Below are 144,179 nucleotides of genomic sequence, written 5' to 3'. Positions count from 1 at the left end.
TTCTGATATCCCCCTTATAGATGGCCCCTCTTATATCCCTCTTATAGGTGCCCCCCGATATCCCTCTTATAGATGGCCCCCCTGATATCCCCCTTATAGATGGCCCCCATTAGCCCCCTTATAGATGCCCACCCTGATATGCCCCTTAAAGATGGCCCCCTGATAGCCTCTTATAGATGGCCGGCCCCCGTTAGCCCCCTTATAGATGGCCCCCAGTGCAGATAAAAAGAAAAAAAAAACTCACCTAATCACTCGTTCCCATGCCGGCAGTCTTCTTCTCTTCATCCCCGGCTAACACTTCCTGTGCTGCACCAGCCCGGCGCACGCATCAGGAAGCTCTGTGCGCGCTGGGGACAGTACTTCCGGTATCTCTAATACGCGCTCACTTGTACCGGAAGTTCCGTCGTTAGGTGTACACAGAGCTTGCAGATGCGTGCGCCGGGCGGGTGCGGGACACCCTCCCAGGGAGCGCAGCATCAGCTGGGGGCTGGAATGCCTGCTTGTGGTCACAAGAGGGCGGCAAGGGGGGCCTGCAGCAGCACTGTATGACTGTCGGGGGCGCTGCCGTGCGCCGTATCAGCGTGGGGACTGGGGCCTACCGGAGGATCCTCCGGTCCTCCGGTGGCCCAGTCCGATGCAGTATGGGAAATATAGCACTTAGGGATATAGCTTTAGGAATATAGATGTTGTATGTCTTTGTATTAATGCTTGTATTTTTCCAGTATAGGACATTGGAGGAAGGTTTTACTATTGGCTATTCACAGTTTGTTATCTTGTACCTTACCTTTATTCTATTAAACCATTATTCCTTTTAAAGCTGTGACGCTTTATTGTCAAGAGATTGTAGGGTAGAAGAGGTAGCAGAAACAAGATTTTACATTCATATTTTCTGAAAAAAAGACAAGACAGCAAAAATTCTGCCAGGGTACTTAAACTTTTGAGCGCAACTGTTTATGGCTCTTTAGGGGGCATCTAATTGGGCAAAGGGAGTAAGAAAACCCTCTGTGATAGGGTAGTGACCTCTGAGGTAGTTAACTCGGGGATTGATTAGACATAAATCATCTGACAGTGGTATATGATTATATGACAGTCATATAATCAATACAAAAATTAGTTAACCCTTAAGACAGTTTCACTTTTTGCTGTGCCATTTGAGGTGCAAGCCACAGTGACACCTGGTGGTTGGAGTAGAACAGTCTGAGAGCACATACACAAACAGTACCGACCTGTTCACCAGGAAGAAAAGGGGCCTTCCCTTTGAAGATCAGGGCTGCCGTTACACCAGGACAAGTAAGGAGACCTCTTAAAAGCATTTTTTTTAATCACCACTGATGGAAAATGAACGGTGAGTGGCGGTTAAAATTGCTTTTTGGTGACTTTTATATACTTTTACATGCAATTGGTGTTATTCATTGAATAATGGCGATCACATTATCAGGGGGCGCTCATTGTGGCCCCTGATGTCTTCTCCCAGATCTCAGTTACTTCTATCTCAACCCTTCAGTGATGGCGTATGCAGGGCAGTTTCTAGGTCATTTTGGTAACAGGGCGAATCTTGATAAAAGCGCCCCCCCCCCCCCTCTTCACTCAGTTCAGCCCTAGGGAAAGAAGGGGGGCTTTTATCAAGATTCGGGTTACTAGGAAGAAGCTGTGTATTGCAGCATAGAACGGTGCAGAACCCCTAACAGATAATGTTCTGCTCAATACAAAATCATTATACAGGGACTCACAGGTGGCGTCTTCTTTGATCTGAGGGGTCACTTTCCCTTTTCCTCTTCATCCGGCCCAGTCCTCCATGATGATTTCTTGCAGCTACGTTTTATCTCTTTAGAACCTGTGAGACAAACATCTCAGGCTCCGCACTTGCAGAAACTTCCTACCCCTTTTCCCACCTATAAGGTCCCAAACTGTATGCTGGGAAAGCTGGTGACCTCCATTATACATTGACATACAGGATGCTGGGAAAGCTGGATGACCTCCATTACATTGACATACAGGATGCTGGGAAAGCTGGATGACCTCCATTACATTGACATACAGGGTGCTGAGAAAGCTGAATGACCTCCATTACACTGACATATAGGGTGCTGGGAAAGCTGGGTGACCTCCATTACACTGACATACAGGATGCTGGGAAAGCTGGGTGACCTCCATTACACTGACATACAGGATACTGGGAGAGCTGGGTGACCTCCATTACACTGACATACAGGATTCTGGGAAAGCTGGGTTACCTCCATTACACTGACATACAGGATACTGGGAGAGCTGGGTGACCTCCATTACACTGACATACAGGATGCTGGGAAAGCTGGGTGACCTCCATTACATTGACATACAGGATGCTGGGAAAGCTGGATGACCTCTATTACACTGACATACAGGATGCTGGGAAAGCTGGATGACCTCTATTACACTGACATACAAGATGCTGGGAGAGCTGGGTGACCTCCATTACACTGACATACAGGATGCTGGGAAAGCTGGATGGCCACTATTACACTGACATACAGGATGCTGGGAAAGCTGGATTACCTCCATTACACTGACATACAGGATTAGGGGAGAGCTTAGTAACCTCCATTACACTGACATACAGGATGCTGGGAAAGCTGGATGACCTCTATTACACTGACATACAGGATTAGGGGAGAGCTGGGTGACCCCCATTACACTGACATACAGGATGCTGGGAAAGCTGTATGACCTCCATTACACTGACATATAGGATGCTGGGAGAGCTGGATGGCCACCATTACACTGACATACAGGATGCTGGGAGAGCTGGGTAAACTGTAAACATTGGCGCCGGGGGCGGGGCTTATCGCGGGATGGGGCTTATCACGGGGGCGGGCTTATCGGGACATATCTGGGGCTCCCTCTGTGCAGGATTCCCCCCACCCCCTTTCTCATAGCTCCCACCAGATACTCACCTGTCAACCTGCAGCCTCCAGCTCCTCTTCTTGGTGAGTCCGTCCTCTTCTGGCTTCCGGTGCAGGCAGCCATCCTGTCATACAGAGGCCGCCTGCACAGGAAGCCTCTGTGTCTCTGCCCCGGCTGCTGTTACCTTTAGCTGTGCCTGCGTACGCACAGCTAAAGGTCTCTCTGGCCAGGGGATCTGGAACTTAGATTCTAGATCCCCGGGCCAGTCCTGAGGATGCAGGGGCTGCGGGCCGGGTACTGTCAGATGCCGCAGGGCGCCCCCTAGCTGTGGGCGCCCCGTGCGGTGGCCCGGCTCGCCCGCCCCTAGAAACGGCCCTGGGCAGGGGCGTAGCTAATGTCTCTTGGGCCCTGGTGCAAGAGGTCAACTTGGGCCCCCCCCCCCCTTTCTCGATGCTATTGGTAGATATATATCTCAAGACTGATATTACCAATAATACCAGTATACAGGAAATATTATCACCGTACATATTACCGCCATACTGTTACTAAACAAATCCTGTTTACTGAGACCCATATTACCAGTACACAAGGGGAAATATTACTGCCACACCACAACCCTCACCACCATATTGTTACTGACCAAATCCAGTATACTAAATCCAATAAAACACAGTACCAGATAACAACAAATAATACCACCACATACTGACTAACACCACTGCTGCTACTGACTAATACCACCACATACTGACTAACACCACCACTGCTACTGAATATAATCCTCTGTACATAGACCAATATCACCTCATCCAGTCATATAGAGGTGGATGCAGCTCCACACAGGCTCTATACACCATATAAATTACAGTGCAGTTATATCAAGTGACTCACAGGGGACGTCTTCTCTGATCGGAGTTCTTCCCTTTTCATCTTCTTCTCCATCTGCCCTGGGCCATTATGAGAACGTCTGAGCCACGAATCCACAGAATCTGCCAGACAGACATATTAGTCTCCTCACACTGACACCATCCTCATCTCTATACACACTGCACATCTGTATTGGCCCCTTTACACCCACATTTAGTAGCTAGCCCTGACACTATGTGATCCCCTTATAGTACATATCCCCCTCTGTGCATGCCCTATTGTATACACCCCCCATGTAGTCCACCTTATAGATGGCCCCCCAATGTTTCCCCCTTATAGATGCCCCCCCATGTTATCCCCCATATAGATGCCCCCCATGTTATCCCCCATATAGATGGCCCCCGATTTTATCCCCCTTACAGATGCCCCCCATGTTGTCCCCTCCTCCTGCCCCTTCATCACCATACTACTACCCCTTTCATCCTCCTGCCCTCCATCATCATACCACTACACTCTTCATCATCCTCTTGTTCCTTCATCATCATACCACTACACCCCCATCATCTTTTGTTTCATCATCATACCACTACACCCCCATCATCCTCTTGTTCCATCATCATCATACCACTACACCCCCCATCATCCTCTTGTTCCATCATCATCATACCACTACACCCCCATCATCCTCTTGTTCCATCATCATCATACCACTACACCCCCCATCATCCTCTTGTTCCATCATCATCATACCACTACACCCCCATCATCCTCTTGTTTCATCATCATACCACTACACCCCCCATCATCCTCTTGTTTCATCATCATACCACTACACCCCTCATCATCCTCTTGTTCCAGCATCATACCACTACACCCCCCATCATCCTCTTGTTTCATCATCATACCACTACACCCCCATCATCCTCTTGTTTCATCATACCACTACACCCCTCATCATCCTCTTGTTCCATGATCATACCACTACACCCCCATCATCCTCTTGTTCCTTCATCATACCACTACACCCCCCATCATCCTCTTGTTCCTTCATCATACCACTACACCCCCCATCATCCTCTTGTTTCATCATCATACCACTACACCCCCCATCATCCTCTTGTTTCATCATACCACTACACCCCTCATCATCCTCTTGTTCCATGATCATACCACTACACCCCCATCATCCTCTTGTTCCTTCATCATACCACTACACCCCCCATCATCCTCTTGTTCCTTCATCATACCACTACACCCCCCATCATCCTCTTGTTCCTTCATCATACCACTACACCCCCCATCATCCTCTTGTTTCATCATCATACCACTACACCCCCCATCATCCTCTTGTTTCATCATCATCATCATACCACTACACCCCTCATCATCCTCTTGTTCCATGATCATACAACTACACCCCCATCATCATACCACTACACCCCCATCATCCTCCTGCCCTCCATCATCATACCACTACATCCTCATCATCCTCTTGTTTCATCATCATCATACCACTACACCCCCCATCATCCTCTTGTTCCTTCATCATCATACCACTACACCCCCATCATCCTCTTGTTCCATCATCATACCACTACACCCCCATCATCCTCTTGTTCCATCACCATACCACTACACCCCCATCATCCTCTTGTTCCATCATCATACCACTACACCCCCATCATCCTCTTGTTCCATCATCATACCACTACACCACCATCATCCTCTTGTTCCACCACCATACCACTACACCCCCATCATCCTCTTGTTCCACCACCATACCACTACACCCCCATCATCCTCTTGTTCCACCACCATACCACTACACCCCCCATCATCCTCTTGTTCCATCCTCATACCACTACACCCCCATCATCCTCTTGTTCCACCACCATACCACTACACCCCCATCATCCTCTTGTTCCATCATCATACCACTACACCCCCATCATCCTCTTGTTCCATCACCATACCACTACACCCCCATCATCCTCTTGTTCCATCATCATACCACTACACCCCCATCATCCTCTTGTTCCATCATCATACCACTACACCACCATCATCCTCTTGTTCCACCACCATACCACTACACCCCCATCATCCTCTTGTTCCACCACCATACCACTACACCCCCCATCATCCTCTTGTTCCACCACCATACCACTACACCCCCCATCATCCTCTTGTTCCATCCTCATACCACTACACCCCCATCATCCTCTTGTTCCACCACCATACCACTACACCCCCATCATGTCCTTTAAAACAAAAAAATCTTTACTCACCTGAATGGTTCCTCTAGTCTTCTAGTCACGCGCGCTGGCGGGCTTCTCGCGGCGGGGGCGGGGCTTCCCGCGGAGGGGGCGGAGCTTCGCGGGACCTGTCTTTTCGCCTACCTGATGCTCCCAGCCCCGCACGTCAGCCGGCCCCGTCCCAGCCTCCTCTTGTGATCGCAGGCCAAACATTGCTTGCGGTCACAAGAGGGAGTGGGAGGGGAGCAGTGCAGTGACAAGGGGGGGCCTCGCGGGCCCCCCCTTGGTAGCGGCCCGGTCGCGGCGGCGACCGCCGCGACCGTGGTAGCTACGCTACTGCAAGCAGCTTCGGGGACACAGCAAGGTGGCATGGGGGGCCCAGCCGGGCCCCCCTGGCTGGCGGGCCGGGTCGCAACTGCGACCGTTGCGACCCCTGTAGCTACGCCACTGGCCCTGGGCGTATGCATCGGAATAAAGCCTATTAGTGCCTATAAAGCCCCTTTGCATAGGCCTCTGGGGAGTCTGTAACACCAGAATGCTAGATGAGAGAAAGTAAGGATTATAGGTTTTTGCTATTTGCAAAATTAAGAATAATGAGAACAATAAAAAGGAATATTTAGTTACAGACACACATTAGATTTACATTGTGATATCACACCTAAATAATAACAAAAACAAGTAGTTATAAAAACACTGCCCAATAAATAGTGAAGTATAGTATACAGTAGTATAGGATTCCAGTAATAACGCTATAATACATGTTCCCACAAGATGTCAGCATTTATAACATTTCTATTAGTATATTCTGCTGCTTGAATCAAGATTACGGAAGTACATTTTGCCACTTTTTCAAAGCCATGTAGTAGATATTAATAGTAAGGGGTTTTAAACATAGGATATTGGCTTATTTTCTGTGTCTTTTTTGCAATTTTTTCTTCCAAAACATTGCAGCCAGATGTTACTTTAAAGTCCATAGTAAAATATTGTCTGTACACTCTTGTAAAAATGCAACAACTGTATAATAATTTTTATTTGTAACTTAGGGGTGCTAGTTATTACTTGCAAGGGCTCGTTGGGGAAGAGGACATGGGGAGGCAGGGAAAGTGACAGTTCTGGGTGACCTTTACAGGAATTAGATAGCAAACCAACTCTCAGCTGGTGTCAAATAGGAGAGACATGTGCCTAGGCATGTACGCCATTAACCGTTTACACATGTTCATTGAGCTGTGCACAGAGAATAAGAAACACAAGGAGACGTCTAGTGGCCAAAATGCAGTACTACTTTACCATTCAAACAGTACAATTGGATCAGCGCTGACGGAAGTGAGTAGTTACAGAGGTCCCAGTTCTTGCCTACAACTATTTCTCTTATGCCAATGTATACTACCTGCAAACTGTGTGAGTTTCAATGGGGGCTAAATACTCCCACTCCATTGCCAATTTGGTGATGTCATATTTGGAGAGCAAATACATTTATACCCATGACAATCCATTTTGGGGACACGTGCAGTGGTACGGCAGGTACATGGATGACATCCTCCTTATTTGGAGGAGGAGTCCTGTATCTGCCGTACCACTGTTTGTGGACTATGTAAACTCAAATTCTTGGGGGTTAAAATTTACCCATTATTTCAATTCAGCAAAGGTAACTTTCCCAGACCTGGAGCTGGAGTAAATTCCAGGTTCTGTAATTGTGTCAAAAACCCATCGCAATCCCATTTCAGTCAACACAACGTTGCATGCGAGCAGTTGTCACTCCCCCCACAATATCTGTGCTATGCCTGTGGGTGAGTTAACCCGCATGAAGCGAATTGCAGCACTAGCGAACTATATCTCAGTGAGAGTGAGATTAGTAGTACTAGGCTGAGGCAAAGGGGTAACCCACAATGGATGATAGAGAGGATGCGGATTCCGCAGCTCGCCTCCACTCGTGGGCGTGCGCATCTCCGCTGGTCCCATACGATTGATTCTGTGGTTTGGCAGATTTTGTCATCCGCCTGAAGAATGAGCGGGGTCATTCTTTGGGCGGATGGCGGAATCTGCCAAACCATAGAATGAGGCCTATGGGACCAGCGGAAATGCGAGTGGGGACAAACTGCGTAATACGCGGCGGGTGATCTGCCAGGATTCCGTAGTGGGCACATACCCTTACACATACATACAGCCGTGGCACATGGGCTTTAGGACACTGCATTTTTTTCCTTAAAGCGAATGTACTACTAGGTACATCGCTTAATGTTTTTTACATGAACAGACCAGTGCTGGCATAGGAATGCTGGTGTCACGGTCCTTTTTTAAAAAAAAATTTCCACCCGGTTCCCGTGCTAGGCTCCAAGCACCAGCCAGGCATTAATGAAGCACTGAGGACGAGCCTGCTGGCCCCCAATGTGACAATCTTCCCTCCCCTCTGTGACGCTGCTCCATTGATTGTAGACGCTAGCCCTGGTCTGTTTATGTAAAAAACACCAAGCGATGTACCTAGTGGTACATTCGCTTTAAAGCTAGCTATAATGCCTGTACAAAATGTAAAATAAAAAGAAATATTGTGTGGTTGGGATCTCTGAATGTCACTGGTATGGTTAAACAAATTCTATTGTAGGTCTTAATCCTTGCTGGTCTAGCATGGATATTTTTGTGGCAGATTGGGCCATTGACTGTTATAGGAAAAACACAAGGGGAAAGAACACAAACGGAATCTACATTTGTAGATTATACTTTACATGCAGGACTGAACAAAATGTCTAGGAATGCTCTCCTAAAAAAAAAAAAAGAAAAAAAGAAAATAATGCAAACCAACATTGAGTGTGACAAACCAACACTGAGAACTAAAAGTAACCACAAAATAGAGATGTCATATCTCTTTTGGTCGCTGCACTAGTTCTGCCAGTAATCTGGATTTTTACTACTGGTGGACCTTACAGTTATATCCTAGCAATGTCCTGCTTGTTAGCTGTAACGCCGCCCTGGACCTTCAGAAGCTCATTGCGGCAGCAATGCAATGGGCGTGCTGCAGAAGTGCCCTCCAGATCTACTATGCATTGCTCTTGGCCGGGTGACATGTCCACGTCAACTGGCAGGAGAATTCAATACTCACATGAGCTGTGCTGTAATGTATTGTAACTGGCAGGTCTCGCTGCCAGTTAAATTAGCTTTTATCATAGTTTGTTGTGAGGATCAGCTGTTCCAATCACCCCTAACCTTCTTTATAATGTCCCCTAGTTCCCATAGTCCTCTCTGGCTATTAGACTAGTTGTCACGGCATCTGTGGCGCCCCGTGCTCTGGGCCGCCACCACACCCTCTGACCCATGCTGTGTCCCCAGTGGACACTGGAGCCCACGGGGTTCCTGCTCCGTGATTGCTGCTCGTGGTACCTACCCTGCTTCCATCCATCTCAACTGCTGTGGTCCTGTCTGCTGCCTACATGTCACCAGCTGCACCTCGCCTGCTTCCACTAGCAAGCCGAACCAGGGGTAGCAAACTGGGGGACCAGAGGCCCCTTAACCTCCGCTCCCTGGTGCGGCTTACGCCATCGCTAGCATTGGTTCAGCGGATCTACTCCAATAGTTACAGTAGGCTGCAACCATGGATCCCGACAGCACCTCAAATTAGTATAATGTTAGTCCCACGATACATTAGCTTGTTAGTAAGCACGAAGAGCTGCAGAACGCTGAGAGCAGCAGACCATGTGGTTTTCCAAGCCATACACAGGACAACGGTAACATACAAAATGCCAGATTGAATCCTTGAACATTCACGTTGAATAGCCTGGTTTGCAGTCAATGATTATTAAGAGCCATGATTAAGGACCTTTGAGGTCCGAAACGTGTCAGGGAATTTTTAAAAGGATGAAATAAAATTTATGAAGTTTTATTCAAAAGCTGAAGAGTGTGTGGAGTTTATCCATTTACATATATACTGCCTTTCTAGCCCCGGGTTCAGCAGGCAATTTCATCAGGGCATCCCTGGCTCAAACGTGGCGACTCCCACTGGTTCGCCTCGGCAAACCATTAACCTTAACCATTTCTTCTGCCACCGATCAGTCCCTGAGTAAAGTCATCCAGTCCCAGACTTAACCAGTGACCCTTCAGATGGGGGCGCTACACTCTAAGAAAATTACCTTTTATGTCTTGAGCCGCTCTCTCGTCCTCGGCTACCTGGCTGGTTCTTCCTTGGCTGCAGCTCCACGACCCCAACCTTGATTAGAAGACCGAGGACATTTTGTGTTGGGGTCTGGATTGCTTTCATTGCTGTCTGCAGTCCTCTCAGGCCCGGACTTCTTTGCTGTCAGATTCCTCCATTGCCTGGTCCCCAGCCTCAATACCAAGATCTGATGGCTGTATTTTCTGAAAAGGAGACTGACACACTACCACCTCACCAGCCTTATGATTGTCCCATAGACCTTCTACCTGACACTATGCCCCCTCCTTGTAGAGTGTATTCACTCTCTGTACCGGAGACTGAAGCCACGTTCTGGCTTCATCCGAAAGTCGTCCTCTGCTGCTGGCGCAGGGTTCTTTTTCGTCCAGAAGGACGGTTCCCTCTGTCCATACATGAACTATCAGGATCCTAACAAAGTGACAGTTAAGAACCAGTACCCCTTGCCTTTGATATCAGAAATGTTTGATGTACGTCAAGTGCTACGACAGCTGAGAACCAAGCGCCTATATGCCAGATTAGGGAAGTGCCCCTTCTATCAGTCCAGTTCAGTTCCCTTCCTTGGATACATAATCTCTGACCAAGGTCTGCAGATAGATCCGACAAAGCTATCAGCAGTTTTTCAGTGGCCACACCCCAGTGGACTACGAGCTATACAGCGGGGTTCTTGGGGTTTGCCAACTGTTATCAGCAATTTATTCCCCATTTTCCATTCTCTCTGAAGGTGGATGCCTCTTAAGTGGGAGCTGTAGCCGTCCTCACGCAGTCAAGGACTACCTGGCCTCTTGTACCACCTGTGCCCAAAACCCACCTGTTTCCTGTTTGAAACCAGCTGGTCTGCTCCAACCCTTACCCATTTCCGATCATCCTTGGGAGCACATTGCTATGGACTTTGTTACTGATCTTCCTCCAGTGACAGGTAACACTGACATCTGGGTAGTTACGAACCGGTTTTCTTAGATGTCCCATTTTGTGCCTCTTCCCAGCTGCATCTGGCGAGTCGTTTTCTTCAGCATATCTTCCGTCTACATGACCTGCCTCTACATACTGTTTCAGACAGGGGACCTCAATTTGTCTTTTGGTGTGTTTCCAGCTCGAGGTCAAGTTGGATTTTTCTTCACTCCCTAACAGAGAGGGTAGCGAAACGACGTTGGAGTGTAAGGTGGGAGGCCTGAGGCTTTGGGTCTTTGATCCCTTGGTAACTTTGTTTATGTGCATCTGCATATATTGAGTCTAGCACTTATCATATACAGCTTATTGGTACATGTTTATGTTTGCACTTGCACTTTATTGTGTTTTTTATGTAACTATGCTGCACATGAGGTACTGGACAATTATTTAATGCTTGCACTTGCACTTTACTAACATATACCTCGTCCTCTTATATGGTCTCCCACCTCCCAGGTCTTTGTTTTTAATCATTTTTGTTCTGTGATAATTCTAAATAAAGTTTGATAATTATATTGGAGATTTCATGAGATTGGTTTCATTTCTGGTGCCGAATACATTTATAGGTGTATGGATTTTTCTTTAGCCTACCAACAGACAAGTTGACAGAGTCAACCATGTCCTGGGAAATTATCTCAAATTATCCCGGTCGGACAAGAAGAGGAGACCTTTGCTCCCGGTGACAAAGTCTGGCTGTCTGCCTAGTATGTGCGGCTGAAGATCCCTAGCCACAAGTTGGGCCCACAGTTCCTTGAACAATTCACAGTGCTGAAGCTTATCAACCCGGTTGCCTTGTCTACCCTTCACCATGCGGATCCCAAACCCCTTCCACATCTCTCTCCTTTTCTAGGTGTATACGGGGGTAACAGTTGCTCTTTGACCTTGGTGCTAAAGAAGACCCAGAGAACCATCAGCCACAAAAAAAGACAACAGTTTTAAAAATGGCACATATGCCCTGATACAACTTTTGTATTGGGGCCCAGAAGCAGTATTCTGTGCTGGTGTTCTGGAAAAAAAACACTTAATGGAAGGTACAAATTTATATACATTTATGTTTTTATAATATCGGGGCATTAAATGATCAGGCTCAAGTTTAGTCTATTATTCTCACTAAACAATAAAACTTTGATGTTTCTGTCGAAAAAGAATAACTTCGGATGCAAGATTTTTTTTTTCCTTTCTTGGGCTGACAATGTCACAATGATATTTCCTTCTGAACAAGAGTGGTTAATCCAAACAATCACTTTGATGTATTTGTTCACAGCTTGTGGCCAGAACAAGGTCTGCAAGCTTCCATGCATGGCATTGAATCCTGCTGAGGAGAAACTACTGGGTCAAAAGGACATTCTGTATTTCTGTATTTTAGATATTTTTTTTACATGACAGAAATAAAACCTGGACGAGCAGTAAACAGGTTGATTTAGTGGCAGATTTACTGTGCCATGGATCCCAGGCTGTTTACAAAACTTGACCCCCTCTCCCCCCTCCCATGCCATATCAGTAGTTCACACAGGAGGAGGCATTCTAAAGATTTTCTGAAATAGCTATTAATGCAGAAAATTCCAATTCATTCTAGTACCAGGAAAATAGAGTACTGTATACCCTTATAGTAATGCTGTTACCAAATACCATGCAGCTAATTAAAAAAGCCTGCACTGCACACCATCCACTTGGCAAGTGCAGTGGTCAGGGTTGAAGTGGTCCTAGTGCTAGGCCCCCAGACACTGTTGAGGTGTCTCCACATGTTGCTGCTCTCTGGAAGGGTAAAGTAGCAAATCAGCAGGTTCCCAGCAGTGACCAACTGGGACAGGGAAATACCTTCCAAATGAGCCTGGCGCAGGTATAGTGGAATCAGGTGAACCATGCACCACCAAGGAGATACTCCAAGCAGTATAGTACAATAACTAACAATATTTTTTAGTCAGACGCAACACGTTTCGGCTTTCAACAGGCATGTATATACAATAGCAGCAACACACTTAAATACTCAACCTCCATTGTGAAGACTGCAACCCACTTCCGGGTCACGCTGGTCCTAAGAAAGTCCTTAACAGTCTACTCCGGGCATCATGCCCGCCTCAAGGAGAAGAGTCCAGTAGTTAAATACAAAGAAAAGAAATTTTCAAAAATATCTTGTACCTTATAAGTTCATCTTCTAGCAGGTATTAGGATGGCCAGCGTCCGTTCAAAATATTTTGATCACGTGACACATCACATGGTCGCCTTCCGTGTTCTCGGTCGCGTGGTTAGCTCTCGCCAGTGTACGGTTCTCCCTCTGCAAGCCCGCATTGCTCGTATTCATAAAGAGGTTTAGACACCATTCTAGCGTAAATAGAGATTTATAGATGCAGAGTGCTTCTCCATTCATTATAATAGCATAAGAGTCGGGAATCCGACTTCTGCTACACAGTTAATCAACAGAATTTCTCTATATTGTCTGATAGATTACCCAATACAAAGCTTATTTATGTAAATGGTATAGGCACAGAAAATAAATTATTACTATACTGCATAATGTTGTACATGATAATAGGACTAAACATATTACAAAAATAATAATAAATAAGTTACCATAAAAGAAATACATTTACATATATATATAAAGAAACTGCTACAGTAAAATTAGTGCACCTACTATAAAGTAGTCCATACAGCCTATATGTCTAAAAGTAAATGAGTGCAAAATATATATATATATATCTCACATCACGTAAAAAGTAATAAAAATAACAAGACACATAGTACTATGTACTCAGGGCATTGAAACAATGCATACACAAATCTTGAGATACAATGAATGGCATAACAAATTAGAAAGTACTTACTCCACTAAAAGACCAGATCGGAAGTGTCTAGAGAAGAAAAAATTCATAAAATGAAAATATTACCCTAGAAGTGCTCTATAGCTTTATTTAATCCATCAGGTACTAAGCATTATAGTTTGTAGATCCAGTAAGACTCTTGTTTAGGCGAGCCCATCTAACTACTGAATCCACCAAAATCTGTTCTATTAGAGTTATTCTAATTTTACTAAAATCCTTCTCTGACCCCGCTCTGAACCGCCGCGGTCCCGGGTGCCGCATGTAGCCGATCATCGTGCCTGCTAATTAAGTCTTCAGATGCAGCTGTCAAAGTTGACAGCTGCATCTGAAGACTTCAGAGCAGCTTTTCCCTGGTTTCTAGTGGGGAGATCGCTCCCCTGTGACATTGTCACGGAGGAGCGATCTCCATGATTGGTGCTGGCCGGGGTCTGCGCCGTAATGGCGCTGATCCCAACTTGGCATTCGGTTGCTTCCGGCTGCAGCAGCCGAAAGCAATCGAGTGCTTATCTCATCGATCTATGCTGTATATCTATGCAGCATAGATCTGTATGAGAGATCAGTGCACTTATACTAGAAGTCCCCCAGGGGGGCTTCTAGTATAAGTGTAAAAAAAAAAGTCCCCTCCCCTAATAAATGTTAAATAAATATAAAAATAAATAAACATATTTGTTATCGCCACTTGTGTAATCGCCCAAAATACTAATTTATCACATTCCAGATCTTGTACGGTAATTGGTGTAAGTGCAAAAAAATCCCAAAGTGCAAAATTACGCATTTTTGGTCGCATCAAAACCAGAAAATTGTAATAAAAAGCGATCAAAAAGTCGCATATGCGCAATCAAGGTAACAATAGAAAGTACACATCATGGCGCAAAAAATGCCCCATAGACCAAAGGATAAAAGCGTTATAGGCATGGGAATAGAGCGATTTTAAGGAACATATATTTGTTAACAATGGCTTGAATTTTTTACAGGCCATCAGATACAATAAAAGTTATACATGTTACATATCGTTGTAATCGTAATGTAAGCTTGTTTTTTAGAGTCCTCCACTTTAGTACTGTTCTTACGGACATGATGGAACTGACTGTAAGGAAGAATCCTCATCATGACTTACGACCAAATCTAAAAAAATGACACTATGGTCATCTGAACAGGGGTTGAATTGGAGGCCCCAGTCGTTTAGATTTAAATAGTTGATAAACTCATTCATGATATTCAAATCCCCTCTCCAGATAATAAATAAATCGTCAATATACCTCTTATAATAACTAATGTGCTTCTCACACTAGGAGGACCGCAAAATAAAAAGGGATTCAAACCGCCCCATAAACAGATTAGCGTAACTGGGCGCGGCCCGAGTCCCCATCGCGGTGGAGACTTCGGCTGCGTCCAGTTATGCTAATCTGTTAATGGGCGGTTCGAGTCCCTTTTTATTTCGCGGACCTCCTAGTGTGAGAAGCACGCTATTTATTATAAGAGGTATATGTATTTCTTTTATGGTAACTTTTTTATTATTTATTTATTTAGTATTTATTATTATTTTTTAATATGTTTAGTCCTATTATCATGTACGACATTATGCAGTATAGTAATAAGTTATTTTCTGTGCCTATATCATTTACATAAATAAGCTTTGTATTGGGTAATCTATCAGCCAATATAGAGAAATGCTGTTGATTAACTGTGTAGCAGAAGTAGGATTCCCGGCTTTTATGCTATTATAATGAATTAAGAAACGCTCTGCATCTATGAATCTCTATTTACGCTAGAATGGTGTCTAGGGACATCCGGTTCCGGCGCCATGCTGTAGAGAGACGCCTCAGCCTCGCTCCGCTCTCGGGTCCCGCCTGAATGCAGCCTACTCACCCGCAACCGATCGGAGGGAAGATTCGGGGGGCTCCCCTTACTCCCCCCACTACGATGGACCGGTTCATAGAAAAAAAAGGGCAAACAGCCGCAAGCTGGAGGCAGAAAATCGCGGCGCCTGGACAAGGGGGACAGCAACATGGCAGCGTCTCCCACCTCATCCCGCGCTCCGTCACAGGACAGGTCTGAGAGTGAGTCCTCGGGGGGGGAGAGGAGGACATGGACACGCTGACAATAAATTATGCAGCCCTGGCAGCGGAGGTGGCCAAAATCACTCCTGGCCTGCAAGAATCGGTGACTACAGGGATCACCTGCACATTGCAACAGGTACAGAGGGAGCTGGCGACACAGGGTGGGAGATTGGCAACGGTGGAAGAGAGGCTGCATGTCATGGAGGACAAAGAGGACACTGTGTCAGCTAAGATCCTTGCTGTGGAAAATGAAAATAGGCGGCTATGGGATAAAGTGGAGGATCTAGAGAACAGATCCAGGAGGAATAACCTCCGGATCGTTGGGGTCCCGGAATGGGTGCGCCAGAGAGACCTCCTTCACCTATGTGAAACCGTCATTCCTGGTCTGTTGGGAATTACTCACCTATGCAAGGTTAAAAGAGCTCACAGGTTGGGGCCAGATCTCCGACAGGGCCCAGACAAAGGGGTGCCGCCAGGACTGACCCAGAAAGAAAGACCACGCCATGTTATAGTCAAGTACCTTGATTTTACTGACAAAGTTCTCATTCAGCGGGCTTTCCGCAACAGGAGAAATGGCCTCGTGCTGGAGGGTCGGAGGCTACTTATATTTGGTGATTTTTCAGTGGAGGTCTCTAGGAGACAGAAGTTATTTTCCCCATTGTGCACAGCCCTCTTTCTTCAGCAGATGGGATTCACGCTCCTGTACCCAGCATCACTGAGGGTATTTCATGCGGACGGATCCTACTCCACTTTCACTAATGTGGACGAGGCCACAGAGGCCCTCAAAGACTACCTGCGTCCAGGGAAGCCACAATCTCATAATGGCTCCCCTCGGCGTGATAGCCCTCCTCACACACCAGCCCTGTGCTTTCCCCTGGTGATCGAGGCTTGCCTCGATTCGAATGTTTCTATACCTGATCCATGGCATCTACCTCCTAAGGAGCAAAGAACCAAAGAGGCTGTAGAGGCACCAGCCTGAAGATAGTGTTCCTGGTGTTTTTCCCATGCCACTGCGCTTCACCACCGTTTACTAGTTAAAAGGACTTAGATTTGCAGCCAAGCAGTCTGGTATTCATCAGGGACATGGACTAGGGACAATTGAGCTGCAAGTTTGTTTTGTTTACATCCTCTTTGCCAAGAGCATTTGTCCCCGATGTTCTGATCCTTTTTTAGTTGTTACCGTCTGTCGCTTACTGATCGTGGCTGCTTCTTATATCTCTGTGGTTCACTTGCCTCTCTTTACCATTTTTCCCTATCCCCTTTCCCTGCTTCCCCCCCTTGTTCCCTCTCCTTTCCAATGTCCCCCATATCCTAATGTCCCTTTCTTGCCTAACCCATCTATTTCTCATTCCTTGTCTTCTCCCTTTTCCTTCCTTTTCCCCCCTTCCACCTCCTTCTTCCCCTCATACCCTTTCTTTTTTTTGTCCCTTTCCCTTCCTTTTATCCCCCCCCCCGGCTCTCCCATCCCGCCCTCCCCCTCCCTGTTCTCTTCTTCTCTTCTCCCCTTTTTCCTTCCTCTCAGACATTTTGTTTTGTAGCTTCTCCCTGTTCAACAGCAGCGAATATCGTGGTAATCAGCGAGTTTCATACTCCACTGGTGTATTGCCAAACCCTTATATAGGGGCCTGGGGCGGAAGGTGGGTTGGAAAGTAGTGAATCGGTTACGGTTCCCTACAGCTTGGAAAAAAGCGAAGTCCCTAACCCAGTGTTCCCAGGGTTTGAGGCCACACATAACCCTGAGTGGGGTAGAACGGTTATGTTAAGTTTGTTCTTTGTTACGGTTTTGGGTTGTTGGGAAGGGGGGTGGGGGGAGGGATGCTCACGGTCTGTCTCACAAGTTGGGGGGAGGGGTGCTGATGGAATGCAATTCTATTTCTTTTTATGGTCTGTATTATTTCATGGAATGTAAAGGGGCTCTGGTCCCCTCATAAGAGACACATGGTATTGCGCCATCTGAAAACGTTTTCACTGGACCTTGTCTTTTTACAAGAAAAACACCTAGATTCTTCAGACTTTGTTAGAATGCGCAAACATTGGGTGGGTCAGGTTTTCAGCTCGGCAGTGGTGGATAGAAAGGCCGGGGTACTGGTCCTGGTACACAAGGATTTTAATTGTGAGATATTGGATGAGTGGTCGGATGACGAGGGGAGGATTTGTACACTTCATGTCAAAACACCAGGGGAAGAATTCCTTCAGTAAATGTTTATGGCCCCAATGATACTAATTCTGCCTTTTTTTCCTCTCTGTCCACCATAGTTCTTCAGCACCGGGTTCCGCATAAAATTATTGGGGGGACTTCAATGCCGTGATGAACTATACGGAAGATCGGAAATCGACCCAAGCCAAGTTGGTTCCTCCTCGACAGAGAGACACAATCTTATCCTCCTGGTCATCCTCAGTGGGAGTGGAGGATGTGTGGAGATAGTCTAATCCAGATGCCCGTGAGTTTACGCATTATTCTCACCCACATGACTCATGGTCGAGGCTAGATTACCTCTTTCTTTCGCCAACTTTCTTGTCCAGGGTGGACCGAATTGAGATCTTAGATCTTGTTATATCTGATCATACCCCAATAGCCCTCACACTACATGATATTCATCCGAAGGGCTCGGATTTCTTGTGGAAATTCCCAGTAGGTCTCACTAGAGACGAGAACTTTAAGGCCTTGTTAAAGGGATGGTGGATGGAGTATGCTACGCACAACTCCACACATATGTCTAATCCCCTACTATTTTGGGACGCAGCAAAATCAGTGCTTAGAGGCCATATAATGGCATATGTAGCCTCTCTTAAAAAGAAAATACAAGTGCAGCTAACGACGTATAGTGCGGAGTTGCTCAGTACATACAGGGCTTTAACACGGCACCCATCTCAGGGAACTAAGACTGCCTGGTTGACAGCTAAAGCTTCTTATAAACACTGGCTAGAGACGAGAGAAAACCTATACAGATCTCATTTTGATGCAGTCCTTTTTAGATATGGTAATAAACCAGGGAGACTGATGGCGAGGCTGGCCAGGGGCCCTCATACCACCCACCATATTCAGTCCTTGAAGGACAGAAGGGGCGTGGCTCACCAAGACCCTTTCAAGGTTAATGACATTCTGCGGGATTTCTGCAGAGACCTCTATAAAGACTCTCCGCCTTCAACCGCCCCATCTAGGGATTGGCTGAATGGCTCCTGGCTACCCTCTCTGACGGACGAAGACAGAGAACTACTAAATGCCCCCTTCTCATTGGAAGAAATAGGGAAAGTGGTTAAGGAGCTTAAGCCGAATAAGGCGCCTGGTCCGGATGGATACACGGGTGACTTTTACAAGCTTTTGATAGACGAGATAGGCCCTACCCTTCTGACCTTATACAACTCCTTTCAGCAAGGCTCTCCAGTATCCCGAGATATGAATACAGCCATTATTCGGGTCCTACCTAAGCCAGGGAAGGACTTGTCGAGCCCGGGAGGTTATCGGCCTATCTCGCTTATAAACATAGATCTTAAAATAGCCTCCAAGGCGATGGCAGATCATCTAGCACAAATGTTGCCACGCCTTATCTCCTATAACCAAGTAGGCTTAGTAAAGGGCAGGTCGGCGGTCACAAATATTAGGAAAGTAATCTCAGTCCTAGACGAAGTCCAACAGCATCCCAGGCTTCACCCCTCCTCCGCCATATTATCCATCAACGCTGAAAAAGCTTTCGATAATGTGCGGTGGGAGTGGGTTTGGGCCAGGGTGGGGTTTTTATTGTCCTCCTTCTCTCCAGAGAAAGGAACCAGGCAAGAATGTCCCATATCGCCCTTGTTATTCAACCTGGCGATCAAACCCCTCTCTAAAGTACTAGCCAACCATCCAGACTTACATGACCATCCCTGTCTTACTTAAGCATCGGGACATAAAACAAATCAATTCAACAGTCACAAAATTTATATGGGGGGGATATGAAATATATGCAATTGGCAGAGGTATGCCAATTTGGTCCCACCTTGAGGCCAGAAATAGTTTCTCCCAGGAATGGATGCCAAAGGGCATCACTAAAGTCTCCCACATCCTCCATGACCATGAACACAGATACCTTGGGTTTGCTGAATTACAGGCAAAATACTCTCTGGGTTTGGGTCATTTTTTGCTATATAACCATGTGACATCCTTTCTACGGGCACGATGTAGGGATTTGAATTCCTTTTTCAAGTCGAACTTTATAGAAGATGCTATTAGAGTCGAAGCTCACAGACATTCTCTATCATACCTTTATTTGCCCCTTGACAGCAAGTCACCAAGCTAGAGACGTGGCATGTTTTCAAATACTGGGAGTCCTACTTTGATAAAGAGGACCTCACTAAACCCATAATAGATGGCTGGCTAGCGGTGCGCAAGGCAGTCATAAATGAGACCTGGAGGAAATCTCAGTATAAAATCATGCATCACGCCACCTATGGGTTTAATCTCCCTAGGACTCCAGCGAACCCAGAGCGTATTGAGGCCTGCCCTAACTGTAATGCCAGATGCACGGACCTGGTACATGGTCTAGTCACATGCCCCTTGTCCAGAAACTTTTGGATCTCCTTGAAGGAGATCTTGCAGAGTAAACTCAAGGTGTTCCTGCCGCTGGACCAGTTAACACTCTTGTTTCATATCTCCCCTGAGGGGGGCAAACTGACTGCTCTTAGTCATGTGTTCATTTTAATAGCCAAAACATGTCTGTTAGCTAAATGGTTAGTTCCTCAAATGCCACAAATGGAAGAGGTCACCCTTCAGGTGAAAAAATGCATGTACTTTGATTATATGGAAGTCTCACGGTCGCTTGAGAAACTAACCAAAGGCTTTTTCAGAAAGTGGAAAACATTTATTTGTGATTTTTTTTCTCATGATGAAATCCAACAATTAATGATCCGTTTCAAGGATACAACCTGGTATCTTCGGAGGGATGTGGCCGGAACACTAGGCAAGCTGAAAATTGTGCAGTGAGACCATGGTCAGAGACACCTATGCTACCCTTTCTCTATCATCTAGGTTGGATTGGAGGCAGACCGTGAGCAGGGTGGGATGGGAGAGAGTCTTTCTACAATGTGTTTGTTATGATATAACATGTTCTGTTTTCAGTAATTACTGTGTCGCCTCCGGCCTATGTTGGGCCGGTTGGCATATACTGTCAACTTACCATAACGGTGGGATTTCCCGTCCACCATGATTGTATCATAAAAATGTTAAAAAACGAATAAAAAATATATATAAAAAAAAAAGAATGGTGTCTAAACCTCTTAATGAATATGAGCGATGCGGGTTTGCAGAGGGAGAGCTGTAAGCTCGCGAGAGCTAACCGCATGACAGAGAACACAGGAGGTGACCATGTGACAGTTATCCCCATGTGATGTGTCACGTGATCGGAATATTCGGCCATCCTAAGACCTGCTAGAAGATGAACTTATAAGGTACAAGATATTTTTTAATATTTCTTTTCTTTGTATTTAACTGCTCGACTCTTCTTCTTGAGGCGGGCAGTAGACTGTTAAGGACTTTCTTAGGATCAGCGTGACCCAGAAGTGGTTTGCGGCCTTCACAATGGAGGTTGATTATTTAAGTGTGTTGCTGCTACTGTATATACATGCCTGAGGAAAGTTCTATTATATTTGAGAGCCGAAACGCGTTGCGTCTGCCTAATAAATCTTGCTAGTTATTGTACTATACAGCTTGGAGTATCTTCTTGGTGGTGTATGGTTCACCAGATTCCCCTACACCTGCGCCAGGCTCATTTGGAAGGTATTTCCCTGTCCCAGTTGGTCACTGCTGGGAATCTGCTGATTTGCTACTGTCTTCACGTCCCGGTTTATCTTTGAGGGACCTGAAGTCGGCTGCGGTGTTATTTAAGCCATTGATAGTGTTGTGCCTAAACATGCAAAACCTGTACAGGTGAGCATTCATTTGTTCACCTTCCTTTGAACTTTTCAAGCTGACTTCTAATTACGGCACTAGAAGGTGCCCGCTTCTTTCTGTGTTTTGTAGCTCTGAAAGGGAAGGTAAACTGTGGTGGATCCCAATGGGAAATAAGTCCAGAGAGTCAGAGAGGGTTTGCAGTAAACAGTGTGCTTCTTTACTGAAGAAATTTTGGGTGCAAAACAGTACAGGCAAGAGAGCGGGGCATGAGCTTTTTATTTTAACTGCATGAATATCTGCCTTACCACACAACCAGACTGCAGCTGGGTAAAATTGTAATTGTCCACAGTGGCTGTTACCGCCATTTTGATACTATTATATTTCTCTTATGTGGCAGTACCAATGTGTTTTTAGCTATGTGTTTTAACCATTTATGTTTTTTTTTTTCAGTCCTTTTGAGTAAACAGTACAGGCAAAGCACTGAGCTGGCTTCTCCAGTCCACGACCCGTAGCAGTAGAAAGTTTTGTGTGCGAGGGAAAGGCCTAAGCTAGCAGTCTTCTTCTAGGTCTTTGCAGGCTTGTGCTCTATTCAAAAAGGTGGTGACCCAGGGTCTGTGGAGCCTGGGACCTAGATGGAAAACAGGGAAAGACAACCAGCATGACCTCTAGCGCTAAGCACCAAAAGACTGTCCCTTCCAACTTGCTGGGCCAACCCTAGGGCGTTGTCGACAATTGGGCATAGTTCCTTTCCCTAGATATGTGAAACACTGTATGACGGTAATCGCAGTAGAAATGGTGTGGTGGTATTATTTGTATACAGGTACACAACTAGTATACCACAGTATTTTTATCATGTTTTTAACTAACGATGTTTTTGTTTGTTTATTTTTGGTTAAGTATTCGCAGTTGATGTGGCTATTTGTGGCAGTGTGATTTAAAAATTTGGCTGTATGTAAAGACGTGTTAGGCGAAACAATAAAAGTATAAAAGGATAAAAGAATAAAGAAGATTAAAAAAAGGAAGCTGGAGATGGACAATATGTATATATATATATTTTTATGTATATAATTTTTTTGTTAGTTTCTTTATTTATCATGTTTTTTCTTCTTCATTTTTTTGTAAACTTTTTCGTTACACATAATTTTAGTTTGTGCAACATTAGTGTCAATTACACTTATAAATTGTATATTTGATCTGGTGAAGTTATGGAATTATGGCCCGCTAGTAGTGCACTTTTTGGAAAGTAGTAGTGCATTATTTGCAGATTTGCAAATGAATTTGTTATTGCATACGCATTGTATATCTATATATCACTGCAGTATATAGTATATATAGTATTTACAATTTTGCACTAGGTGGTTTATGTGGGACATGTAGTGCCGTTAAATAGAATTTTTTCTGTTATTGGGGTGCGCATTACATTTATTGCGAATATTGCACAATGCGTATTTTGCACAATATTTCACTATGTACTTGTTTCACATTTATGGCGGGAAATATATGTAGTATTGGACGGGTTTGTGTGGTCTGATATATGTGTACTATGTTACTTATGGCCCGAGTTTATTCCTTTTGTGTAGTTATCGGTAGGGATATGGAGTGTGACACCTAATCTGCTTTGGCTAATTGATGTCAATACTTAGGTGTCAGTTATGTTCAGCTTAGGTGATAGTAGGAGGATTGCCTGTAAGTGGAGCTCTGATCCTGGGGAGTAGAGTATGGGCCTACTTCCACAATGGCCTCAAGAGTGTTGTGGGCATGTCCACTTGCGTATCACGTGGCAGATGTGCGTTCCTGCGATGAGTAGCTGGAAGAGAAAGTAACGTGATTCCATTGCTCCTCAGCGGCCAGCATCACCAGAGGCATCCATCCCCCATAAATAGCCTGAGAAGGTGCTAGTTAATTTATGCCCTCCTGATGAAGTGTTAGCAACGCGAAACATGCATTGAGGGGGACACTCAGGACACTCGGAGGGATTCGGCCGGGCCGTCCGAAGACGTCATCGCAGACTGAAGATCGGAGACGAGTCGGCACGTGACAGGTATGTATAGCGCACCACACTTCCGGGTACACGGGTGGGGGTGGTGGGACACGGGGAAGGGGGCCATTCACAGACATAACATACATTACAAAGTTGTATAACTTTGTAATGTGTGTTATTCTGTCAATAATTGTTTACCGCCGCACTACCCCTTTAATTAATCTTTCCTACTTACCCTCTAGACCTCTACATATGGATGCAGACCCCTTGACAAAGGTGGGACATGCAAAAATGCAAGGAGGTCAGGAGGACTGCAGGTATTATTATATGGTATCACAACTCCTTTATATGGAGCACAAGGTGCAATGGTAGTATGACCGTGAATAAGATCACCATGAGTAGTCCCGATGCATTGACTTTTGTGTATGTCAGGGCACAATCATAAAACTGGAAACTTCTTCTGTCTTGTTCTCACCAAAGATGGAAGGTAGTGCTTGAACAGGGCAATTCATGATAGAGCTGGATTGTGTATGCACTTATTATTATTATAGGCTGCAGGTTTTCCACACACATGCCTTACTTATGATTTTTGTTAGGCTAAATGAGGGCAGGATAAATTAGTGATAGAAATGCAGATTGGTGTATTACTTCCATCATTCTGTTCAGACTTTTTTCCTAATATGCAGTAGAATAGGATTCTTGCTGCACCCTCCTCCCGCCCTCCAGCTGCTGATTGACAGTTGACTGCCTATACGAAGCAGGAGTAGATCACTGCCAATCAGCAGATGGTGGGTGTAGTTTTCTGCTTCTCATGAATAACGAGGACTACTGGGCTCATGCACATAATGGAAAGAACTACTTATTGTCCATGTCATTCAGCAGTATATCTCTGAATCAGCTGCAAAGAACAATGTAAATGATACATCATACCCTTAGATAGGGCAGCATAAACCTACTGACAGAGTCTCTTTAAGTCTTTTGTAAGGCAGGAGGTCGCACCCCGGGACATATGATGGCTGCCTCCCACTATCTTTGTGGGCCCTTCATATGTGATTTTAGAGTATGGAGATAATCAGGGAGGTAATCCAACTTTACTGCTCACAAAAAGGTTTCTTTGATGCTCTTTATCTTTTAGGAACCCGTAACTCCTCAGCAGGTCGAACTGCACCACCGCCGCTTCCTTTCTTTCAGGAGGAGTTTCACTTGGCTCCAGTGTTCTCAGCTGTCTCCTCACCTCCCACTCCTGCTGTTTCCTAGCCTTGAACCAGCTCCAATTGTTCTTGAACGGTCCCGCAGGGTTGGGTTTAGGGAGTTGGACAGATTAGAGACATTCCTTGTCCCCAAACAGCCATTCTGGAATGATGGATGATTCTGGACTTGGGGGGCCTCAGCATTAAAGTGGGCAGCATCATAGTGGGTAGCACAGATGTTTCTGTTGATGCCTCTGCTTGGTCCATCAGGTTGCCCCAACTGGATGATACAGTCCCGCTGTGGGTAGAGGAGCTGGAGATGGCTGTAGTACTCTCGTTGTGTCTGGTGCGGCTTGTGTGGGAGCGCCCTCACAGTGCTGCTATGTGCTTGCCATGCTTCTGAGCTCTCTCCTCCCACTAAGGCAGGTCCATGGTCTCTCATTCGGGCATCAGGCTCCCCTCAAATGGCGGCAATGTGTGGACTCCAGATGTTCCGTCAGTAAACTTCAGACCCTGAGTGGCAGTTGGTAGAGAAGTTTGGTTCTTGAGGGGAAGCCTGTTTTGATTCTTCCCGTGCTTTGGAAAAACCTGCTACACTATATTGAAGGACAGCGGCCGTCAATAGGGGGAGACTTTGAGCAGTTATTACACTCATTAAAGGGATTAGGGATAATCCCATTCTCATGCCAATCCCATGCACATGCCTAAACAATTAAAAAACCTTTTAGAATGCCAAAACTCGGCCAAAAGTTCTGCTGAGGTCCTTCTGGCCACTTCACAGTTAACCTCTGTTTTGCTTAGGTGATCCAGATCTTCTCTTTCCACCTAGGGCTGTATTACAGGGCCCAATATTCTGGATAAACGAGTGCCAATCTGCTAGATCACTTACTGAGCCTATTACATGGCTCTTGCAGAATATATTAGATGATAAAGTATGTACCTCTCCACGCTCCTTGGTGTTCTTTTTTTTTTTGGGCAAATTATTTTTTTAATGATATCACCAAGCATGACAATAGATACAACAAGAACCAATAAAGGTTCCTGGAAATAGTAAACGGCGAGTCCAAGATGTGTCAAATAAAGGAAAACAAACAGAAATGCAAGAAAAGCAAGAGAAATTCTCCATATATATGTAATTGAGTTTCAGCCAATCAGCTCTCCTCCCTATCCAGGAAGTTTAAGATTCCCTAACGTCCCCTTCAGGTCCTCCATACAGTACCATTCCGTATACCGGAACTGTTAATGATAGATAACCTTTCATCTCCCAGGTGTTCTTCTCGCTTCTTCCTGCTCCCCACAGCCGTGCCTGGAACTTCAAAGTCGGTCTCTAATGTGAAAGGCCACTCAGTCAATCACTGGCCGAGACAGGACAGTGCCACTGCCAGTGATTGGATGAGCAGCCTGTCACTTCAAAGACCAATGTAGAAGCTTCAGCAGCGAGCGGGCAGAAGTAAGAAGAACACCAGGGAGCACAGAGAGGTACGGACTGTATAAAGCTTTTTTTTTTTACACAGTCATCAGCTGTCGGCCATGTATTGCTATTACACATAGTGATTCGCTGTCTGTAGCCGATTATTTTCAGACAGGACCAAAAACACAATCAGCCGATAATTGATTCAACACTCACAGTGGCATTCAATGACCCACAATAAATACAAAAATACATTGAGACAAGGACACGAACAGGATTAGTCACAGTTCTAATTATTTAAGGGTCAGTTGTCCCCCCTTCCGGTAAGGGTTGGGACTAGGAAAATAAAAGGTCCCGCAGTATAATAATTGTACACAGGGGCGTAACTAGAAATGGCTGGGCCCCATAGCAAACTTTTGATTGGGCCCCCCCTTACCAACTGACCACTAAGTCGTCAAGTTAGTCAAAACTGCAAGGGCTTTCCTGGAATGCTTGCAGTTAAAAGGGCATTTGCAGAACCTGGGAGGCCTACTTGGCCACCTAATACTGCAAATCATGATAAAGCTCATGGGGCCCAGCGTATTGCAGGAGCAGGCAACAGGGCCCCCTGATGCGGTGGGCCCCATAGCAGCTGCTATGGCTGCTACAGTGGTAGTTACGCCCCTGACTGTACATCAAAAATTAAAAGAATTGATTCATGGGAATAAGCTCTAGATATCCCTCCACAGCAATACACACTCACCCTGACCTGTCCCTTTCCCAAAACACAAGGCCATTGAAAAAAGAAAAAGAACGAAGGTATAAGTGGTGGTCACATCACCAAACCCTCATACATACCAGTAGAATGCCTCTATGCGTTTCCCTCCTTAGTAGATACATCACAAGGAGTTCATCAGGAGGCTAGCCTGAAAACAAACGTCTTGAGGGTCTGGATGTTAGCCCTAATAGACAGCAGGATTCAAATGCTGATGGTTCGGCCGATTCATCTCTACTGCATGCGATTGTTAGTCCTCAGCTGCATCACCCCGTTGTTTCCTGCATCTCCTGTGTTTTCGTTGTGTTCTGACCTATGCCTGTTTTCTGACTTCACACATAGATCTTAATTTTGTACCTAAAGTATGCCATGGCATGTTTTCTGGTTTTGGCTTCTTACTCCGATTTGGTTCTTGGTGTGTTTTCCTTGTTTTGACCTTGGCCTTACTATGACCTTGTCCCTGTCCCTCAGTTGGCATCAGCGTAGGGCTATGTAGGACGACAGGTAGGCTGGGTACAGTTCAGGGCTCACTATTCCCCTACGGGTATGACACTTTGAACATGAACTCAGTTACACTATTGAATACATAAGCAAAGCTCCAAACTTTACTCACGTGCTTCAGTGTAAAGAAATTATTTTCAGGGTGCCTCTGCTCAGCAGCACAGCAGAAAAAAAGGCACAAAAGGCGTATGTATTTAAAAAAAAACAAACAAAAAAAACTTTTTAGTATCTGTTAGGGCCCTATTCCACCTGACGATTATCGTTTGCATAATCGTTAACGATTAACGATCTCAAACGACCGCTATTGCGAAAGACCTGAAAATGTTCACTCATTTCCATGGAACGATAATCGTTTTTCTTCGCTATTTATTCACTATTGCGTTCGTATCTATTGTGAACGACCGAACGATGTCTTATTCAATGCGAACGATTTGCGAACGTTTTGCAAACGAGCAACGATAAAAATAGGTCCAGGTCTTATAAAGCGATCAACGATTTCTCGTTCGGTCGTTAATCTTTAACTGCATTTCAACCGAACGATTATTGTTTAGATTCGAACGATTTAACGATAATCTGAACGATAATCGTCCGGTGGAATAGGGCCCTTAATTCAGTGGGTCACCTATACATGGAACATAACCACAAGACGTGTATGTTGTGTTATGTTATTTGGAAAACCAGAAAGAAACTATGCTGGCTTTAAATAGTTTAAAAGTATTTAAAGTAAGTTTTAATTTGCTTTCACTACAGTTTCTTTTTCTTTTATTATTGATATGACTGATCTTTATTGGCTAAATGAACTGATTCCTCTTTGTACACCTATAGCCATGTTGCACAATGAATCCCTCATATCCTCCCCTGTGTAGAACCGCAAGTCTCAGCAGGCCCACCTTATTCTGCAGTTAATAATCGTCGTGTTTTTCCAGTGTAGGAGTCACATTGTGTTTTCATCAGAAAATATGACGGCGCAGCTACACTACTTGTAAAACCAGACAGACACACACAGGCTGACTCCCACATTCTGCATATGCCCTCCCCAGTAGGAGTAACCATAGGCAGCCAGTGATCTCTGGAGAGGCAGTTCTGCTTTGTGAATCATTCAACAGAGGGTGAAGTCCTAAAGTTTGTCGTTTACATTGAAAAGCAAGAACCAAGGCAACCGCATTTCTGAAATTCATCCCTTCTCAATCGCACTTTGTTACTGGGACATTTATTATTCTTTGGTAAGTAAATAATAGTTTAGCACAGGGCTTTTTTTTAGCTTGGAGATTTGACTTGCTTTATGCTTTAGCATCAATGTGTTTGTTTTATAATGAATGGTAAATGTGTTCATGTGATATAGGTCTACAAAGACTGATTGTATTACCTATGTAAACTTAAGCAAACCTTGTAGAAGTAATGGCTACACACAATTTATTTCAGTGTTTATGCTGTTATGTCATAGTGTATCTTATAGATGCCCACAGATAAACTATAACTGCCAATGCTAGGGAGGGGAGAATTACACCTCTAAGACTAGGAAATCTAACAAAGAAAACCAACATGGCCAATTCACTGAAAACCTTCAGTAACTTAAGGGATATGGGATTCATAGGGGATCCAGACTCGTATGTAAAGTATGTCTGCATCAATTTAATGTCTATGAAAGAATACTGAACATCTGTCCTCATCTGCTTCTTTTCAGGCTGTAAACGCCTGAACTAGCAGGGTCAGCATTAGAATTTGTAACTTTGTGATAGGTCATTACTGTCAGTACAGGGGTTTCTTCAAGGCACATATCAAGAAACCTCAGACCTCTTGACTTGTGAAATACATTTACACAACCAGTAAATGATAATGTGAGAGCACATGGACCCATGAGTGTAAGCTTATGGATGAATTATTCACATGGCTTAATGACTTCTACAATGTGCTGGCAACATTTGCCTTGCAGATACTCAGAGTGACTTCCTTTGGAGAAAATGATCATGAAAGGCATGTTGTCTGTTTTGTATTAGAATGAGAGACTCTCACATGCGTAAGTGTTATAGTAAGAAAGATTTAGCTTATCTGGAGTATATAGTTAAGCAGATATTTTATGTGCCACTTTCCTTTGAAGAAAATGAAAAGAAGGCCTTTTACGCATTGTGAAGGTTTCCACTGACAGCTGAATTTTTTGCTGCTTTACTTTAATGGCAAAGTTAAGTTTTACCACTTATAGTTCATTAGATGACACTTGTATTGTAAAAAAAAAATAGCATATTCACAGTTGACTGTCTGGAGGCTATATGTCCTTAGTGCTGGGTGATAGGGGTGAGAGATAGAGATATATATCTAAGGGCCCTATTCCACGGGAGGATTATCGTTCGCATTATTGTTAACGATAAGTGATCCAAACGACCGCTATTGCAAAAGACCTGAAATCGTTCACCCATTTACATGGAAAGATAATGGTTACTTATGATCATCCATCGGTCGTCTTGTCGACCGAACGACGTCTTATTCAATGCGAACGATTGCGAACGAGCAACGATAAAAATAGGTCCAGGTCTTATTAAACAATCGACGATTTCTTGTTCGGTTGTTAATCGTTAACTGCTATTCAACCCAACGATATTGCTTAGATTCGAACAATTTAACGATAATCTGAACTATAATCGTCCTGTGGAATAGGGCCCTAAGGGAACAAAATGAGTAAATGTCTACCTACACCTGTGCCCCTAGAGGACATTTCTGGGACCATAACTATTGAGGTGGCATTGTTCATAGATCTAAGACAAGTTACTTGCATGTAGTTTAGTATATACATTTGTCCTTGGAGCAATGTCTGCTGTATTATTCCCTGCTGAACTAACAGAAAGTTTTTTTTATTAGTTCAGGAATTCAGGGTAATGTGCCCTTAATGATAAAACAAACATCTGATAATATTGAATTCAATAGTAAAAATGGAGGTCAAAAAAGGACAGTCAAAAAAGAAAAACTGTGTTTGAACAATTAAAAAATAACGCCCGCTGTTTGCAAGAGATGTCCGAAAATAATTTACTTGATCATAATTTTGACATCCGCACAGATGACATCTGTCATTTTATACGATGTGTGCATTAGACATCTCACGTCTGTCATTCCATTGACTTCAATGCATTGCGGCAATAACGGACGTCTTTTTAAATAGAAGAAGCCGACGCCTTTTCTCTTTTTTTGACGTTTTGTGAACTTAGCCAAAGGGATATTCTGAGTTAGAATACTTATCCCCTAGGATAAGTCCCTGGGTGTTCAGACAAATGGGATCCTCCATGATGTTGACAAAAAAGCCACAAGTTTTGGTTACATAAGAAGCAGTGAGTTGCTCATGCTTACCAAAGTTCTATTCATTCACTTCTGGACCTGCTAAAGGTAGCCGAACATTGTACTCAGCTATCTCCAGCAGCTCCATTGGCATTGGATGGAGCAGTAGCACATATGTGTAACCTGTCACTCCATTCATAACAAAGGCAAGCAATATTTAATGTATTATACTATAGTAGTGTGGTTGTCTCAAACTTCGCAGTAATTCACAGCTTGTAATGTAATATGTAGCCCTTTTTTCACAGCAGCTCTTAGAAATTCATGATTGTTCATGTCAGCTTGCGTACAGAGGAGCATGTGAGGAATATAACATATATATTAAATGCAGTGTAATAATTCTTTAAACATGAAAGTAAAAATATACTGGCTCACATGACGCTTACAAATAATGTATATGATTATCCTATTATAGTCTTTCTGGCATGTCAAAGCAATGTTTTAGTGGATCTTTTAGCAACTTGTGTGCCACAGCCAGTGTTTTTATCTGCACTAGTTTTATTGCATGAGGCCCTCTGAGTTCGGCTATTTTCCAAAATTTGCAGATGTTTTCTCTTTATTTGCACGTATCTTTAAGAGGGCGGGGGATTTCACAGTGGGCTGCAAATCTTCACAATCATCTAGCATCACTGGGAAATTAGTGATGCATATGACACGTTATCATTTGACTGTAACACTAAAGATTCTTAGCGCGGCACGGCATCTTTTTTATTTATATTGTTCCTATTTTTAGTGGAGGCAGATACCACTAGCTGTACTAGCAGTACGCACACTATTTTTTGTGTTTTACCAGGAGCGCCATTGGTTAAAACTTTTTTATAAAGATTCTTAGAGCCAATGTTCTCTTAAAGGGGCTGTCCCATCTAAGCAACCACATTTCTAATTGAGTACTTGCTGGCATTCAAGGAGGAGGGACCAAATAGAAGTAGGTTTTTTTTTTTTTAATCTCTCTTTCTGTCACCGGTGGGTGGGAGGGGTGGGTAATTGTAAAATGTGCTATGAAATGGATTTGACAAATGTGGAAATATTTTAAGGCTATGTTCACACAACGTATGAGACCGGCCGTTCCGTGACCCCGGCCTGGTCACGGAACGGCCGGTCTCTGGCCGGATCATCTTGGCCGGTACTTAAGTACCGGCCAGGTGATCTTTCCGGCCGCAGAGCTCTGATGCGGGCGCATCAGCGTGCGCCCGCATTAGAGCTTGCCATAGCACACAGTGAAGCGAGTGGCCAGAGCCACTTGCTTCACTGTGTGCACTGACAGGTCTTTCTGACCTGTCATTTTTTTCCGGCGCCGCATGGGATCCCGGCCGGAGCACATACGATGTGTGTATGCTCTGGCCGGGATCCTATTGAAGATAAGCTATGTTCCACAGCGCAAAACTATGGCCGTAGTTCTGCGGCGAGAACTTCCGCTGTAGTTTTACGTAGTGTGTAGATAGCCTTATATTGTTTTTAATTTTAAAAAAAGTAATTTAAAAATAGAGGTGGGACCAGTGAAATAACTTGTAGCTTCTGCTTCTGGGCATCAATGCAAAATTTGTAACGGACCCATGTCTACTATGTGCCATTTATAATACTGGTCTTTTTATACGGTAGAGGTGCCATGGTAAACCACTCAGGCACCTGGCCCCTTATATGACTGCTACCTCTGCACCCCCCATAGTTACACCCCTAAGTAGGAGAGCAAAGTAACAAATGAGGAAGCCCCCTCTGTACAGTTGATATGCATTAATTATCCAAATTAATGTCCACCTTAAAATTCTGCATGGGAAGTGCTGGGAACAGTATATAATGCATTCAGGGGGCTCAATGCCCAAACCTGTAATGGACTGGGCCCCCTAAGCAGAAACTTGCAGCACCCGGCCCTCGAGCGGGCCTCCCGGTCGCTGCCAATGCCCAGCCGCAGTGTTCCCTGTGGCCCCGTCCAGCATTCCCTGCAGCCCCTGCCCCAGTCCAGCACTCCTTACGGCCCCACCCCCATCCAGCGTCCCCTTCGGCCTCGCCCCAATCCAGCATCCCCTGTGGCATTTGCCCTTGTCCAGCATCCCCTGCTGCGTCCCCATCCAGCATCCCCTGCAGCCCCTCCCCCTCCAGCATCCGCTTCCCATAAAGCAGCCCCTGTCCCCATATAGTGTCCCCAGAGTCCCCCTCCCCAGCGTCCCAGGGCCAGACCCCCCCTCAGTGCCCCAGGACCACCCCCACCCATCCTTACAGTGACCCAGGACCATTCCCACCCACCCCCACAGTGTCCCAGGGACAACCCCCCGCCACCCCTGCAGTGTCACAGAGCCAATGCCCCCCCAAACCTCCCCTACCTGGCAAAGAGCAACCATCACCCCCCCCCCAGACCAGAGGGAAGAGGAAGTCAGGCACAGCAGCCACAGAGGACCAGAGGAAAGAGCAGGAACCAGGAAAGGTGAGATTACCCCCAGAAAACTACAACCCCCACTATGTCCTGCTAACAGTTCATGGTGGGAGTTGTAGTTTTGCAGCCTGTGGACATTCAGGTTGCAGAACTACAACCGCCATCATGCCCTATTGACAGTTCATAGTGGGGGTTTAACCCCTTAAGGACCGGGCCTGAAATGGCCTTAAGGACCGGAGCAAATTTTATGAATATGACCAGTGTCACTTTATTCATTAATAACTTCGGGATGCTTTTACCTATCTGGCTGATTCTGAGACTGTTTTCTCGTGACATATTGTACTTCACATTTCTTGTACATTGAAGTCGATACTTTTAACGAATCTTTATGAAAAAAACAAAATAACGTGAAAAATTGTGAAAAAATGCATTTTTCCAACTTTAACATTTTTTCTGCTTATACAGAAAATGGTTATACCACATAAATTATATATTAAATAGCATTAGCAACATGTCTACTTTATGTTGGCGGCATTTATTAAAATATATTTCATTTTTTTAGACAATAGAAAGCGTAAAACATAAGCTGCAAATTTCCAAATTTTCAGTAAAATTTCAAAATCAGATATTTATAGGGACCTGTTCAGGTTTAAAGTGTATTTGAGGGGACTGTGTGTTAGAAAGCCTCACAAAGCACCCCATTTCAGAAACTACACCCCCAAAACTCTGCAAAAGCACATCCAGAAAGTTTTTTAAATTTTCTGTGCAGAGATTTTCTTGTAATCCAATATCTTTCATAATTGTAAACCTATTACCAGAGAAATGCACCCCAATATTGATTGCCCCATTTCTGCAGTTTATAGAAATACCCCATATGTGGCCCTAATGTGCTATTTGACGCAACCACAAGCCTCAGATATAAAGGAGCGCCTAGTGAATTTGAACACCTCAGTTATATTTGGTCATTTTTGACTGTACCACTTCAGGTTGGCAGAGGCTCTGGGGTGCCAAAACCTAAAAAACACCCCTAAAGGGACACCATTTAGAAAACTACACCCCTCAAGGAATGTAACAAGGGGTGCGGTGAGCATCTGGACCCCACAGGTGCTTCACAGATTTTCTGAACAATATGGCGTAAAAAAATAAAAATTATTTCTTTATACTGAAATGTTGTTCTAGCCTTCAATTTTTCATTTCCACAAAGGGATAAAAGGAAAAAAAAACGCATAAAACATGTAGCGCAGTTTCTCCCGAGTACAGAAATACTCCACATGTGGACATAAAGTGCCAAGCGGGCGCAGGACGAGCCTCCAAAGGGAAGGAGCGCCAATTGGCCTTTGGAAGCTGAATTTCACTGGAATGGATTTCAAGGGCCATGTCGCATTTACAGAGCCCTCGTGCTGCCAAAACACTGGAAACCCCCCCACAAGTGACCCCATTCTGGAAACTACACCCCTCAAGGAATCTAATAAGGGGTGCAGTGAGCATATGGACCCCACTGGTGACGGGCACAAATGTGGAACAATGTGACGTGAAAGTGAAAAATTTCATTTTTTTCACTTTCAAGGCACAAATGTGGCCGTCATCAGGGGGTCCATATCCTCACTGCACCCCTTGTTAGATTCCTTGAGGGGTGTAGTTTCCAGAATGGGGTCACTTGTGGGGGGTTTCCACTGTTTTGGCAGCACGAGAGCTCTGTAAATGCAACATGGTGTTCATCATCCATTCTGGCCAAATCCAGCCTCCAAAATCCAAATGGCGCTCTTTCCCTTCAGAGGCTTGCCCTGCGCCCACATGGCGCTTTATGTCCACATGTGGGGTATTTACGGACTCGGGGGAAATTGCATTTTGTGTGTTTTTTTCTCTTTTAACCCCTTGTGAAAATGAAAAATTCAAGGCTAGACCAACATTATAGTGTAAAAAAAGTAATATTTCATTTTCACGCCACATTGTTCCACATTTGTGCCCGTCACCAGTGGGGTCCATATGCTCACTACACCCCTTGTTACATTCCTTGAGGGGTGTAGTTTCCATAATGGGGCCACTTGTGGGGGCTTTTACTGCCTTGGCAGCACAGGGAGTTTTTAAATGCAACATGGCCCTCGAAATCCATTCTACCCAAATCCAGCCCCAAAAAGCTAAATGGCGCTCCTTCCCTTCAGAGGCCCGTCTTGCGGCTACATAGCGCCTTAAGTCCACATGTGGGCTATTTCCATACTGGGGGAAATTTCTCTCCATGTTTTGTTTTGTTTATTCTCTTTTAACCCCTTGTGCAAATGAGAAACGTCAAAACTAGATCAATGATGTTGTGTAAAAATTAAATTTTTTACACTTAAACATTGGCCTAGCCGTGAATTTTTCATTTTCACAAGGGTTTAAAAGAGAAAAAAAAAACACAAAACGTGTAGAGCAGTTTGTCCCGAGTACGGAAATACCCCACATGTGCACATAAAGCGCGATGCGGCCGCAAGACGGGCCTCCGAAGGGAAGGAGCGCTATTTGGCTTTTGGATGCTGGATTTGGCTGGAATAGATTTCAAGGGCAATGTCGCATTTACAAAGACCCTATGCTGCCAAGACAGTGGTAAACCCCCACAAGTGACCCAATTCTGGAAACTGCACCCCTCAAGGAATCTAATAAGGGGTGCAAAGAGCATATGGACCCCACTGGTGACGGGCACAAATGTGGAACAATGTGACGTGAAAGTGAAAAATTTGGTTTTTTCATTTTCACAGCACAAATGTGCCAGTCATTGAGGGGTCCATATGCTCACTGCACCCCTTATTAGATTCCTTGAGGGGTGTAGTTTCCAGAATGGGGTCACTTCTGGGGGGTTTTCAATGTCTTGGCAACACAGGGCCTTTGTAAATGCGACATGGCATTCACCATCCATTCTAGCCAAATGGCGCTCCTTCCCTTCGGAGGCTTACCCTGCACCCACATGGCGCTCTATGTCCACATGTGGGGTATTTCCATACTCAGGGAAAATTGTTCTACACATTTCTTGTTTTTTTATCTTTTAACCTCTTGTAAAAATGAAAAAATAAAGACTAGATCAATGATTTAGTGTAAAAATTTAATTTTTTTTTACACTAAATGTTGGTCTAGCCTTGATTTTTTCATTTCCACAAGGGGTTAAAAGAGAAAATTAACGTGTAGGGTAATTTCCCCTGAGTACGAAAATACCCCACATGTGGATATAATGTGCCATATGGGCACAGGGCAAGCCACCAAAGGGACAGAGCGCCATTTAGAGGCTGGAATGGAGGACGAAGGCCATGTCGGGTTCGCAGAGTGCCCGTGCTGCCAAAACATTGGAAACCCCCCACAAGTGACCCCATTATGGAAACTACACCCCTCAAGGAATGTAACAATGGGTATAGTGAGCATATGGACCCCACTGGTGACAGGCACAAATGTGGAACAATGTGCTGTTAAAATGAAAAATTTAATTTTTTACACTAAAACGTTGGTGTAACTTTGAATTTTTCGTGTTCACAAGGGGTTAAAAGAAAAAAATAAATGCCTAATCACGTAGCGCAATTTCCCCTGATTACAAGAGTACCCCACATGGGGACACAAAGTGCAAAGTAACCGCACGGAAAGCCTCCAAAGGGAAGGAGCGCAATTTGGATTTTGGAAGCTGGATTTGGCCAGAATGGAGGACGAAGGGCTCTCAGAGCCCCCGTGCTGCCAAAACAGAGGAAACCCCCCACAAGTGACCCCAACGAACTCAGGAATCTGTGGTTCGTACGGGGTGGGGTCACTTGGGGGGGGCTTGTGGGGCTTCCTGGGGCCTAGTCCTGGGGCAGCGCCTTGGGAGCTTGTCATCACTAAATGGTGATGACGATTAGGAAGAAGAGGAAGGAAGAGGGAACAAGGTATTATCCTCTTCTCCCTCACAGGTTGTCTCAGTATCGGAGGCAATCCAGGCGAATGCCTCTTCAGCCGAGAACAACCTGTGGGCCATTTTGTTTTTTTTCTTTAGGATGTCTTCACACACTGGATACACACACTGCGGATCCAGCGTCAGTGCATCCCTATGATTGACATCCCTCTGCCTATATGTAAGTTAACGCCCACTGGCCGGAGCATACTTTGCCTCCTCCCCGCTCCGGCTAGCTTCGGGGCTCCCGGCGTCTGCTCATCCCGCGCAGCCAATCAGTGAGCAGCCCCGCCGCAGCCACTGATTGGCTGAGCGGGATGTCCTGCTGAGAACCCCCGAAGCAAACCAGAGTGGGGAGGAGGTGATGTATGCTCCGGCCATCGGGGGGTTAACTTACAAACACGCAGCGGGATGTCATTCCTGCTGCGTGTATGTATTCTCATAGGGATGCACTGGCGCTGGATCCACAGCTGATTTCGCTGCGAATCTGCAGCGTGAAATCCCCTGCGGATCCGGTGTGTGTGAAGGCATCCTTAGAGGGGTGTGTAAGTGTTATGCTTTTACACGTGTAAGTGTTAGTGTTTTATGTACTGTTTTTACATTTTATTCGTGTGTTTTTTAAGAGGGGAGGGTGGCAGCGAAGAGGGTAAGAGCAGAGGGTGGCAGGGGAGGGGAGAGGGGCGGCAGGACGGAGGGGAAAGCAGAGAGGGTAGGAGGAGAGGGTGGCAGGGGAGAGAGGGTAAGAGGGGAGGGTGGCAGCGAAGAGGGTAAGAGGAGAGAGTGGCAGGGGAGGGGAGAGGGTAGGAGGAGAGGGTGGCAGGGGAGGGGAGAGAGTAGGAGGAGAGGGTGGCAGGGGAGGGGCGGCAGGACAGAGGGGAGAGGGTAAGAGTAAAGGGGCAGCAGGACAGAGGGGAGAGGGTAAGAGTAGAGGGGCGGCAGGACAGAGGGGAGAGGGTAAGAGGAGAGGGGCGGCAGGGGAGAGAGGGTAAGAGGGGAGGGTGGCAGCAGAGAGGGTAAGAGGAGAGGGTGGCAGGGGAGGGGAGAGGGGCGGCAGGGCGGAGGGGAGAGCAGAGAGGGTAAGAGGAGAGGGTGGCAGGGGAGAGAGGATAAGAGGGGAGGGTGGCAGGAAGGAGGGGAGAGGGTAAGAGGAAAGGGTGGGAGGAGACAGGGGGTGGCAGGACGGAGGGGGGGGGGCTGGCAGGACAGAGGGGGGGCTAACAGTACGGACGGGGCTGGCAGGACTGAGGGGGGCTGGCAGGACTGAGGGGGGCTGGCAGGATGGAGGGGGGCTGGAAGGATTGAGGGGGGTGGCAGGACGGAGGGGGGTGGCAGGACGGAGGGGGGGCTGACAGTACAGACGGGGCTGGAAGGACTGAGGGGGGCTGGCAGGACTGAGGGGGCTGGCAGGACTGAGGGGGGCTGGCAGGATGGAGGGGGGGCTGGAAGGATGGAGGGGGGTGGCAGGATGGAGGGGGGGCTGACAGTATGGAGGGGGGTGGCAGGACTGAGGGGGGCTGGAAGGATGGAGGGGGGGGCTGACAGTATGGAGGGGGGGTGGCAGGACTGAGGGGGGGCTGGCAGGACTGAGGGAGGGCTGACAGGACTGAGGGGGGTGTCAGGACAGGGGGGGGTGTCAGGACGGAGGGGAGGCTGGCAGTACGGCGGGGGTGGGCAGGACTAAGGGGGGCTGGCAGGACAGAGGAGGGGGTGCTGGCAGGACAGAGGGGGGGGGGTGCTGGCAGGACAGGGGGGGCTTACAGGATAGGGGGGGGGGGTGCTGGCAGGACAGGGGGGGCTTGCAGGACAGGGGGGGCTTGCAGGACAGGGGGGGTGCTGGCAGGACAGGGGGGGTGCTGGCAGGGCAGGGGAGGGTGCTGGCAGGACAGGGGGGGGCTGGCAGGACAGGGGGGGGGCTGCCTGGACAGGGGGGGGCTGCCTGGACAGGGGGGGGGGGGCTGCCTGGACAGGGGGGGAGCCTGGAGCTGGACAGGGGGGGAAATCTGGAGCTGGACAGGGGGGAGCTGGCAGAGGACACTGGAGGAGGAGGTATCCGGGGGGGGGGGAGGGGGGGTTGCGGAGGGGGATTGGGGGAGGCATGCAGCACAGGGGAAGGAGGAAGCACCCGGTGCGGTCCTGGAGTGTGCCGGGTGCCTCCTCCCCCCGAGCTCCCTCTTCCTCCGGTAACAGGGAGATAGATTATCATCTCCCTGTTACCGGAGGAGGAGGCAGCACGGGGGGAGGAGGCACCCGGTGCCCGGCAAACTCCAGGACCGCATCGGGCGCCGGGCACAGGACTCACCACCCCCATCATCACCTTCTCTGCTGCACATTCTTAGCAAGCAGAGAAGGTGATGATGGGGGTAGTAGTGTGGATCGCCCGTAACTGGCCGGCTGGCGGCAGCCGGCCAATCACGGACGATCGGGGGGCCGGATCTAAGGGCAGGTGATGCCCAGGCACTGCTGTGGTTGGTGCTGTCTCGGACAGCACCAATCACAGCTCTGTGCGGGGTCCAGTCCCGGAAATACAGCAAATCGCTGTGATTGGCAGATGACAAGTCATCTGCCAATCAGAGCGGTCGTCGTCACGGGGGGCAGGGAAATTGCCCCCTATGTGACACATGAAGATGGCTGCTGATAGAATCAGCAGCCATCTTTACCGGAGCGTCGCGCGATTTCTTGCGGCGCCCGTTTAAAGGGCCGGCGTACCGGTACGTCATGGGTCCTTAAGTGACAGTGATCCATGACGTACCGATACGTCATGGGTCCTTAACCCCTTAAGGTCAAAGCCAATTTTCGTTTTTGCGCTTTTGCTTATTCCATTTTAAGTTTAAAAGTCAACAGCGCTTGCATTTTTTCACCTAGAGACGTATATATTTGCGCTGTCAAATTGAAAAAAAAACTAATTTGTTTTGATTTCGGGGAGTTTTGCATTTACGCCGTTCGTCCCATGGTAAAACTGACTTGTTATGCATGTTCCTCAAGTCGTTACGATTACTATGATATATAACATGTATAACTTTTATTGTATCTGATGGCCTGTAAAAAATTCAAACTGTTGTTAACAAATATACGTTCCTTAAAATCGCTCCATTCCCAGGCTTATAGCGCTTTTATCCTTTGGTCTATGGGGCTGTGTGAGGTGTCATTTTTTGCGCCATGATGCGTTCTTTCTATCGGTACCTTGATTGCGCATATACGACTTTTTGATCACTTTTTATTACATTTTTTCTGGATTTGATGCGACCAAAAATGCGCAATTTTGCACTTTGGAATTTTTTTGCGCTGACGCCGTTTACCGTGTGAGATCAGGAATGTGATTAATTAATAGTTCGGGCGATTACGTGTGCGGCGATACTAAATGTGTTTATTTATTTGTTTATTTATTAATTTATATTTATAAAATGGGAAAAGGGGGGTGATTTGGACTTTTATTAGGGGAGGGGATTTTTTATTAATAAAAACACTTTTTTACTTTTTTTTTTACATGGACTAGAAGCCCCCTTGGGGGACTTGTATATGCACAGCACTGATCTCTCATAGAGATCAATGCTGTGTACAGTGGCGGATTAAATGTACCCTGGGCCCCGGGCTGTCCACCCAACCTGGCCCCCCCCCCCCCCCCCCAGTCAATTCGCCCACATTATAATCTGCTACTGCGCCTCCCCCCCCCCCCCCCCCCCCCACTGTCCCCAATAAACACTGCCTGCCTGCCCTCGCTGCTGGCCCCAATAAACATATTGTTTGGTCCCTTGCTGCTACCCCCAGTAAGCATTGCCCACCCCACCTCCACTGCCCCCAATAAACATATCGCCACCTCACCTGGTCCCCTGATGTTGCCCCCCCCCCAAGGTCACTGCAGCACAGAGGATGTCAGGAGAGGAGGGTGCTGATCTTATAGGAGAGGTCCAAGCAGCACAGAGGATGTCAGGAGAAGAGGGTGCTAATCCTATAGGAGATAGTCCCCCTTTATAGATGGTCTCCCTCTTTCCCCCTCTATAGATGGTCCCCCTCTTTCCCCCCTTATAGATGGTCCCCCTCTTTCCCCCCTTATAGATGGTCCCCCTCTTTCCCCCTTTCCCCCTTATAGATGGTCCCCCTCTTTCCCCCCTTATAGATGGTCCCCCTCTTTCCCCCCTTATAGATGGTCCCCCTCTTTCCCCCCTTATAGATGGTCCCTCTCTTCCCCCTTATAGATGGTCCCCCTCTTTCCCCCCTTATAGATGGTCCCTCTCTTCCCCCTTATAGATGGTCCCCCTCTTTCCCCCCTTATCGATGGTCCCCCTCTTTCCCCCCTTATAGATGGTCCCTCTCTTCCCCCTTATAGATGGTCCCCCTCTTTCCCCCCTTATAGATGGTCCCCCTCTTTCCCCCCTTATAGATGGTCCCTCTCTTCCCCCTTATAGATGGTCCCCCACCTTTCCCCCCTTATAGATGGTCCCTCTCTTCCCCCTTATAGATGGTCCCCCTCTTTCCCCCCTTATAGATGGTCCCCCTCTTTCCCCCCTTATAGATGGTCCCCCTCTTTCCCCCCTTATAGATGGTCCCCCTCTTTCCCCCCTTATAGATGGTCCCCCTCTTTCCCCCTTATAGATGGCCCCCCTCTTTCCCCCCTCCCTTATAGATGGTCCCCCTCTTTCCCCCCTTATAGCTGGTCCCCCTCTTCCCCCCCCCTTATAGCTGGTCCCCCTCTCCCCCCCCCCTTATAGCTGGTCCCCCTCTTCCCCCCCCCTTATAGCTGGTCCCCCTCTCCCCCCCCCCCCTTATAGCTGGTCCCCCTCTTCCCCCCCCCTTATAGCTGGTCCCCCTCTCCCCCCCCCCCTTATAGCTGGTCCCCCTCTTCCCCCCCCCCTTATAGCTGGTCCCCCTTTCCCCCCTTTATAGATGCCCCCCCAGTCAGTAAATAACACACAAATAACAAAATACAACTCACCTACCCTGCGTTCCCCCGTCGATCCTCTCTCCGGCTGCCTCCGTCTGATGCGCGGCTGCCGGGGGTGTCCGGTCCTCTCCCCAGCAGCGCGCGCATCACACAGCTCCTAGTGCCTGCCAGTACCGGAAGTCAGGGCCCCAGGCGGCACTAGGAGCTGTGTGATGCGCGCGCTGCTGGGGAGAGGACGGGACACCCCCGGCAGCCGCGCATCAGACGGAGGCAGCCGGGGACTCTTGTGACCGCAAGCGAAACAATGCTTGCGGTCACAAGAGTGCAGTGGCGGGGGGGCCTCCCGGGCGGCATTATAATGTGGGCGGCAAGGCATGGGCCCCCCCGGAGCCTCGGGCCCCGGGCGGCCGCCCAAACCGCCTACATTATAATCCGCCATTGGCTGTGTATATACACAACAAAGATCCATCAGATCGGTCATAGATTGCTATGGCCTGCTGCAGGCCATAGCAATCTATTGCCGAGCCGGGATCAGCGTCATTCCGACGCTGAGGCCCGGCACGGGCAGAAGAACGGATCTCCCCCCCGTGATCGCATCGCGGGGGGGAGATCCGACCCACTAGACACCAGGGATAGTGTGCATAAAGCACTTCAATGCAGCTGTCAGGTTTGACAGCTGCATTGAAGTGCTTAATTAGCCGGCGCAGCAACGGGACCCGCGCCGGCTAACAGAGGCACTGCCCAGCTGCACGTGTCAGCCGGGATCAGCGCCGTTCAGAGCGGGGTCCCGGCGGGACCCCGCTCTGAACACCCCCCGCGGCACCATGACGTATCAGATACGTCATGGGTCGCTAAGGGGTTAAGAGGTTATAGTGTCACTGTCGTTAAAATTTCTATTGCAGAAATCAATAGTCCAGGTGATGTTAAGAAACTTTTTAATTGGGTTTATTAGCCGAAAAATGAATTTTTATCATGAAAAAGCAGTTTGAAGCTCTCCCCCCTGTCTTCATGGTTTTCCTATAAAGAGAGAAAGTAAAAGCAGCAAAACAGGACAACAAAGAGTTAATTTACATTCACATCGCAGGCTCTCTTTTCTGACAGTAACCAGGACCTCTCTGACTTCTGAATAGCACTATGAATAGCTCCCCTGCTGAGCAATCCTTTGTTCTCTGCTCTCAGCTGCCCGCTAATCTCGCTCCTTCCCCTTACCCCCTCCCCCCCTCCCCTCTTCATAGACCAGACAGATCCGACTGATGAAAAAACTGTCGAAATTTCCTGATTCTGAGGAGTGGATGACAGAAAGGAGAGGAGGGGGGACCTGGGAAAAGGATTTTTACATGCAGATAATGGCATATTTGGCTAATAAACCCAATTACAAAGTTTCTTAAAATCGCCTGTACTATTGATTTCTGCAAAAAATTTTTTTAACAACAGTGACTCTTTAAGTTCTGCAACAGAGGTTGACACAGTATAGGAGGGGGGAAGCTGTGGAACAGTAGAACTACATCTCCCAGCATGTTGTGTGGTGGTAATATGCAGGACTATATCCCCCAGCATGGTGTATAGCAGGGATGGGGAACCTTTGTCCCTCTAGCTGTTGCAAAACTTCTAATTTCCATCATGCGTGGACAGCCAAAACTTAAGAGGGTTTATGTTTTGCAGAGTGTGTGGCACCGAGGGGGTTAATGTTTTGCAGCATGCATGGCAATGAGGGAGTTAATACCTGGAAGGCTTGGCGGGACCAGGGTTCATTGCCCACTGGGCTCCCTGGAGCCATAACAACTGCAAGACGGCTGCTGTCATTTTGCTAAGTCAGACTTGACAGGGCAGGATTGTGTCGTCCCATCATCTGACCAGAGAATCTGCTGCCATTAGGGTGCCTTCACACCTACCGACTCGCAGCGTTAATAACTCTGCGAGTCGGCTAGGTCCTGGCAGATCACTGTCAGTACATACACGCAGCGGTCTGAACGACCGCTGCGTGTATGTAAATCTGCCGGCCGCTTAACCCCTTCTGATGCTGGCCGCCTCCCGCTTCTCTCTGTATACATACCTTCTCGCTAAACGGGGTCCCGGCGTCCTGCTCTCTCGTTCCGGCCAATCAGTGGCTGCGGCAGGGCAACACACTGACTGGCCGGGTGCGAGAGCAGAACGCTGGGATCCCGTGGAGCGAGGAGGTATGTATACAGAGCAGAGCGGGAGGTGGCCTGCATCAGAAGGGGTTAAGCGGACGGCAGATTTACATACACGCAGCGGTCGTTATTAACGCTGCGAGTCGGTAGGTGTGAAGGCATCCTAAGGCGGGATCTTCATTCCACCCCATGGCAGGAGTGGCCCTGAATGTAGATTCAGCTTTCTCTTGGTTTTTAGAAGACTTTTCTGGTGCTGGTTTTGATGCATTTTTGTGGTGGGTTATGCCGGTTAGGCATTGTATATAACGGAATATTTTAATAGTTGAGGAGATTCATATAAAGGGATACTGTAGTATGTAAACTACATGTTGTGTTGACTTCATCTCCTGTTGTGACATTTCTCAAGTCAAGGTTGCTAGGAAAACTGATTCAAACCAGATGCCATGGAAAAGTTTACTCGTAAGAGTAAGCTAAAGTTAGTGATTCATTGGTGCATGCCTTAATAATACAAGGAATTTTAGATAATTCTATATATTAGTCATATGTTTCCGATACATGTATCAGCATAAATGTCATTGTGGTTGACCTGGAGTGTTTGTCGCTGTATGCTTAAAGGGTTATAAAATGTAAGATTTTTAAGGCATATAGATTTAACACTAGTGTCTGATAAGTGGGGGGTAAACCCCTGCAGCACCCCTAATTCCAAGATCTTAAAACAACACATGTGAATCTACCATCGACTAGTCAATGTTTTAATTTACTTTCAAAATGACATTTACTTAAAAGTTGAAAAAGTCACAATAAGATATTTTATGAATAGATTTCAGCTTTCTATCTGAAGTCCTCACAGTAAAACTAATGTTGCCATGCTATGATTTTACATGGACAACATCAAATTAATACACATTAAGGCTAGGTTCACACTATGTAACTGTGCGGCTGTATTTGCGGCTGTAATTGTGCGGCGGTATTTTTGGTGGTTCATGCGTACACTGGAAAGTATACGATATACGGCTGCATAATGCACACTATGTATGAATCTACGGCCCGATCGTAAACGGACCCGTAAAAAATGAACAAGACCATTGTTTGCGGCTGGAAATGCGGCCGTGGATTGACAGGCGGTCCGTACGGAGTACTTCAAAACTAGCCGGCAATGATGCCGAATGCCGATGCCTCTAATAGTTAATATATTAAATTAATAAAACACATTTTCTTTGTAATAAAGTCCCTTTCGTTGTTCAATAATTTAATTCTAACGAATCCATCATTGTGCAATTAAATATACTGTTAAAATAAATACATATATAAATAAATGTATATTTATATATATATTTATTTTTTGACAGTATATTTAATTGCACAATAATGGATTCGTTAGAATTAAATTATTGAACAACGAAACTGATTTTATTTCAACGAAAATGTGTTTTAATAATTAAATATTAATTAGTACAGGAAGCTCCAGTAAGCCGTTAATTCATATTGCCGGCAATAGAGCTTCCTGTACTAATCATCACTTTACTTTAATTAAAACATCAAATGTTTCTTCTAATTATGTTATCACAATAGCATTATTAGAAGAAACATTTAGGATTATATGTGCGCTCAGCTGATTGGCTGATCGGCTGAGCGCACATATAATTAGCGGGTCCGCAGCACAGTGACTTCATTGTGCTGCGGACCAGCGAAGAGGACACATCGGGGTGAGTATAGAGCTCTCTCCACCCCCTCCCCAGCACTGCACCCCTCCCAGCAAGGAAGGGATTACGTCGGATTCGGTGGACTACGTCGATGACCAGCGGTTGTTTTTTTTTTTTGTTTTTTTTTTATAAAATGGTCAATGAGGGGTGTGGGGGTGTTTTTATTTGAATAAAAAATTTTTTTAACTTGTGTCTTGTCTTTATTTCTTTACTTTATAGACTTAGTAGTGGAAGCCGTCTAATAGACGGAATCCATTACTAAGTTGGGGCCTAGTGTTAGCCGGTATAAAATGGCTAACACTAACCCCCTATTATTACCCCAGTACCCAATGCCACCAGGGGTACTGGGAAGAGCCGGGTGCCAGTGGTCCCCGAGCGTCAAAATTGGCGCTCCTGGACCGGGCGGCAGCAGGCTGGTAAGATTTAGGCTGGGGAGGGCCTAAACCACTGGCTCTTCCCACCCTGGTGTTACCAGGCTGCTGTCGTTTAGTTTTTAACCCGGCTGGTTATAAAAATAGGGGGGACCCTATGCGTTTTTTTTTAAATTATTATTTTTTTTTTTTTTAAAAAAGCATAGGGTCCCCCCTATTTTTATAACCAGCCGGGTTAAAAACCAAACGACAGCAGCCTGGTAACACCAGGGTGGGAAGAGCCATTGGTTTAGGCCCTCCCCAGCCTAAATCTTACCAGCCTGCTGCCGCCCGGTCCAGGAGCGCCAATTTTGACGCTCCAGGACCACTGGCACCCGGCTCTTCCCAGTACCCCTGGTGGCATTGGGTACTGGGGTAATAATAGGGGGTTAGTGTTAGTCATTTTATACCGGCTAACACTAGGCCCCAACTTAGTAATGGATTCCGTCTATTAGACGGCTTCCACTACTAAGTCTATAAAGTAAAGAAATAAAGACAAGACACAAGTTAAAAAATTTTTTATTCAAATAAAAACACCCCCACACTTCTCATTGACCATTTAATTAAAAAAAAACAACAAACAACCGCTGGTCATCGACGTAGTCCACCGAATCCGACGTAATCCCCAGGATACCGATATCTGAAAAACAAAAAGGGAGAAACACACAAAAAACACACAAACAGGAGCACAACACCCATCATTGTGAGCCTTGTTGTGCTCCTTACAGTATGCAGCATCTTTACAGATCGCTGCTTACAGTCTGGCCCCCAAGGGGTTAAGGGAGGATGTATTGTATCCCCCTTAACCCCTTGGGGGCCAGACTGATGTCAGACTGCACCCATCCCAGCAAGGAAGGGGTTAAGTGACCCCCCTTCCTTGCTGGGAGGGGTGCAGTGCTGGGGAGGGGGTGGGGAGAGCTCTATACTCACCCCGATGTGTCCTCTTCGCTGGTCCGCAGCACAATGAAGTCACTGTGCTGCGGACCCGCTAATTATATGTGCACTCAGCCGATCAGCCAATCAGCTGAGCGCACATATAATTCTAAATGTTTCTTCTAATAATGCTATTGTGATAACATAATTAGAAGAAACATTTGATGTTTTAATTAAAGTAAAGTGATGATTAGTACAGAATGCTCTATTGCCGGCAATATGAATTAACGGCTTATGGAGCTTCCTGTACTAATTAATATTTAATTAATAAAACACATTTTCGTTGAAATAAAATCAGTTTCGTTGTTCAATAATTTAATTTAAACGAATCCATCATTGTGCAATTAAATATACTGTCAAAAAATAAATATATATATATAAATATACATTTATTTATATATATATTTATTTTATCAGTATATTTAATTGCAAAATGATGGAATCGTTTAAATTTAATTATTGAACAATGAAAGGGACTTTATTACAACGAAAATGTGTTTTATTAATTCAATATATTAAACATGAGAGGCATCGGCATCGGCATACTGCAGAGGATCGCAAACCCCGGTAATAGCGATTCATGTAAACTGTTTCCCTGCTTTCCCAGATGCATCCAGAGGTGTTTGCATCACTTTCTAAAGATTTTATTAGTTATTTTTAGTTGAACCAGATTTCCAAGTAAATGACCGTATGTTTTCAGCCGCATGTCTATTTTTTCCCACGGCCGTAGTTTCATCCGCACATTTACAGCCGCATAAAAAATACAGCCGCACACATACATAGTGTGAACCCAGCCTGAGGGTGCGTTCACATGTACAAGATCTGCAGCAGATTTGATGGTGCAGATTTGATGCTGTGTTCAGTTATTAAAATCAAATCTGCTGCGGATCCACACCATAAAATCAGCTGCGATACGGTACGTGTGAACCCACCCTTAGGGTAGCTTCACACATATCAGACAGTTGTCAATCAGCAGCTGAAGGGAGGAGGGAGTGATGCAGCACAAAGCCCATTCTCCTGCATATCGGGAGAACGTCTGAACAGAAGTATAAACCTCTGTCACTAATTTATGCTGCCCCCATTTAAGGCACCGTAAACCTTGTTACAGATTAAGTTATAACAGCCAGGGCTACTTTCTGGCTGTTCTATAGTATCTTGATTCACATATCTGTTAGGATAGACATAAGGGTATGTTCACACTACAGAATACACAAGGAAATTTCAAGCGGTAGACTGCACTTGAGGTTCTGCCTGTCCCATTTCATAAGCTCAATCCACCATCCGCCCAAAGAATTGACAAGTCAATTGTTTGTGGGGTGGCGAAATGAGCTTTCTATGGCTGTCACTATTGGGCCTTCTTCTGAGCCTGTCCTGGCAGTTGAACTCCTTACATGCTGCTGTCAAATCATGATCAATGTGTAGATTGCCTGTCAGTATAATGCTGACATATACAATACACTACACTACAGTGGTATTACAGTGTATTGTAACAATGATCAGATCATCACTGGTTAACATATACTAGTATACAGTAATATACACTAGTGTAAAAGTAAAAAAAAAAACTGTGAACTAAAACATAAAAAATCCCCCCAAAAAATTAAATTAAATTATATTCCCCATTCAAAATAAACTGTTACATTAAACATTAAAAACAAACAAAAACTATAGATGTTTGGTATTGCCATGTTCGTAGTGTCTCAAGCTATAAAACTATACCACAGGCTGACCTATGACTGTCTATTCCCATGCAGTATTCATGTATTGGGAAAAAAAAGGTATACATTGCTGTTTACTAAAATAGCCCAGGGTATGGAAAAAGCCATTGAAAGTCCAATGCATTATGAGTCAGGGAGCTGTGACAATATGCAATCATGTATCACAGAGCTTGTCAAGAAAACCATGTATAGAGGGATTATTTAAAATCAATGCAAAATTTAAAATGTGAGTAGAGTTTAGTAAATTATAATGGGAAACAGACCTATTTGACTTGACTAGTATTCATCTGATATAACCAAGTTGTACATTCAACTGTTGAAAAAAAACCTAAAACCTACAGTATAAAGGACTTTCAATGCATTACCAACATCTTGGTGGATCCTGACAGTGCTAAATGAAGGAACATGTATGTTGGATTTCAACATGTCTAATCCTGTAATCCTTCATAAAGCAGCGAGAGAAAAAAGGGTGGAGGCTGCTTTCTGGTGCAGAATCCTCAGATTCAAATTAGTGGAGTTTGTAAAAACACTCAAGCTCACGTTGTGTGGTTGTGCAGGAACCACTACAAAGAGGTCACCGCTGATTGCCAGGGACCATCACAGTAGACCACCAAACTTGCTTGGACCTAGCCAGCTCAAGGAATTCCCATATGGCAGAATTAGTGCAGATGACCAGACAAATGGGTATCACTTTACAAGCGTTATTGCAGAAGCCACAGCAAAAATACCAAAAACATGTTTATTTTAAAAAATGATGTGGGTGTAGAGTACGATCGGCACTGCTGGTATACCTAGCGTGTAGGACTAGATATGATCCAACCTGACGCAACTGATGCGGCGGGGTGCTCCCAGGAAAACAGGATAGCATGTAAAATCACAGGTAGAAAGAAAGACTGGGGCACTCACCGAACTTGCAGCTTCAGTTTATTTGCAGTATGGCTTCGATCCTAAGGTGAGGGAGGACAGATGGAATGGCGGGCGCTTACACCCCCGGGACGACGTTTCACGCCCACTCGGCGCTTCTTCCTGCCGGGGAATCACCTGACCTCGGGGAGGGGAGTGTTTAAATACCATTCACCAGAAAAAACACAATGATAACCAGTGACATAGTGAAAATAAAAACACAGATTCATAGGCAGTTGTTGTAGTCGTTACGCTCATTGAGTCCAAGCGGGCCGGTAGCATTAAGCTTAGAGATCCAATAAACTTCCCTGGACAAAAGTCGCCTATGCCTATGTTTATTTTAAAACTGCAGCGCATTTCAGCCCCTTAGTGATCTGGGGCCTTTCTCAAGCTTAGGGCCCTAATACACAGAGCAATAATCTGCCAAATCAGGCCGATTTGGCAGATTATCGATTTGTGTAATAAAGACAATGATCAGCCGATATCAAAGATCATCGGGCGTCTTTGTCTTTTGGTCCTGACCAGTATCCTCCTGGCCGCTGTCCACAGCAGCCAGTGGAGCCATTCCCTGAAGTAACAGGCTGCTCAGCCAATCATTGGCCAAGACAGCCGCGGCCAGTTATTGGTTGAGCGGCCTGTTACTTTAGATCAGTGTTTCTCAACTCCAGTCCTCAAAACCCACCAACAGGTCATGTTTTGCAGATATCCCATACAACGAACAGCTGTGGCAGTTACTGGTGCACTGACTCAAAACATGACCTGTTGGTGGGTCTTGAGGACTCTAAAGTTCCATCGGGCACAGCAATCGCCACTTCTACCCTAACTGTGGTATTTTAAAACAGTGTCTAATCGGAGTAGGAGTATGCTTCTCAATAGTCCATGTGGTGGTTCAGCCACTTAGCAAAGTCTTGCAAGATACACAAGATACACAAAGAAGTAAACCAGGGCACTCACCAACTCTATCGGATCAACGATTTATTTCATAACAGACACAAATAGACAGTCCAACATGCCTGCGGAGCAGAAGAGGACATCCTCTCCTGCTCTGCAGACACGTTGGACTGTCTATTTGTGACTAATATAATCACCATACAGTTCTCTCTAGGAATAGTGGATTGATTGTTGCTTAATTATCTTATAGGGTCTAGAAATATGTAACAAAATAGATTCTCTTTAAAGGAGTATTTAGAGAAAAAATTTTAAGGCTACAGAGACATTACACATACAGCAACATTAAAGCCCTAATTCCACTTCCTATGTGACCTTCTACTTCCTATGTGACCTTTTCTGTCACATGTTACCCCATGTGCTCCGTCTCAGTGCAGCAAGAGTAGGTAAGGCTTGTGCAGCAGCATACCAGTGCATTTACCATATTGCATTACTGCCATTTGCTCCAGCCTGTACTTTCCCTGTATTTCCAAGGCTGCTGTCTGAATCCTATTTGTCAAAACTGTCTAAAAGAAAACCAATTGCCTATAGCAACCAATCAGAGCTTAGCTTTCACTTTATCCAAGCAATTCAAGAAATGAAAGTTAAACTCTGGTTGGTATGGGCAATAAAGACATGTTTTATTTTTGACAGTTTGGGTAAATGAGGCCATTTCCAGCCTCTAGTGCACTTCATATTGTGCTCCCTTGCTGCTGAGCCTCTCACATTAGTTCCTAGTTCCCATCCTATACTCAAACAGCTCAACCTCCTGTAACTACCAGTGCTTCAATTGACAATGTGTGACCAGCATGCTGAAGCTGAACTACAGGTTGTAACCCTACGTGATCATCACTTATAAATATCACATTTTGGGGCAGTGAGTGGTGAGTTATTATGTGGGAAATGACTGAAAAGATTTAATCATTGTATACTGTGTTTTTATTTTGTACTGCATAGAGTACAGTGTTAACTGTGTGAAGTGAATAGGAGGAGCTATTACGGCACCTTTGATTTCATATTACTCATCCTAATAATAAATACAGATTTCAGTTTACAATGTGGAGCTTCAGCTTGAAAGATAAAGAGTGTTCTGTTACACAGAGTGAGCTGTATTTTGTGAGTAAGCCCCAATGCTAAGAGCTGCCTTTGTTGCCCAAAAGAGGTCTCTTTCAGGCCTGTAGGCGTAATGTGGGGAGTCACAATGTGCCTTAAAATAGCCCAAATCAGCTTAATGATGCGTCCAGCATTCTGTATCATTCTGTGAGCACTTCCTTGGGGTTTTCCTGGTTACACATTGCAAGCAAACTGCATAAAAATAAATGTCAAAGGCACAATTAAATTGAGGAATACATCATTAGACAACCAAAGATGTAAATTGATGTTTTCTGGGCCCCTCGGCAAAAAGTGTGAGGGGCCTATTCCACGGATCGATAATCGGCCGAGTCAGCCCGATTTGTCCGATTATCGCTCCGTGGAATAGAGACAACTATCAGCCAAGGATCGGGTCATCGGCTGATCGTTTATTTAGGTGCAAACCTAAAATCATCGGGCACTGACCGTGGATCGCTACGTGGAATAGCATATTTTACCTATCCAGGCTGCTGGTCTTCTCCTGCGCTACTTCTCCCTGGGTCCCGCGTGCAGCAGCAGCTTCGGAGCAGCCTGTCTGAGCTGACAGACCACTTATCTAATCACTGGCTAGGACCGTCGCGGCCACACCAAAGCTGCACACGGGACCCGGGGAGAAGGAGCGCAGGAGAAGACCGGCAGCCTGGATAGTCATAGTCAATAGGGTTGAAAGAAGAGAAGAGTCCATCAGGTTCAACCTAGGGAAACCCTACTATGTTAATCCAGGGGAAGGCAAAAACCCCCATGAGGCAGATGATAATTGCCCCATCACAGGGAGAAAATTCCTTCCCGATGCCAATGGTAATCAGAATAATCCCTGGATCAACGTATCACCGGAAATCTAATGCCCATAACTTGTAATATTATATTTTTTAAGAAAAGCATCCAGGCCTCCCTTGAACTTATTTAATAAATCAGCCATGACAACATCATGTGGCAGAGAGTTCCACAGTCTTACCGCTCGTACAGTAAAAAACCAGCGTCGATGCTGATGGTCAAATCTTCTTTCCTCTAGATGTAGAGGATGCCCCCTTGTCATGGTTATAGACCTAGGAGTAAAAAGACCTCAGGATAGGTAAAGTATGAAGTTTAAACAAGGGCTGCAAGGACATCGGTAATGATGTCCCTTCAGCCCTCGCTAAACGATTATCGGGCCGTGGAATAGGCCCAGTAGACGAGCGCCGATCTAGCAGATAGGCGCTTGTTTACATTGTTGATTGGGCTACCATTGGCCCGGGGAATACGACCCTAAGGATTGCTTCACACACAGGTTTTTTAGGTGTCCAAAAGAAAATGCCAACTTTTATCTTGGCGTTTTTTTTTAATGCAGTTGCATTTTTTTGGTGTTATTGGCTTTGGGTGTGAATTGCCTCTTTTTGGCTTTGTCGTTTTTGTGTGCTTCTAGCAATTGTTTCCAAAATTAGTGGGTGGATAGAACAGGAAAGTTGACGCCCTCTTTTGATGTCATTTCCTCTCTAGAATTCTATTTAATTCCGCCCCTGATGATTCATGCCCTCCTTGTTTGGTGGTTCATGCTTTTTCACAGGAAATTTACACTAGTTTATACAGGAAAAATAACTAGGCTGCACATATAGCAAGAAAGACTATAAGACATTAAAAATATCACACAAATATGATACAAATAGACCCAGTCATTACGGATATAGTATACGTGATTCACACTAACATCAAATAGCCTTTAACTGTTCTGAGATTTTAAGTCTTTTAAGTCTAGATTGGAATTTTAAAAACCATTTCAATAAAGTTACATTATGACATCCGTATGCCGGCCACTTCCAAGGCTCAGTCTGTTCATCACCATGAGGTTTAACATTCTCAAGTTGTGACAGTTAATAATACACACATACAGACACAAATATTTATTTTATTTTATTTATTTATTTATTTATTTATTTAGTTATTGCCATAAACATATAACTTCAACTATAAGTCCAGACAGAACTATGAAAATTGTGCAAAACAAAACTAAACCTCTAAACTAAATAGTCATCCTCCAGCACTCAGTAGTGAAAAAAAAACCTGTGGAGGAAACCTCTAGTGAACCATGGCTGAAGGATTGCCTTTCCCTTGGGCTTAGAAGGTTAATGCCAAACTGTAACTAATCAAATGAAAATAAAATTGATATTGTCATCGCATATGGTACCATGCACAAACAGATAATATTTACAATAATACATGCAAAAAGAAAACAAGTTGTAAAGATTAAAAAAGGGGAGGCCAGGAGGGAAATGTTTTACCCTTCCCAGATCTTTTTGTGAGAGAGAGTAAAGGAGAGACAAGACAGGAAGTTATATCTATTCTTAACCCCATCCTCCTCATAGCAATACACTAGGCATATACTCTTCCCTCTTAAAGCAGAACCACCTGTGCTTAAAGGGGTACTCCGGGCTGGGGTCATTTTTATTGTACAGCCGGGGAGGGGGTGGATATAGAAGCCGACGGATATTACCTCCCCAGTCCGGTTCCAGCGCCAGGTCCCTGATCGCACCACCCCGTTCTCCTGTCCGGCTTCCGCTTCCTTGTCTGAGCTGCAGCTTGAGATGTGACGTCTCAAGGCAGCTCAGCCATTTAGCGGTCGTAGCGGAGTCCTGCCTCGCCCGCTAAATGACTGAGCTGCCTTGAGATGTGACGTCTCAAGCCGCAGCTCAGACCAGGAAGCGGCAGCCAGACGGGAGAACGGGGCAGCGCAATCCAAGACCCGGCACTGGAACCAGGGAGGTAAGTGACCAGCAGCCACTATATCCATCCCCTTCTAGCCATACAATAAAAATGACCCCAGCCCGGAGTACCTCTTTAAGTGTATAGCATTATACATTATGACCTTCCAAAGTCATGTCCCCTTTGCTTAGGGCTCTGGGGGAGTCTCACGTTTGAAGGCCAACCTGTCAGGATGGTATCTCTGCAGAGCATTATGCGCCCCTCGGCTCGTGCTGTTCGGCTGAGAAGGCACTGATTTTCTTGTATCCTGTTTCTGTGTTTTGTTTTGCTGTGTGTGAACTCTGGTTTATTGCTCACCTGGGTTGGGAGACACACCCGACTTCACCTGCTGAGTTCTGTCTGGCCATGTCATGGTTAATCTGTGTTTTGGTTCTGCTGTGACTGACAGGTCTTCCTGCCAGTGGATCTGTTTTGTTCTCAGCTGTCTGTGCTTGGAGATCAGGGGGATGGTCCAATTATGTTCTGGATCAGAACCCTGGCCTCCTATATAACTACCTCAGTCTTGGATATCATTGCTGGTTATTGACTTAGTCTCTGCCTGCTTGTGGATTCTCTTTCTTTGCATCTCCTGACTACTGCTTTGTGTTCTGACTATCCTTGCTAGCTGCCTGCCCCTGACCATATCGCTTGTTTGTTGACTCTGATTATAGGATTGTGATTTTGTACTGTGCTGCCTGATTGTTGTGACCCGGACTGTCGACTTTTCTTTATTGTGTTTTGTCTGTCTGTCTTGTCTTTGTGTCCCACCTAGCCAGTGCAGGGACTGCCGCCCAGTTGCTCGCCGCCATCTTAGGGCGGATTGTGGCAAGTAGGTAGAGGACAGTGGGCGGGGCTGAGCTTAGGGCTCACTGACTTGTCTTGTCCTGCTGTCCGGTTCCTAACAGAATAACCAGCCCATTCTTTTTTTTTCTCTCCACCTTGCTATGGACCCCATGAAAGCTCTGGTTGAGAAAATGCAAAGTCTCAACCAGCTTGTTCTGGACCTTACGCAACGGGTGCAGCAGGCCAAAATGCCATGCTATCTGCTGCTGTTCCCCCAGAACCTCCTGTGCAGCTTCCTGATAGGTTCAAAGGCGAGAGAAAGGCCTTTCGAATCTTCAGAGAGGGATGTAAGTTGTTTTTCAGACTTTGTCCCCGGTCCTCTGGGGATGAGAGCCAGAGAGTGGGCATAGTTATGTCACTCTTACAAGGACCTCCGCAGGAGTGGGCCTTTTCTTTGCCTCCAGATGCCACTGAATTGTCTTCTGTAGATCAGTTTTTCTCTGCATTGGAGTTACTCTATGATGACCCTGACAGGGCAGCAGCAGCTGAGAGGCAGTTGACAGTTTTGAGACAGGGCAAGCGACCGGTGGAGGAGTATTGTGCAGAGTTCCGCCAGTGGTGCGTTCCATCCGGATGGAATGATCCAGCGCTTAGATGCAAATTTAAGCAGGGGTTATCTGATGACATTAAAGATGCCTGGACAGGACATCCAGATCCTTCCACCCTAAAGCAGGCCATGAATTTGGCTATTCGCATAGACCGTAGACTCCGTGACAGACATAGGGAAAAAGTAGGCTCTGACCCTTCTAAGACCTCTGTCCCCTGCTCTGTCAAACACTCTGTTGTTATCCCTAATATTCATGAGGACGAGCCCATGCAGCTGGGACTATTGGACGCCAGGACCAGGCGAGAACACCGGAGACACAACGGTCTGTGCTATTACTGTGGTAACAGTAGCCACTTCATCAGTTTCTGCCACAAGCGTCCCAAGCGGCAAGAAAACCTGCACCCAGATCATCAGCGTTCAGGTGACTCCCAGGAAGGTCACTTGGGCGCACAGGTACCCTCCGGCGAAATAAACATTGCTAGTTCTACTGTAACTGATTTGCCTGTATCTGATGCAAATTTATCATGTTCTTCTGCTCGTCCTGTCAGTAAGCCTGTTCTCCATGCCATGGACTCTTCTTCTGATGAATGGGAGTCAGATGGCAATCTTCTAAGTGAAGTTGAGTCCTCTGAGGGTCCTGAGGCCCCTCGTAAAAGGGGGGGTACTGTCAGGATGGTATCTCTGCAGAGCATTATGCGCCCCTCGGCTCGTGCTGTTCGGCCGAGAAGGCACTGATTTTCTTGTATCCTGTTTCTGTGTTTTGTTTTGCTGTGTGTGAACTCTGGTTTATTGCTCACCTGGGTTGGGAGACACACCCGACTTCACCTGCTGAGTTCTGTCTGGCCATGTCATGGTTAATCTGTGTTTTGGTTCTGCTGGTCTTCCTGCCAGTGGATCTGTTTTGTTCTCAGCTGTCTGTGCTTGGAGATCAAGGGGATGGTCCAATTATGTTCTGGATCAGAACCCTGGCCTCCTATATAACTACCTCAGTCTTGGATATCATTGCTGGTTATTGACTCAGGGTATAAACCCACACACCGTATAAGCAGCGTATTTACTGCTGCGATACGCAGCAAATACGCAGCAAACACGCAGCAAATACGCAGCAAAAACGCAGCAGATTATATCTAAATAACTGAACACAGCATCAAATCTGTACCAACAAATCTGCTGCGTATTTGCTGCGTATTTGTTGCGTATCTGCTGTGTATACGGTGTGTGGGTTTATACCCTTAGTCTCTGCCTGCTTGTGGATTCTCTTTCTTTGCATCTCCTGACTACTGCTTTGTGTTCTGACTATCCTTGCTAGCTGCCTGCCCCTGACCATATCGCTTGTTTGTTGACTCTGATTATAGGATTGTGATTTTGTACTGTGCTGCCTGATTGTTGTGACCCAGACTGTCGACTATTCTTTATTGTGTTTTGTCTGTCTGTCTTGTCTTTGTGTCCCACCTAGCCAGTGCAGGGACTGCCGCCCAGTTGCTCGCCGCCATCTTAGGGCGGATTGTGGCAAGTAGGTAGAGGACAGTGGGCGGGGCTGAGCTTAGGGCTCACTGACTTGTCTTGTCCTGCTGTCCGGTTCCTAACACAACCATGTTAAAAAACTAGACCTGCCAGTAGGTTTTTAGTGAATAAACTAAAGCATAGGCTTTCTGACTATGAATCCATTCATAGCTTTGGTAACCTTCATAAAGTCTGGGTGAAAATAACAGACATTGGCCTTTGTTTGACACGGCTGTTTCAAACAAAGCCAATGTTCTCACAGTGTGTCATCATGGCCTTAAAGGCACACTAAAAAAGAAACTATATACAAGTTGACATATACATACAATGGTTAGATGCAAATCCAGGCAGTGATACAAACAGTTTTAGTATCGGTCAATTACTGTTACAGACCAGGTCTTGGCTGCATAGCGAACCAACCCCTGGGCTTATAACAGCCCTTTGAAAGTTCCCTCAAGTTCTGGCCAGGTGCCAAGTTACCACAGATCCTGCTCCACTATTAGGAAACTAGTCCTGGCCTTAGCTTATAAACCTGGTGGAGAGGGCCGAATTTAGTTTTAGTTTTAGAACAGAAGATTGTAAGAAGAGTACAGCAGAACAGAGTCCTGAAGGTGTCCTTTTCAGAGCCTGGCTTTGCGGTCAGTGCCTGAAATAAGTAAGGACTAAGCAGCTTATTTCAAGTTCCTGAATGAAGGCCATGGCCTGCAACCAAAACCAGGAGTGGATTAAAAACACAGAAAGGATCTGTTCACACAATGGTGAAATTGAGTGGATGGCCGCCATATAACAGTAAATAACTGCCATTATTTCAATACAACAGCCGTTGTTTTAAAATAACAGCAAATATTTGCCATTAAATGGAGGCCATCCACTCAATTACAACATTGTGTGAACAGATCCTTTCTGTGTTTTTAATCCACTCTTGGTTTTGGTTGCAATATGAGGACCACAATAATGACTTTATATACGTAGTGTGAACCCAGCCTTAACAGGCGTATGTTCGTGTCCAGGGGAAGCTACCACCACTCCGAGTCCTGGGACAAGTGCTGCAGCAGTACCGCAACACCCAGCTCTGCATATAACACCTTGCACCCCTGGGACACCACATACATGTGTGGCAATATTTATTAGAAAATCAGTACAAGACTTTTTTTTTTCTTGCAGTATTTGTCATGTTGGCATGTTTAACTTTCATTACATTACACTGTTACCACCAAGATGAAGCAGTTTTTCTTTAACTAGAGCTAAAAGGTCTTATACAGCAGTTTATCATTTAAAGCCATCAATAATAGATCACAGATGGATAGCTTTAAATATTTAAAAAGCTAAGCACAATGGAATGTGTTATCTAGATACTTAGGTCATCCTATAAAACACCTACATGCTATAGAACTGTCGGAATATTTGTATTCAGGAATTATAATGATAGTTTTTACCAAATAGGCTTGTGATGAAACTTTGTCACACAGTTTGGAAAAATAAATATTTTTTTCCTGTGACTGGCATCAGGTTTGAGCCTATGCTACCAAGACACAAAACTTTCCTTAACCAATAACCCAGGCTTCTTTTCTAACTAAAGACATGAGAGAGAGAACATAATCATTTTCTAAACATTATTTAATTTCCCTTACCAGAACTAACACCATGAACAGTGAACAGTTAAGTAAATCAGATACCCCTTAGTTGAAGCCTAGGAAACCCCAATCACACAAGTCAGTCTTTGGTTTTAATAAAATTCAGATGATTGATCTTTAATGTGTACCTGTCATAAAATATATATATACCCATTAAATATATAGTTAATGGTTACATTATGTATTCTGTCCATTCTTATTTTAATTTTGTTGCTCCAGTAGCCTATTTAGTGTCTCATTGTGCTGCTCATGCTTCTGCATTTCACTCTGAGACGGTGGGCGGGCCTTTTTTTTTTTATCGGACTCCTCCAGAGCCCTAAGCAAAGGGGGACATGCCTTTGGGAGGTGGGGACCTATAGTTTCTACAGTCTTGTCTGTAAAATGGTATTCACTTGAGGACAAGTGGTGTGCTTTAACAGGGTGGAGTATATGCCTAGGGCATTGCTATGAGGAGGGTGGGATTTAAGAATAGATGTAACTTCCTGGCTTGTATCTCCCTTCCTCTCTCTCACAAGAAGATCTGGAGAAAAACATTTCCCTCCCGCCCCCCCCCCCCTTTTTAAATCTTTACTTTACAACTAATTATCTTTTTGCAAGTGCAATAATGCATGTATTATTGTAAATATTATCTGTTTGTACATGGTACCATATGCGATGACAATATTGATTTTATTTTCATATGATTAGTTACAGTTTGGCATTAAACTGCCATCATCCTCTCCAGCAGCCACAGCCCGCCCAGCTCTGGGAATCGGGTCGTGACATCACCATTTTATCCAGGAAGTGAAGCCTTGATGCAGTAGTAAGTGCAGGGAAAAAGGCACTCTATGTGCATTTCCTGTAATAAGTGTATATTGGGGATTTGTAAAAATTTTGGGGGGCAATACAATACTTTAGTAAAAATTATCGCTGGACTTCTCCTTTAAGCCTCTAAGCCCAAGGGAAGGGCAATCCTTTAAAGGGAAACTCCGGATAAGAAAAACGTATTTTCTATTAAAAGTACATGAAAAGTTATATAGATGTGTCTATACAATTTATTACCGTATCTGTGCGGTTCTGCCACACTGGTAGCTGATAGAAATCCAGGAAGTGAAAAAGAAAGTCCCGCTGTGCCAATCCACATTGTCTCCTGCTCCCACTGCTCTCCCCCCCTAGGAGACAAATATTCCATGCCTCTGTCTCACATTGTGTGTGTTTGCTGATGATGCAGACAGGGGCCAGGGCGTGATGTCACAGGAGGCTTCCCTGGATTTTGCAGAATTGCAACAGTATATTCTCAAATGCAGGGTATTAATTGGCCAATTAGAAAATAAGAGTATGAGTGGGCCCAGGTCTTAATGATAATGGGTCCAAAAAAATCCATAAAAAAGCCTCACAAAAAACATTGAAAGCTTCACCTTCAGCAGAGTATATTTGGAAATTACATTGACTGTAGAGATGAGTAAACTTCTCTAAATTTTAATTCGGCAGGTTCGCCAAATTTTTCTGAAAATTTGAGTTAGTCTAAACCGAACCTTAACCAAACCGTATTAAAATAGCTAAACAATTACGGCTACAATAACAGGAGTATAGGGGCTCTATTGCTGCGAAAAGTGCCTCAAAAAGGCAAGTTTTAATGTCCCTTTGATTTCAATGGGAGAAGCTGCAAAAACACATATTTGAATGCCGCTGTTAAAATAAAGTGAAAGAACAGCCAGTTGACTGTGGAAGCAGTAGCAGCACTATATTTGACCTAGTAGGGCTTAGAACAGCCAGTTTGATGGTGAAAGCATTCGCAGAAGTAGCATTCTCTTTGACCCAGTAAGGCCAAGAAGAGCCAGTTGAGAGTGGATGTTCGATGCCCTGACCCGAGGGGGTCACTCCGCAGTGCGGATGGTATTGCAGGCAGTAACCGGGGCAGCTGTGGGATGTAGAGTGGTCACGGTTAGGGCACGAGGGTGGCACAGCTGGAGGCTGGTCTGCGGTACTATGCGGGACACTGGGCATGCGATTCTTCGTTGTACCTAGTCGGGGCACCAGATATTAGACACCAATGCCAGGGTTCAGTAACAATGGTGGTTACAATTTTATTGTAACTGAGGTAACTGGTAGCAACAGTCTCATCCGGATGCAACCGGGTATATAGCAGACTTGTACAAGCAGAGCAAGGGTGATGCTGCATAGGCTGAGAGTGAAACGTGTCGGATGATGGGAGTAGTAGTGACAGAGGAATAGAGAGGCTGGGTGGATTAGAGTACTTGCAGTGAATATCTTGAGTTGATGAGGAGGTGGAGAACAGGAACGACACCCAGATGAGAGGATACTCCTGGCACTTGTGCAGGCGGACAGCCGATAACTGCAACAGCAATGCACCAGCCACTCTTCTAAAGGTCAAGAGGGGCTGCAGGAACAACTCTGTCCTTCCTGAGGTAGAGTACAGAACTGCCCCAATAAGGGGAAGTCACATGGTAACCCCTGGCCAAAGCTCGACGGCCATTGGAGGAACCATGGTTACGGGGCACGGTCACGTGATCACCAGCCTCTGCATACCACTCTACATAGTTATACACACAGAAACATACATAGAATTGTACAGGATCCTGAGAGCAATAGGGGTGAAACAGCAAGTAGTTGCAGTCCATAGAGTTACCAGGACAGGCAGGACCATAATAATAAAAGTAGACTTAAAGTGAGAAAGGGACAGCCTGTATTAGGACACTGCAGATGCATTAACAGAGCAGTTCTCTCTTCGATCCAGTAGGGCCTGGAGCAGCCAGTTTACAGTGGAAGCAGGAGCAGCACGTTCACATCAAGTAATTTTTGCATTGACCTGAAGGGGACAGTAAATTGTACAAAATCTTCTAAATAACACCTAGTCAAGTAGGATACGGTAAAATAGACAGCCAACTTGACCACCAAAATTAAGATCCATGAGGTTAAAAAAGCAATAAAAAGGGCCTAGATTCAAGAAGAATTTCTATTTTATGGTGTAAAAAAGTGGCTAATTTTTTCTGCTCCTGAAAGTTGGACAAGTATTTGCCACTTTGTCACAACTATTAACGTGTAAACCCTGTTGAATCAGGGCCTAAGGATGTTGACAAAACATGCATATATAGAGATAAAAGTGCAGCGTGCAACCCATACATGTATGTCTTGTGATGTTTTAGCTCTGTCAGTGGCTGGCTTGAACTGAGAAGGGGAAAACCCCTAATGGGTATGGGAGCGACCTTCCCACTCTCACTTTGGTAACTCCCAAAAAACCTTCACCTGACATGTTGCTGCGGGTCTGCTGTGGATTTCAGACAGTGGAAACCCAAAGCAACCAGCTGTGTGTGAGCAAACCTAAATATGGCAGAGTAAGATGCCTTACAGCAGAAGATGTAATATGACGAAGAAGACTGATGTACAATCTTTATGCTGCCAGATACGGTTTCAATCAAGGACTGAAGATGTAATCTGACACGTGATTAAAAGGGTTAAAATTACCCAGGGGAGCTGTGGACAGTGGTGTCCTCTGTGTACTGACACACAAAGTGACAGGAGCAATTTCCCAGCTACACCAGTTACACTACTTTCCTCACACTCCCTGATACCTAGTTAACCTTCTATAACCTTGCTTTTTCCTACCTCTCTGTGCCTTTACCCATCGCAAATTTCCTTAAAGGGGAACTCCAGGTAGAGGTTAAAAAAAAATGAAACTTTAGCAGAAGCATATAGCATTACTTACCAGTCTATCCCAGTTTTGAAACTACCAAAAATCCATTTGTTTGCTTTTTTTTGTTCTGTATTGTGTTTCTGTCCTTCCTGGTTGAGCAGTTCCCAGAATGCAATGCTTTCCCTCAGCTGATCATCACATTCCCCCACCCATCACAATCAGTAAAGTTAGTGCTGCACCTGCTTCTAGCCATTCAGAGATGGTGGATCACTCAGGGGATTGGGGGATTCAGCCAAGCCTCCTGTGACATCACGCTCTGCCCCCTGTCTGCATCATCAGCCTTTCCTCAGCAAACACACACAATGTGAGACAGAGGCATGGAAGATTTGTCTCCTAAGGGGGGATAGCAGAAGGAGCAGGAGACAATGTAGATTTGCACCGGGGCCATTTTTTTAACTTCCTGGATTTCTATCAGCTACCAGTGTGGCAGAACCGTACAGATATGGTAATACATTGTATAGACACATCTATATAACTTTTAATAGAAAAAAGTTTTTCCTATCCGAAGTTCCCCTTTAATGTGTGTTCACTTCACTGATCAAGAGCTAAATGGTAGGCTTCTGGTTGCAGGCTCCAGCATATATAAGGAAGGTGAAAGTGTGACGCTGCAGGGTGGTGTCGTGCAGATGATTGGCCGACTGCAAAGGTTTATGGTTAATCCCTTACAACAGCCCTTTTACTGTAGTCACAAACCAAACTTTTAGAAAACTTTGTAAAGAATTTTGGTTCAAGAAGTGCAGTTTGCTCATCTCTAGTTAACAGAAATGACATTAAAAAAATGCCATTTTTAAATTACCTTTTTCTGGTGGATCATTCCTCTAATTCTATAGAATTCATTGCTATAAAAAAAATAGAAAACTATTTTTGTGGTAGAAAATTTTACTTCATTCAGAAAGATACTGGGTTTCTAAAGGGGACATTGACTATGGCAGGCATTACAGTGCCCCTAGGGTTGTAAATAGGTTCCCATCAATACTCCTTATTCCTGTGCTAGTGTCAGCACATTGACAGTGCCTACACTACAAGGTCAGAAGCAGTTGGCTCCATTCATAGCAAAATGGCAAGGCCTGGTTTCATGCAACTCAGCTCCTATTCAGTTGATGTGGTCGGCATCCTGCTTATCACTAATTGATGGTCTATCCTAAGTATTATTTTTTTTTGCCCCCGAAAACCCCTTTAACCACATAAACCAAAAAGCTCCAGAGCAACAGTGCTTTAGGTTTCTTCTAAGGCAGGAAAACATTATAATGCATTCACTTTGAGAGAAAAACTGAAAAAAGTTATCTAAATGGGAATTTGAGTGTATTTTGTAAAAGGTGACTATTGCTTCTTATTCTGAGTGCATCTAGGAATAGCTCTTTGAATGACCAAATACATTTATTTTGTATTTTAAGCCTTAATCTGTGGTTTATCAGGCAATATCCCAAGGTCCTGGACAGGGCCGTTTCTGCCATGAGGCGGAATGAGTATTCCGCCTCAGGCGGCAGATTCTGCGCCCCTGCAGGGGGCGGCAAGATTTTCCCCACCGCTGTCATTTTAGCTAAGTTTAACTAGCTAAAATGACAGCCGCATCCATGGCCTTACCACTCGTCGCGCCGCCCACGACGCTCACCTGCGTCCCCTCGTAACGCCGGGTTCACTGTCCGACGTCACCCGGCAGCCTTCTCCCTGATTGGTTGGTTGCATGCATGCGTGTGCGCGCGCGCGCCACGGCCGTCCGCCGCGGCGCGACGCAGCTGAGGTCACGTCACCGGTCTCCAGGAAGCATGAGTGGAGTTCAGGTCCCCATCTGAGGAAGAGCAGTTGCCCTGTGCCGTGGTAAGTTTCTGGGGTGGGAGGGAGGTTGGATGGGTGGCGGGCGGGCGGGCGGCTTGCAGAGGTGCGGGTTGCTGGGGGTGGGGGGACCTGTTAGTTTTTTCCCATGTTGGCAGTCTATTTTCATTATTAGGGAGTCTCTGCATTGAGGGGGTCAGGGCCTCTGCTGAGACCTCCTCATAATGACAATAGACTTAATGCAGCCAGCCTTGTTTGCTGCTCATTCACTTTTTTTTTTTTTTTTTAAACAGGTACAGACAGGACTACTTCGGAAAGAAGATTTTTGCATTTTTGATTTAATAAAAGGGTCAACGAGGGATCTCTGGGGAGTTTTATTTCAATAAAGAGCTTTTTAAAATTGGTGTTTTTTTTCTTACCTATTTTTGGCTTGGTAGTGGAAGCCATCTAATAGATGACGTCCATTACTAAGCCGGGCTTAGTGTTAACCCATAGAAGGGCTAACACTAACTCCCCACGCTTATTATCCCGGTACCCACCGCCACCAGGGGTACCGGGAAGAGCCAGATACCGTCAGGCCTGGAGCGCCAGAAATTGGTGCGCCTGAACTGGGCGGCAGCAGGCTGGCGTTATTAGGCTGGCAGTGGCCAAAATAAATGGCCCCTGCCACCCTGATAGCGTCAGGCTACTGCTGCTTAGTTTTGTATCTGGCTGGTTATGGAAAATGAGGGGGACCCCACACATTTTTTTTTCCATTTATTTATTTATTTAATAAAATAATGCCTGGGCCCCTTATTTTCTATAACCAGTCAGATACAGAACCAAGCAACAGTAGCCTGACACTATCATGGTGACAATGGCCAAAATAAATGGCCCCTGCCACCCTGATAAAGTCTGCTTGATTTTCTATCTAGCTGGTTATGGAAAATGAGGGGGACCTTATGTATTTTTATTTACTTATTTAATAAACTAATGCATGCTTTGACCCTTCATTTTCCATAACCAGTCAGATACAGAAACAAACAACAGCATCCTGACACTATCAGGGTAGCAGTGTCCAAAAATAAATGGCCCCTGCCTTCCTGATAGTGTCAGGCTGCTGCAGCTTGGCTGTATCTGGCTGGTTATGGAAAATTAGGGGGACCCCACGCATTTTATTTATTTAATAAACTAATGGCTGGGGTCTCCCCTATTTTCCATAACCAGACAGATACAAAACCAAGCAGCAGCAGCCTGACACTATCAGAGAGGCAAGCCCCATTTATTTTAGTCATTGCCAGCCTAATAATGCCTGCCTGTTGCTGCCTAGTCCTGGATCGTCATTTTCTGGCGCTCCAGACCAGAACCAGTATCTGGCTCTTCCCAGTACCCCTGGTGACAGTAGGTACCGGGGTAATAAGCATGGGGGTTAGTGTCAGCGCTTATAGAGGCTAACACAAAGCCCCAGCTTACTATTGGATGCCATCTATCAGGTGGCTTCCACTACTAAGCCAAAAATAAGTAAGGAGAAAAACAATTTAACAAAGCTCTTTATTGAAATAAAATACCCCAAGAGCCCTTGTTGACCCTTTTATTAAAAGTAAGAATCTTCTATATGAAGTAGTCCAGAATGAAAGTATAAAAAATACAAACAAAATAAAATGATACTTACCTGCCCTTGGTCCACCTTTCAGTCCCTAAGGGTCCATTTACACAGAAAGATTATCTGCCAAAGATTTGAAGCCAAAGCCAGGAACAGATTATAAACAGAGATCAGGTCATAAAGGAAAGTACGAGATTTCTCCTCTTTTCAAATCCATTCCTGGCTTTGGCTTCAAATCTTCAGATAATCTTTCTGTGTAAATGGACAAATGCGACGATTTGCAACACCAGTAGATTTTGGCAGACAATCCAGGCTGTGTGTCAAAATCTGGTGCCACCTTCTGCTCTTTCAGGCATTCAGCAGAAGTACAGCAAACCTCATAGAGCTGTGCCCTGTAGCCAGCACAATGAATTCGCACTTGGTGAATATAACCATGTACCACATGGTTATATTCACTGCTGTGGTATATATCAATGCATACAATATATTCATCACTGGTATATATTAATGCATTTGTTGCTGTTATATATGTATGCTTGCGGTATATTCACTGCTGGTATATATGTATCTGTGTGGTGTGCACTGCTGATATATGGTTATGCATTTTGTATATTCACTGCCGGTATATGGTTATGCATTAAGTATAATTATTGCTAGTATATTGTTATGCATTTCGTATATTTACTGTTGGTATATACAGTATATGTGCGGTAGATTCATTGCCGATATGTATGGATGTGTTTTGTATATTCACTGCTAGTATAAAGATATATGCATACATTTGGTATATTCACTGCCTTTATGTATCTGTACAGTATACACTGCTGGTATATGGTAATGCATTGAGAATACTCACTGATAGTATATATGAATGTGTGCAGAAGTATATTCATAGCTGCTGTATATGTATCTGTGCGGTATATTTACTGCTGTGGTGTGGTTATCCATTTGGTATATTTACTGCTGATATACAGTGGTACCTCGGTTTAAGAGTAACTTGGTTTAAGAGTAACTTGGTTTAAGAGAGTTTTGGTTTAAGAGCTCACAGTTTTTCAAAATGGTGACTTAGTGTAAGAGCATTGCTTTGGTGTAAGAGCTCCCTGTACTGGGTGGGAGAGCTAGTTGGGGAGGGGCATGGTCTGCATAGCGGGGTCTACAGCACCGTACTCTGACCCAAAAAGTCTGTGTGTGTGTGTGTGTGTGTGTGGGGGGGGGGGGGGGCGCCATTTAAATTTTCGCCTCAGGCAGCAGAAAAGCTAGAATCGGCCCTGGTCCTGGACAGTGTTAATAGTTGCAGAACCTGGAACGCTTCATTTGTAGAAGCTGTAACTCATAGGAGTTCATCCTAGGTAAATGAGCATGCTGGATGAGAAGCAGTTGAAATTAAGCAGGAAAGGGGCTTGTAACAAAAGAAAAAGCTTCATCTTAGAGGTACATTTTTCTGTGGCTGGAGGGGAAGGGGGATTTTAAAGCTTTCTGTTGCCAGTGGATCTGGGAGATATTACACAGCAAATTGCTGCTGCTGACTGTGCAACTTGTGGACAGGATTTGTTACTTGTACCATTAGAGACTTATAAGACAAGATATCTAGCAAGGTTCCTTTGTTCCTTAGGTCTGTACAGCTAGTACACAGCTTGTTCGCAATTGTTCTGTAACATTTTTTAACGCCTTTAAACAACATACGTATGTATATATGCTGAAAGATTTTTCTTTTCCAAAGAAGAGATTCGGAAAGTTGAGACTGGAAAATTTCTTTTGGGAGTGTTGCCTGCCAAGTGGAAATAAAAACCAGAGGGTTCACTAAACACGTGTCCCCCTCTCCAGTTCTCCCCTCCCTATTATTTTCCATTGTTCAGTAAAGGCAAGAAGGGACAAAGCATCATGATCTATGTAGATGCGATTTAATATTGGGCCAGACCATGGGCCAGATCTAGTCCTTGCATGTTCCTACCTAGGAGAATGTATAAATAATAATGTTATATAAGCCCCCCCCAGAGGAGGTCTTATGATAGTTGTAAATCCACAATGGCGCTAGATGCCATTTAGCTATTGATCCCTGCTAAAGCTGTATAGTCTCTTTAGACATACTTAGGTAGGATAAAAAAATTACATGCCATAAGACCTGAGAAGCAGTTAGTAAATTTTTGTGTCTCCACATCCCCATTATGATTAAAGGCTCACATATGTTGAACCAGCACAAGAGAACTGCATATTCATCACAACCCCAGGGTAAAGCTACTTTACTTGCTTGCTGCACTATAGATACAAATACATGATGCCATTAATTACAGCCTGTATTATACTATTGGATATGCAGGGCAGTGACATTATATTTGATCCCCCCTTTCAATGAGGGAATTATATCTGGCTGCACAATAGTAACAACCAATTGAAGGGAGATCATGGTAAAAAGGCACATAAATATTTTTGGTTTCTTATGCCTAGTATGCATATAGCTTAGGACACACACTTTGTGTCTTTTTTCCATTTAGACAAAAACTTGATGTGTGTCATACTCTTGAGAAGTCTTCGTTAAATCTTGCCTCAGAGTGGAAATCGAGCAACAGACGCCTGTTACGGCTTAAGAAAATAAATGCATTGCTGTTTCCTGTTGTGCAGGGGAAAATATCTCTGAGTGTACGTAGTGTAGCCTAAAGGGTTATGAGTACGGGTAAGTAAATCTCTGAGTATGCTTGTCAACAGATGCTGCAACGGACACTTACAGAAAGCAAAGTAGATCTTTGCCAATCTCTGTGACACATAGCTTACATAGTGGAAGCATAAAACCACATTACAAACAGATTTATGTCCACTATCAACAGATCCCTGACATCACTGACCAGAACTCACTAAATTGTAAAGTTCTATGTGAGTGGACCTTTGCTCAGATCCTTCATATTAAATTGATTCCATAGAAGCTCAGTAGTTAGCCATGGTTCCCTGTAGTCCTAGAACAAAGGGACTTCTAACCGGCATGCTTCTCCCACAAGTTGTGATAATGGGTGGGAGTCACCCCACCAATCAAATTTTTGACATGACCCTAGGACATGTACAATGTTTATTATTATTTTCATGACAGGTGCACTGTAACGTGTACCTGTCATCCGTAAAAACTTCCGTCAAAAGTTTTGATTGGTCTGGCTCTGAGTGTTCACACACGTACCAATCGGGAGAAAGAGGAGGGGAGGACGCACTGCAATGCGGTCCACTCTCGCTCTGTGTTAAAATAGAGTCAGATTCACAATGTAAGTCTATGGATCGTGACTCTTTTTCTTACACAGAGTGGGGAGAGGATGCGCTGCAATATGGTCCTCTACACACTCGCACTCGACCTGAACCGATCAAAACTTTTGACATATCTTTATGACTGGCAGTGGCGTAGCTACCATAGTGGCAGGGAAGGCGGTTGCTATAGGGCCCGTGGAGGGAGGGGGCCCAGGGAAGATAAGAGCCTCCTGTGTCCTTTTGCTTAACCCCTTATTTACTGCAGTGTGTAAGTTACCCAGTGTTCTCTAACATGCTGCAAAACAAAAAAAGGGTTGATACAGAAGACAATTAGCTCTCTGCCTGACTACTTTGATAACTTCTGACCTCTGTTCTCTGAGCTCCTGCAGAGGTCAGGGGTTATCAGTGCAGGAGTACTGAAGGAGAGAGCTAATTGTCTTCTGTATTAACCTTTTTTTGTGTTACAGCATGTAAGAGAACACTGTGTCACTTACACACTGCAGTAAATAAAGGGTTAAGCAAAAGGTAGTATGCTCCTGCACCTATGTATATAACCATAAAATTCTGCCTCTGGCCACAAGATTATTTTTTTTTTCGGCCACATCACCAAGTATATATATATATATATATATATATATATATATACTAGAAAATGTACCCGGCGCTGCCCGGGTATAAAGTGTCAGTGTGTTAATTAGATTTGTTCTAAGGTGCCCAGGAGGCCAAGCTAAAGGTATTGTTTCATCTGAGTTAATCAGTGGAATTAGTGTATACCTGTAGTGCATAGTTGGATGGGTTCTGTATACCCACAATGTATAGTTTTTAGGGGTCTCGCATATCTGTAGTGCATAGTTGGGGGGGCTGTATACCTATAGTGTATAGTTGAGGGAGGTCCTGTATACCTGCAGTGTACAGTTGGTGAAGGTCCTGTATACCTGTACTGTATAGTTCGGGGGTCCAGTATACCTGTAGTATATAGTTGGTGCTGTATACCTGTAATGTATAGTTGGTGGAGGTCTTGTATACCTGTAGTTTATAGTTTGAGGGTCCTGGATACCTGTAGTGTATAATTGGTGGAGGTCTTGTATACCTGTAGTATATAGTTCGGGGGTCCTGTATACCTGTAGTAAATAGTTTGAGGGTCCTGTATAACTATAGTATAGAGTTGGTGGAGGTCCTGTATACCTGTAGTGTATAGTTTGGGGTCCGATATACCTGTAGTATATAGCTGGTGGAGTTCCTGTATACCTATAGTATATTTGGGGTCCTGTATACTTGTAGTATAGATTTGGTGAAGGTGCTGTATACCTGTATTATAGAGTTGGTGTAGGTCCTGTATACCTGTAGTGTATGGTTTTGAGGTCCTGTATACCTGTAGTGTATAGTTTGGGGTCCTATATACCTGTAGTATATAGTTGGTGGAGTTCCTGTATACCTGTAGTGTATAGTTTTGGGGTCCTGTATACCTGTAGTGTATAGTTTGGGGTCCTGTATACCTGTAGTATATAGTTGGTGGAGGTCCTGTATACCTGAAGTATATAGTTGGTGGAGGTCCTGTATACCTGTAGTATATAGTTTTGGGGTCCTGTATACCTGTAGTGTAAAGTTTGGGGTCCTGTATACCTGTAGTATATAGTTGGTGGAGTTCCTGTATACCTGTAGTGTATAGTTTTGGGGTCCTGTATACCTGTAGTGTATAGTTTGGGGTCCTGTATACCTGTAGTATATAGTTGGTGGAGGTCCTGTATACCTGAAGTATATAGTTGGTGGAGGTCCTGTATACCTGTAGTATATAGTTTTGGGTCCTGTATACCTGTAAAGTTTAGGGTCCTGTATACCTGTAGTATATAGTTTTGTGGAGGTCCCGTGCACTTGTAGTGTATAGTTTTGGGGTCCTGTATACCTGTAGTGTCCTGTATACCTGCAGGGTTGTATTTACCCGTATGGCAGTGTTATTCAGTCACAGAGTGTTGGTATTGGTCATGTCTGGTATGGGGGTGTTATCCAGTCACAGTATGGCGGTATTGGTCAGGTCTGGTGTGGCGGTGTTATCCAGTCACGGTATGGTGGTATTGGTCAGGTCTGGTATAGCAGTGTTATCCAGTCACAGTATGGCAGCATCGGTCAGGTCTGATATGATGGTGTTATTCAGTCACAGTATGGTGGTATTGGTCAGGACTGGTGTGGCGGTGTTACCCAGTCACAGTTTGCCGGTATTGGTCAGGTCTGGTATGGCAGTGTTATCCAGTCACACACAGTATGGCGGTATTGGTCAGGTCTGGTATGACAGTGTTATCCAGCACAGTATGGCGGTATTGGTCAGGTCTGGTATGGCAGTGTTATCCAGTCACAGTATGGCGGTATTGGTCAGGTCTTATATGACAGTGTTATCCAGTCACAGTATGGCGGTATTGGTCAGGTCTGGTATGACAGTGTTATCCAGTCACAGTATGGCGGTATTGGTCAGGTCTGGTGTGGCAGTATTATCCAGTCACAGTATGGCGGTATTGGTCAGGTCTGGTGTGGCAGTGTTATCCAGTCACAGTATGGCGGTATTGGTCAGGTCTGGTGTGGCAGTGTTATCCAGTCACAGTATGGCGGTATTGGTCAGGTCTGGTGTGGCGGTGTTATCCAGTCACAGTATGGCGGTATTGGTCAGGTCTGGCAGTGTTATCCAGTCACAGTATGGCGGTATTGGTCAGGTCTGGTATGACAGTGTTATCCAGCACAGTATGGCGGTATTGGTCAGGTCTGGTGTAGCAGTGTTACCCAGTCACAGTTTGGTATATCTGTTGTGCCCTGTATATACATGTACTGTATGGATGGAGTAGGGGGCCCTGTATATACATGTACTGTATAGATGGAGTAGGGGGTCCTGTATATACATGTTCTGTATAGATGGAGTAGGGGGTCCTGTATATACATGTTCTGTATAGATGGAGTAGGGAGTCCTGTATATACATGTTCTGTATAGATGGAGTAGGGGGTCCTGTATATACATGTTCTGTATAGATGGAGTAGGGAGTCCTGTATATACATGTACTGTATAGATGGAGTAGGGGGCCCTGTATATACATGTACTGTATAGATGTAGTAGGGGGTCCTGTATATACATGTAGTGTATAGATGGAGTAGGGGGTCCTGTATATACATATACTGTATAGATGGAGTAGGGGGTCTACCAGTTATTACTGTGGATGTTGTGAGGCAGCTTCCCTAGCAACCATTACTCCCTGTGAAAATGAAAGCAGTAATCCTATTAGTTGCTAAGGCTCCAACTGCCGTGTCTGCTGCAGCTAATTATATCACCTGTGTTTGCAGTGAGGAGATTTTCCCATTCATCTCTATGAGGCGCCTCTCTTTCCCCTCCCCCTCCCCTCCTGTACATCTGGCAGGGACTGGAACTTCGCAATAACCTTCCCGGGCACCCAATGTATCTGTGTGCCAAATTTGGGGTCAAACGGTTCAGGCGTTTGGAAGTCTTTAGAGGACAGACAGACAGACAGACAGACAGAAGGACAGACAGACAGACAGACTTTGATTTTTATGATATAGATATATATATATATATATATTAGTGTGTAGGGGAGTTTTTTGCTATGGGGCCCCATGAATCCTAGCTACGCCTCTGATGACTGGTACACTTTTTATTAGACCCATCTTCACAACTGCTCAAGTCTGACTTGCTGTGGGGTCTTTTAGCTTCTCAAGTATGCTATCTCGAAATAACTGCATAGGTAAATACTACTTCTACTCTTCCTTAAAGGGGTAGTCCACCAAAAAAAATTTTCTTTCAAATCAACTGGTGCCATAAAGTGCCAGAGATTTGTAATTCACTTCTATTAAAAAATCTTAAGTCTTCCAGTACTTATCAGCTGCTGTGTGTCCAGCAGGAAGTGGTGTTTTCTTTCCTGTCTGACCCATTGCTCTGTTGCCTCCTCTGTCCATGTCAGGAACTGTCCAAAGCAGGAGCAAATCCCCATAGAAAACCTCTCCTGATCTCCAGACTGGAAATAATACAACTTCCTGTTGGGCATACAGCAGCTGATAAGTACTGGAAGGCTTGAGATTTTTTAATAGAAGTAAATTACAAATCTCTGGCACTTCATGGTAGCAGTTGATTTGAAAGAAATTTTTTTTGGGTGGACTACCCCTTTAAGTCCACTGGTTCTGTCTAGCTGGTTCTAAACTGCATAAAAAAAACTGAACAAAACCACATAGTATTTTTGCTCAGTATTATGCAACCAAAACCAGGAGTGGATTGAAAACACAGAAAGGCTATGTTCACACACTGAGAATTTAGTGGATGGCCACCATTTAATGTCAATAAATTGCTGTTATTTTAAAACAACCGCCGTTGTTTTGAAATAATCGACGTTATTTGCTATTTAATGACATCCATCCGTTCAATTTCAACAGTGTGTGAACATAGCCTTTCTGTGTTTTCAATCCACTCCTTGTTTTGGTTGCAAAATACAGAGCAAAAATTCTATGTGGAAACAGCCTAAAACCTGACCATGTAAAAGCACCTTAAGAGATCTCAGGCTCAAACACTGCGATTTATACACTGAAAAAAATAAAAATATTGTGTATATATATATATATATATATATATATATATATATATATATATACACACATACATACATATACACACACACACACACACTTTACCTTATAAGTATACCTTTACTACTGAGGTTTATACTAGGGGATATTAGGTTTGATACCTTGTCTGTACATGAACAGGTTCCAGTACTCTAGGTACATTCTTTAAATTCAGATAGGAGAGTGGTAGATAAGAGAAGATTACAAAGATTGAAATGTGCCTTCTGTTTCCTGTAGAATGATGAAAGGCTTCTGTTACTTGGTTTCCACATTGTACAGAAAATCTGCCCTACATATGTGCAGAGTCATGTGACTTCCTGTCATACATTGTATATCGTGATCACAGAGCTAACCTACCCATTGTTATCACTTAAGCTATTCATATATAGAACCCATGCTAAAAATTTTAAGTTAAAGGTAAAATTTTAATTTTTAACTTTCACTTATATCTTGAATGTTGATGACCCCAAGTCTTTTGTGGTAAAATATATGCACATATACTAAAGTCATGTGACAACATAGTTTACTGAAAGCTGTTTTGCAAATGGAAATATAATCTCAACGCAAATCCATTCTGTTAAGTCATATTTTTGCATATGGTATTATTCTCCCTAAAGTCAAATACCAGCATATATATTATAATAATAAACTAAAGAAAACCTGAATATCTGCCAAACAAAATGGAAAAGACCACAGGAGAGATTTACTGAGAGCAAGATAATCTTACGTACATAGCACTGCAAAACACACAATACAGTTATTGTAAAGCCTCCCATTATTTTAGTCCATTCTAGATAATCTGTCCAATCCCTGTATTAGGAAAACACACTGCTTTTTTTTAAAAGGGTCTTTTTCACGAAGCCACAGCGCTAAAATATACTCCTCTATAAGATGCAATGAACAGCAGGGTATATTAGCCATACATGTAATGCAACATTAGGGCACACATCTATCTATTGTGCACATGATTGCTCCATGTGCCACCATATTGCACCTTGTACAGTATAATACAGTATGTCTGAATAGCCCTCTGGGCATTAAGTATCTGAGAAAAAATTGCACAATTAACACGTAATGTGTAAACATGGGCCAAAAAGATTGATGACCTATCCACAGAATAGGTCTTCAAACACTAATTGGTGGGATTCTGACAACTGGCACCCCCACCAATCATCTGTTAATCACCAGCACTACACAGCAAATGTGGCTGGGAGCAGCCGCCTCTGTTCTCTGTTCACTGTGTGGTGGCCGGAGACGCGAACAGATGCCGAACTGCTGTTACACATCGCCACTACACAGTGATACTGCTTCTGGCCTTGTCTTGGCCTTGTCTGTATGGTCTTAGGCGAGATTGTAGCGGTAATCACAGGATGTGAGTTGACTGCAGTTTTATAGTAAAAGTTCAATGACCTCTAGGTTCAGAGCAATAGGTTTAGGGTTCAGAGTAATAAATGGACTTGATAATCAGATACCAACGAAAAAAAATGGTTTTATAGCTAGGAAACAGAAACAAAAACTTTGTGTATATACCATGGCTCGTTGCAGGAGTTTTTGTGGAGATACTGTTAAATGGAATTTCTGAGTCGTTGGTAAGATTATGAAATTGCTCAATGACTCCCCATAAAGCAGCATTGAAAAGATAAACTTTCTGGTTCCAGCTTTTTTGTTATCCTTGACTTATTTTTATCTATTTGACAGTCTATTCAATAATTCTGTTGTCACTTGTGTATGTATTGTATAACATCCAGAAATTTGTGTGACTACATACCAAATAGGAAATGTATTTACTATGCAATCTGGCCAGGAGCATCGCAGACCTCAAGGTGAGGGGGCTTAGACAGGGCAGGAAACTTAGGGACAGGGTCCTGCCAACTCGTGCTCTTCAACTACAAGACCCATCAATCAACCAAAAATGCAGGTGTGTGTGCCCTGCTGTCTGATATGTGTAGTGTGTGTGTGCCCTGCTAGCTGCCATGTGTAATGTGTGTGTGCCCTGCTGTCTGATATGTGTTGTGTGTGTGCCCTGTGGGTATGTTAGTGGAACATGCTGTATGTAGTGGGTATGCTAGTGGCACATGTGATATGTAGCGGGTTTGTTAGTGACACATGCAGTATGTAGCTGGTATGTTAGTGGCACATGCGGTATGTAGTGGGTATGTCAGTGGCACATGCAGTATATAGTGGGTATGTTAGAGGTACATGCAGTATGTCAGTGGAACATAAGGTATGTAGTGGAGCAAATCTTGTTGGTGTTTAAAGGCATGTATATTTTCTAATACATTTTCAAGTTTTTCTAAAATGCAGCATGCTATGGGTGTTTTTGTTAATATGTCTATGGGGGGTGCATGCAGCATTTTGGGAAGGAAAGCATTGAAAATTGAAAAAGAAACACCTCCAATAAAATTGTGAAAAGAACATTTAACTTGGCACTTTTGATATTGTACTTCCTTACCACATTCTTCTTGTGTCCTCCTGCGGCATCTATGGGTCTACGGGTGCTGTACGGTACAACTTGTTTTAGCAGTAACATTCAGCAAGGGCTGAATTTCTGTCCCAATCTGGCCCTGGTAGATGCCCATCAACTCTGTTCAATCCCCTATAGTAATGGCCTCCTGTGTAATTGTGGTAGCTGCTCGACCAGTCACTTGCTAAATTGTTCCGGGTGACGCCACTTCTATGGTGGTTGGTTGGTGGAATATAGCTCAGCCGGTTATAGTTCTGTCATGACACCAGTGCTAGTTCAGCACACAGGTGTGATGGTATACCTGCTTTAGTGTGTGGCTGGCTATATTGGTCTTCAATGGTCGGTGACCTGCCGAGTTGTTATGGGTCCCTTGGGCTCTTATCACGGTTGTCCGGAGTGGAGATATGACCCCAGACTGCCACCCACAGAAAAGGGGAAAATAGCCCAAGGATGGTATCGCCTGTGTAAATCGTTGTGGGTGATTATTAACGAAACTGATAAACTGATAAACTGATCTTTACTGACAAGTCTCTGGTAATACAGGGTAAAAGTAAAATGCGTGACTGATACAGACTTGCTTTCACTGGATCTGTACTGAGAGTTGCCGAAGTGCTAAGGTAGAACAGTAGTGCTAGTTTGGTTGAGTAGAGTAGAGAGTTCAGAACAGTGGAGAGGAATTTGTTAGGAGAGTAACAACTCAGTTCAGTAGTGTGCTCTGCCGGAACTTTAGTAGAAGAGATACTTGAAAAAGAAATACTTTCATTGGTGTATGTACAGAATCACAAAATACAACAATAACCCTTGACTTACTACAGCTGTGCAACATACATTGATATATACAGTGACATCTTGTTGTAAAACCTGAGAATGCACCTTCATTACCACTTTACTTTGTAGTACAGGACTTTTACGAAAGGTGCCCATACTAGAAACACCCGTGTGCTCTCCTTATAATAATGCCCCCCGTGTGCTCCCCTTATAGTAATGGCCCTCTGTGTACTTTCCTCATAGTAATGCCCCCATGTTCACACCAGAAATAATAATAAAAAAAAAACAAAAAAAAAACCTCACCTAATGCACGCACCAACGCAGCAGCATCTTTCCCCCTGCACCTCTCTTCTCCTATCTTCCGGCACAGATATTGCATCAGAGATGCTCCCTGTGCTTGAAGTCTTGGCTGCCTGCGATGAGTCAATTGTGTGCACGTCTTAAAGGCACACACATTTGAATAGGGCGCTTACTTGGAAATCTGGAATAGGTGTCGTGGATTCCCGAAATGGCCCAGAAGTCCTCGAGGCCTTCTTCTGGTCCCCCAGTGCGCCACTCAGACACTCTCTGACACTCAGTCTCACTCGGCGTTGCCCCCTTTTGATTGATGGGGTGATATGCCCTGTGCAATTGCACAGGTCGCACACCCCTAAGTCTGGCCCTGTATCCATGCTGTCAGTTTTCAGATCACAAGCAGTGTATACTTGCTTACTGTGCTACTTGTGATCGCTCTCTGACTCTCTTGTCAAACTGTGGCCACCTTCCACGACAGCCTAAAGATGCAGCAGTCAGAGGACAAAAGAGCGGGATGCTGGATCACAAGCAATGCAGAAGGTAAGTATGAACTGCTAGTGATCTGGAAACTGACAGCATGTATATACACATATCCATGTTGTCAGTGTTGTCAGTTTTGCCTTGCTTTCAGCCACACATCCCCAGTTCACCCAGGAAGATGTGATATGATCAGTTGAGGACTGGGCGTTTTCCTGTTCCTTGGCAAATAGTTATCACTTTTCCAAAAGCCGTTTATCGGCCACCGGAGCGTTTTTAGCAAAATGGCCAGTGTAAAAGACCCTTAATAGTAAGGCTCAGAAGACCAATTTAGTTCAGTAAAGTTTTACCCTTATCTCTCTGGTAAGCTTCTTTAATTGTACATCCTGTTTCTGTTGAAGGGAAATTGACAACACAGATATGCATATATCCGTGTTGCCAGTTTCCCTTTGCCGATCACATGAGCATTTCATTCTTACATTCCGCGCTGCTCTGTGATCTGGCCTGTTTCTAAAAATTGATCTTTATCCCTGGGTTGGCAGTGCTACAGAGGTGTTACCTCAGGGGCTACTACCCTATCACAACGGGTTATTACGTCTCTTGCCTAATCAGATTCCCCTCTAAAGGCCTAAGTTATATAGTGAGGTTGGGAATGAGTTAGTGGGAAGTGGGGAGTAGTGTGTGGTTGTTGGTGAAAGTGACTGTACTCCAGACAGCCTGCTAAGAGTATTCTTCCTGGGCCTGGCCAGGTGGCCAGGGCCCATGCACAGGGCTATTATCTTTCTTCTATATCCTGATACCCTAGCCATGTCCGGCTAGAGCACCATAAGAGGTACTGTACGAGTCAGTAGTATAGCATAGTGCAAAGGCAAAGTCTCCCCTGCAAACCTGCTAGGATTTCTAAGGGATAACCCTGAAGGCTAGCTCTCCTACTAGGTGGGCATGTAATCCCTTATCGTGTTTCACTCTGTGCCCTCCAGGATTACAAAAAGCTTAACCTGCCAAAGTAGAAAATCGCTGATTTTTGGTCAAATACTGAAAAATTGTTATAAATTGTTATAAAAGTGATAAAAAAGTTGCATATATATGCAATCCAGGTACCGCTGAAAAGTACAGATCATGGCACAAAAAATGACACATCAAATAGCTCCATGTATCTTTAAGAATATGCTAATACATGCTGCTAGTAATGATTATTGATTATTGATCTGTGCTAAACAATCTGTGCTGGAGATCACCTTCCCACTTATCAATAAAGAGAGCCCGGATAGGATTGATAGTACTGACTATAATCTGATTATTGTACTGATATACAGTGGGGGATGAAAGTAGCAGTGACCAAATTATCAAAGTCTGCGATAAGTTATCAGTCAGTTTAGTGATAAAATTGACAGCTTGCAGACAGTACTGTGCAGTATTTATTGTCTGATTGCTGGGTGTATTGCACAGGTCAGTATTGGCTTGTTCAGCCAATAGTCGTCATGTGTAATTTATCATTTAGCAGAGCTTTGAGATGGCCTCATTGGAATATACAGTTCAGATCTAGGTACCAGTTTAATATTCACACATCCTTGTGAATATTCATAATGGTGCACTGCAGTGACCAGCGGTAATGGGTGACATCACTGCAGAACCCCATTATGAAAAGATTTGTTTTTAACAATTAGAGGGGAACTCTGGCGAAAACATCCTTCTTTCAAATCTACTGATATCAGAAAGTTATATAGATTTGTAATTTAATTCTATTTAAAAATCTCAAGTCTTCCAGTACCTATTAGCTGTTGTATGTCCTGAAAGAAGTGGAGTATTCTTTCCATTCTGACACGGGGCACTCTGCTGCCACTTCTGTCTGTGACAGGAACTGTCTAAAGGACTAGCAAATTCCTATAGAAAATCTTTCCTGTTTTGGCCAGTTCCTGTCACGGACAGAGGTGGATGCAGATAACACTGTGTCAGCCTGGAAAGAATAACCACTTCCTGCAGAGCATACAGCAGCTGATAAATACTGGAAAACTTTATATTTTAAAAAAAAGGAAATTACAAATCTATATATCTTCCTGGCACCAGTTAATTTGAAAGAAAAATAATTTCACCTTTAAAGTTCCCCTTTAATATATCTCACTTGCCTACACTGCAGCACAAAATTTAAAAGAAGTACCTGGTTTCTTCCTTTTATTGTTGCAGTTCCCCTGAGTTTTCCTCACTTCTGTATATTACATATTTACTCATAACAGAAAACCTCAAGCAACACATTGGGCCATATATAATAATTTACCACATATGTCCAGGCTGGTGTCTTGCAGGGCTGTCCTTGGGGCCCTTGGGCGACAGAGACTCAGACGGACCCTTTGTTGAGCAAATCATGTAGGGTGATGTTGGTGGTTATAGTGAGGGTGATGGTGGTTGTGGTCATGTTAAGGAGTGGGTCCCGGGGAGGTTAGTACTGCAGAAATTATAGGCTGTCAGTTTTACTAACTAACCATCCTCTTCCCTTCTGTATGATCCGTTTATTACGGAATGAGCCTGTAACAAGGCGAATGTTTATGGGGTCCTAGCCTCCATTGTTGTGCACAACTACTAGTACCATCATACAATGGTTGGTAACCTGCCGGGTTGTTGTGGGTCCCTTGGGACCCAAGGTGTGTGGTGCTGTGTGTATAAGTGCTGGTGCGGACAGAAGATGACAGAGTCCCGGTAATATAAAAATATAACAGTTTTACGATGAGGCTTTGCAATATAGCAATACACGTTTCACAGATAAATCTTTACATGGACTTTGGCACTTGACCTTTGCGCTTGGAAAAGGTGCTTTAGAAGAAGTAAGAGAGGTAGTTGTAGCTGTGCTTGAAGAGCAGAGTAGAATAGAGGAGAGGAGTTGGCCAAAGGAGCCCCAACCCAATATAGCTATGTACTCTGCCGGAACCTGAAGATATCTTTGTAGTAAAGAGTTACTTGTGTATAGACTTAGTCTGACCACCTTCTGCCCCCTGGTATCATTGAACCCATCCCAGTAGGGTAGTACAAGCCCCAGCCCTGGTTATCTGGGTGTAGCTAGGTGTCCGAGGTGTCCCATACTTAGACCTTCTTGATGGTAGCTTTGTCCTGTCAAGGCTAATACCAATGTAATCAGGATACCGCCCTGATCTTTGTAGACGTGTTCTCGGTGTGGGTCAGGGTGTTCCTTGGTTACCTCTCCCTTTGGTGTGCTTAGCACTGCATAATAGATAAAGTGGTAGTAGAACTGTTGGTCTCTTGCTGCATCTATACACTTAGGTGACTACGCTTATTTGAACTGTGTACTTCCTCCCTCACAGAGCTAACTAACTCCGCCTTCAGGGGGTAAGTGTTGGCAGGGATAGGTAGAAAGAGAGGAAGCACCTCCTATTGGTCAGCAACAAACACATGGTATAACAGAAACTTTAACCCATAACTTTCTTCAGCTTTTCAAATAAGAATATAGGCATATAGAAAACACTGACACATAGTGGTGAAACTTTAGAATACCTCATCACCACTTTACCTTAAGTGAGAACTTTGTGACAGGTGAATAGGACACTAACAGTGGGACACCACACAAGGAACAAGTATAATCTTATGCATAGCACCATATAATGACAATATCCATTATACAAGGAACAAATATATACCCATACATAATACCACCATACTGACCATGTCCAGTACACTGGGATCAACTTTATATGAAGGCCAAATGATAACACTGCACCATTACCAGATAATTTCACCGCATAATAACTACATCTTACCATTATAGTCTTAGTAAACAAAATCCAAGTGACGTCTTCTTTGATTGGATTCTTTCTCCTTTGTTGTCTTCCTCTCTTGCCCCAGGCTGTGAAAATGACTTCCTCTGCTCACCACTCTTCACAGAATCTTTCAGACTCAATCTCTGCACGTTTATAAAACCACCCCCAAATGGTAATAATGCCTCCTTTCTGTAGCCCATGTTATTTTTTTTTTTTTTTTTTTTTTTAAAAACCCCCACATGTTTTAACAAAGGCTCAGCAGAAAATGGAGCAGTTTTCTACCTCCTCTGTCTCTCTTGCAGTCCCTCCTTCCATTTTCCAGTAGTCTTTGCGGTGCACGCTCTTTTACATGGAGCGATAATTCGCTCAATCAAACGATTAACGATTTCAAAGTAACAATGTGTTTTTTTATAATCATCAGTGTTTAGACTGAACGATTTATTGTTTGAAAAAATCGTTATTGCGATCATTTTAAGATCGCTTAAGCCTATCTCACACATAGGGTGAATCGTTGAAAGACTGTTTACACTAAGCGATATGCAAATTTTCAGTGAACGACCAACGATGATTTGAGAACTTGTTGAAAGATCAGGATGAACGATTTATCGCTCGTCGTTTGATCGTCTGCTGTGTTTACACAAGCTGATTATAGCTCAAATGCGATTGTTATAGTTTAAATTCGGACGATAATCGCTCAGTGTAAAAGGACAATAATAAGTGATCATCGTGCCAGCAGGTGGCAACAATTTGGGTGAAGTCTGTGTAGCTGATAACCAACACTCAGATGGAGCCCTCAATGGGGGTCTTCTGAATGGGAAGGTGGTCTGCGTTGTGCAGAGACGATACCAAATTTTCTGCTATAAATGATGTCTGTGTGTTATTGGGGTTTGTATTGGGAGTCGGGTCATTCGGGGAGTTGGGTTAGCAGGTTTATCCTTTTTAAACCTATGCATAAGAGGTGAGCTCAGTTAGACCGACAAAGCTTATCTCTTCCAGCAGAAGCAGTTTGTCACAAATATGCAGAGAAACTCATAACTAGAGATGAGCGAACCGATTTGGCCGGTATGGGATCCGGGTCGGATTTTCCCAAAAGTCCGAGTTCGTTCAGATTCGGATTTTTGGAAGTCTGCTCCGAATTTTTTTTTTCTTGCTTTCTAAAATGGCAGCCGCCATTTTAGAAAGCATGAAGTGTTCCGGGCGGGAAAAGAGCTTTCCCATGATGCCCGGAACACTTCCAATCAGCATAGATGTTGCACTAGCCCACCCTCTGTGTCACGTCGGTATAACTTTAAGCGGCCTCCATGTTCACTACTGCTACTCCTGTACTGGCCTCAAATGACTATTGCTGGACCTCCACTGGCCTCCAATGACTACTGCTGCTCCTGTACTGGCCTCAAATGACTATTGCTTGACCTCCACTGTCCTCCAATGACTACTGCTGCTCCTGTACTGGCCTCAAATGACTATTGCTCGACCTCCACTGGCCTCCAATGACTACTGCTGCTCCTGTACTGGTCTCAAATGACTATTGCTGGACCTCCACTGGCCTCCAATGACTACTGCTGCTCCTGTACTGGCCTCAAATGACTATTGCTCGACCTCCACTGGCCTCCAATGACTACTGCTGCTCCTGTACTGGCCTCAAATGACTATTGCTCGACCTCCACTGGCCTCCAATGACTACTGCTGCTCCTTCACTGCATTTGTGACCTTTTTCCTGCATAGACCCTGTAATGGTGAATTTCCTGCATAGACCCTGTAATGGTGAATATTGAAGTCTAAAAAAAACGACTTGACTTTGAGATATTGAAAAGATAATGATGTTACTGACATGTAGAGCCCTAAATTCAACCAAATACACTACCCCCGTATCATATAGATGCTTTAAACTATGAAATCCGAAGAAATCCGAAATCCGGACCGAACTTTTTAAAAAAATCCGAAAGTCCGGTCGGAACGAACTTTTGAGAAGTTCGCTCATCTCTACTCATAACTATGTTTTACGATTACTTTATCAGAATTACCCATTCATGACCATTCTGATAATAATGCATATATAAGTCTACTTTACAATGAGCATCTACCCAAATGGCTGTCCTAACTGGCACAAGACGAGGTGGCTGCATCTAGATAACTTTGCGGTTTCCATTATTCAGGCTGCTGTCTCCTGTACAGTTGTTAGCCCTGCCATATTGTGGATTTTGGCTGCAAGTTGCATGGCAAGTGTCACACTTTAGTGATCGTGCTACATTGCATCTTAAAAAAGGGTTGGCCATCTTAAAGCAGGTTTTTAAATAAATGCAGTAATATTTGTTCAGCCCTGCTTTGGTTTGTAACAAAGTGCTGCCCCCTCATCCTCCATTCCACAATGCTGGTGTAACAGCTTGTCTGTCCATAAGATGGCTTCTGACGTAGGAGCATGTGACCAATGCATATCACTCTGCTTAGGCTGGGTTTACACTGTTTTTGCAATCAGTTCAATGTAAGCGTTAAATGTAAAAAAACGGATGAATTTGTGTGCATCCGTTTGAATCTGTTTCTTCCCTGACTTCCATTATAAGGCCCAGTTTACACTGATGAAAAGCAGCGGAATTCCAATGTTCTCAGTGTAATGCAGTTAGTGAATGGTAGGGCACGCGTGTTCCCTCCTGCCAATCTCCGCTCAAAGAATTGACATGTCACTTCTTTGAGCGGAGAGGGGAGAAAGAGGATGCGTGCACGCCCTCCCATTAACTCACTGATAGCAGAGTTGAGGTGAGGCAGCGAAATAGCATAGTTGAGGTAGCAGAGTTGAGGCAGTGGAATAGCAGAGTTGAGGCAGTGGAATAGCAGAGTTGAGGCAGCTGAATAGCAAAGTTGAGGCAGCAGAGTTGAGGCAGCGACATAGCAGAGTTGAGACAGCGACATAGCAGAGTTAAGGCAGCAGAGTTGAGGTAGCGGAATAGCAGAGTTGAGGCAGCGGAATAGCAGAGTTGAGGCAGCAGAATAGCAGAGTTGGGCTATGTTCACACAGTATATGAGACCGGCTGGGTCACGGAACGGCAGGTCTCTGAAAAGATCATCTCCTAAGTACCGTCCGGATAATCTTTCCGGCCCCAGTGTTCTGATGCGGGCGCATCACCGCGCGCCCGCATCAGAACTCCCCATAACACACAATAAAGCAAGTGGCTGGTGCCGCTTGCTTTATTGTGTGAACTGACAGGTCCGAATTGCGTCTGAAATTAAGTTCTTTGTGGCCCCACATGGGATCCCGGCCAGAGCGTATACGATGTGCAACATGAGGCTAGTCCACTCGTACAAAGTACTGCCGTTGTTGCCGGGTGAGGGGGGGAGGTGGGGCCGCACTGGGCCATGGGTGAGCGAGGTGCCGCACTGGGTCGCGGGGGCCGCGCTGGGCCGAGGGTGAGCGGGGGGCCGCGCTGGGCCGCTATGGCTTCTCTATGGATCGCACAGAATAGGCTGACTCTTCCTATCAGGCCCCTGCAGCTCAATAGAGCTGTCATGCCGCCAGCGCAGCCCCTGCCTGATGGAGCGACTTGTGATAAGATTCAGTCTGGGGTGAGGAGGGTGCAGGACACAGGATGGGACCACCTATTCCAAGGGGGTACGTGGATGGGGGCCACTGCTGCAGCTTCCTGTATACCTCTTGATTCAGCACTGTATGACATGGTATTGAATTCTCACACTGTGCACTGGGCCGCAGGTGAGAATGGGGGGGCGCACTGTGCAATGGGCTACGGGTGAGAATAGGGGGAACCATTGTGCGGGGGGCGCGGGTGAGCACTGGGGGCACAGTGTCGGTAGGGAGACAGTGAACAGCAGCAGCATCTGTCACTGTCTCAGTGTCCTCGCTTACTTCAGTGAGCCGGGTTAGAAATGCTAACCCAGCCCATTGAAGAGAGGGAGGACACGTGATCCCGACTCGGAGGGTGAAGGCCAGGAGCAGGGAGTGGTGTCGGGGTAGATTAAGATTTGATGATTTCATGCGTTTGGTGGGGGTGAATACATCTAGATAACAGCAAAACTGTGCAGAATCCATAATAAATTGATATTGGAAAGATGGAAAGCTATGGGTGGGCAATGTATTCATGCCAAAAATTTTTTTGGGGGGAATACCCCTTTAAAGCCCTTTTAAACCCTTTTATGAGGCAAATGAGTGTTTAGATGAGTGTTCATTCCTCTGTAAAAAATAAAAGGATCAGCAATCAGCTGCTAAATGAGAAAATGCTGATTCATTGGATGATACACAAGGTCATGTGAAAGCTCATTTAACATGGGCCAATCATTGTGGTAAGTGCTTGTTAGGCTGCTCAGCCAATCGACGCAGTCCTATTTCAGCCAGTGATTGGTTGAGCAACCTGTCACTTCAAAGACGGCTTCAGAAGAGCCAGTGGCAGCTGCCATGTGGTGGGAACGCTCGGAACAGGCAGGAGGACAAAGGGGGGAGCCTGGTGAGGTGCATCATATATTGTTCATTACACTTTCATCAGCAAGGGCTGCATGGACTTTGCTAATGATCGTGCAGGTCATTGAGTTGTGTAATAGGGTCGGTAAACAAGCGCTGATCTAGCAGATCAGTGCTCGCTTACACAGTGCATTCAGCCATGCATTACGGCCCTGGAATGCAAACAATTAAATATTTGTTTCACTTGCTGCAGGCAATTGGCAAATCTTAATAAACACCTTAATTTTTACTAGCCAGTTTCTCCTCTGCTTTTAGATGTCCAGATCTACGTAGCATTCTTGCTTTCCTACTTTACAACATCTGTGACCCTTTCTTCACCTTCAAGAGAACACACATATAAAGGAGAACAGGGTCTAGATGAATAATAGACTCCATGTGCTACAATCTGTATTTCCATATCACCTATTGCATCAGTCTCTCATTAGACCATCCATTCCATCAGTGTTTACTTTCACATTTACATTACATATCTGCGCAATTAGTCATATCGGTAATCCTGCAGCAACTGGAGTGGTACATGTCAAGCTCGGGATAGTATTCCATGCTTAAAGGCTTTGGATACTCTCCAGAGTGCTTTAAACTAAAGACATAGCAGATAACAAGTCAGCTAGTTTTGAGTAGTCATTTACAGCGTAATTGCAATATGCCCATCACAAGTAATAACACATTAATAACCTGTTAATCCTATAGTGATTTCACTGTAGAATGGCAACGAAATTTTCAGATGAGTCATCCTTTACTAATGTTATCTATATTGATCTATCCTGGCGAGCTGTATAAAGATCCTATTACACGAAGCGATTATAGGCTTTATTGGCCGATTATCGGCTTTTACGGACGATAATAGCTTGTGTCATAAAAGGCAAAGATCAACCGTCATGCACGTGTAATAGTAGCAGCAGCAGACCTCCACTATCTCCTATGAGCACCCCCCCCCCCCCCCCGGTCAATGTACAGATTGCTGTATTTTTATCCAAATACTTGTATTCTTGGCCACCTTTCTGCTTAGTCCCTGCCTGGATACAGCACCCAGTGACCACCTTCCTAAGCAGGTTAGGGGACCATTCTGGAGACAGAGGCAGGTCACAGAGGTAGGATTCATAGCTATCACATATTTATGGCATATACTGTAAATATGCTGTAAATGTCTAATATGGGAATATCTTGTTCACTTAGAGAATGATGCTGAGTTATACAGAACATATGTACAAGAGATTCCTTTTTGACAGCCTGATTTGAACTAGTACATCCGCTTTGTGTTCATATTTTAGTTTTATAAAAAGTACACAAAAGACTAACCAAAGACTAGCTCCTTTTTATAAAGTGTTTTTGAAATATTCTCCTGGCATTAATAGAAAACTCTACTTACATGAGGCGAGAATACACACAGCACACAGATGCACACAGACACTCCTACATATCTTAAGCAATTACCAGTATTTTAAAAAAGTTCTTGTAAAGTGCTCTGGACAAAAAGTGTCAGCTGTTTAAAGGAGTACTCCAGCAATTTCTTTTATCTTTTAAATCAACTTGATATGACACTAGAAAGATAGTCCGATGCGGTCACTGGCGTAGCTACCATGGGGGCAGGGTACACCGTCACTATGGGGCACGGGGGCTTAGGGGGCCCGGGCCCCCGCGTTAAAGTATGCCCCCGCCCCCTGTATTGCCGCTCACTATGCATATGCATAGTGAGCGGCCCTGAGCCATCCCCTCCGCCCACCCCTTCTATCGTTGCTCAGCTGAGCCAATCAGAAGCCCGGAAAAGTGCAATGAAAAGTGGAAAAGCAGCACTTTCCTGGGCTCCTGATCGGCTAAGCGGCGATGGAGGGGGCTGGCTGGGCGTGCGGAGGGGATCGCTGTCCTACTCACCTGTCCGCCGGCCCCAGCAGCTCCTCTCCCGACACTCCGGTCTCCCGTCATCCTCCGGGCACAGGCAGTGGGGTACAGAGACGCTGCCTGTGTCCCGGAAGTGTTCTGCAGCTGCAGTCTCTCTGTCCCCCGCTGCCTGTGCCCGGAGGATGACGGGAGACCGGAGTGTCGGGAGAGGAGCTGCTGGGGCCGGCGGACAGGTGAGTAACCTGTTTGTTGTTTTTCTGGTCGCAGGGGGGATTGGCTACTATGGGGGGCACTGTATGGGGCATTGGCTACTATGGGGGGCACTGTATGGGGCATTGGCTACTATGGGGGCACTGTATGGGGCATTGGCTACTATGGGGGCACTGTATGGGGCATTGGCTACTATGGGGGGCACTGTATGGGGCATTGGCTACTATGGGGGCACTGTATGGGGCATTGGCTACTATGGGGGGCACTGTATGGGGCATTGGCTACTATGGGGGCACTGTATGGGGCATTGGCTACTATGGGGGGCACTGTATGGGGCATTGGCTACTATGGGGGCACTGTATGGGGCATTGGCTACTATGGGGGGCACTGTATGGGGCATTGGCTACTATGGGGGCACTGTATGGGGCATTGGCTACTATATGGGGGCACTGGCTACGATGGGGGCACTGTCTGGGGGCATTGGCTACTATATGGGGGCACTGTATGGGGGCATTGGCTACTATATGAGGGCACTGGCTACTACATGGGGGCATTGTATGGGGGCATTGGCTACTATGGAGGGCACTGGCTACAATTGGGGCACTGTATGGGGGCATTGGCTACTATATGGGGGCATTGGCTACTATGAGGGGCACTATATGGGGGCATTGGCTTCTATGTGGGGGCATTGGATACTATATGGGGGCATTGGCTACTATGGGGGGCACTATATGGGGGCATTGGCTATGTGGGGGCATTGGCTACTATATGGGGGCATTGGCTACTATGGGGGGCACTATGTGGGGGCATTGGCTACTATATGAGGGCATTGGCTACTATGGGGGGCACTATATGGGGGCATTGGCTACTATATGGGGGCATTGGCTACTATGGGGGGCACTATATGGGGGCATTGGCTACTATGTGGGGCATTGGCTACTATGGGGGGCACTATATGGGGGCATTGGCTACTATGTGAGGCACTATATGGGGGCATTGACTACTATGTGAGGCACTATATGGGGGCATTGGCTACTATGTGGGGCACTATATGGGGGCATTGGCTACTATGTGGGGCACTATATGGGGGGATTGGCACCAATCACACTGCTGCTATCTCCAAACTGTGACAATGAGCAAAATATTTTTTTTCTATTTTTCCCCCTAAAATCAGGGGCGCGTCTGATCAAAAGGCGCGTCCTATAAAGCGAAAAATACGGTACTACATGGGGGGGGGGGGGCAGAGAAGGGGCTAGCTACTTAATGAGGGACACAGTTGTCTAACTACTATATGAATACAGAGGGGACCACTATATGAGGGAACAGATGGAGCAAATAGATGCATAGGATATTGGGGCATGAGTGAGGAACCTAAACTGTTTGTCTGTAAGATCCTACTGAGAGAAGTCCTTATGGTGGCCAGGCTGGATGGAGAAGAAGGGGAAAAGTGAGCAACTCCGATTGGAGAAGACGCCTGTAACTGCACTGTGATCACTTATGGTGTGTAAAGCCTGTGTGGAGCCTATACATGCCACTGTATGGCCAATGGGGATATTGGACTGTGGATTTTATTCCGTAGCAGTGGTAGCATTATTCAGTATGTGGGGGTTTTAGTCAGTGAGAGGGGGTAATATTTGTCCCATGTAAACTGGTACTGTTTGTATTATTCATCTTAATATACTGGATTTGGTTGGTAACAATATAGTGGTAATGGCAGTGGTCATGGTGCTATAATGCTTTTCCTAATACTATATATACATATTGCTCTCTCTTCACAGCTTAGTGGTCAGTTGTTTGGGGGGGGGGGGCCCAATCAAAAGTTTGCTATGGGGCCCAGCTAGTTCTAGTTACGCCCCTGGATGCGGTCTTGAAATGCGACGTGTCTATTTTAATAAATAGCTTTTAATTTCCATTGTTTTTGCTTTCCCTGGACCTGTGTCTGTATACCCTTATTTTGGAGTGGAGGAGCCTTGTCGGAATCTTATAGTTGTTATGGCACCCATGGCAAGACAGGACTATCCTCTAGATGGCACCCATGGCAATAATCTATCCTCTAGATCAGGAAAGGGTAACCATCGGCACTCCAGCTGTTCCCTTCATGCCTGGACAGCCAAAGCTACGATGATGGAGAATGTGATTTGTGAAGATTTGCAACAGCTGGACGGTTGAAGGTTCCCCTTTCCCCTGCATAGTTCCCTCACCTACAAGAACTGCAATATGAGATGAAAAATGGAAACTCTAGGGACAAAAATCAAAGCTCTCCTGGCCTAAAATCGGGAGGTGTTATAACATGAACCAGAGGGGGCCCTCTATTGACTTGGTGACCCTACTTTGTCCCTTATCAATGGCAATGTGGCATATGGGAATTATTACTAGTTGTCTACTTTCCATTTTGAAAGATCTGTGACGATATTTACTGACTAAAATAGATCACATTGAAACAACATTCACATGCAATTTTTTTTTTGTCCTTGTTCTACAGGAGAAAAGAGAAGATGGCGATGAAAGGCTGCCTAAGCGTGACAAAATATTTCCTGTTTGTCTTCAATCTTTTTTTCTTTGTAAGTACCATGTGCATCTCATTTTTATTATCTTATCATCTAATGGTCTTATTGAGTTTTATTATTGTGCTGTATATTATATATTGTATTGTATTCTATTGTACTGTATATTGTTGTATATAATACAATGGATGTGTTGGGAACTGCTGGGCTACCCAACCCAGTTACATATTGTTAGCGCTAGTGATACTGAGCCTCCACTGATGTCTATTCTTATGCATTAGAATATACATTAGACTTTGGGAAGCAGCCTGTGTCCTGGGTGCTATAGCCAGGGCAGAGCATTAGTATATTAGGTTGTTTTGTTTTTTTTCTAATTTTCTATTTTTCTACCTATATTTTAAAATAATCCAATATTAGTTTTTATTCTGAGTACTTAGCCTAAGACTAAACTGAGGCTTGCTATTCTTTTTGTGATGATAAGGAGTAGGCTGCTGGAAAGTGATCTGTACCGAGCAGTGAAAGATGACAACAGTCGGCAGAAAATGCAATAGGTGAAGCTCCCAGCTCAGCCTATCTCCCCTGTGAAATGACCTCTTACAGAGCCTGAAAGATTAATGTGATGCTGCTGGGCACTGTGTGGAATGACCTCTTACAGAGCCTGAAAGATTAATGGGATGCTGCTGAGTTTTGTTACTTACCATCCGTGCTGCTGCTCGAGTTCCATTCCCGCTCCTCACTGACGTGCTCCTGTCCTCTCCTCTGCTGTGTTTTGTGCTGCCCCTGGAACTGCTTGTCCTCATGTCTTCTTCCACCTTCTGGTCTCTGCTAAAATGGTGCTTGTGGCCACTAGGGTGTGCATGTAACCAACTGTTTTGGACTTATAGAGGCAACTTGTTTCCACCTGCTACTGCTGTTTGCCGACACAGAGCCACCTGCACCCATTTAAACTGGGTCCACCTGCCATTTCCTTCCCTGGGCATTGTTGGATTCTAGCATTCAAAGCAAAGGTGTCTGTCTGCTGTTTCTACTGTATTCCTGACCCGCTTCTGGTCTTTGGATTATGCTTTCTGCATGACCCTCGTCTGTGCTGCCTGACTCTTCTGTTGCTGACTGATTGCCTGACCTGCCTCTGAAGCTAAATGCCGTAACCCTTCACCTGTCTGACTATGATACCCATCTCATCCATTGTACTGTACTGACTACCTGGTTTGCTCTCTACATACTCTATACTCGGCCTAGTTTCTGCTTCCTGGTGGGGCCCAAAGCCAAGTAGCACAGTGGGTTCACACTCTCTGTCTGTTACAACTAATATGCATAATGGAAGCTTTAAAGGGGTATTCCAACTTAAAACTAACTTGTCCACAGGATAGGGGACAAGTAAGAGATAGTGGGGGGTCTGGCTTCATATTGGCCCCCAGCTCCTTTTTTTTTTAATAGAGCCATGGGTATGGCACATGACCTGCGTCTCTATTCATTCTCTATGGAGCCACCAGAAAGTGCTGTACTCAGCTCTTTCTGACAGCTCCATAAAGAATGACATGGGTGACAGACTCCTTTGGCCCAGAGTGGTTACTTTCTACAAACCCTGCCACATGTAGTGTTTTTTACAATACAAGTAACTCACATGATGTTTTTGATTCTGATGCTTAATTTTATTTCAGACTAGAACCAGTATCAAATTTTTACTAGTTTTTACACTTTTCTAAGACTTTTCCAAGATCCAAAACTGAACAGGCACTGGGCCTGAAATAACCTTCAAGTACCTTGAGCTGCCTTTTTCCTAATCATGGTCTGCTGTTAAAACATTATAAATCGAGAACAAACCGTAATCAACTAAACAGTTGCTGAATATTTCCTTTCAAGTTTTCCTACAGGACAGTCAGATGCATTTGCCAGCATTCAAAGAACGTGCTTTATCCATGAAGGGTGTTCAAGCAATTATTTTCTCAGAAACCTAAATATTTTCCGGGTGTGGCTCACTAGTATTAAAAAAAGGGTCTGGGTTACTGAACGGCTTTGAATTGTGTTGAGTGTAAACGAGAAATCATGCACATATAACCAATATTAAGACTATAGTGATTTTTGAATATTTGACCTTTTAATTGTTTATTATTGATATTTTTTTCCTTAAAGTTACAACACTGATAGAGGGTGGGAAGCATAGAAGCAAGGGGACTCATAAACAAAGCTTAAAATTGGTACCCCCATAAAGGTGCCAGCTTTTACCTCCCTATACTGTGGTTTACAGTGGCTAGCGAAAGTATTCGCCCCCTTGGCATTTTTCATATTTTGCTATGTCACAACCTGGAATAGATTTTTTTGTGGGTTTGCATTTGAACAATTTGTTTTGTTTTTTTTTTTGGCTTTTTTTTGGCAAACTGGTGTTTTTACTTCCACAGGCTTCAATGTGTGCATGGCTTTTTTTCCCTGGTGTTCTTGTATAGAGTTCATCGAACCTGGGAAAATCCTAGGTTCGGACGAACTCGAACATTCACGAACCTGCCGCATTTGATTGCTGATGCCTTCCCGGTCTGTGGGGAAGGAGGAGAGTGCCCGGGTACCACTGGGAATTCTGGGATTCAGCCTAGGTAACAGGCTGAATTCCGGACAGTACCTCCTTCCCCACGGACTGGGAAGGCATCAGCAATTAAATGCGGAAGGTTCGTGAATGTTCGAGTGCGATCGAACCTAGGATTTCCCCAGGTTCGGTTATTTCTATTCTTGAACCCTTTTGGTTCAGCAACTATGTCATGTGATGGCAGAAAAGATAATTTGAAAAAAAAAAACACCATACCCCACAAGAAAAATCACCACTCAAAAAAGTGTAAGGGACCCTTAACAATATGCTTTGAGTCATTGACCTGTTGGAAGGTAAACCTTCATCTCAGTCTCAAATCTGCTTAAAAACATTGCCACAGTATAATACTGCCACCACTGTGTTTCACTGTGGGAATAGTGTTCTTGGAATGATGAGATGTTTTTCACCAGGCCATAGCGTTTTCCTTGATGGCTGAAAAGTTCAATTTTGGCCTCATAAGACCAGACCACCTTCCATCATACCTTTGGGGAGTCTCCCACATGCCTTTTAGCAAAATATGAGCCTTACTATTTTTGTTTGTAAGTAAAGGCTTTTTCTGGCCACTCTTCCATAAAGCCCAGCTCTGTACGGCTTATTGTGGTCATATGGACATATACTCCAGTCTCTGCTTGGGAACTCTGAAGCTCCTACAGGGTTATCTTTGGTCTCTGTGCTGCCTCTCTGATTAATGTCCTTGATGCCCGGTCTGAGAGTTTTGGTGGGTGGTTTGTTGTGCTACCATGTTCTTTCCATTTGATGATAATAATGGCTCAGAGTGATCATCAGAGGCTAGATAAGATAACCAACCCTGACTTGTACTTCTCAACACCTTTGTCTCTGTCTTATTCAGATATCTGCTTGGTCTTCATTGTGTTGTTTGGTTAGTGGTAACTTGTGTTTAATGGTGGTGCAGCCCCTGGGGCCTTTCAGAAAAGGCGTGTATATAAAGACAGACCATGTGACACTTAGACTGCAAACAGGTGGACTTCATTTCACTAAGCACAGGAATTCTGAAGGAAATTCATTGCACCAGAACCCTTTTTTTAAAAAAAATATTTTTCTCTTTTCACTTCACTAACTTTTAGTGTGTAGATGCATTACACACAATTAAAGAAGTCCAGTGAAAATTTTTATTAAAGTATTGTATTGCCCCCCCCCAAAGTTATATAAATCCCCAATATACACTTCTTATGGGAAATGCTTATAAAGTGCTTTTTTCCCTGCAAGGCTTCACTTCCTGGATAAAATGGTGATGTCACGACCTGACTCCCAGAGCTGTGCGGGCTGTGGCTGCTGGAACGGGCTGTGGCTTCCTGGCAGAGGAACATACACTTACACTATTTATCATCCAGTAGCACAGTATATGGGACCAACCAGAGCCAGGCTCCTTCTATCAAAATGACACCATTGTTGATAGCCATTATACGCCTTAAATATTTTGAATTTGTGTCCTTTTTTTTCATTCTGCATTGCTAAGTAATATTTACACTGGTGTGCGGTAAGGCTTGTCATCTGTAATCTTTGCTATTATTCAGGATGTGGCCCATAGCAGTATTATGCAAAGTACTATGCAAGAGACCATCAGCTCTATTCGAAAGAAGAAGTCTGGTGCTATAAGTGTCCACCATAACAGAAGATAACTGCATGTTTGTCATATGCTTACTGTGCACCAGACTTCTGCTTTCTGTAAGGTTGTTGAACTTATCATTGAACTTACAAAGATTTAACGTTATAGAAATGTTTGCCATGTATTGTGTTGCAGAAAGATTATAGAAAACACTGCCAGAGAATACAGGCAGAGTGTGGTTGAAGCCACATGGAGGAACATGGGAGCCTGCCATAGCAAGAGAAATATATACCTATTTGTATAACTAGACTAAGGTCCCTCATGTATCTCACTATAGATCACATTACATGTACTGTAGTTATAGTCCTACAAAGTGTGCACACAATATCAAAAAGTGCCCAGTTAAAGACCATTTTTAAATTCTATGCACATTTTAGGAAAGAAGTAAAGAAAGAAATACAGAGGGAAATTAGGGGGGGGGGGGTAGGCCCTATTCCACGGAATGATTATCGGCCGCTACGGACGATAATCGTCCCGTGGAATAGAGTGCAACGATCAGCCGATGTCGGCTGATCATTGCAGTCGCTTGTTTTTCAACATGTTAAAAAACAAGCGGCTGATATAGCAACGATCTGCTGCCATCGCTCTGTTGGATAGGAGCATCGGCAGCAGACGCTGCTATATCCTATGGGCTGCCCGGACGATCAGCGCCCGGCGCCCCTCCCGCACTCACCCGCTCGCTGCTGCTGCGTTGAATAGCTGCGGCAGCGAGCCGGGAACGATGAGCAAACGAGCGCTGACAGCGCTAGTTTGCTCCTCTATGACGACCCGTGGAATAGGGCCTTAAGGCCCTATGAGGGATTTATATTCGTCCTTGCCGGTAAACTGATCCCAGTAAAACCAGTTCCGAAAGAAACGGGAGGTACGATTGAGCGATTGTGTAGTAAGATCCTCCATTCGTTTAATATCTTCAACTTTACACAACCACATGGAGATTGTAGGAGGATCAGGTTGTCGCCATAGAGCGGGAATACACGCCCTAGCAAAGTTGATCAGATGTTGGAGGACAGAGTGCAGATAGCTTCTGAGAGGGATGTCCGACACATGCAGGAGGAAGAGAGACGGAGAAAAGGGTAAGCTGTAGTCCGTGAAAGATGAGGCGATATGCCGCACTTCCCTTGAGAAAGGAACTAATTTAAGACAGCTCCAAAACGTATGCAAGATAGACCCCTCTTCACCACAGTTCCTCCAACAGCACAGAGATACTTCCAGGAAAATTCGGTGGAGTCGGGCAGGAACCTGATACCAATGGGACAAGACTTTGTACCCTGCCTCTTGAAGGCGAGAAGAGATAGAAGAGGAATAAGTACAAGTGTATATCCGATATATCTGTGCTGCAGATAAAGTTACGCCAAGATCTTTTATGTTCAAATATCTTGAACTGGCCAACATGCAAAGAATTATCTGTAGAGCCAAAGCTATATTCTGGCTATTCAGTGCTTTACATGCTGATATCAGACATAACATGATGGTTCTTCTTTGGTATCTTTATAAAGTGACATAGTATTGTTCTGTTCCTGACAGATCCTAGGGGGCATACTGCTGTGCTTTGGACTCTGGATCCTGTTTGACAGGAGCAGTTTCGCCACTATGATAGGTGAGTGAGATCATTTTTGGCCAGGCTCTGTTGCTTACATGCCATGTCTTTTTATTTACATCTATGGAAAATACAAGAGCTTTTTGGCTGCACTGAGCTGTCATTAAAGTTGTCGTCTTCTTTGTATTAGTAGTAACCCGTTCCCTACTGCAGAGGTTTAAGAAGGCTGAACTTGACTAAGGGTCCATTTACACGTAAAGAATTATCTGACAGATTTTAACAAATTAGATATTAGCATGTCAGCCATTAGTACATTTTGTGTTATAGTATGCTGGTGGCATAAATTGCATCAGTTTGTCATCCCTATGGCCTAAATTTGGCTCAATGACTTGGCTGCTTGACAAGCTTTAAACTATATTTCCTGTAAAAAAGTAAAAGAACAATTATTTGATTAGACCAAAGTAGGGGTCTGTTTGAAACGTCTGTTTCAGACAGACCCTGAATTTCTGATAATTCCTTCATTCTCTAAAAGCTTAGATGCTTAAAAAAGATTTACATTCAAAAGTTAAAGGGGAACTCTGTCCAAAATGAAAATTTTGGGTGCAGGCAGAAGCAGGGGAGAACAGAATAAAGAAGCTCTACTTACCTGTCCCAGTCCCCCCTGTGTGTTATCGCAAAAAAGGAGAAAGTAACTGACCCAGCCGATGGATTTCCTGTTAAGCCAGTCAACGACTGCAGTGGTGTCTCGAGTTGTGATGTTGCTGGAGCAGTAAATCCAGGAGGCCAGCGGGGGTTCTGAGAGCAGTAAGACAGCACTGCACGGGCATGGGGACTGGTTAGAAGAGCTTCTTTATTATGTTCCCACTGCCTGCAGCTAAATTTTTATGTTGGTCGGATTTCACCTTTAATGGCTGCCATGTTAGTAAGGTTAAATAAAAGTTAGATGATTAATAGTTACTGTAAGACTTAAGGAGGAATTGGTATTTCCTTTTCTTTTCTAGTGGCAGAAATTTTACTAGCAGTTGCTGAGAGGATAATACAAAAGTGGCATTTGATAAGACTGTCTGTTCTGTTTTGTCTAATCTCTTGGCTGTCACTTTTGCACAAATAGCCACTGAAATCCAAATAAAGAGATTGAGTAATCTAAACCCCTTTAGGGTAGCTTCACACGTACCATATTGCAGCAGATTTGATGGTGTGGATCGACAGCAGATCCGCAGCAGATTTGATCTAAATTAGTGGCGTAGCTACCATAGAGGAAGAGTAGGCAGTTGCTATGGGGACCCTGCAGGAGGGGGGCCCGGGGGAGAAGGTAAGAGCCTGTGTCCTTTTGCTTAACCCCTTATGTACTGCAGTGTGTAAGTGCCCCAATGTTGACTTACATGCTGCAACACAAAAAAAGGGTTAACAAGCAGAGGACATAGATCTCTGCTTCACTGCACTAATAACCTCTAACCTCTGTTCTCTAGCTGTGCAAAAAAGTAGGAAAGGAAAATGTGCAGAGCTCAGAGGTTATCAGTGCACCAGCAGTAAAGCAGATATCTCAATGTCTTCTGAGCTTTGGGTCACTTACACACAGCAGTACATAAGGGGTTAAGCAGAAGGTAGTCTGCTCCTGCATGTATTTAACCATAAGGGCGCTTATAGGTAAAAATAGTGGACTGTCATAGCAAGCAGCCATTGGCTCTCTTCTCTGCCAGTCTCTCTTGTGGCTGCAGCCAGGATTCTGCCACAATAGATTTATTTAATTATTGTCCACATCACAGAGCATATACTGTGTGTATATATATATATATATATATATATATATATATATATATATATATATATATATTTATTTATTTATATATTGCTTTGTGTTGTGCGTAGGGGGGGGCACTGAAATTTTTTTGCAATGGGGCCCCATAAATCCTAGCTACACCCCTGATCTAAATAACTAAACACAACATCAAATCGGCACAATCAAATCTGCTGCGGATCCTGTACGTGTGAACACACCCTTAAAGGACAAGTGCCATGAAAAACTTTTTCCCAGTAATTGAAGCACATTACAAAGTTATATAACTCTGTAATATGCTTCAATCACCTATCTGCCTCCCTTTCCTGTCTTTTCCCCCCTCCACCCCCCACCAGGAAGTGTCCTAACTCACACAGACCTAATTACTGTCGTCACCATCACCAAGCTCTTCTCTCAGCTCCTTCTCCTGTTACACCAGCCTCACAAGAAGGAGTTGCCTGGTGACAGTGACGACAGTAATTAGGTCTGTGTGAGTTAGGACACTTCCTGGTGGGGAGTGGAGGGGGGAAAAGACAGGGAAGGGAGGCAGATAGGTGATTGAAGCACATTATAAAGTTATATAACTTTGTAATGTGCTTCAATTATTGGGAAAAAGTTTTTCATGGTACTTGTCCTTTAAGGTAATTCCTTTTATTCAGTAGAGTTCCCCAACAACAAAATGATTAAAAATGTGTCCTGCCAATTGCCAATCCCACAAGAAATACACTTTAATCTGTGGGGAAATCCATAGCAATGTCTCCACAGTACCATAACAATAACAGATAAGTGTGTTGTCCATACTGGCAAGGACAGTCCAGGTCCTCCATAGTGAGTGAAGCACCTTGCTCTCTGCTCTGTTTATTAAAGGGGTTGTCCAGGAAAAATAGACTTTTCCTCTATCCACAGGATCCACAGAATCCTCGGCTGAAGAAAGATATGTTGACTTAAAATCACCTGATAACATAAATTTAGACCAGGGTAACCAGATGATATTGTGTTTGTCTAGACTGTGTTTGGGATCAGCTACTAGCTCTTCCATTCTATGAAGAGAAGATATTTTCCTGAACCATACAGAGATGGTGGGAGATATTGAATTGTGCATCAACCGAAAGCTATTTTTTTAGATTTCTTTTGAACTTACAAAAACATAATATTCATGTCTGCCATTGCATTATGTCATTTACATTTAATGTTACCATAAAAATATAACTTGTTTCCCCCCCCACACACACACACACAAGGAAAAAAAGGAGGAAATAGGGAGGGTGTTAAACAATATGCGTATAGTATGTTTTTGCTTATACTACCTGTTTTTGCTGCCTCATAGACAAAGTGGCATGTATTTTTGCCCAGGGCAACAGCATGCAATTTGAGCCCTACAACCTGATTATATCACTTTCTTCAAACAGACCAATATTAATGTAAATGTATAGAATGGAATTCATGTCTATGCAATTTCCTGATGAACAGGTAGGTTCACTAAAGACAAGACTTTTTTGTTGCTTTAAACTTGCCATTCAACCTTTAGATTTCTTAAAGAATGTAATCAAGGTAGAAAGAAAAGAGCTCAATTATATAGTTCAGACATAAGAAAATAAAAATATAAGGATGAATCAAGGGAATTACAAGCCTTGCTCCAACTTGCAGGGATCATTGTTGTTTGATCCCCTAGGCTAGGGCTGTAATATTTAGAAAGAGAGAGGAATGATTCAGCACTTGATGTTTATGTAACCTGTTCCTCCCCTCTTATTCTTCTCCTTTCCTCAGGGTCTTCTACACCCACCCTGAAGGTTTGGTCCTATGTGTTGTCAGGAGCTGGGATCCTTACAATGCTGCTGGGATTTCTGGGCTGCCTTGGCTCATTAAAAGAGATCAAATGCCTCCTTGGATTTGTAAGCACATTTTCTTCCTTCAGTCCATTTGCATGATACCCAAGCTTTTTGCCATAGTTTATTTATGTCATTGAGGATACCGCACTCCTGTGAGAACCAGAACACCTGGTATGAGAGCACATTGGTCATGGAAAACTTTTATATGGTACTCATTGATTTGAAAGGACACTATATTTATGTATATGGTATAAGAACAATGAGAATTTGTGAGCTTGACCCTTAAGATGATTCTCTGAACTGAATTCAAAAGGTTGTATTGACTATTCTAAACTATAGAAATCCAAGTGATAGGGACCATTCAGAGTCATGGGGCCTTCTGTGTACCTAGTGGACCCCTTCATTCACAGCATCAGGTGACACAGCTCCCAAAACACTGCTGCTAGATTTAAAGGGGTTGTCCAGCGAAAATCTTTTTCTTTCAAATTAATTTGTAATTTACTTCTATTAAAAAATCTCTCAAGTCTTCCCATACTTATTAGCTATTGTATGTCAGGCAGGAAATGTTGTTTTATTTTCAGTCACAGTGCTCTCTGCTGACATCTCTGGCTGACACAGGAACTGTCCATAGCAGGACACGTTTTCTATGGGGATTCATATAAAACTGAGACAGAGTTCCTGTCTCGGCCAGAGATGTCAGCAGAGAGCACTGTGTCAGACTGAAAATAAAACATTTCCTGCAAGACATATAGTAGCTTAAAAGTACTGGAAGACTGGAGATCTGTATAACTTTTAGATATCAGTTGATTTGAAAGAAAAATATTTTCGCTGGACAATGCTCAAGGTAAGGTTGAGCAAACTTCAAAAAATGGACCGCAAATCTAAAACATTACTACAGAATGTACAGTCAGTGGTAGGTAGTTTCCAAGCAAGGTTTTGGTTTGCTCACAGAATGATGTAAAATAAATAAATAAAATAATAAAATCAGATCCACAATAATAAAAGCTGATCTACAGTTCACAGGTTTAGTTGTGGCACACCCTTCGATCGCCTGACCCTAGGTTTTGCCCTGATGGCTTTCTCCTGGGACAGTCGGACTGCACAGTGTTGGGTGAGGGAAGGGTGTGCTGCAACATAGCCTGTGGATGGTGAATCTGCTTTTATGTATTAGAAAAAGGAAAATGAGTACCGGCAGCAGTCAAGGAGCCTGTAACGTGGCACAGGCGGGGCACAAAAACAGGTAAGTACAGCTTCTTTATTATGTTCTTCCCTGTCCCTGCCTGCAGCCAAATTTTCTGTTTAATCAAATTAAGTTAGGGAAGAATATAAATAAATAAAGCAAACTATGACTACTGAATATCAACAATCTCGTATTCATTTAAGAGAACTATAATATGTATTTTCTATTCATGAAGTTTGCCTGTGAACTATATGCAGTGCACAATGATTCACATACAATACAGAGCCTAAAGCTGCCTTCTCTAGACATATGGAATTAACTAACAATGTCATATACACTGGAATAAAAAATGTTATTTCAGGAAGCACGTATTCCATGAACAGACAGAGCTCTAATAATGAAATCATGGACACTTGGCAATGGTAAAAGACTTTTCAACATCTGCTGTCAATACAGCCCCTTGTATGTCATAGATGTGACTGCAGCACAAAAGTATGGAGCCCAGCTGTTTAGGTCCATTTCTGAATCAGCCTGTATGTAAACTAAATTTCCCTGCAATTGCTTCAGGAAAGTACTGGAGCCAAAGAACTTGTTAGGCCATCTGGAAATCATTAAGAATCGTAACTGAGATCCATGGTGTCTTGGGATTTCCTTTGTTACCACTTAAATCAAGTCTGAACCGTGTAAAAGTGAGTCAGGTTTGAACATTGAGGGAAATCCAAGCGCGTTAATACACATCTGAGGGAATTACTTTATACTTATGGTCACATTAAGGGCAATGCCAGAACAGGACTAGTGTGGAAATGTATTTTTTGTCTCATATACATTTAGAATATCCTGTCCCAGAGGCCTATGTGCACAGCAATATGAGCCACATGGTAATTTAAATGGGTTATATTAGGATTAAAACTTATTCCCTATCCACAGGGTTTCTTGTCCCACAACTTAATAGAGCCGCAGCATGCATGCTCGACCACCACACTATTCGCTTTCCATGGGGCGTCCAAAGATATCAGAGCATTGTGTGGATACCTTCAGAAGTCCTGTAGAAAGTGAATGACAGCCAGGCACACACACACACACACACTGCTTTCTACACTCGGAACAAGTGAAACAAGGAATCAAAGGGGAGAAGATAGATGTAACCTTGAGATCTAGCCATTTAAGTAACAGCTCTATTAACTGAGCGGCTGGACCACACAAACAATCACTTGATCATTTGTGCGGTGAATAACCTGATACTTATTTTGAAAGAGCAAAATTCCATAAAAAAACACAAGTTTCTTTATTGTATTCCTTTTTTTCCGGGGGGGGGGGGGAGGGGAGGGGGGGTGCCGCTTCCTGGTGTCTGACGCAGGCCCGAGACGATACGTCTCAGGTCTGCTCAGCCAGTCAGTGACAGAGGCGGGACCTGAGCGGACTTGAAACAGATCCCGCCTCCTTCACTGACTGGCTTAGCGGACCTGAGACGTCACATCTCAGACACCAGGAAGCGGCCGGGGACCGGAGCGCCGCAATGCGGGACCCGCCGCTGGAGCCGGGGAGGTGAGTGGATGTCGTTTCCCTCAGCCACCTCCTCCCCGGTGTCAGGAAAAAATATTAAAATTAAAAATATTAAAACTATTAACAGTTGCTAGCATTGCTAGAGCTATTAGTCCCTGCAGTAATGTGATTTAGGCTATGTTCACACTACGTAAAAGTACGGCCGTTGTAACCATTGGCAACAACGGCCGTACTTTTTGCGGAGTGCAACATAACCTTATCTGATATGAGATCCCGGCCGGAGCGTATACACATCGTATACGGTCTGGCCAGGATCCCATACGGGGCCGCAAGTAACTGACATGTCAGTTTTCTGCGGCCAGAATTCACTAGATAGACCTGTCAGTTTATACAGTGAAGCGAGCGGCTCCGGCTGCTCGCTTCACTGTGTGCTATGGGAAGCTCTGCGCCCGCATCAGAGCTCTGCGGCCGGACGGATCATCCGGCCGGTACTTAAGTACCGGCTGCGATGATCCGGGCACAGACCGGCCGTTCCATGACTCGGCCAGGGTCACGGAACGGCCGGTCTGATACGTTGTGTGAACATAGCCTTAAATAGTAAAGTATAAATACTAATGCTACATTTACACGAGTGATAATTCGTCCAATCGATCGTTTAACGATTTTGAAGCAATGATTTGGTTTTTATAACGATCAGCGTTTAGACAAAGTGAAAAATCATTTAAAAAATCGTTATTGCGATCATTTTGAGATCACTTAAGCCCATCTCACTCATAGGGTGAATCTGTGAAAGATTGTTTACACAAAGCGATTTGCGAACGATAATCGTTCTGTGTAAACGCACCATAACCTATATGCATTTAAAATAGGGAGCAGAGACAAATAAACTATATAAGGTTCTGTGTATCCACTTGCCTTAAAAGCTATCTAATGGAGTCAGCAGTTTGGCAATGTGAGTTGCAGCTGACAGATTCACTTTAAAGTGTAACTGTCATTTAAATGTCATTTTTCAGAAATCAATAAATATCAATAGTACAAGCGATTTTAAGAAACACTGAATGGTTTTATTAAGCAAAAGTGTTTCCTTCTCTTCTCAAAAAGCTCTTTTCCTACCTCTCTCCCTCACTTTAAGGCTAGGTTCACACTATGTATCTGTGCGGCTGTATTGCGGGCGGTAAATCATAGGCTGTATTTTTCCGGTTCATGCGTACGCTGGAAAGTATACGATATACGGCAGCACAGTGCACACTATGTATGAGCCTACGGCCCGATCGTAAACTGACCCGCAAAAAATTAACAAGACCATTGTTTGCGTCTGGAACTGTGCAAATTCACGGCCGTGGATTGACAGGCGGTCCGTACGGAGTACTTCAAAAATAGCTGGCAATAATGCCGAATGCCGATGCCTCTAATAGTTAATATATTAAATTAATAAAACACATTTTTTTTGTAATAAAGTCCCTTTCGTTGTTCAATAATTTAATTCTAACGAATCCATCATTGTGCAATAAAATATACTGTTAAAATAAATATATATATAAATAAATGTATATTTATATATATATATTTATTTTTTGACAGTATATTTAATTGCAAAATGATGGATTCGTTACTGGGATGGGTGCAGTGCTGGGAAGGGGGTGGGGAGAGCTGTATACTCACCCCGATGTGTCCTCTTCGCTGGTCCGCAGCACAATGAAGTCACTGTACTGCGGACCGGCTCTTTATATGTGCGCTCAGCCGATCAGCCAATCAGCTGAGCGCACATATAATTCAAAATGTTTCTTCTAATAATGCTATTGTGGTAACATAATTAGAAGAAACATTTGATGTTTTAAAGTAAAGTGTTGATTAGTACAGAATGCTCTATTACCGGGAATATGAATTAACGGCTTAATGGAGCTTCCTGTACTAATTAATATTTAATTAATAAAACACATTTTTGTTGTAATAAAATCAGTTTCGTTGTTCAATAATTTAATTTAAACAAATCCATTATTGTGCAATTAAATATACTGTCAAAAAATAAATATATATATAAATATACATTTATTTATATATATATATTTATTTTAACAGTATATTTAATTGCAAAATGATGGAATCGTTTAAATTTAATTATTGAACAACGAAAGGGACTTTATTACAACGAAAATGTGTTTTATTAATTCAATATATTAACCATGAGAGGCATCGGCATTACTGCAGAGGATCGCAAACCCCAGTAATAGCGATTCCTGTAAACTGTTTCCCTGCTTTCCCAGATGCATCCAGAGGTGTTTGCATCACTTTCTAAAGATTTTATTTGTTATTTTTAGTTGAACCAGATTTCCAAGTAAATGACCGTATGTTTTCAGCCGCATGTCTATTTTTTCCCACGGCCGTAGTTTCAGCCGCACATTTACAGCCGCATAAAAAATACAGCCGCACAGATACATAGTGTGAACATAGCCTAAAAGAAACATATGTTTACCAATAGTGCACAGTACATACTAAAAAGACAATTCCTTAAAACCCTGGTGGCAAATAGGAATCCCACCCACATTAGTGTCCAATTGTTTTTTTTTTTTTATGCGTGTCACATTCATTAATACGGTGCACGCCCTTAGTAAATCTGACCCGACCATCCCGCCACATGAGAAGTGGCTTGTGTTTTTTTTTTTTTTACTAAAATGATGGGCTAGTTGAGTTTTTGAAAACAAATTGTGTCGCACACCTTAAGGCCTCATTCACACGTCTGTATGAAAATCTGGATCCTCTATGTTTCATCCGCAATCCGCAAAAAGAATTTACCGTTTTGCATCCGTATTGTGTTCTGTTTTTTAATCAGTTTTTTTGCGGAAAAAGGGGGATGGCACAGTATGTGGTGAGGGGTGGGAATGCTGCTGCACTCGCACACTATGAGGTGAGGGGTGGGTATGCTGCTCCATGCACTTGCACAGTATGGGGGTGAGGGGTGGGAATGCTGGGGGAAGGGGTGGCAATGCTGGTACATGGACTCACCTATCTTTATAATTTTCAACTCTTTTATCCCATATACACCTGTGCTCCAGCACAAGTAGGATGAGCTTCTCCACATCTATGGCACACACTTTCACCTACTTCCTTCATAAAATGGCTGCCGGGAGGAGCTTAGCAGGAGGAGCTTGGTGATGTCCATAGCCATTTCCACCTACGTCCACCTAATCTTTTTTTTGGATATAAGTGCCGGCATTTATTGTTGAAAGGGGTACTCCAGCGGGAAAAAAAATCTTTCAAATCAACTGGTTTTAGAAAGTGCCAAAGATTTGTGATTTACTTTTATTTAAAAAATCTCCAGTCTTCCAGTGCTTATCAGCTGCTGTATGTTCTGCAGGAAGTGGGTTATTTTTTCAAGTCTGACACAGGGTTCTCTGATAGAGAACCTCTCCTGCTCTCTAGACTGGAAAGAATACACCACTTCCTGCAGAACATACAGCAGCTGATAAGTACTGGAAGACTAGATTTTTTAATAGAAGTAAACAACAAATCTCTGGATCAATGCCCTTGAGCACCAGAAAACATATAGCTCAGGAACTTTAATATACTTAAAAAGTTGTCTTCTTTAAAGCCACTCTGTACCCACAATCTGACCCCTCCAAACCGCTTCTACCGCAGAATAGCTGCTTTTGATCCAAGATCTGTCCTGGGGTCCATTAGGCAGGTGATGCAGTTATTGTCCTAAATAACAACTTTTAAACTTGCAGCCCTGTGTCAAATTGGTGTGGCCTTGAGTTTCTGTGCCCTAGGATTTTTCCTATTCATCACCTGTCTGAACACTGTACAGGTGCCTTAACAATCCAGCACATGTACAGTGTTCAGACAGATGATGAATAGGAGAAATTGTTCTAGGAGCATTCCTAATGATGAAGAGGGTAGGGAGGAGGGACGGAGGGGTGTCGCAATCCTAGGGCATGAGTACTCTAGGCCACGCCAATTTGACATAGGGCTGCAAGTTTAAAAGTTATTTTTTAGGAAAATAACTGCATCACCTGCCGAACGGACCCCAGGACAGATCTTGGATTAAAGCAGCTGACGGAAAAGCAGTTTGGGGGGTCAGATTGTGGGTACAGAGTCCCTTTAAGTTATATATATCAGAGTTAAAGGAACACTCTGGAAAATATATATAGTATATGCTGGTTATGTCAAGTGCAGGGCCTGAAAGGGTGGTATATAACTCATTAAACACCATGAGTTATGGATAAGAATTAACCCCCACTTTCCTTATTCCCTGCACTAGTTTTCTGGTCTTCTAATCTTTCCTGGAGTGTTCCTTTAATATCTGTTCCCCAATGTCCTCCTTATTTGTAAAAGTGGCTCAAGACTACTGTATGTCTTGTAGTAAGGAGTTCAGTCATCATTAATGTATGTTGTCTTTTAAAAAGAGACCAAATATAAAAGGCCATGAACAGGTGGCTCCCTTCAAAGTCCTGTTCTGTTGGAGAACAGAGCGGTGACACACGACACCAGTCATTTTATAATTTACTAGATTATTGTCCTCAGTCATTGTAAATTAATGAGCAGATTGTTCTCCCCTGTTTATGATTATCCATTGAGTTCCTTCTGGGAAGAGTTTGATCTACAAAGGAGCAGGAATTTCCCATTTATGAAGCAACTAATCTGCTGTAAAATGTACCAGGCATTGCATCTATTGTCTGTACAGCAGGGTGTGCAGGCTCCCAGCATTGTGTTGTCTAATGATGTCTGAGTGCTGGGCTTGCATACTGACAAAGTGTATTGCCATTCTATATGCACCTATACTTGGTTTGGCTACAGGTTGTCAACGTGTCAAAAAGGGAGGCTGACATGCCCTTTGACTTTAATGGGCTGAACAAAGTTTATTTTTTAGTACATTTTGTCCATTTTGTGAACTTATGCTTTCTCTGTGTGGGACTCAGAAATGTGGTAGACCATGTTAATGAGTTCCACACAATAAGGATATGTTTGGGAAATAGACCAGATATAGTCATAGTTTAAAGGGGTTTCACAACTGGTTATTGAGGGTTATATAGATTTGTAATTTGCTTCTATTTAAAATCTCCAGACTTCCAGTACTTTTGAGCTGCTGTATGTCCTTCAGGAAATGGTCTATTCTTTCCAGTCTGACACATCTCTCTCTATAGCCACCTCTGGCTATGACACGAACAGTCCACAGCAGTATCAAATCTGCATAGTAAACCTCTCCTCATAGACAGAGGTGGCAGCAGAGAGCACCATGTCATACTGGGAAAAACACAGAAAAAAGAGCTGTAAATTACGTCCATAGAGGTGTGATTACAGCCAAACCACGCCCCTTGGCCAAGACTAGTTGCAGCCTAGATGACTAGTATGCCCTCAATTTGCATATAGCGCAGGACTTAAAAAGTAAGTTTTCGGTGTACACCTGGCAGGCAGCCAGGCTATACAGATACATATCCATAGTGTGTTAGGGGTGGATCACAGGAAATTAATAGCATTTCTATGTTTTTCTAGGTGATTGGTTTCCTTTAAAAGCATGATGCAAAATACACATACCCCATGCCAGTTATTCAGGGACTGATGTCATGCTCTCCCTCCATGTGTTGAGGTTCTGCAGCAGCTGTGGCGTATAAATTGTTATGAACTGTTGCTTTTTATATGACTCTTATCTGTTATTAAAATTTACAATTTGGAGTCTATACTAAATAGTTTATCACTCTCTGATGATATCCTTCACTTGCATATACTGTATATATAAGCCTTATAGGAATGATTACACAGTTTCAGTTTATTAGCTAACATTCATCATATTTAAAATGAGAAGGGAGAAACTTTTCTATAGCTCAGTGTCTATGAAGAGATGTATAACTGGGAACACCCTGAAAGCCAGCAGCAGCTAGAAAATCTATAGTCTTCTTGTTTGGCAGAACTGAAAGCATTCGTCATAGTTTCCTTTAAAGGAAATGGCTGTTTTTCACTGTGACTCTCTGCACCTGGTAGTTGTAAAACATAGCATACATACAACCATGTAATGAGCTACAAACGCTGTAGCTATCCATACATATGAAATGTACCAGAATGGAGCATGTGGAATGACAAATCTGGCACTTGCTGAAAATGTTAGGGACTTTTATCTTTTTTATATTAGCCATTTTTGGAAAAAAAAGAAAACTTTTCTGTATGATGGTGGACTTGTAATAAAACACATTAGATCCATATCGGTGACTCTGAATTATTGCTGTTGTGGGATGGGCTGCGTTCCCACTAGTGGTTGCATGAGGACCGTGGCTTCTTCTTTGTAACATCTACCTGTGGTAACTAGGTGGAGAGAGAAGGCAGGGGAATAATTGTCAGAACGTTGTCAGATTGTAGGGGAATAATTGTCAGAACATTGTCAGATCATAGGAAGATCATAGGATCCTCCTATGATCAAGGCCAACAGTTTTCTTTATATGGCTATCTTCACACATATTATTTTGGTCAGTATTTGTAACCAAAATCAGGAGTGAAACTGACAGAGAAAAACTATAATGGAATGATTTGGCTGAAAAAAAAAATGGTTTCGGTTGAAAAAATACCTAAATACTGTGTGTGAACATAGCCTATTACTCATTTCTTAAAGGATCTGTTAAACATTATTCCAAATAAAGAAAATTATAGCACTAATGCCCTAATATAGTTGCTTGGCTAACTATTTGTACTAGTGTTAATTGCAATTTTTTTTTTCGTATTTTTTTTTTTTTTTTTAGTATTTCGCATTCCTTCTGTTACTGTTTGCAGCTCAGATTACTGCCGGCGTCCTGATATACACACAACGTTCCTCTGTGAGTATTAACACATACATAATAGCCAGTATGCTATTTTAACTTACAATGAAATGTTTTTATAGATAGGGATTGGATGCACCTAATTTTGGCATATGGAAGAACACTGTAAACACTAATGGTTACGAGTGAATCAGGCGGAATTCCGCAGCGGAATCCTGTCTGCCTCAGTGTGCCATAGCCTGCTTCTCCGCTGCTGCCACTCTCCGCTCAAAGAAGTAACACATCACTTCTTGAGGGATGCCAGTGCTGCAGTCCTTTTTTTAAACCATGGCCCGCTTCTCGCACCTGTCTATTCCTAGTCACCGGCCCAGCCAGAAGCCTGGTCCACTGTCTGGGAATAGACCAGCGCCGTGTACAGGAAACGGGTTGTGGTTCAAAAAAAGGACCGCGGCGCCTGCATGCTGGTGCATGTGGACTATTACAAACGGTTGCTTTAAAATAACATAATTTTTATGCTAGGAGCGATTCCAACGCCATACAGCTACACTTTAGTAACAGAGATGTAGGTACTGGGACACTGCAAGTAGAATATATTAATTTATATCGTTGTTTTTTTTTATTGTTCTCTTATAGTTGTTGTTATTTTTTTCTCCAGTTGAATGCTGCAGTTGGAAAATATGTGGAAAATATTATCAAGAACTATGGGATTGTCATGAACCAAACAGAACTTCAGGAAGGTTTGGATTTTGCACAGGAACAGGTATTTTAAATTAATCTTGAAAACTGATTATAAGATTAGATTGCGTTATAGTATTTACACAGAACGATTATCGTTTGAATTTTCGCGATAACGATCTAATTGGAGCGATAATTGGCACGTGAACAACACAGCGAACGATTAAGTGAGGAGCGAGAAATCGTTTATTGTGATCTTTCAACATGTTGTCAAATTGTTGTTTGTTGTTTGCTAAAAATGCTCTTAAAATGATCTTAATGATCTTAAAATGATCGTAATAAAGTTTTTTCCAAACGATATATCGTTCCGCCTGAACGCTGATCATTATAAAAAACATATTGTTATTTCGAAATCGTCAATCGTTCGATTGGGCGAATTTACTACATAAACGCACCATTAGCCACTTCTCCTTTTATTGAAGTTTTCATGGCTGATTTATTAAATAAGTTCAAGGGAGGCCTGGATGCCATTCTCACATGATCTTTAGCGCCAAAAAGTTGTGATGTGGGGGCATCTGTGCGCGCACGCATCAGAACTCCCCACTGCACACAATTGAGCGAGCGTCTGGAGTCGCTCGCTCTATAGTGTGCACTGACATGTTTTTTTTTTGCGGCCGCTATTAAATGAATAGCGGCCGCAGAAAACTGACATGTCAGTTTTCTACGGCGCCACTAGAGATCCCAGCTGGAGCGTATACTATGTGTATACGCTCCGGCTGGGATTCCATAGACGGCAAGGCAACATATATTTTCGTAAAAGTACGGCCATTGTTGCTGATTGCAACAACAGCCATACTTTTATGCAAATATATGTTGGGCCGTGTGAACATGGCCTTATTGTGATACTATGTAAGTGTTTATAAACTCTTCTATACTAAAACATTTGCTATAATAGCTAGTTTTCACATTCATGAGTGAGCTTTTTTCATGTAATTGATATTACAAACCTTGGAATATTTGGCCCCCAATGTAATTGTTGTTATAATAGGTTTATAATACTGTTGTCATCTTATATGACACTCATGCACCAGGGTCTAGGTGCAGTTCCTACCTCTGCATACCATATACTGTAGCTACTCGACTGCTCTTTTTATACATTGTAGTTGGATTGTGCTGTTGTCCACTACTTGTTCCTCTATATTCCTGAGTCCAATACAAGTCCATCCATTTAATAAACTTCTTTGACTTTCACTTCTATACATTCAAGGCTTTGCTCTTAAACTACCAGCATAATGCCAATTTTCAAGGTAAACACTTTGGCCGAGTGTGTTCACAATAGGAAGGGATGGGGGGTAAAACATTCTCTCAATATCTGCCGCCAACTAGAATACTTGGTCCTGTATGTATTGAACTTGTCGTCTTACAGATGAGCTGCTGTGGTTGGTACACTCCTGAAGATTGGATGAAAAATGTGAAAATCTATGAGAACTCATCAGTCAACTTGTATCCATGCTCCTGCAGAAATACATCTTCCTTCCTTCCTACTTCAAACATCAATGGCACTGCTAATGGTACTGACACCTCTGAACCTATATTTGAGCAGAGAAGTGGATTCTGCACAGCAGCAGCAAGGAACAATTGGCCTGTATATAAGACAGTAAGTGTAAATGTAATTACAGTTTTTAAAAACTTGTCATGTCAGAAGTGCGTATCGGTCAGGGTCTAGCTGCTGAGAACCCTGCTGATTGCTAGAACGAGGGGGCAGGCAAGCACGGGACCGCGCACTCTGCCCCTTCATCTTCTCTCCAGGGAGGTGAAATCCCTAGACTGCTTGTATTATTTATAGTTACGCTTTAAGAAAGGGCCTACAATACTGAGGGGCTAAAACGCGTTGCTTTTTTTTAAGTAAAATACACTTCTTTGTTATACTATTTCGTTGTTAATTTGTTTTTACGTTTTCTATGTTATATCAGCCTTAAACATGTGACCACAAGGTGTCTCCGTTTTTTTCAAACTGCAGTCAATGCTCCCTCAACGTCTTTTCTCTTTAAAAAAAAAAAAAAAGAGAGACTAAACAGGAAATGACCTCATCCCAGTCCTTTGCACAAAAATAGGATGAATATGTGTGTGGCATGTGTGCTACTATAAGTAGTGTGGTGGCTCAGTGGTTAGCTCTGTAGTCTGGAAGAAAACCGGCCTCCTTGCCAGTCAATCACCCCGCAAAGTGTGCTGACAGGATAGAGAGCCGTGACTAGTCACAGCCCAGATGACTAATTTATGGCTCTCCCCTTTCTTCGCGCGAGGGATTAAAATGCATTTTACCAGAAATTAACATCATAGAGCCTAGAAACCCTGACATTACAGGAAAGTCGACTGCGAGGTGCGAGCAACCATTCTAGGAGGCCAATCAGCACAAAAGTGCTGATTGGTTCCCTTTAAGTAAACTTTTTGTATTTCATAGAGACATGTTAAAAGTTTTGATTCGTGGTGGTCTGAATGCTGAGACCCCCACTGATTGCTAAAAGCCTCAGAGTCTTGAGCCCCACCCTTGGACCACCACCCTAAAAATCATGCATTGAACTAATATACTATAGGGACTTAATTATGCCACTTTTGGTAATACCTTATTTTAATTCATTTAGCATAGAAAGTATACTTTTATATAGAACTGTGCAAAAAGCATATTTAGTTGCTTTCATTTATATGTGGTGATTTTCATTTAACAATTTCCCTCCTATTTTAGGGCTGCATGAATAGTATTCAGACGTTCCTAATGAATAATTTCATCTGTATTATTGGAGTATGCATAGGAATTGCCTTGCTGGAGGTTAGTATGTCATATTAACTGATTGGTGTATCACAGTACACGTTACTAAGTCTCTAGTTATATACATGAATGTGACACTAAGAATCAAACATAGCAAAAAGAAGATGTTCAGTAGCTTACTAGACAATAGTTCACATTATAGTGAATATTGTGCATGCAAAAGACATGTGAAGAACTTCTAGAAAGTGGAAGTGATGTGAATCTCACAGGTGAATAGCAGTAAAAAAAACAAAAGACAAAAAAAACAGCAACCTTGGACACTCTAAATGATATTATTTTTGACTAGTTACTTTATTGGCATTCCCATTTCATCCTATAATCATCACACATAATTACCAACATTTTAAGGGAATCAGGGGAATTTTACTTTCGACCCAGAGGCAGTCATCAAGTCAACATGTGCTACTGATCGATATGGGTTGTCACAAATTAAAACTGGTGCATACTAAAATGGTTATCCATAGCAACCAATTCACTTTCTGTTTTGTCGTCTGATCTGCTATGTAGAAAAACCCCAGGTGTCCTTTGTGTGGGATGTCCACAAAACATGACCTGTTGAGAACACGTGAGGACTGGAGTTAAAGGGGTATTTTCATCTCAACTAAAATAGTTAAACTTGCAGGGATTGTCATGTTAAAGGGGTTGACTTTATAATAAAATTGTACTATAAAGTGGCCATATATTAATATTATATTTATATTAATTCAAAATATATTGATTTAGCAAACTTGCCTCCTTGTCCTGATATGCCTGAACTTTCCTTCCCCTTGTTGACAGCTTTTGTATTACGTTATTGACCACAGCGCTGCTCTAAAAGCCATATATTCACTATGGCCTAGATGTGCTAAAGTGTCTGTGCCAAAATTCTGTCCAAAAAGTGTTGAACAGGACTTTTCTTCATATTTATTATTGGTTTTAGAAACTTTAGAGACACCTTTCCGTGACCCTTAAAAGAAGTGTTGCCTATGATGCGTAACACTATAATTTTCAAAACAATTTTACAAGCTGCAACCATAGATATGCCTTTAGAAAGTCAAGTGGTCACTGTACCCTAAATCCTTGTAGTCCAGTTGGATGTGCAATGAACTTTTCCAGGGACAACTAGGAAATGGACATCAAGAAGAAAAAGTTTTTTCAACATGTGAATCCTTTTAAAAACTGTGGGGGAGATTTATCAAACATGGTGTAAAGTGAAACTGTCTCAGTGGGCAACCAATCAGATTCCACCTTTCATTTTTCAAAGAGTCTGTGAGGAATGAAAAGTGGAATCTGATTAGTTGCTAGGGGCAACTGAGCCAGTTTCACTGTACACCATGTTTGATAAATCTCCCCCTGTATCATTATTCAATAGGAATCCATTCCATTAAAAGACATAATGGTGCATTCTTGCCGGTTTGCTAGATGCATTTTGGACACCTTGTAGCCAGGGCCGATTCTGGGGTTTCTGCCGCCTGAGGCAAACCTCAGGCGGCCGCCCCGAGTGATGGCCGGCACTCCCCCCCCCATGCCCCCCCCCACCCCCCCCGTCGCCGCAGCCATCCACTCACCTGTCCCACGCCGCAGCCGGCCCGCGCTCTCTGCTGTCTCCACATCCCGTCAGGTCCCGCAATGTCACGGACCTCCAGGCTGTGGTGAGTGAGTGGGGTGATCGGGTCGCGCGGGGCGGTCCTGCGCGACCCGATCACCCCAGCGCGTCCCCCACCGACCCCGGGCACTCACCACAGCCTGGAGGTCCGTGACAGCTGCAGGGTGACATCGCGGGACCTGACGGGATGTGGAGAGCGCGGGCGACGGGACAGGTGAGCGGCCGCTGTCATTTTTGTTAAGTAATACTTAACAAAAATGACAGCAGGGGGGACATAATGCCGCCCCCTGCGGGACCGCAAAATCTGCCGCCTGAGGCGGAAGGCTCATTCCGCCTCATGGCAGAAGCGGGCCTGCTTGTAGCCTTGATCACAGAATGTGTTAAAAAAAAAAAAGCATTCTTGCGTGACACTATACCTATATATACTGTTTCAGGATCTTTTATAATTTTTTTCTCAGAAAAATGTCTTGAGCTTACACTGTAGCTCCATTCATACTGTATGTCCCACTGTTGTTAGGTTCCTATACTGTACGTGCACCTGTAATTAGTTTCTATATAACTCCCTCCTCCTCTGTAGTTGTTCCCCCATACTGTATACATCCCTCCTCTGCAGTACAGCCCCCCATACTGTATACCTCCCCCCTGTAGTTGTTACTCCATACTGTATACATCTCCCCTCTTCAGTACGGCCCCACGTACTGTATACCTCCCTCCCCCTCTATAGTTGTTCCCCCTTACTGTATAAATCCCCCCTTACTTTCTCCCCCTCATATTCAATATCCCCTACTGTGCATCTTTCAGCCTTCCCGGCAGCTTGTGTTGAGCAGGTGGGGGTGGAGCAAAGAAGACTGACACTGATTGGCTGGTGTTAGGGATCTGGTCAGCTGACTTTAACAAGAACACTCTATAAGGGTATGTTCACACTGAGTAATATAGGCAGAATCCCGCCTGCCTCAGTGTTTCTAAGGGATGGCTCCTGCGCCTCTGCCCCCGCCGACATGTCAATTCTTTGAGCGGAGAGCGACAGAAGTGGAGGCGCACAAGCCTTTCCATAGAGACCCTGTGTGACACTGAGGCTGGCGGATTTCGCAGCAGAGAGCTCTGCCACAGAATTCTGCCTATATTTCTCAGTGTGAACATACCCTAAGGGCCAATAGCCCAAATGCACAGCCTTCTACACTCCCACTGCCTAAAATATAGCTGCCTAGGGGTCCATTTACACAGAAAGATTATTTGACAGATTATCTGCCAAAGATTTGAAGCCAAAGCCAGGAACAGACTATAAACAGAAATCGGGTCATAAAGGAAAGACTGAATTTTCTCCTCTTTTCAAATCCATTCCTGGTTCTGGCTTCAGCGGATTTGGCGGATAATCTGTCCGACAATCTTTCTGTGTAAATGGACCCTAAGGGTCCTATTACAGGGAGCAATTTTTAACGATTAACGATAAACAGTCGCAAACAATATTGTTTATCGTTAACCTGAAATCGTTCGCCATATTACACAGAACGATAGTCGTTAGATACGATCGTTATTGCGATAGTTTATTCCTTCTGATCTCAGGAAAACAATGGGCAATGTGCTATTACACTGAACAATTAGTGAAAAAGTGCGTAACTTGAGCAAACGAACGTGGAATTACAGCAAACGATTAGCGAACAATTAACGATAATTTTAGGTTTTGATCTAAATCAACGATTAACGATTTTTCGATCATTGCCTGCAATTACACAGAACGAGTATCGTTTAAATTCAAACGATTTAACGATTTTTCGCACGATAATCTTCCTGTGTAATAGGGCCCTAAGGAGTAGACACTCCTTGCAGGGTGGAACTAGTTGAGGGGCTATGCTGTGTCTGTTTTAAACCATTTTAGTCCACCACTAGTGAATAATATAGAAATCAGGAGTCTGCAGCTATTCTGATTCTTTTGGCATGCCAACTTCAGTCACTTATTTATATTAGTAAATAGCCAATTTAAGGCTATATTTTAGGCAGTGTAGTATAGAAGGTTCTGCATTTGGGATTATAAAGTGTTGTATATTGATCCAACCTTCACACTCCCTCTTGGGCATATTGGTGTGCTGACTTATTTTTTGGAGTAGGGCTTATATTTTAAGCCTACGCCAAAAAGCCTGCAAAATGAAGCTAGGTCTTATTTTCATGGAAGATCTTATTTTCAGAGAAATGCAGTAATAGTCCGACCACGACTTTTAATGCAAAGCAGTGTTCGGTAACTGAAACAGCGAGCTGTCAACAATCGGAGGAAATAGACAGCATATCAGGAGAAGGAGGCAAGTTTACTAAATTTTTAATTTATTTGCAAAGGTATTTAACTTGATGTCCCCTATAAATTTAATTATATTGATTGAGATGGTAATACCCCTTTAGGCTATGTTCACACACCCTTGAAATGGCCATTTTTATTAGATGGATGTCATTCAACAGCAAATAGCGGACGTCATTATACAAACAACGTTAATATGTGAAATAAGAGCAATTTAACCAGAGTGTGAACATAGCTGTAAAAACACTACTATATTCCATAAGTCCATAATTAAGAAACCTCAAGTATTCCTATAACCCTAAATGGGTTGTACAGGGATAAAAAATGTATATATGACTGAGGGTGATGTAAAAGTATAAAATAACTATACTTACCCTGAGCCACAGTAGCTGCTGCTGCATTGAGGCTCTCTATCCCCGCTTGTCACCATTACGTCCCAGTTCATGGTGATGCGTCGCTTCCACAAGAAAGGAATACTCACCCAATCACTGACTGCATGAACTGGCCCATTCTGGTGTCCCACCTCAGAGAAGATGTGTCACCACAGGGAAGTAGCAGTGATGACTGGGCACCAGGAGCTTTGATGCTGCAGTAGCTGGGGCTCAGGGCTCCGCAAACCAAGAAATCACAACACTGTCGGGTATATGTAAGTGGACTCTAAGGCTATGTTCACACTTCGTTAAACTACGGCCGTTGCCGATGGCAACAACAGCTGTAGTTTTTGTGCAGCGGAAGACAGCCTATTAAGCAATGGCATCCCGGCCGGAGCGTACACACATCGTATACGCTCCGGCCGGGATCTGTGCGGCCCCGCAAATAACTGACAGGTCAGTTTTCTGCGGCTGGAATTCAGTCAATTCCGGCCGCAGAAAGACCTGTCAGTTCACACAGGCTCCGGCCGCTCGCTTCACTGTGCGCTATGGGAAGCTCTGATGCGGGCGCACGCTGATGCGCCAGCATCAGAGCTCTGCGGCCGGAAAGATCATCCGAGATGATCCGGCCAGAGACCGGCCGCTCCTTGACCCGGCCGGGGTCACGGAAAGGCCGGTCTCATACGTAGTGTGAACATAGCCTCAGCCTAAAGAAAAAGAATCATAAAAAAGAAACAAAACACCATTATTGATTTACCATGGGATTGGAAAATAGTTTTAAGAGACTGCCTGAGACAGATGGTACCCACATTGTCCATGTGCAGGAAAGATTAGGATATTATTTTATTACAGGTTTAAAAAAAAACATCATATGCTATATGTTCCAACCCTCTGAGCATAAATATATCCATGGTCAATACAAAAATCCAAAATCCATGGTCATGCCTCAACATTTGTGTCATTTTTTATTACGTTATTCATTTTGAATGAGGAAGTTTCATGTGGTGCAATGTTATTTGCTGCACAGAGGAAGCTACTACTTGCTGGTTTTGTAACTTACTGTTAGTTTTACAAATAATTTTTACAAATGTCCAGGAAATGAGCTCACACCTGCTGTTATGGGGATTGACTCTCTTCACATGTCTAACTACAGATAGTTCACATTTAGAACATCAACATTATCCTGTGAGGCCCCTACATCCTCCTTCATCCGGACCAGAAAACAACAAAAACTAACCGCCTTTGTACTTTGTCCCTCAGTTTCTCCAGTTCATGGGCCACGTACTTGCTTTGATTTTAGAGAAAAGATTAATGAGAAGTTCTTCAGATGATATCCTGTTCTTCCCAGTCAGGTTATGTCTTGTGTGACCTGGTTTGTTTGCTGTGTAGAGGTCATTTGCTACTCTCTCTTTCAGACTACTTTACCAAGATGTGTATATATATATATATATATATATATACGAAACTGTTTTATAATTAAAGGAGAAGTCCGGCAGGGGGTGGGACGACTGTAAAAAAAATCATTACGGGCAGGGGGTAACATAACAAGAGACAACATGCTTACAGCTCCCTGTGGCTGTGCTGCGCCGCAACACGGAGCTCCAGGACTCCGCCAGCTATGACACAGGTTCTATGTCACGGACAGGTTGGGATTTAGTCTATTTAGTTATGAGTGACTGCAGCGGATATGTGAAAGGGGCTTCAGTAGACGTTTGTCCCAGACATGTTTACATTCAGTTGTTGTACAAAAGTAGAAAAATAAAAAAGTAGTCAGAACATTGAAAGCAATACGAATTTGGTATCACAGTAATTGCATGGACCAACAGAATTAAGTTAACATGCCACTTATATGGCAAAGAGAACACCATAAGAGCAAAACTCAATATGTAGAATTGCTGTTTGCTTATTACCTCCACTTTAAGTTCAACAAAAACAAGTGTTTATAGCTACATTGTTGAAAAAATAGAAAAATGAAGGGAGCGGGGTGAGGTGGAATCTGGTTATTTATTATTAATTATTTTAGTTGAAAGTTTGCCAGAGCATACACCCCCCAAGAAGTACCTTTCCACACATGGCTTCTTCATACAATTTCAAAATGGGGTGTGTCTCTCTAGTGGAACAGGTGGGGCACAACATATGATACATTGAAATGGAAAAATTACAGTTTTCACTTTGCATCATTTATTTCTGGAAAATACCTGAGGGTATAAGGGTTTAAATGCTCACTCTAAACCTAAGTTAATTTCTCATCAGGTGTATACTTCAAAATGGGTGGATTTGTCCAGAATCCCCACTTTACTGGTACATCAGGGGTTGTGCATATATGATATGGTTCCCAAAAAACATTTCCAAAAAAGTCTGCATTAAAAATGGCATTTTACCTTTTGAGCCCTATTTTAAAAATTAACATTTTTAAAGCTTAGTGCCAAAAACCGACCTTAAGAGTGGGTTCACACATATTAGATACCAGAGTCTCCCGGCGGTCAGTCAATCAGTGTGCTGTGGTGAGGCAGCAAACTGGCTGGCTGAGCGCTAAGAGCCCCTGAAGCAATCTGGATTGTGGACCCGGTCATGTATGTACTTGGCCGTGGGCAGTTTAAGGGGGCTGACTTTTACATATTTGTGGCAGGATGACAATCCCGCTGCGAGTATGGATTCCCATTAAAATTGATAGATAGATGTGTGAACCCACCGTAAATACCTATGGGGTTACATATAGTGCCCAAAAGCGGCCATCTTTATCAATTGTCGGCCGTCGTTTGGTGTTAAAATTGCAAAGGCCCACAAAGATGCCCGTCATTTTCTCGTTGTGGGAACATAGCCTAAAGCCACATTTTTTAGGCCTTTTTACGTTTTTTTTAGGATGGCATCATGTTGAGGCCAAATAACGGCCACTATTTCCCAATAACGGCTATTATTTATACAATCACGGCCGGCAATACAAAAAAACAACCTTTATTTGGCCTCTAAATGATGGCCGTCTTAAAAGACTGCTGTCAAACAGCGAAAAAAAAAGACTGTGTGGCAACATAGCCTTGAGTATATTGGAACTCTGTATAAAAAAGCTATAATGATATATTAAGAAATTTATAAGCACAGAACCTTGGCCCTATTTAAAATGATAAAACAGAACAAATTGGTTTTATTCATCTTAAGGGTAGGTGCCACTTTCATGGCATCTACCCTTGTTGGTAAATGTGGTGGGACCATAACTAGAAATTATAACTGTGTTCATGTGGTCATCACTAACCACAAACAGACATCATACAATCCTAACTAGAAGTGCGGCGGTACTGGTCTTTGATGCAGATGGTTGAGACTAACAGCAACTAACTTCTTGTGGCTTCTTGTGCAGCATGGTCACTTTTTCATAACTCGATTATAGTTGTTTTTGTGTCTTTTTCCTCTGAATCAGTATGGCCTTTCTCTTGTATAAACACACCTGCATGAAAAGATTCTTTTGTGATTGAGCAGTCTCTTTTCTGTTCCTCTTTTGTTTCCTTGTGCTGTTTGACCCCTTATCTGCTCTGTGCATGTTGTGAACCTCAACAGCACATGATGGCGGGGTGGACAGACAGGCTGGATCCTTCCCTCTTCCTCTTATGTAACCTGTACACAACACTTTCATCTATGGGTAAACTGTACAAAAACAGATGGAAAAAAGGTGCCTAGTAAAGGCAAATAAATCAAACCATAGCAAACCAAGTTTTCCACATTTCAGTATGGAGGCAAATTCTGGTTTACAGTCACTTTATGTTTTATATTAAGAATTTGCTAAATATCTAAACCATTTAGATAGTAGTAACGCTTCCACATGGAAAGTAAATTCCCTATTACAGTCGGTAGCTTTCCATCCAGGACCTGACATCTACACATGAAAACATTATTTTGACAGTGATTGATTGATTGATTTATCTAATCTGTATGGCCTCTAAGGGTCGATTTGCCAGATCATCGCTCTGTGTAATGAAACAATGATCTAGCAGATCGGCATTTATTTTCATTATTGATCGGGCCGTGTAATACGGCCCTAAACCAACAGTTCATCTTAACTGCTTTGATGTGCTGTTTAATAGAGTCTATTATTCCCTGGCATTACAGACAAAGTTGTTGTGAATTGATTGCTCATAGGGCTGGCTTCACACTACGTTTCTGCAATCTGCTTTTTTCATCAGTTTTTTGCAAAAAAAACGGACAAAAAACAGATGAAAAAATGGATGTGTTTGTGTGCATCCGTTTTGATCCTTTTTTCTTTGACTTCAATTATAAAAAAAATTGATCAAAATGGTTAAGCTTTTTTTAACAGACACAAAAATAAGATCGACTACAATTTTGTTATGATCAAATGCATCTGGATTGCAAAAAAATCCATCCTGTTTAGAGCAACTTTGCCGGCGTTTCATGTAACAAACAATATGATGAATGCTGGTAAAGCTAATCACATGGCAAAAAACTACACAATCCACATAATCAATCTCATATAAACCATATAAAACCAAAGCAGATTATTGAGCATCACACGTTGTACACAGTCTGCTGAAAGCAAATCGGTCACATCCTCACTGCTTACCAAACTAGTGGCACCGCTAGATAGATATCAATGAAATCATTGACAACACACGTTTGTTGCTGGTGTTTATGTTTTTATTCTCATAAAAAACACCTTTATTTTTCATTTGAAAAGGGTCTAAGAGGTGGAGCCTATTGTTCCCTGGGCCCTAGCACTGCTGTGCCTGACTGTGCTGTATGCACAGTGTAATTTATTGATTATGGAAAGGGTAGGCATACAGCACAGTGATGTGTATACATGCTAGGACCCAGGGGACAATAGGTTCCACCTCTCTGACTCTATTCACAGCTTTTTTTTAATGTACAAAGGTATGTTCTGAATGCTTTTACTGGTATCTATCCAACGGTGTCCCCAGCTCAGTAGGCGATCAGGGGTTGACAGGTTCACTTTAATTTTGTCTCAGGAAACAACTCTTTTTCTGCTTAGTGCTTCCATGTGTTTGCAGTGTTGCAGTGCAGTGTTTGGCCATGTTCACACTACGTAAGTAAAGTATTAATCACATCTGTTGCTGCTGATTTGCAACATGGCCGTACTTAACTTACATTGTGCTGCAGCTGAGGGAATCCCAGCTGGAGTGTATACACATAGTATACACATAGTATAAAATGTCGGGAAAAAAGATATAGTAGCCGGCACTAACTGACAGTACGTAGTAACCACTATTGTGCAGCTACATGGAACAGCTGTGGAGTCGCGGCATGAATATGCAGAGTCTTGCCGGGGGTGCTCCGATAGAGGAGAGGATTGAAATGAACTATACGAAGAGATACAAATCAAAGCACTCACCGATCTACAGCTTCTTGCGTATCAACGCCTTTATTCAGCTCAACATCACAGGGAGGGGTAGATGGATCAGGTGCGGGAGTAACTAAGGCAGACGAACGTTTTTGCACCGCAGAGCTTTGTCAAGTCTTTTACAGGTGTAAAAGACTTGACAAAGCGCTGCGGCGCGAAAACGTTCGTCTGCCTTAGTTACTCCCGCACCTGATCCATCTACCCCTTCCTGTGATGTTGAGCTGAATAAAGCCGTTGATATGCAAGAAGCTGTAGACCGGTGAGTGCTTTGATTTGTATCTCTTCGTATAATACACATAGTATACACTCCAGCCGGGATCGCCAGCGGCCCCGCAAAAAAGTGACATGCCAGTTTTCTGCGGCCGCTATTCATTGAATATTGGCAGCAGAGAACCTGTCAGTTCACACAATGGAGCGTGTGGCTCCGGCCGCACGCTCCATTGTGCCCAGCAGTGAATTTGGATGCAGGCACACATTGATGTGCCCGTATCCGAATTCAGCTGAAGTGAAGATCATCTGCCTGGTACTGTACACCGGCCGTTCTGTGACACAGAACGGTGTCTAAGGGCCCTATTACACCAACAGATTACCTGACAGATTTTTTTGAGCCAAAACCAGAAATGTACTATAAACAGAGAACCGGTAACAAAGGAAAGACTGTAATCTCTTCTCTTTTTAAATCCATTCCTGGCTTTGGCTTAAAAAAATCTGTTAGATAATCTGCTGGTGTAATAGGGCCCTTACACCATGTGAACATGGCCTTACACTAGTTTTTATATCTGCTTGACAATAACACTTATAAATAACTGAGCTAATATGTGCAGCTTTGTTTGTCCTTGTTCTACAGAGACTTTTATTCGGAGTACTGGCAAGGTAACATGATGTGACTTCTTAAATGTACAGAATCTCTCCTCCCATTTCTTCCAGCCCTTTCCCATCTATTCAGCCACTTCACTGAAAACAAAACAAATGAGGCAGAATAAAGTAATGAGAGAGATTAAAACGCGAGGTATTGCTCTCCTGTACACAAGATCACAGGGTACATAGACTAAATAATCCCTACAAAATGTTACCAGTGACATTACATTACATTGCGCTTCTGTCACTGATGCGGTGCTGTAAATGATACCAGTAAACAGGTAAACGTATTTTTCAGGTGCTACCCTCATTTAAATGCTAGTGACAGTGTCTTCTAAATGTTATTGTGGTTGGCAGCTAATACAAGGGGGTATTCAGTTTTTTTTTAGATCTTTTTAATAAAGTTATCTAACTTTGTAATTTATTTTTGTGAAAGAAAATACTTTATTTAAAAAAAAAACTTTAAGGCTATGTTCACACAATGTCAAAAATTTTAAAAAAAGGCGGACGCTTTTGCATTTTAAAATAACGTCCGTTTTTGCCGCGATTTAACTGACTGAAACGCAATGCATTGAAGTCAATGGAAAGACGGACGTTTTAGCTGCACACAATGTATTGAATAACGGACGTTATAGCTGCGGACGTCAAAATAATGATGATCTTTCTTTTGTCACCGCTCTTTCTCAGTTTTTACTATTAAATTCAATGGACTTCTCAAATAAGCCACACCCAAAGTCCAATTAGTAACCCAAACTACAATAATGTACCAGCAGCCGTCATTGCACTGGGAAGGGAAGGCCAGACAGCTAAATGACGTCATCTTAAATGGAGCTGAAAAAAGGTTGTGTGAACATAGCCTAAAGAGGGTATAATATCTATAGGTCTCTCACCAAAAGAGACGTCCTAACAAAATACATAACCCAAACATGGCGGAAAAGAAAAGGGTATTTAACTTCTAGTTGTACTAGTGATTTAAACAATTCAACCGTACACTGTAAATCACATCTAGCAAGCGGCTATGTGGTTCCAATCCAAAATGTACTGGTCAGAAAGCCAGTATATTCTAACCTATGGTAGGAAAATACTGCCAGCCAAGGTATGGCATAAAGCAAGAAAAACCATAACAATCAACATGTAAGAGAAAGTGGAACCCTAGGTGGAAATGCATTCATTTAGGGGATCTGATCAGTGGAGGAACCCCAGCCATACCTGATGTACGTTTTGCACGTGATTGCTTCTTCCGGGGTATATTTGTTAGAGAAGTTTCTATTAGCTTGCAGATATACATGGGCATTCTGCAGAAATGACCCTATTCAGATGACTAAAAGATTTTTCATAGCAGAAATCTATGCAACCAATCTTAAGTGTGTGAATACACCTTAAATGGCCTTGTTACTCAAAGACACCATTATTTATTTGTTAAAGGGAATCTGTCACCCCCTGACCCATCACTGAGCTGGCAGCACCGCTGGATAGCTATCAGTAAAACATTCAGAACATACCTGGTCAGGGTACAAACAGAAGACACAGAGAGAGCCCTGACGCTGTCCCATGCCCCCTGTCCCTGCCTACTTGCCTCTACGTATCCTAAGCGACATGGGACAACTTGGAGATGTTCCCTGTGCTAAAATAGGTCATACAGGACACAAGACAAATATGACGCAATTATGAGACAAGGACAAAAATACACAATGGCGGGTGGTCAGCAAAATAGAGTCAATCCAAGAGAGTCAGATACTAGTACAAAGTCCCTTGACAATAAACAGACTCAATAAAGCAAACCAGAATCATAAAACTAGAGGACCAAAATACAGACCAAATCAAAAGGCAAACACATAGTCAGGGACAAAAGCCAAAGTAAGGAAACCAATAAGTCAGGATAACTAGCACAAAATAAAGGCCCTATTACACAAAATAATTATCGGCTGTATTCGTTGTCTTATTTGTGTCTTTATTGTTGTAATACAAGACAATGGTCAGCTGAAATGAACGATGTCGGCTGATCGTTGCAGTCGTTTGTCTTTCAACATGGAATAGGAGCAGTGGCAGCAGACTGCTGCTATCTGCTATGCGCTGCCCAGACAATCTAACAATCACTTGTGCAGCCCGACCCCCCCCCCAAACCTCCCCGACCCCCCGGACTTCACATGTGAAATAGCGCCGGCAGTGAGCGGGGAAGGAGAAGCTAGAAAGCGCTGACAGCGCTCGTTTGCTCCTCTCCATCGCCCCGTGTAATAAGGGCTTAAGAACCGAGTATAGGGACGCAAGGTATATGCTATAGCAAAATTCATAGAAAAAGTAATTAGGAGGGCACTCACCATTAAAATATAGACTTTATTTCATTTCTTTAAAAATCGTCCATGCAGTCAGGTACGAGGACGCCAGCTCCGGCGTCCTCGTACCTGACTGCATGGACGATTTTTAAAGAAATGAAATAAAGGCTATATTTTAATGGTGAGTGCCCTCCTAATTGCTTTTTCTATGAATTTTGGGATTGCGCCTATCTGGCTTTTCTATAAGGGGGAGCACCACCATATATTAGCACACATTCCATTCCCTGCAGTTTTTTCCATGAATCCTATCTGGTAGTGAAAGCCACAGTATCTCACCATTTTTTTTTTATATGCTATAGCAGGCATCAAGCACAGTGAATGACTGCGTCTTAAAGGAAGCCAGGTCCCAGTCTCAGAGGTGATTGGGGCAGACAGACAAGAACTAGGACAGGAGGAAAGGGTGGACAAGTTAACTGCTAATGCAATCAATTAAACCAATACAGAATCCAACCATGTTTACATCAGTGAAATGCAAACATGAGAACTAGCAAGAATGTCACTTCTGTCGTAACGGCCATAGCCGGCGGCCAGAGCTCGAAACCAAGGGTTTATCAGGTACAGTCATGACAATAGTTTTCGTTGCCTTTAAACGGTGTACAAATGGAGAGCATACAGAGCAGTGAGGCATAGCAGTGGGCTCGGGGAACAATAGGCCCAACCTCCTTGACACTTTACATGGCCCAATAAAGTCAAGAAAGATATGTTCTGATTGCTTTTATTGATATCCATCCAGTGGCGCCACCAGCTTGGTAGATGGATATGGGGTGACATAATTATTTAGATACATGAGAGGTGTTGTAGTCCCCATTAGCTGAAGGTAAAACAATCCTTTGGATAATAATGCTATGAAAAGACCTGCAAAGTTTCTGTGTTTTCACCCACTCCTGGTTTTGGTTGAAAAAAAGACTGAGCAAATGACTGATGGGAATACTATGTGTGAATATTGCCTATTAATGCATTGCTTTGGATGTTTCTAAAATTTTTACCCCTTTTTCTATTTCCCAGCTCTTTGTCATGACGTTGTCGATGTGTCTGTGTAGAAATCTAGACCAAAACTACAACAAACTTGCACGCTATTCTTAGAAGACTGTTACATTGCCTGGCACAGCCCAAGAAGTAAGAAGACAGAAACTCTGCACATCCAGCCACAGCCATTAAACTGCATGTTCCCTTTCAGCTTGTTAACAGCACAACCCCCATCCCCAATCCTTCCTGTTGATCTTGACTATGGATTGCCTTCTTGCAAAAAAGGTTGGAGCTTCTGGACTTCAATTAAGACACCACATCATCTCTGTGTGGACAGCAGGATCTGCTCACCATGAATAGCCACTGCTCCACCTTAGACTGCTTTTTATATTTGGAATATTTAAACAAATACTTTACCACTTACAGTATTTAGCCTGGAGGAAGAACTGCCATGTAATGCTCTAAGAATTATGTACTTCTCATGGGGCTTTAACTATTGTCAGGTCTTTAAGACAATAGTGACATCTAGAGGTCATTGTGTGTATAACAATTTTTTTTTATTTCCTATGTTGCAAGAAACAAAAATACAGATGGAAAAGTTCCTCTATGGAACGGATTACTATTGTAAATAGATTTTTCACATTGTACCTAAATTCACATCATTATATGTGTATTGTTCTGTGAGTGTCTCAGTGGTTGCGATTGTTTGTTCTTTTTTGCCTGTTTTATACAAATATTATCCAAGCATGAAATCTGTCTTTTAGGATAATGAATTCCTAAGTTTTTATGGAATGTAATATGATAATTTCAGTTATTTTGTGTTCTACATTCCTCTGTGAACCATTTAATTTTTAATGCGTTTACACAGAAAGATTTATCTGACAGATTTTTTTTAAGCCAAAGCCAGGAACAGACTATGAACAGGGAAAAGGTCATAAAGGACCATTCCTGGCTTTGGCTTCCAAAATCTGTCAGATAAATCTCTCTGTGTAAATGCACCATTAGGGCCCTTTTACATGGAAAGATTATCTGACAGATTATCTGCCACAGATTTGAAGCCAAAACCAGGAATGGATTTGAAAAGAGGAGAAATCTCAGGCTTTCCTGTATGGCCTGATCCCTGTTTATAGTCCATTAATGGCTTTGGCTTCAAATCTTTGGCAGATAATCTGTCAGATAATCTTTCCATGTAAAAGGACCCTTACCCAGGCAGTGCAGCAAGTGTGACAGATGTATTCAGATGGACATAAATATCAGGCTGGGTTCACACAGTGCCTTTTTCTGCATTTTTATTGCATTTTGGAGGACAGCAAAAAATGCATTTCCTAAACCACACAAATTATTACTGTGAATTGCCACCATTTTGGGATGCAGTTACTGGCAGAAGAGGTTTTGCAGAGATTTAGGTTTCATCTAAATGTGATTTAGAAGTCACAGCCATGTAATCAGTATTCTCAGTTCACTTTATTTCCTTTGTCTGTTCAGTGCTTTGTTGGATAATGCTATGGTAGTTCAGGAGCTCACTGCATCATCATGAATTATATTGAAGATCAGTTGTTTAGTTTGTTATAAGGACCACATATCATGGACTGCACGCAGATGTGTAAATCTACCCTAAATAGAAGAAATAACGCACACTGAGCCATGGATTGCAGTGTTTAGCTGAGCGCTTCTCCCAGCTAGTGATCATTATGGATCTAGACACCCAGAGTGTTGAGCGGAAATGCTGAACTGTTCAACCTGTGACTGTATCCACGGGGGAGTCAAATGCTGAGTGTTCTGGTTTAGAGAATGTTGCCGAACCCGAACAGTTCGTCATCTCCGCCCAACACTACCAGACTCTGATTGATAAAAACTTTTAAGTTTTTTTAATTGACAGGGCAGTTTTTCTTATATTTTATCCAAAATGCCTCAAACTTGTGAAAAGATATTAGTATTTTAGTTACAATAGTTATGGTTGTCAGATGTCTTACTATGAACAAATGTAAAATATTCATGATCAACACTTGTGTACTGCATGTGAATAAAAGTACAACGGCTCATCTTGCATATTTATTTCAAAGAAACCCTGGGGAGATCAAAGTGTTCAAGTCTCTGTAATGCACACTGCATCCTCACTGCAAATAATGGGCAATGACACCAGCAAATCCATGCTACAGGCTGGCCTGAAAAAGTGTAACCCTGTGTGTGCAGAGGAAATCTGAACAGACATAGGCTATATTCCCGCAGAGTTTTTTTTAAGACGGATATTTTTTCACATAAAAAAAAAATTTGGGGGACCATACTGTGATTATATTCTGCTACCAGAACGTTCATATATTAAACAGCATTGTTCCTTGTCATATCTGTTATTTGTGTTTTTGCTGCAAAGTAAAAAGACTGTATGCCCAATAATTTTTTGTATGCAGAAACAGAAGTGACAAAAGACAATGCTGTTTAATAGATGAACATTCCGGCAGCAGAGAGCACTGTGTCAGACTGTAAAGACTATGCCTTTTTCTGCAGGGCATATAGCAGCTGAGAAGTACTGGAAAGTCTTAAGATTTATAAAAAGAAGTAATTTACAACTCTGTATAACTTTCTGATGCTAGTTGATTTAAAAAAAAAATCTCTAGTGTACCCCTTAAAGAGAACCAATCACGGAAGAAATTTAAAAATTTTTTATTTTCTAATTCAATGTAATTATTTATTTAATTAACATTTGTAAATACTTTTATTTATTTTTTCGGCCGCGTTTTTGTTTTATTCACTTTTCAATTCACTGTCTCGCGCCGGCTCTTTTCAAAAGAGCCGGCTCGAGACAGGAAGCTCCTGTCATCCACAGCGGCAGCAAGGCCGGCCACCGCCATCTTGATTACGTCATTTGCGTTCCAGTGGTGGAACTCAAGTAGCGTAATCAAGATGGCGGCGGCCGGGCCGAACAAGAGGAACAGGTATAGTATAAGATACAGACTGCAACAGCAGTCTGTATCTTCATTTTGTCTATTTATGAAGATACAGACTGCCTTTGCAGTCTGTATCTTATACTTTACCTGATCCTCTTGTCCGTTGCAGTCTGATGCCGGGCGCCGCCATCTTGAATACGTCACTTGCGTTCCAGCGGTGGAACGCAAGCGACGTAATCAAGATGGCGGCGCCGGCCTTGCTGCAGCAAACAAGAGGAACAGGTAAAGTATAAGATACAGACTGCAAAGGCAATCTGTATCTTTATAAATAGACTGCCTTTACAGTCTGTAGCTTATACTTTACCTGATCCTCTTGTTCGGTGCTGGAAGGCCGGGCGACGCCATCTTGAATACGTCACTTGGGTTCCAGCGGTGAAACGCAAAGTGACGTCATCAAGATGGCGGCGCCCGGCCTTCGTTCAGCAATCAAGAGAATTGGGTAAAGGGATAAGATACAGACTGCACAGGCAGTCTGTATCTTCATAGATAGACTTAGGGAGAGATTTCCTTTGATAATAGGGATAGTGATTTTTAGGTGATTGGTCCTCTTTAAATTTGTATAACTAGCTTTTTTTTTTTTTTTTTTTTTAATGTTTTCTCACTTTAGCGCAATAAGAAGGGTTAACACAGTTTAGACTAGGCTGCCTAGGGTATAGATTTGATGCTGTTTTTAATCATTTAGCTACATTCATATCTGCAGCTTCAAATCAGCTACTTTAAATCTGCTGCAGATCCTGTATGTAACGGTACGCAGCCGTGTCAGTTACCCCCTCACTGCTCTGGGTTGCACTGCGCTGTGATCATCTCCCTTTCTCCTAGTCTGCTTGTTCTCCGGCAGCTTCTCTTGCTCTGAGCTGCTCTCTTGAAGAATTGGGTTCCCTCTAGTGGCAGACATGCGCCTGTCCAGCTGTATTTATAAGCTCAGCCCACAGGCTCTGGGGTCTTCTGGCATGTTCTCCTGAGGGTGTATATAGTCTCCACCTCCTCACCTCTTTGTTCAGTTGTTGTTGTTGTTTGTCAGTCAGCAACAACCACCTCTTTGCTCCTTGGCTACCCGCCACTTCCTAGCAATCTTCTTGCTATTTGGATTTCCATTCATTCCTGGTTTTCTCAGACCTTCGCCATCAAATAGTAACCACCATAACAATAATGCCACCATAACAATATTAACCCCGTAGGGACCAAGCCTATTTGGGCCTTAATAACCAGGCTCATTTTTCAAAATCTGACCTGTCTCACTTTATGCGCTAATAGCTCAGTGATGCTTTAATGTATGCTAGCGATTCTGAGATGTCCTCTTTATTCTGGCTTCATTTCGTAAACATATTTCACTTTTTTAGGGTGTTACGGGGCTTACAAATGTATCAGCAAATTATGAAATTTTTATAAAATTTCCAAAACTGATTTTTTTTAGGCACCAGTTTTTTTTAAAGTTGATTTAGGAGGCTTGTATATTGTAAACCCCCATAAGTGACCCCATTTTGGAAACTAGACACCTTAAAGAATTAATCTAGGGGTATAATGAGCATTTTAACCATACGAGGGCTGGAGGAAAGTATTCACAATTAGGCCGGAAAAAAATGGAAAATAGAAATTTTCCAATAATATATTTGTTAAGATTAAAGTATCTCATTTTCATAAGCAACATGAGAGAAAATGTACCACAAATTTTGTAACGCAGGTTCTTCTGAGTACAATGGTACCCCATATGTGGGCGTAAATCACTGTATGGGCACACAGCAGGGCTCAGAAGGGAAGGAGCGACAATTAGCATTTTCAGTTCAGATTTTGCTGAAGAATTTTCTGAGCGCCAGGTGCGTTTGCAGCTCCCCTGTAGTGTCAGCAGAATAGAACCCCCGCTAAAGTCACCCCATTTTGGAAAGTACACCCCTCAAAGAATTCATCTTGGGGTGTGGTGACCATTTTGACCCCATAGGTATTAAAGGAAAGTATTCAAAAGAAGACGGTAAAAATGAAAAAATAGAATTTTTCCAATAATATGTTTGTTTAGTTTGAAATTTCTCAATTTCATGAGGAACAGGGGAGAAAACTCACCCCAATATATGTAACGCAGGTTCTCCTGAGTAGAATGGTACCCCATACGTGGGCATAAACCACTGTATGGGCACACAACGGGGCTCAGAATGGAAGGAGCGCCAATTAGCATTTTCAGTGCAGATTTTTCTAAAGAAGTTTCTGAGCGCCAGGTGCGTTTGCAGAGCCCCTGTAGTGCCAGCAGAATAACCCCCCCCCCAAAAGTCACCCCATTTAGGAAAGTGCACCCCTCAAATAATTCATCTTGGGGTGTGGTGACCATTTTGGCCCCACAGGTATTGGAGGAAAGTATTCAAAAGAAGACAGTAAAAATGAAAAAAAATAGAATTTTCTCAATAATATGTTCCTTTAGTTTGAAATTTCTCAATTTCACGACGAACAAGGGAAAAACTCACCCCAATTTATGTAACGCAGGTTCTCCTTAGTAGAACGGTACCCCATATGTGGGCATAAACCACTGTATGGGCACACAGCAGGCCTCAGAAGGAAGGGAGTGCCAATTAGCATTTTCACTGCATGATTTTTCTGAAGAAGTTTCTGAGCGCCAGGTGCGTTTGCAGAGCCCCTGTAGTGTCAGCAGAATAACCCCCCCCCCCCAAAAAAAAAGTCACCCCATTTAGGAAAGTACACCCCTCAAAGAATTCATCTTGGGGTGTGGTGACCATTTTGACCGTACAGGTATTGGAGGAAAGTATTCAAAACTAAACCGTAAAAATGAAAAAAAAAATAGAATTTTTCCAATAACATGTTTGTTTACTTTGAAATTTCTCAATTTCACGAGGAACAGGGGAGAAAACTCACCCTAATATATGTAAGGCAGGTTCTCTTGAGTAGAACGGTACCCCATATGTGGGCATAAACCACTGTATGGGCACACAGCCGGGCTCAGAAGGGAAGGAGTGTCATTTTAGTTACAGGCAATATGTGAGTGTTTACTGGCTATCTGGGGTGGTAATGGACAATCTCGGGGTGTTTACTGGCTATCTGAGGTTGCGAAAGAGAATCTGGTGTGGTTATGGGCAATCTGGGGTTACGAGAAGTCTATGCCAATCTGGCTAGGTTATGGGCAATCTGGGGTGGTTACGGGCAATCTTGGGTGGTTACGGGCAATCTGGGGGTGTTTACTGGCTATATGGGGGTACGGGCAATCTGGGGGTGTTTACTGGCTATCTGGGGGTGTTTACTGGCTATCTGGGAGTGTTCACTGGCTATCTGGGGTGGTGACGTGCAATCTGGTGGTGTTCACTGGCTATCTAGGGTGGTGACGGGCAATCTGGTGGTGTTCACTGGTGATCTGGGGTGGCGACGGGCAAGCTGGGGTGGCGACGGGCAATCTGGGGTGGCGACGGGCAATCTGGGGTGGCGACGGGCTGTCTGCAATGGTTACGGGCAATCTGTGGTGGTTACGGGCTGTCTGCGATGGTTACGGGCTGTCTGGGGGGGATTACGGGCAATCTGGGGGGGGGGATTACGGGCAATTTGGGGGGGTTACGGGCAATCTGGGGAGGTGAAGGGCAATCTGGGGTGGTTAGAGGCAATCTGGGGTGGTTAGAGGCAATCTGGGGTGGTTACAGCTTATCCGGGGCGGCTTTTGACTTTGGTGACGGGTAAAAAAGTGCTGGCACCATTTGGAACAAGCGATCAGTGGTATATAGTATAGACCGCTGATCGCTTGTACTGGGACCACCTGGGTGGTCCCCGATCATTGCCCCATGCTCTCTGCCACCTCCGGTGGTGGAGAGAATGGAGCTTTGATCATTTTTAGGAATCCAACAGAGTCTGTTCACAGTGATGGCGGCGGCCATCTTGGATCAGATGGCCGCCCAGGGAGGGGAGGGTCAGTGACCAGGTCACTAGGGTTAATTCTGGGGACAGGGGGGGGGGGGACATGCTTTCATCTTCTCATCTGTGGATTCACGGTGAGAAGAGATGAAACCTTCAGCTGCGCTGGCAATGCCTGTTACCGGTGGCCGCCGTTATACTGGTAATAATGGTTATCGCCGGTGAGGAAACTGGCCGGGACTGACACCACATTCTACCCCAACCCCTCAGCTACCTCCGATAGCTGAGAAGAGGGGGCTGCGGGCATTACCGGCGCCGCTGCACTATTCTGCACCATCGCCATAAAGAGCTGATGGCAGCAGAATAGAGCCAATTAGTGATCGCCGTAAAAATCCGTATCGGCGGTCACTAATAACATAATACATGTATTCTCTGGGTCACTACGGTTACGGCGATACCACATTTGTGTAGGTTTTTTTTAACTATTACCATTTTGGCGCAATAGAAACTATCTTCCTAGCAAAAACCCACAAAAACTGTCGTCGCATTGCAAGATCCATAGCGTTCTTATCTTCTGCGCGACAGAGGTGGTTTTGGGCTTATTTTTTACGGGAAGATCTGTAGTTTCTATTGATACCAAGTTTTATATGTATATGTATATTTTCTAAAGCAGATTGATAAAATACTGCTATTCTGGTACTGTTTTTTTTTTTTTACAGCGTGTGTTGTGCGGTGTAATTATTGATGTAGTTTTATAGATTGGGTCGTTACGGACGTAACGATAACAAATATGTATAGGATTTGTGTTTTTGATCACTTTTATGTCACGTTTTATTGTGTATGGGGATGTAATGCATCTTTATTATTGGGGGGGGGGCTGGGGGGCAGGGCCGGCGTCAGCACCCGGCTTACTCGGGCAAATGCCGGGGCCCACGGGCCCTCAGGGGGCCCCCCGGCACTTGCCCACCGGAATGATTAGCGACCGGAGCAATGCCGCCCGCATCCCTGCCGCCCAGTGAAGGGATGCATCCCCAGATTGGTGGACCGACGGTTTCACACCGGCGGCCCTCTGCAGCTGTTGTGAACAGCGCGGCCGGCCGCCACGCTACTCACTCAGCTGCTCTGCCCGGCCCGCTCTGCCCCTAAAGATCCCCCTCTGTGTAGCAGACGTGCCACACGCAGGCACGTCTGCAGTACTCCCCTGACGGCTGACGTCACTTCCTGGACGCGCCGCAGAGGATCCAGGAAGGCAGAGCAGAAGATGCCGCCGGGAACAGGAAAAAGAAGAAGACGGCGCTGCTGGGGATTGATGTGGCAGAGACAGATGAATATGGTTTTTTATTTGTTTCCTACGGGGGCTGCATATTCTATATGGGGATATTACAAAGGGTATGCCGAATCTTTATGGGGATGTTACAAGGGGGGGGGGCTATTCTGTATTATGATATTACAAGGGGGTGGAGTATACATGGGCATATTACAAAAGGAGGGGGGACTATTGTAAATGGGCATATTAAAAGGGAGGGGGGACTATTGTATATGGGCATATTACAAAGGGAGGGGGGACTATTGTATATGGGCATATTACAAAGGGAGGGGGGACTATTGTATATGGGCATATTACAAAGGGAGGGGGGACTATTGTATATGGGCATATTACAAAGGGAGGGGGGACTATTGTATATGGGGGCACCAATGTGCTGGACCAAAGAACCTAAAATGCTTCTCTGACAGATTCTGGAAAGAAGAGTCGTGGCTTGGGCCTGATGGAAAGAAAAAGAAAACTGAACAACTCTGATCAGGGAAGACATCACCTGTAAGTCACTGAATATCCAAAAGTCCAAAAGCGCAACATTTTAACTACTACTTAGAGCCCTTCTCAAGTATGCCAGAGAACATCTATTTACTATATGGGGCAATGAGGGGGTCTAACTATACCTGCTATTTTAGTGTCGCCACATGATTTGCTCCACAAAGGGGCCCGCTGAGCCTCTGTCGCCCAAGGGCCCACAAAAACCTGGAGCCGGCCCTGCTGGGGGGGGCTGTGTTGTGTTTGGTGCACACCTTTTTTTTTACTTTTACACTAGTGTACATTACTGTACACTAGTGTAAAATACTTAGATCACTGATACAATACATTGCAGTACCTGATGTACTGCAGTGTATTGTATCATGCCTCATGCTGACAGGCAATAGCCACGGCCACCCCTGTCAGCATGAGGCCTCTCCATGGTGACCCCGGGGACCTTCATTAGGACCCCGGGATCACCATGGAGACATCGGAGGACCGGACGGCGCCGCGGGACATCGCGATCGCGTAAGTGACCCACACTGACCGCTGATCACCCGTCCTGCAGTCGCCGCCGGGCGGTAATTTATTCCAATGCGCCCGCCATTAAAAGGCGTACGCATCGGAATAAAGCCCATTAGTGGCCGCCGTGAATATACGTGTGGCGGTCACTAAGGGGTTAAATAACATCCAGTATAAAAAGACCAGTATCCCCCATATATTGACTCATATGGAGGTAGGTACCAGCTGTACACAAACAGTGCACTGATCATTTATATGGTGAGCAGAGTCTAACTAAAAGCAGGGCCGTGAAGACTTCGCCTCAGGCGGCAGATCACACAGCCCTGAGGGGGGCGGCACCAGCCTCCTCTGCACTGTGAGCTTCCATGTTTACATCACATGGATGAACACTCACTGTGCAGGGACTGGCTGTGCTGTGAGCGCTGATGGCCCGACCACATTACAATAGCCAGGAGGAGGAGGAGATCTGCAGCACAAGGCACAGTATACAGGGGGTTACTGGGTAGTCTCGTCCCCCTGCAGGAGGAAGCTCCGCCCACACACTGCCCGGCAACATAGAGGAGAGAAGAGGAGGACTATGTAAGTGACTCTGTGTAGTACAGCATTGTGTATGTGTATATACAGTATGTGTGTGTGTGACTGTATGTGTATATATGTGCTTGAGGGTGTGTGTGTGTGTGTGTGTATATGTTACTGTATGTGTATATACGACTCTATGTGTGCCTGACTGTGTGGATATATATGTGACTGTATGTGTATATATATGTGCCTGTGTATATGTGACTATGTGTGTGTGTGCCTCTGAGTGGGTATATATGTTCCTGGCTGTATGTATATATGTGACTTTGTGTCTCTATGTATGTATGTGCCTGGGTGTATATACTGTATGTGTGTTCTTGTGTGTGTGTGTGTGTGTGTGTGTGTATATATATATATATATATATATATATATATATATATATATATATATATATATAAAACCATATCCCCCATGTATGTGATTTTTGCATGGTGGTGTGACATCATTAGGTGGTGGTCATATGTGGTGAGGATTTGGCAATTAGATTTGCCCCTTGTATAGCGTTGTTATTGGCCTTTATATACTGGGTTTTATGCTTTAACAATAGGATGATACACAGCACAGTGTGGTGGTAATACTAGTTCATGGTGTGGTGGTATCATTTGTTCTGTATATCACATATTTCTCAGTCAGTATAATAATTTGGCCAGTAAGTATGGTGGCAATATGTATGGTCATATTTTTTGTACACTATATAGACCATACACTTTGCTGGTACCGTTGTACATGCGGCAGATTTAAAATGCATTTGTTTTGGTGCAGAAATACTGTACTGTAGATCTGCAGCAGGGTCACAATGTCTGCAGAGGATCTGGTCCACTTACTTATCATCTTTAGTGTGGGAGGGGGGCGCCATGTCAATTCTCGACTCAGGAGGCAGAAAAGCTAGAATCAGCCCTGACTAAAAGCACTCATTAGAAGTGTAGAACCAGGCCATTCTTAAAAGTGTATGAAGTAGTATAGGTAGTGTTAAAAATCTGCCACAAGATGGTGCGATCAGTCCTTCTCATCAACAATAGAAGCGACGTGGAGAAGCCAAAGTTATAGCAGGTCTATACTACATAGCAGGGAAATGGTAGAGAATAAAGTTCAGGTGCAACAACAATATTGTTTATATTTTAAATGTACAGTATATATATATATATATATATATATATATATATATATATATATATATATAAAGAAAATTGATGGTATAAGAAACTAAGAAAAATAGTGAAACTCCTGATGAATGCAGTGAGCCAAGTGAAAGGGAACCAGACCAGAAGGGAAAGTGCAATCATTGCAAAGCCATATAAAATAACTGTGCTGGTTAAGAAGAAAAAAGGGACATAATCTCTCTAGGCAAGCAGAATGATGTAGCACAACCAGGGCAGATTGTTGGGCAGTGAGAAGGGACTTTGTGGCCGAGTTACTTGCTTCCTAAATACTTTCCCCCACACCCTTCACAGTTTATCTAGGTAGATATTTCCTTATCTGACTTTCAGCAAAGTGTAATACTATAATATGATGTATATTATAGTATCACACTGGAATTCTAGAGAATTACCTATTTTACCCACTCCTCCTTGAGATAATCGTTACCAATAACATACCGAAGGGCTAATGCTATGAAAATACCATCCACCAAAAAAAGTGGTTAATGAAACAAATGTAATAGATAGAGAAAATTGCTATATTATTTTGCTAGTCCTGTTACAACCAATATACAGTAAAAGGAACCAAGGAGAAATGGCAATCAGAGTGAAAATGTTTTTACAGAAATATACCCTTTAATTTAGTCATATATTTAAATAGACAGTCATAATTACATACAAATGAAAACATAGGGTTTACAGCAGAATACATTTCTAACCCTTCACTTCAGAAGTGAGGATGAGTCAAAAGTTCAGAACCGCCTAGATATTTGTTAACTTCATCCTATCAGTAAAATTCTGTATTATTAGACCAATAGGTGTAAAGGTACTTTTGCACAGGCTGTGCAAGGGTGCAAGTGAGCATTGATCAGCGTGATTGGCGCTAGTTTGTAGTGCCCCTGCACAATAATCGAGCAGGGGGCCCGCACAAATAATCCTTGTATCATTCGTGCAGCCATGGTCATGCAGCATATATGAGTGCTCTTGGTTTCCAAATCATGAAGTGTATACTTACCTTCTGCGCTGCTTTGTGATCTGGCATCCTGCTCTCCGGGTCTCCCATCCTGCTCTCAGGCTGTCCCTGTCTCCTCTGGCTGTAAATCAATCTGGAGGAGGCGGTGGTCTGAAGATACTAAAGGGAGCAAGATGGAAGAGCCGGACAGGACGGGATGCCGGATCACACAGCAACGCTTAGGTATGTATGCACTGCTTGTGTGATCTGGAAACTAACAGCACAGATATAGGTATAACCACGCTGTCAGTTTTTCTTTACCAGCTGCACATCCCCAGTTTGCAGCAATACATACAACAAAAGCAGTCCAGAAGATGTGAACAACCAAAGATCAGGCGTTTTCCTGCTCCCAAGCTGATCGCTGTCACTTTTACAGGGGTTGATTATCTGCCGAAGGAGCGTTTCTAGCAACGCTCTTGGATGATAATCTGCCTATGTAGAAGGGCTTTTAGGTATAGGCCTATGGCATAAATTACCCACCCTTCCTTCATTTTGAGTCATTATGGTATAAGAAGAAAATACAGTCTGAATTGATATTTTGCTTGTGATCATTGTTCCCGAGTTTATACATACTCTGCAGCTTACATGCGCTCTTCTTATAAACCCGTACAGGCGATTTGCCCTTAGAGATCCACATGTAAGATACAGAATTTACAAAATGTTGGCAAAATAATAACATATTAAAATAAAGTTTTTTCTCCCCCATTTTGCAAAACAATTGACTAAAGATTAGTAGCATCAATAAACTGATAGCATTAAAGCTAAATCACAAATCCTGAAGGAATAAACTAGAACACTGTATTCCTGACCATAACCAAGCTGCAGAAGGATAGAAAAAGGCAGAAGTGGTCACCAATATCTTGTGCTTTATAAAAATTCTTCGCTCCTAGAATCCACTTGCAGAACTTCCCATCTCATCAGTTATTAGGCATTGGCTGCTATATCCCGTTACATTCCAAGATACACTGAGGAATGGCCTCTTTCTTCAGTAGCTCCATAAAGATAACTTCTCCAGCAGTTAGAACATTCTTAGTCCATATATGTTAGATATATATATATATATTTATATATTCTTTGGAAGACATTAAATAGCATGTGTTTAAAGTCAGAGGAGCCCAGTGAATCCTTTCAAAGGCTTCCTTTCTCAAGTTCACTGTCCACCTTTTTCTTTTGTCTCTCCATCACAGCCTCCAGCTCTGTGATTTTTTTAGAGTCCTAAAACAAATCATACAACAGTCTATTAGGTTTTTGTTCCACAAGTTATGTGTAGAGATGATCGAACATCAGAAATTCTTAGGTTCTATAGAATTCGAACTTGTCGAACCGTCTGCATTTGATTCCCGATGCCTTCCCAGTCTGTGGGGAAGGAGGAGACAGCCTGGGTGCCGCCTGGAATTCCGGGATTCAGCCTATTACCTAGCTGCACATCCCCAGTTTGCAGCAATACATACAGCAAAAGCAGTCCAGAAGATGTGAACAACCAAAGATCAGGGGTCAATTATCGGCCGAAGGAGCGTTTCTAGCAACGCTCTTGGATGATAATCTGCCCATGTAGAGGGGCTTTTAGGTATAGGCCTATGGCATAAATTACCCACCCTTCCTCCATTTTGAGTCATTATGGTATAAGTAAATACAGTCTGAATTGATACTTTGCTTGTGATCATTGTTGCCGAGTTCATACATACTCTGCACCTTACATGCGCTCTTCTTATAAACCCGGATTCCCGATGCATTCCCAGTCCGTGAGGAAGGAGAAGACAGCCCGGGTACCGCCTGGAATTCCAGGCATCGGGAATCAAACGCGGAAGGTTCGACAAGGTTCGAGTTCTATAGAACCTAAGATTTTCCGATGTTCGATCATCTCTAGTTATGTGTACATTTTTGGGTTTAAATCTGTTTGATAGGGCTATATGCATATAGCTATATAATCTCATATAAAAAATATATATCTCATATAAAAAAAAATTAAGCAAGTAGTCGAATATATTGACAAAAGTACTGGGGTACCTAAAGGTTCTCCTCAAGGACCTTTTAAAACATCCCATTCTAAATCTATTTGTAGAAACATGTCAGCTACTGCTGTTAAATCTGTGAAGACTTCAATAAAATTTTCGGGGATTATATCCTGGATTGCTGGCTTTCTTCAACTATTTCTGGGTGAAGCTTGCACTGCCGAGCACCGGACAGGTGAAAGGATTGCAGGTGTGGTGAGCTGGATCTCTTTTCCATTGATTCTAAATCTATTAGCATTACTATGGAGCTGCCCTCCTCTGAGCAGTAGAATGCCTTCCGCTGTTTAGTCTGGGAAGACTTTTTACAAGATTCTGAAGGTATCACACTGATGTTTTACGAAACATGTATTATACTGATGTTTTACGAAACATGTATTACACTGATGTTTTATGAAAGGGCCTGGCCAGCAACTTACGGTCTAATTTATCCTAAAGGTGTTCAGTGGGGTTGAGGTCAGGGCTGTGAGCACCAGTCAAGTTCTACTACACCACTCACCCAACTGTGCCTTTACGGACCTTGCTTTGTGCACTGGGGCATAGTCAGGCTGAAGCAGAAAAGGGCAGAACCCAAACTGTTCCCATAGAGTTTCAAGCATACAGTTGTGCAAGATGTCTTGGTAGATTGAAGCATTAAGAAAAGCGTGCCTGTTGTTTCAAAAGTTTGAATTCAAGCCTGCATGGTTTTGTTAGATTAACTTCAGATGGCTGGCAAAGTATGGATGAGAAGGAAGACTTGGTTTACCTTCTAGGAGCAGTGTGTATCATCTTCAGGAGACAGACTGGCTTACCTTGCAGGTAGACAGCTTGGCTTATCTACCCCTATCTGCCCCTACATTCTGTGTTTGTGTGTGACCCGGTCTTTGTAAGGCTTGCATGCAGCTGCTTGGCCATGGAAACCCATGCCATGAGGCTCCCAGTGCACAGTTTTTGTGCTGCTTTCAATGACAGGTGAGGAATACCGCAATATTCCAGAGTCACTTAACAAACCTCTGTTAATTCCTGTGATCTTAACTTTGTGGCTGAGTTGCTTGGTTCATAAGGCTGTGTTCACACATACATTCACATAGCATTTTCATTGCATTACTGCATCATTTAATTGTCTTAATTAATTATTCCATTGCAATGCAGTATCATTTCATTGTGTTACTGCATCACTTCATTGCATTTAGTTGCACCCCAGCCATCATTGTGTTAACTCGATGAAACTCCAACCCTAAATGCTTCCATCTTCAATAACATCACTCACAGTTGATTGTGGGAAATCTAGAAGGACTGAGATGACTTGATCTGACTTATTTTAGCAGTGAGATCGTATTTTAGTATCACTGGAATTCACTGAGCTCTTTAGAGTAGGTGCTGGAATGTATACACATGTGGCAATGGGACTGAATGAAACACCTGAAATCATTGATGAAGAAGTGTGGCCCAAAACTTTTGTCCATACAATGCATCTACTACTATTTGAAGTTTGGTAAATTACAAATTGGTCCATGCATACCTATACAGTCATTAAATTGTTAGGCATATGTGTGTGTGTGTGTAATGTCGTACCTCTAGGAGAGCCTTCTGCACCATGACCTGGCTGTAAACTCTAGCACCTTCTTCAGGGCTCACAGCTTTAAACTCATCTTTTCTTAGAGAAAATAGCTGGGCTCCATTTAACACACCAAGGGATTTTACCGTCCTAAAAAAACAAGAAAAGATGATTACTTGCATAAACATTTTACAAGTTATAATACTGAAGCTGAAGGGGAAATGTGCCCTCACAACTCACTGGGGAAAGGGGTGGTTCAGTAGTTCACTTTAGTAGTGCAGCTGCATTATAAAAATGGGTTGTTAAGCTGGGACTACTCATTTTAAAGGGGACTCTGGAGGGACAAAAATTATGTTCTGGTACCAGAAAGTTATACAGATTTGTAAATTGCTTCTATTAAAAAACAAAAACTCTAGCTGCTTATCAGTTGCTGTATGTCCTAAAGGAAGTGATGTATTCTTTCCAGTCTGACACAGTGCTCTCTGCTGCCCACTTGTGTCCGTGTCAAGAAAAGTGCAAAGCAGGAGAAGTTTTTGATGGGGATTTGCTACTGCTCTAGACAGTTCCTGAACCTGACAGAGGTAGCAGCAGAGAGCATAGAGTCAGACTGTAAAGAAAATTCCACTTCCTGCAGGGCATAAAGCAGATGATAAGTACTGGAAAACTTGATATTGTTAAATAGATATCATTTACAAATCTGTATAGCTTTGCTATTTTTTTTTCTCTGGAGTATGACCCCTTTTATGGGTCATATTATGCCACCTGATGTGCGGCTGTGTGCTGATCTAGGGCATGTCAAAAGTTTTAAAGTGACAGCACTTATTGAACTTTAATGCCCCTTTAATATGGTGGTGCCAACTGCTTATGCCAAATAAACAAAACTAAAAAAGAGTAAGAGAAAAGTTGAAGACTTACAGTGTGTTGAAACCTTTGGCCTGGAGCCACTCAGTGACCTCTGTGGGGCTGGATTCATCGGTAAGTGGAATAGAGGTATCTGACATCTTGTGGATATTTAGGTTCTTCTGTGGTGCTGTCCGGCCATTTGCCAGTCTGAGCAGCAATTCTTCATTCATGCTGTTAATTCTTTCATATTTCTCTAAGGAAACACATATTCAAGTGATAAGCCAAGTGAATGAATTATTTTTAGTTTTCACGACCGCTAGTTGAAATTCTTCCAAGTTTACAAAGTTTACATCTAAAAAAAATTACAGTCTGCAGGTCCCACCTTGCTGGTTAATAGTTTGTTCCGGATGTTGAGTTTCTACTGTATCCCACTGTCCTGCAATAATAAGACTTGATTTTGATGGTTTCTTTGGAGGTGTTGGTGGTTGTGACTTCTGGGGGGAAAAAAAAGAGTAAAAGGCTTTGTTTTTGGAAGTGTACAATTTAATGCCACTGAATATTTATTGAAAGGTTTATTAGGTAAAAACTTTCTTTTAGGATTATATACATAGGCTGTGTGACTAAATAAAAACAGACTGTGCTTACCTCCCTTGATCCTTTGCAGCCTCCACTATCCCAGGTCTCAGCGGCGCTTTATTTCCTAGTGCTGGGGTCAGCATGGGATACACAGCTGCAGCCAGTGATCAGCAATGTCTTGTGCCAACCCCAGCACCAGGAAATGAAACTCAGGGGGGACCAGGCAATAGAATAACAGAGGCTGAAGGGGAGTGAGGGAGGCAAGTACAGTCTGTTTTTTTTTTTTCGTCACACAGTCTGGGAATACATATCTTAAAAAAAGGTTTTTGCCCCATAACCCCTTTTATATCCAAAAGAGATGATGATTTTTAGCCATAAACTGTGCTATTTTGCAAAGCAGTACAGGTGAAGCCCACAAAAACAATTTATCATTTG

General features: G+C 43.8%; 2 protein-coding genes across 5 annotated transcripts in view; one reads left to right on the top strand and one right to left on the bottom strand.

The window, feature by feature from the left end:
* Positions 1-28,744: 28,744 nt before the first annotated feature.
* LOC138768993 (leukocyte antigen CD37-like) lies at positions 28,745-128,998 on the top strand. Its single transcript, XM_069947126.1, has 9 exons — positions 28,745-28,917; positions 90,896-90,974; positions 96,647-96,719; positions 100,204-100,328; positions 109,674-109,748; positions 110,347-110,451; positions 111,793-112,023; positions 113,110-113,193; positions 126,998-128,998. Exons 2-9 carry the CDS (start codon positions 90,909-90,911, stop codon positions 127,073-127,075), a joined length of 837 nt encoding a protein of 278 aa, XP_069803227.1. The 5' UTR covers positions 28,745-28,917; positions 90,896-90,908; the 3' UTR covers positions 127,076-128,998.
* A 10,805-nt stretch (positions 128,999-139,803) lies between these two features.
* EPS8L1 (EPS8 signaling adaptor L1) overlaps positions 139,804-144,179 on the bottom strand; it is a 76,359-nt gene continuing 71,983 nt past the window's right edge. For all 4 annotated transcript variants that reach the window (XM_069947552.1, XM_069947554.1, XM_069947553.1 and 1 more), the window contains 4 exons: positions 143,551-143,662; positions 143,241-143,421; positions 142,343-142,475; positions 139,804-139,994 (listed from right to left, as the gene is read on the bottom strand). In XM_069947552.1, the coding sequence (XP_069803653.1) occupies positions 139,908-139,994; positions 142,343-142,475; positions 143,241-143,421; positions 143,551-143,662 (513 nt within the window). In that variant the 3' untranslated portion in view covers positions 139,804-139,907. The remainder of the gene's footprint in view (positions 139,995-142,342; positions 142,476-143,240; positions 143,422-143,550; positions 143,663-144,179) is intronic.

This window comes from Dendropsophus ebraccatus, chromosome 12, assembly GCF_027789765.1.
Source record: "Dendropsophus ebraccatus isolate aDenEbr1 chromosome 12, aDenEbr1.pat, whole genome shotgun sequence".
Classification (NCBI taxonomy): domain Eukaryota; kingdom Metazoa; phylum Chordata; class Amphibia; order Anura; family Hylidae; genus Dendropsophus; species Dendropsophus ebraccatus.
Note: the sequence above shows the minus strand (reverse complement) of the source record. Positions and strands in the feature narration are given on the sequence as shown.

Coding starts and splice junctions, on each gene's coding strand:
- LOC138768993 (XM_069947126.1), top strand. CDS start 90,909: ATGGCGATGAAAGGCTGCCTAAGCGTGACAAAATATTTCCTGTTTGTC. Junction 96,720..100,203: donor CAGTTTCGCCACTATGATAG/GTGAGTGAGATC, acceptor TCCTTTCCTCAG/GGTCTTCTACACCCACCCTG. Junction 109,749..110,346: donor TATACACACAACGTTCCTCT/GTGAGTATTAAC, acceptor TTTTTTCTCCAG/TTGAATGCTGCAGTTGGAAA.